At 40.2% G+C, this 129482-nt stretch overlaps 1 protein-coding gene and 1 pseudogene across 9 annotated transcripts; both read right to left on the reverse strand.

Moving 5' to 3' along the window:
• Nucleotides 1–14046: 14046 nt before the first annotated feature.
• Nucleotides 14047–16619, reverse strand: LOC128110582 (non-structural maintenance of chromosomes element 1 homolog; annotated as a pseudogene).
• Nucleotides 16620–24864: 8245 nt separating this feature from the next.
• Nucleotides 24865–111972, reverse strand: Lrrc9 (leucine rich repeat containing 9). 9 transcript variants are annotated; one of them, XM_052739617.1, is made up of 33 exons: nucleotides 111819–111972; nucleotides 105312–105393; nucleotides 104816–105034; nucleotides 103873–104013; nucleotides 103178–103241; nucleotides 102605–102675; nucleotides 100314–100496; nucleotides 98334–98489; nucleotides 94948–95129; nucleotides 93845–93976; nucleotides 87232–87408; nucleotides 86785–86917; nucleotides 80557–80689; nucleotides 78032–78154; nucleotides 76936–77051; nucleotides 73486–73698; nucleotides 68609–68728; nucleotides 65983–66174; nucleotides 64426–64551; nucleotides 61385–61519; nucleotides 59843–60020; nucleotides 58011–58231; nucleotides 54553–54675; nucleotides 50292–50422; nucleotides 49064–49172; nucleotides 48319–48458; nucleotides 45898–46034; nucleotides 44731–44948; nucleotides 41036–41104; nucleotides 35875–36015; nucleotides 33282–33353; nucleotides 31704–31848; nucleotides 24865–29686 (listed from the first exon to the last, which is right to left on the reverse strand). In XM_052739617.1, the coding sequence occupies exons 2-33, from the start codon at nucleotides 105357–105359 to the stop codon at nucleotides 29646–29648; spliced, it is 4389 nt and encodes a 1462-aa protein (XP_052595577.1). In that variant the 5' UTR covers nucleotides 105360–105393; nucleotides 111819–111972; the 3' UTR covers nucleotides 24865–29645. The 9 variants fall into 9 exon arrangements, with proteins under 9 accessions (XP_052595577.1, XP_052595581.1, XP_052595576.1 ...); XM_052739616.1 differs by lacking the exon at nucleotides 24865–29686 and having other exon boundaries at nucleotides 30270–31848; nucleotides 86800–86914; XM_052739613.1 differs by lacking the exon at nucleotides 24865–29686 and having other exon boundaries at nucleotides 30270–31848; nucleotides 86785–86914.
• Between the last annotated feature and the right edge of the window lie 17510 nt (nucleotides 111973–129482).

A 129482-nucleotide genomic window follows, 5' to 3' on the forward strand; every position in this document is an offset into this window, starting at 1 on the left:
ACTCTTAATAGTATATTACTTTGGGGACGTTATAAATTATATCCATATAATATGAATGAACTTATCAGTGGCAATGGCCAGGGACCAGGAACACAGGTTGTACATAGCCACCTTAGCAACCCGAGCTGAATTTGCCACTGGAAAAAAAAATTCCAGGGTGGGCCTGTATGGAGCAGAGTTGAGAGTTTGCTGATGATTTTAACATAAAGTACAGGGGTTAATAGGTGTGCTCAATGACAGGGTAAGACACATGAAAGTGCGGGCACTTTTCTCTCTACATAGTCACATAGACAATTTTGGTGACATCTGAGGTTACATAGAAAGCTATGCTAAGGACTTGGAGTGATATCAGGAGGTTCCTGATGTCCATTGGATCCATTTACAGCTGATAAGGTAAAAGGGGTGTTTTGAAATATATGTTTATAGTCTTGTTTGTGAGAGTCCCAGAACTTTTCAGGTTTATATATATTTGGAAAAGAGTGAGGTCATAAATACTCAGGCCCTAAGCATGACTTGTAGATATTTAAACATTCTTATTTGAAATGCTTCTACATAAAAGGAGTATTGTCTCTCTGTAGGCAACCTTCACAGAAAATTTTAACTGCTGGGACTCTTTACTTGCTGGGCTCTCTCACCTCAACTGTCAAAACAACTCTTTCAAATTCTCAACACATATAAAAGTTTTACCTTATTATATTGTGGGTTATTAAGTGTTATATCTTAAAAGCATTATATCTTAAAAATCAATATGTATATCTTAATTACAAAACATTTCCTCAGGGGGGCTGTCGAGGTGGCTCAGCAGAATTCTTGACTCTCACCTAGTAGAACTTCAGCCAGACTCTGGAGTGAAAGACTTTTTTTTTTTTTTTATCTTATCGTGTCCCCTTATTTTTCCCTTCCTAGTTGTCTCAAATTGATAAACGTGTTTTGACAGTTCTACAGATTTGGTGATTTCATTTTTCTTCCACTTCTCCAGCTTCTCTATTTCTTGAGACAAAACAGTGTTGGATTTGAGCCAGTTGATAACTCTGGAATACTTACTCTCTAGGCGGCCAGCTGAAGGGGAGAGCTGGGGGAACTCTCACTTTAAATCAAAAGCTAGAATGACTAAGCGTGGTGAGTCAGGCCTGGCAAAAAGCCAAGACAGGCTGAAAGCTAGGCCTCCTGTGTGTGGGGGTTGCCCAAAACAGCTTGACCACACAGCTGCCATGACAGACTTAGAAGCTCAGACACAGCTTCTGGCAGGCAACACCTGGACCCAGGAAAAGCCATAAGCTGACCCTACCCAGGGAAGGCCTGCATCTAAGAGGAAATACCTGACATTCCAAATATTCCCTATATCCCTAGACAAATGTCAGCCAATCAGGGTCCTGAACCCTGGAAATCCCCTCACCCCAACCTCTGCTATGATTAAAAACCCCTCCCTGGGTTCTGGGCTCTCTGTTCTTAAGCGCTGTATTACACAGGGAGTCTGAGCTTGAAAACAAAGATTCTTTGCTTTTACATATGGGATTTGGTCTCCATGGCGGCATTTTGTGGGTCCCTATGATCTGGGTATAACATTTGGTGAGTCATCCAGGATCCCCCAAGCCCACTGGGACCACCGCCAGTAGAGCTTGAAGCTGGCCAGTATGTTTTCTGTGTGTCTGTGGTTTGTGTTTTTTTATGTTAACTTTCATTTGGATATCCTTTTGTAAATGGGCTTTTGGGATATCCTTTTGTAAGTGAGCCCAAAATTTGTCAGTCCCTGCAGAAGGTCCTTTGGATGTGTTTGGATCCCTTTGGTTGACTTGTATTTGAATTTGTTTTGTATAGACTGGGATGGCATGAAGCTGATGTCTGCCTTTTGGTTTTGTCTCTAGGTGCCAGGAGAGCTGTTTTGTTGCCTTATGTGCTGTAATTTTGGTGTTTTTTTTTTTTTTCTGACTTATGAAAACTGTAGATTCTTATTTTAGGATTTTTGAGTTGGTCAGCTGACACTGTTTCCCTGGGAAATTGTTTGCCTTTTTGTTGGAATGTCCTGCCTATATGAATGTGTTAATGTGTGAGAAATGTGGCCACGTATGTGTGTTTTCTGCCTGGGCTTATGCGTTGTGACTCCAGATAAGAAACTATACATGGACAGCCTTTGGGGCTGGATGGCCAGCAACAAGGACCGAGGATCCCTTTGGTTGAACTGGGACAGACTAAGAGTATTCCTCCCCCTCATTGCTTCCTTGCTCTCTGACCCAGAGCACACATAGCGGCGGGTGTGTGTGTGTGTGTGTGTGTGTGTGTGTGTGTGTGTGCAGGGGAAGGCGCTGTTGTGGTGCTACACACTGGGTGAGCAGCAGGGACTCTGGTCACAGCCAAGGAGTGGCCTATAGGGAGTGCCCCCCAGAGGGCCTGGCCGGGGCATGGAGTCCCTTCCAGTCTGCTCTCACGCACTTGAGAATCTGGGGTTAACAACAATATTTTGTCTCATGCTGTGTGCTGTCCCCTCCCATGCTGATGGGTGGGGCTCCCAAGACCTGCCCAGGGGACTGCCCACCAAACCTGACCAAAATTTGACTCCAACGATGGAATGGAATGTCACTGCCTATTGTTGCTAAGCTACGGTGGCTATGTTATAATGCCGTAGCCTGGGGTGCTTTGATCATTCAGATCCAATAGATTCTTCATGTTGGTACAGTGTTGACACAAATTTAGAGTTATTCTTGTTATGGTATATGCATGTATTTCTGTTCTTGTTTAAAATAGTGGAGCCATACAATATATTCTAGACTACTGAGGGGAATCACAAGAAAGACAAAATATCTGTGTTTAAAAAATAAGAAGGAAGGCAGGAGCCTGGAATAATAAAGAGAAGGAAAGGAAGAGAGGAACTTGTCTGAAGAAAATGTCTGAGGAATCAAAGGAACGGACTGAAGGTGCATAGAAAATTGTAAAAGGCCAGAGGGGATGTTGACTATGTTTGTTGTGGTTTCTTAAACCTGAAAATACTGATTTTGAAAGCTAATTCTGGTTGGTTTGCATTTTAAAAATAGCTCATGATTCTTCACTGCAAACTGTTTGTGTTAAAAATGGAGATACATATATGTATATGTGTATGTGGACATATATGTGACTTGGATTTAACTCTATGTGTGAATGTAAGCTAACTTTAACTGTTATGTATGTATATGTAACTTGGATCCAACAGTGCATACGTGTGCAAGTAATTATTGTCTAGAAAAACATTTTTTAAACAGCAACCACATGGCTTTCCTCCATCTTGGCAGGTGACCTCATCATGATGTAGGCAGACACGTAGCTGGTAGCCATCTTTTACTAAGGTTATAAAGATCTATTCAGATTAACAAAAGCTAACTTAGAGATTTATACCTAAGTACTTATGTCTTTGTCAAGTGTTCAACAGCAAGCTTCTAGAAAATTTAAATAGATGGCTACATGTGTTTAATAAATAATGTATTTTGATAAATATTAAAGCTGCATCTCAATGCTTTTATACACAAGAATGTACCTTGCTCTGGAAGCTAAACTTTGTAACTTAAGAGTCACGTAGGTGATAGTCATCAGAAATTGAGATGTTCATTTCTTGTGATGCAGCAAGACAATGACCTAGGCAAAGGGCTTGGAACAGCTTCTGACTCCATGAGTCTAAACCCTTTGGGGATTGAAAAACTTTTTACGGGGGTAGCCTAGGACCACCTGTATGCCAGATGTTTGCACTGAGATTCATAACAATGGCAAAACTGCAGTTATAAAATAGCATTGAGAAAGCTGAGAACCAGAGCCTTACTCAAGGTCTATTAAGGCTTAAGAATGTATGTCTAGCCTCTTTGCCTTTGCTAAATTTGTTAAGCTTAAGCTATTTGGGTAAACTAAGTCATATAAATGTTTTATATTGATATTTTGTTTTGGTTTCTTTACTGAACCTATATTTGATACTAGAAGAGCTTCAATTTAAAATCATTGTTTAAGGCTACTTATTGTAGACTGTTAGAGAACATAGGTAAATAGTCATCTTATAATCAAGTTCTTTAATTGTTGTCATGCTAAGTACTGATGTAATTAATAATAAGGATAAGCTTTACTCAGTCCTTTGCATATATTTTCAGTGTTGAGCTTAAAATAAATAACTAGAAACAAAGTTTGTCTATTCAGGTATACCTGTATAGCCCTCATACTTCATAGATCTGCAGAATATGGCATTTAAAATGTTGATCTAAAAGCTTATTATATCAGACAGACTCCCAGATCCTAGCAGTGACCCAAGGTCTCCAAAGAAGATTATGTATGGGACACCACAATGTCTCCACCTGGATTATGGCAATGCTGACCACAGGGCAAGACGCCTTAATGCAATACCTACTGCCAGGACCTGGCCCAGTCAGTGGACAAGCAGCAGGACATTGGAGAGTTGATTGCACCCCTTTTGCCTAGATAAAATAAGATCAGTCTTCCTGTGTCCCTCTTCCACATGGAAAACTCTGCATTATTGGCCTAATGGCCAAAGAAGATTGATGCTGTTCTGATACTTTCACCACCAATGCTATGGAGACCTGGGTATGGACTGGTCCCTGTCATTTATAGAATTGAAAACTGCTTGGTCTGCACTCAGATATAATTTATCGTTCTTAGATCTCTGATAGCACTGATGGCTAGGCTAGCTGTAACTTTGTCAGCTTGGCAGCATCAGACAACCAGATCCTATAGCCAGCTTGTTAGCTCATTTTAAAGAAAATGTTCTAAGATATGAAAGTTTAAATAAGTCATAAAGGTTTAAATATGGGTCTGAAAAAAAATACCTGAAGATATGAAAGTCTATGCAAGTTTTGAAGGTCTAAGAATGTTTTAAGATATATAAAGCCGGGCGGTGGTGGCGCACGCCTTTAATCCCAGCACTCGGGAGGCAGAGCCAGGTGGATCTCTGTGAGTTCAAGGCCAGCCTGGTCTCCAAAGCGAGTTCCAGGAAAGGCGCAAAGCTACACAGAGAAACCCTGTCTCGAAAAACCAAAAAAAAAAAAAAAAAAAAAAAAGATATATAAAGGTCTGAGTGTATGAAATCTTATAAGCTTTGAGGATCTCAGAAAATGATTTAAGATATAAATAAATGATTTAGATTATGAGAAATGTTTTGGATTGCTCCCCCTTCTATGATATAAAAGTTCAGAGCTTAATATTTAATAGAGTTCTGATAAGCTGGTACAGCAATGACTACTTACTGTTCAATCACAAGCTCAACATTTTACATTTATTTTGGTTGTCATCTAAATATAAACTTAAAGTACTTCTCATCAGGCCAAAAAAAAATCTCTGTCCAATTTATACCTGACTCTCTAGACAGAAAGAAAATGCACATGTTTTTAACCCAAATCTATAGTTCTTGCTAGGACTCAAAGGTGTGAGTCCACTTCTGCTGTTTTACAGATATCCATCACCTGCTTTGTCTATGATATGGATTCTAGTACATATTGGTAATACTAATGTATCTAAAACTTTTATATCATTTTGTAAGATAATTCATATAGGCCTCAGAGAATTATAAGAGTAATAAAACTTGGATCCACTTCACAGAGGTTGGAAGGACTCCAGATAAGTATAGCTTACATTTTCCCAACTTTTTTATTCCTAAGTATGGTATTTTTTCTCTCTTCTGGTCTTGGGACTCCTGCTCCAATTACTAAGAATATGGGCCTAAAAATTCCAAATAATTTCATGAGTGTTAACTTCTGTCCCTACTTTAAATTTGTTTCAACAGTTTTCAACTTGGCTGGCAGACACCTCCAAACTTCAGTTGCTGACTACACTGCTCTGGATGACTATGAGCTCTGGACCTGTTAGAGGCTGACGTGGACCAGCCCAGCCAATGTGATTATTCCCTGTCTCTACAACTAGATCAGATAGCCATATGTTTCTGACAAATGTCCCATTGCCCAGCCTTTGACTAGCCTTTCAGTATTTTTGGGGGCCCTGGCAACAATTCCCCAATGCCAGCTCAAAGCAGTTCCAGAAGAGAATACATTGGTCCATGTTCCCTGCCCAGAATACACTGAAATGTTGGGTCAAAAGGAAACTCCCTGGAATAGGGGACAAAGTGGCTAACTATAATGCCCATTGTCATACCAGAAAAATAGGGTTAGAGTTGTCAGTTGACACAAAGATCAGAACTACAGGGCCTTAAGAATGACAATAGATACAGATGTCACTGCCGTAGAAAAATCTGTTAGCTAATGGTTCTTAGATCCCAATACCCTAAACCCCTGGACATGTAGGACTCATGATTGAGTCTTGTCATTGGTACTTGTGAAGGGGGTATGTGAGGGAGCCCAAAACAGCTTGACCACACAGCTGCCATGACAGGCTTAGAAACCCAGACACAGCTTCTGGCAGGCAACACCTGGACCCAGGAAAAGCCATAAGCTGACCCCACCCAGGGAAGGCCTGCATCTAAGAGGAAATACCTGACATTCCAAATATTCCCTATATCCCTAGACAAATGTCAGCCAATCAGGGTCCTGAACCCTGGAAATCCCCTCACCCTATTCTCTGCTATGATAAAAAAAAAAAAAAAACCCACCCTGCGTGGGCTTTGGGCTCTCTGTTCCCAATCACTGCAATGGACAGGGAGTCCAAGCTCCAAGCTTGAAAATAAAGACTCTTTGCTTTTACATACAGGATTCAGTCTCCGTGGTGATCTTTTGGGGGGTCCCTATGATCTGGGCAAAACACCCTGGACCAACCAACTAAGTTGTAAATGAAAAGTTCTTAAAGGAAATTAAAAGTGATGCTATGAGAACACGCAGATGTAAAGAAATAACTGTTTCCCTCTAATATGGAGAAAACCTTAGTGATCTGGATGGAAAACCAAACCAGTTACACTGTGTTCAACTCTATGAAGGCTGAGAGAGGCAATGAAGTTACAGAAGCAAAGTTTGAAGCTAGACTAGGCCAGTTCATGATGTTTAAAGAAAAAAGTGATTCTGTAACATCACATGGCAAGGGAAAGCTGCAAGGACTAATAACTCAGCGATCGGGAGTAACCTGGAAGACCTAGTTAACGTATTGAAGGTGGTCACACTGAACAGCTGATTTTAAGTTTAGAAGTAGGGCCTGGAGATGTGACAGAATTACTTTATCCCATGGTAAACTTCAATGATGAGGAGCTACATCTTAGGAATGAGCAAGAGGAAGTAATTTTTTTTAAGGCAGGACCCACTCCTGGAAAAGACACTAATGTACTGAAATGACTGTGGGAGCCCATTTTCAGGTTCCTTGTAGCTTTACCCAGCAGGTCCACATAGAGAGGATAATTAGGACCACGGGCCTGAGTGCAGGTGTCTGAGATGGTCTGCACTTGGCTGTGCTAAGGGGAGGTCTTTTGCTCCACCCCTTGGTGTTTCTATAAATACCTTAGGGCAGAGACAGTCAGGGCCCATTGGAATAGGTTCCAGACCCTCCTGAGGCTATCCTGTATTTTCTCTCTGTTTATCTCCACAATCTAAGTCCTTCTATCTAATATTTTCTGCTGCTCTCACTCAAGAAAACTCTGAGGGGGTTTGGGGTTGGTGGGTAAATGCCCTGCAAATGACAACAAAGGACTTAGCCTGTGTAAGTGTGCTTGATCAAGTAGTAACAAGGTTTGAAAGAATCAACTCCGATTTTGGAAGAAGTTCTACTATGACTAAAATGTTATCAAATAGAATTACATGAAACCTTTTGTGAAAGCAATAAATCAGTGCTGAAAACATTGTTGTCTGAAGAAATTGTCCCAGCCACTCCAAAACTTTAGTAGCCACCACTCGGAACCAATCAGCACTGAGATAAGATTCTCTACTAGCAGAGATAATTCTGAAGGATCATATAGTCATTAGCAATTCATTACCAATAAAATATTTTACATTTTATTTTAATTTTAATTATGTGCTTATGTGTGTTTCTGAGTATGGATTTTCGCATTTCAGTGTAGTTTCTTGCTGAGGCCAGAGGAGGGTGTTGTGTCCTCTGGCACTGGAGTTACAGGTCTTTGTCAGTTGTCCAGTGTGGGTACTAACTGTGGGGAACTAGTTGTGAGGAACTCAACCCAGATCCTCTAGAAGAGTAGCAAGTACTCATATAACTACTCAGTCATCTCTCTTGCCCCCCCCCATGAAGTATTTTGTAATTAAGGTACATATTTTGTTTTTAGATATAATGCTATTATACATTTAATAATCTATAATATAATCAGATAGAAATTTTATGAGTATTGAGAAACTGAAAAATCTGTGACTCTGTTTTGACATTTGATTTACTGAAGTGGGCCATGTAGGGTAAAAGGGGCAGCCAAAGAAACACACCCTGACACTGACACCAGAGCCAAAGAAACACACCCTGGCCCTGAAACCAGAGCCAAAGAAACACACCCTGGCCCTAAAACCAGAGCCAGCCAAAGAAACACACCCTGACCCTGAAACCAGAGCCAGGGAAGCAAACATACACTGGCCCTGAAATCTGAGCTAAAAGGTTAAAAGGGGCCAGTGAAAAAAAACATGCATTGGTCCTGAAACCAGAGCTAAAGAAACATACTCTGCCCTGACCAGTTGAGCACGAAACTAACCAATCCCTGACCATGAAACCAACCAGTCCCTGAGCACAAAATCCAGCCAATCTCCAAGCTTGTCTAATCTCAGGGACTGAACTCTGACCAACTATCACCCTGAAAATCTTCACCCTGGAAAAACTCCACCCCTAAGAAGCCCTATATAAGCATTGTGCCTGTTCAGTTGGGAGCTGCCCTTTTCCACCCTGGTAGAGGCAGTCACTCTCCTGGATTCCTCACTCTCAATACATTTGTTGAGTGAGTTTTAGGTGGTGACCTTTCCCAGGAGTGGAGCAGAGGCAGAGAAGCAATGGACATCTCTGCTGGGAAACTCCCTTAGTGGAGCAGAGCAGAGAAGTAATAATTTTTGCCAGAGAGGGAACAAACTGCTACATTTCCACAGGGGTTTCCCCCTTAGCAGAGTGAAGCAAAGAAATAACAATGTTTGCCAGAGCAGAGAAGCAATGATATCTCTGCTGGGAAAGTCTCTTAGCAGAGTGGAGCAGAGCCGAACTGTAATGGTTCTTTCGGAAAGGAGCAGGATTGCTACATCCTGTGGGGAAACCATCCCTCACTGCAACACAGCTATAGGTATAGCCTGACTCCCAACAGTCAGGACACCTTTCTTTTCAGAGCTGTAGGTATACAGGATACCTTCCCTTCGTAGCTATAGATATAGCCTAGCTCCCGACAGTCAGGATACCTTTCCCTTCACAGCTGTAGGTATCCAAGACACTACCTTCACAACTATAAGTATAGCCTGGCTCCTGACAGTCAGGATACCTTTCCCTTTGGAGCTGAAACATTTGCAGGCCAGAACTAAACAAGAAGTATATACAAGGTATGCTTTATATGTTGAATCTTCTCTTTATTTATATTTTTTTCTATGAGTACATTTGTAGCTGCATTTTTAGGTATAGAGAATGGCCATAACCAAAACATGTTACTAACATACTTGTTTTGTTAATAAAGGAAAAATTCTTATTTTCCAACTATTTCCTAAAAGCAGTGGATAATTTTTTAGTGCAGCTTTCATTTCAGATCCAGGAATCTTTAAGACCCACTATTCTTGTTAAAATTTTACCTATACCTTCAACATCTACCACCCTGCTTCTTCAACCTTATTTCAAGTTGTGGACATAACCTGGACACATTCCAGTTTGCCAGTTGTGAGTCCTCAAGGCAGCGCCTTGAGTTTTAATGTTCATCTCAACTGACTCATCATGCAAGGGAACTCTGAAGCCAAGTTGTTGTTAGTGTAAGGGCACTTGTCTTTGCTTGTGTGAATGACATTGCACCACTTTTATACATTTGACACTCCCAAGTGGCTTCAGAACTGACATATTTGGAACTTAACCCAAAAATTATGAATGAAAATTAATTTTTTCCTCTAACTTATACAGTAATTGAGCCTTTGGGCTTTCAGAATATAATGGGCTAAAAATTTTGTGTTAATAGTGAAAAATAAACCATGACTTACTTTAAAAAGATGAAACATTTCTCGATGTAAATTGTAGTTCACTGAAAGCACATGGAAGAAACCTGTGAGATAGCACTGATATGCAAATGATGTGCAAATTAAAGACACAGTTTGCAGAGAGACTTATAGTTCAGTGTCATCATAGTTTGAGAGGTTATAAGGAGATACAGTCCTGGTCTACCCACATGACTCCCTCTTTGTTGGGGAAGACAAGCTCCATCACTCCTGGTTGGAGTACCAAGTTAAGTATCTTTGAAATTGCAGTCACTGCTAAGAAGTCCAAGGACAATGTGGTTAAGAGGGGACACGCCAGAGTCAGGAAGCCTATATCAGAACTCTGACATCATCATTCATTGCTCATGTGATTTGGAGGTTGCTTCATTTGTTTGGTCTACAGTCTCCATGTCTTATGAAATAAAGACAATAGGTGATTTAACCCACAGAAGGTTATGTAGATGGAGTTAAATCATTTAGCACAATAACTGGCAAAATTTAAGTACTTATTAAGGGTGAACACCTGGGTTTTAAAATTTTTTTTATTTTATTTTTTAATAAAGAGGCTTTAAAATGCTCTTTATTCTCTGGAGTACTCACTGTGACCCAACTAGAACTAACCTGTCGTTGGTGTTGAAATACCTGCTACTGATACATGTATTTTTTTCTCAATTTCTCTAAATATTGCACTGTCTTACAACAGGCCATGAGGATGTTAAATGACAGGGAGTTAACAAGGGTATGTGAAACATATTGAAACATCTTTCAAAATAGAACTTTTCATGTCCCCCAGACCCACATATGACTGTGGAGTAAACAATGACTAACACAATTATAGCTCTGACTTATTTGGTTTTTAGCATTCTTGTAAGATGTATTTTATTGTTCTGAAAATTTTACAGTAATTCTTGATGGGGAATGCTACAGGGTTAAAAGGATAGCTTTTGGATTTTGTTATCAAGAATTTAAAATCTTTCCCAGGGTTAGTGGTGCACACCTTTGATCCCAGCACTCAGGAGGTTGAGGCAGGCAGATCTCTATGAGTTTGAAACCAGTCTGGTCCATACAGAGACTTCTAGATCAGCCAGGGTTCAAATATTGGTTGTAGTATTAAGGCAATTCCACGTAGTTAAAAGGGAGGTTTATTTTGTGGGGTAACTTACAAGTAAAGGGATAGGTTACAGGGTCCAGGAAAGGTGTAGCGCAGTCCAGCGGTGTTCTCTGGAAAACTCTGCTCGATCTACCTCCAGCGTACAGGATCCAGGAACCAAGAGCGCTGGCACATCCGGATCTTGGGTCTTAAGGGCTCCTGTCTCGGCCCTGCCTTGTAGGCGTGACAGTTACTGAAGCCTCAGTGGGGGTAGTACTTCCAGGTCAAAGCTGGAACAGCTACCCACTACATTCAAAGTGAGAATTTTTTTCAAAAGAATTAAATTTCTTGGATAGTTCTTACATTTCGCTGTCATTTGCCATCAATAACTTTTTTTTGGTGGTTGTTGATATTGTTCTTGTTTCTATGACAGGGTATAGATCAGATGGTCTGAACTCCCAGCAGTCTTCCTGTGTCTGCCTCTCAGGTGCAAGGGCTACAGGTGTGAGCCACACATCCAGCTTCATTTTTAAGGGTAGTTATGGTTTTGGACTATCGTTACTGGAAATTTGAGGGATATAGTTGTTCAGAAAGAGAACACAACTATTTGTATACTGAAAGCAATTACTGGTTTATTTATTTAAGAGTGTCTCATTGTGAAGCTCTAATTGACCTGGAATTTGCTATGTAGACCTCAGATTCACAGAGACCCATCTGCCTCCTGCCTCCTGCATGCTGGAATTTAAAGTTGTGTGTCACCATGCCTGGCCAGTGTTGTTTCACTTTTAAATTATGGTACATTTAATAAAAAATGTGAAGATAAGTTCACTGGACCTTCAAATTTTAATAGTATACTAGTATACTATTAAATATAAATAGTATAATAGATCCTTAAGTATCTCTATATACGTAATTTATGTCTATAAAATTAAGTTACACACATCTGAATTACAAAGATATCCCTTTACTTTGTCATCTACAATGGAGTTGATTATGCAGACTTCAGTCTTTACCCCAACATCAGAGACTGAGATTGGAACACAGCAGCTTCTGTTGACAGGGATATCAAGGATATAATGCCTTATTATTAATACTAATCTCTAAAGTTAGAGATATGGTAACTTGCCGGGCGGTGGTGGCACATGCCTTTAATCCAGCACTTGGGAGGCAGAGGCAGGCGGATCTCTGTGAGTTCAAGGCCAACCTGGGCTACCAAGTGAGTTCCAGGAAAGGCGCAAAGCTACACAGAGAAACCCTGTCTCGAAAAACCAAAAAAAAAAAAAGAAAAACCAAAAAAAAAAAAGAAAAAAAAAAGAGATATGGTAACTTGAAATAGCTATCCTTCCCTTGGTATTTACCTTCTAAATTCTGATTATAAATGTGCTAGCCATTAGAGTCCTGTAAACATTATTTCCTCTTTTTTAAAAGATCTTCATTTGCCTAGAAAAGCCCACATTAGTTTGAATTACTTCTTATAGTTTATATGGTGGTAATGTCTTCAGGATAATATAAACATTAAAAATTAGAGATTGTTCATAGTTATTTAGAGGAAGTAAAACCACACTTAGAAAAGAAATTTTATACATAAAATATAAGTTGTAGGTCAGAAGATCAATTTTTGAAATTTAGCTTGGCTGCAAAAAAAATTTAAAATGCCTTTCCACTTAGAAATTTCATCTCTGGAAATCTTCTTAATAGCTATCTCACTAAGTGCATAATGATTTTACAAAGATATGCTTAAAACATTTGTAAGAAAAAAAAATAAACATTCCTTCAGTAGAGAATGAGTTAAATTAGACGTTTTTCTAAAAGTAGACCTTCAGGTAGTCCCATACAGAGATATCCAGCTTGTATTAAGTTAAAAAAATCAATTTGTGCAGTATCTTTAGATCTAGGTAAAGTGTAGCCTCTGCATGCTTGGTATGTGTTTATTTCTGAAGGATAAAGAAACCAGTAGGCTAACTCAACAGGTTAAGTGGGTCTTGAGAAGAGGAACATGTACTTCATTCCCTTTTGTGCTGTTAATAACAGTTTTAACCAAAAATTAGCAATCTTTAAATCATATAATTGCTAACAAGGATTAGCAAAAATATACTAAAAAAAATCCCCCCAAGCTATTAAATGATTTGTCTCTTGTGCCTTTGATATAATGTCATAGTGGGCAGGGCAGTAATGGCACATGCTTTTAATCCCAGCACTCGGGAAACAGAAACAGGCAGATCTCTGTGAGTTCTAGGCCAGCCTGATCTACAGAGCAAGTTTCAGGACAGTCAGGGATACACAGAGAAATCCTGTCTATGAAAAACCATATGTATATATCTGCAGTGGATTTTTATTTCCATAATGGTACTTTCATACAGAAAGCAATTTGGAAAGTATCTTCCCAGAGTAAAGAAATAATTACAGCATTAATACTTCCATAGGAAGAGGAATTCTATATTTTTGGTGCTATATATTAATGTTTAAAATTACTATAAATCATTGGTATACCAGTAATTTGGGGCCTATGATGATCAAGATTGCTTAAATCCTGGACCAGTGTACAGTGTAGTGTTATATCAGCAGGTCATCCTCTGAACTCCTTAAAAATTAATGTTTTATTGAAAAATGGGAGTAATTCTCACTTATTAGTTTTCAGATGTTGCATATCCCGAGTTTTAGCGCATATGTAAAATATGAATATTATTGTATATACACAGATACAGAAGTAAAACATTTGCACATATGTAAATGTATGGTATCTATAACATAAAAAGTAAAATACTTTGGAGTCTTGTAAAACCAAAAATGACTAAGTATCACTAAGAGAAATTTCCATATGCAGCTTCTCTTTAGCAATGTCATTTTAAATATAACAATTTTAATTAATTTCTGACAAGGTTTTATTTTATTGGAGTTCCTTTTTAGGGTCTTAATTTGAATAAAAATCAAAGTAAAGAAGTGGATATTGGGATAAGTATTTTAACTAACTTTATTACTTATTTGCCAACAGGAACTTTTACTAAAAACATGTCAAGAGCCAGAATCAACAAGGGAGGCAGTTCATGTGCCCTGGAGATGGCCAGGCTCTGCCTAGGCGGGCCGTGAGGGTCAACTCACCAACAGCCGGAGCCATGCAGGACACAGCCAGTGCTGCCTCGTCTACAAGGACTTTCTGCTGGACTTGGAGATGCCAGCCTCCCTCTCGCTCTCAGGGTTGGGGACTTCTGATATGCCGTGGGGCCAGTAGTCTTTACAGTGGGGGCAGTGTGGTTCGGAGGTGACTGACATACTGGGCCATGCAAGGGAAATACATACTAATACCCATGCCTCTCAGCTTTGACCGTGGATGAGGAGGCTGTGGCAGATCTTTGCATATCTTCACTGCATCTAGGCAGGTCTCTCGGGCGAACTGCTCCACCTCCAGGATGGCCGGGCCATGCAGAGTGAACTCCCCTTCCTTCTCAAAAAGCTACTCGCTCTGCACGAACTTCTACAGGGCCGGCTCTGCTTTCTTCTTCCTCATCCTTTTGCCTTTGAGTTGATCAACCAGATTCAAAATGTTTGTAGAAGAAGCAAAGCCAGCTTCTGAGTCGATGATCAGTTCCAAGATCTTTCCAAACAGAACCAGCCCGTTCTCTACAAAATCAGTGGCCATTTTGGAAAATGAAGGTGTAGCAAGATTCACCAGTGTATAAATGGGTCTCCTTTATCCCAACATACAAGGACGCCAAGGCCCTGTTGATACTGTTGATGAAGTCCTTCAGCTTATCCACAGTAGCATTTAGGTCATGGATCTTGTCACAGTAGCTCTGCAGGCGCCTAACCTCCCACTCCTCCAGCACACGTGAGTCAGCGGTGCTGACGGATATGATGGACATCTGTCACGGCACCCAATCTTCTGCGCGGCCCTGCATGTCCCAGGGAGCCCATGACTGGAAGCTGGCCAGTGGCTTAACTAACTCTAACACTAAGTAATCTCAGCACATTTCCTCCAAACTCAGGTTTTTATCTGCCTCATTTATGTGTAGTTTACAAAATTTACAAATCAATTTACTAACAAAAAAAATCTACTTTTAAACTCAAAAAACCTTTATTGATTTCAAGCTAAATACTAGATACTTGTTTTTGCACAGACATTTGCTTCCTAATATTTAGTAGAAATTGCGTATACAATTAAAGAAGAGCATGTACAGAAAAATGCATTTACTTGTATAGATGACTGTGTATTAAGAAATAATGGATAATTTTTGTTTGTGGCTTTTATATAAAACAAGCCCATGGACTTATTTCCCCTATAAACTTTTTCTTATGGCATTATAATAATGAAAAGAAGAGCATTTTAGAAACAAAGCTTCTTTTACGGGCATATATGCCTTGCTTTAACACATAAAATAGAAACACCCATTTCCATACTGCAAATGCCAAATGAAAATTTTAGTCTTAGTATAGAAGCATATACTCTGTATAAGCAAATTCTCAGTATAGAAGCGTATACTCTGTATAAGCATATACTCAGTATAGAAGGATATACTCTGAATTTCACAGCTTACCCCCAAGTCAGCTTGTTACTATGTCATTGAGTTGCCCAATGGTACTCTAGAAGAGAACAGAGGGGCTGTGAAAACATTAGTTATATTTCTTCTTATTAAAACTCTGTTTCATCGCCGGGTGGTGGTGGCGCATGCCTTTAATCCCAGCACTCGGGAGGCAGAGCCAGGCGGATCTCTGTGAGTTCGAGGCCAGCCTGGGCTACCAAGTGAGTCCCAGGAAAGGCGCAAAGCTACACAGAGAAACCCTGTCTCGAAAAACAAAAAAACAAACAAACAAACAAAAAAAAAACCTCTCAATAAATGGTTTAACACATAATATGTTTTTAAATATATATTCTAAACATATATTTTAAATATATGTTTTAAAATACTTAAGTATCAAGTGAGCGCATCCAGAGGGAGTTTTTAATTACCTTTTCTACTGATGCACAGAACACAAAGCATTTGCTCCTTGAGAAGCACCTCAGAACAGGAAGAGCCTGAGGTGATCTCCCTTTTGCTTGACATCTGTACTCTATCCCTGCCTCCTCCTGAGGAAAAGAGCTGTTCCCATTCATGCACAAAGCACCCCTTCCTGAGCATCTGGAACCCCATCCTCTCTGCGTGATCGTCATTTATTAGACCAGTATTTCCTCATTTCTTATCAAGCATGAACTAAGTAACTGATTTTTTGGGGGGTGGGGGGAGATGTTGTTTAATTAATGAGCTTGGGTACTTTATTCAATTTTAAAATGATGAAAATTTTAGAATAACGTTGTTCTTAACTGGAGGAAAATTTTGACTTTCACAGGGCTATGGAACGTATTTGGTAAGCACTGCTGTTTGAGTTCTACTTTACTATCTACTGCACATTTGATCATTTGACCCTGGAAGAGCGGCCAGACTCTCCAGTCTTCAGGGTAACACCCAGTGGTGAGAAGAGATTGGGATACAGGGCTGAGTTTCCAAGTAACTCTGTTTTTCTGCTCTTACTTTTTTTTTTTTTGTTAAATTGATCATATTTATGGGTAGAAATAAAGGCGAATTTATAAAATTTTAGCGAAAGTAATCTTTTTCTTTAATAAATGCATAGCTTTTCTAAATAGCACAGTTAGATTTAAGAATGAGCTTTACCTATTGCTATACAGACCAAAACCAAAACAGGATTTGTTTCTAACTGCTAACTTTTTCTGAGACAGTGACTTCTGTCACTATTGACACTGGGTAACATGCCACCTTAGTCAATTAGAATTCATTAAGAACCAACAGTTTACCCACTGAGAGCTTTCTCTTTAAGGTCAATGAAATAAAAATGTTAAAGCCGGCATTGTGAATATTTACCCCTTGTAATGGTGAAGTTACTTTATTTTTAGCCTCCTTTTGATTAAAACTAGTGGTCAAAGATGACAAAGCCCTCAGAAGTGATTCTGAGGGTAAAGTGCCGGGTCGACCCAGGCTGCAATCACAAACAATTAGGAAGAACGTACCAAACACTTCATTTCTTTTTCCAGGCTGCATGGCAAATTGCATTTAACATTTCAGGCTTGTTGCATTTTAAAATAAGGTCTCAAACTAAGCAATTTACAAGACAACTTCAATCAACAGATACTGCTTAAATTTTTGTTATTGCTATAGAAATGAAAAGAATGATTGTCTGTGTGTGTGATTAGCCTTGAAGATTGCTTTGGGAAGAGTTTGACAGTCCTTATAACGTGTCCATTATCATTTACAATCTGTGTAGAATTGAATATTACATTGACTCTCAAAGACAGATTTATAAGGCTTCCTCTTTATCTGCTAATTTTAATTCCACAATTTTAACATGAAGAGGGAATCAATCCTTGTGGTGTTAATGTGTAGATAATGTACTTTTAATCATGAGTAAAATTGTTTCCCAGTCATTAAAAAAAATAAACATACAGTAGAATAAACTTAACCCAGTGCCTCCTATGTGCAAAAATTTGTGCTAAAGAGTTTGGCAGACAGATATATCCAACTTGAAGATGCTGTGGTTTAATGACTAAAATTTACAAAAAAGAAAAAGAAATGAACAAAATGAGGTAAGAAAAAATTGGCACTTTTGTGTTCTTATGGGTTCTTTGTGCATGTGTGTTTCTTATAATTTTTCTTTTTCTTAAATCCTGAATTTTAAAAACTTGGCTTGTTTTCGAGAGAGAGAGAAAGAAGGCATGGAGCTGGGTGGGTGGGCAGTTGGGGAGCATCTGGAAAGAGATGAGGAAGGGCAAACTGTTCAGAACACATTGTATGAAAATTATTTTCAACAACAAAAAAAAGAAAAGAGAAACAGCACCGACTGCAAGTAAGTTGTGTTGAATATTGCCTGCACTCCCTCATTTGCTATATATAAATTAAATCATATATGGATTAAATTGGCCGTATGCTGCACAACCACAGAGGTTCACTGCATGCCCACTTAGTTTGTGTTTATTAGGTGATAGATAATTGGTTAGAGGAGCAGTGGTTCACAGGAGACTAGCAGGACCTCCTGACATGTGTTCTTCTGTTTAGAATAGTGGGATAACAGAGATGTATAAAACAACTTTGGAAAGAAATTTAATATTAGCAATGGCCAAAAATGCCTATCTTTTAACTGATTAATATTTTCCTATGGGAATTATTGAAAGGGAGTATTTATCCAAAAATATGTTTTTTTTTATATATTTAAAAGCCAGAAAATAATTTTAGCAGCTGGATGGTGGTGGCACACAACTTTAATCCCAGCACTCAGAGGGCAGAGGCAGGCAGATCTCTGTGAGTTTGAGGCCAGCCTGGTCTACAGAGCAAGTTCCAGGACAGCCAGGGCCACACAGAGAAATCCTGTCTCGAAAAACAAAACAAAACAAAAAATTGAGCAACTTGAATGCTGCATCCTTTTATAGTTGAGAAAATTACAGTATTTTTCTTGGTTGAACATAATAGACCCATTAAAATTATAATTACTGCCAGGTGTGGTGATCCCAGAATTTGAAAGGCAGAAGCAGGTTTGTCTCTTTGAGTTTAAGGTCAGTCTAGTCCACACAGCTAGTTCTAGAACACTCAGGGCTACACTAACACTGTCACACACACACAAAAGATGATTATGTTGTCTTTGTAACATCATGAAAATATTTAGATAGATAACATAAAAAGTTGTATTTGGTATTTTAATTCTGTAAAAATATGCAAATGAGAAAACTTGGAAAAAATTTAACTGACAATTTTGTTAACATCATGTGGTGATATATTGTGTCCCCCAATATATTGTGCACCCTAATAAAGCTTATCTGAGGATCAAAGGAAAAAGCCAGCCAGTATATTAAACATAGAAGTCAGGCAATGGTAGCATATGCCTTTAATTCTAGCATTTGGGAGGCAGAGATCCACCTGAATCTCTGTGAGTCCAAGGCCACACTGGGGAACAGAATCAGGCATGATGACACACACATTTAATCCCAGCACTAACCATAGAGGTCTGGAGGTCTGTACAGACAGACAGGAAGTGATGTAGCTGGGTGGAGAGAGGAAGTGAGATGCAGAACAGAAACGTATATAGGTGTGGGTATACAGGGAGTAGGTCTCTTTGGCTGAGGATTTCCAAGTGGTAAGAACATGGCTGGCTTCTTTCTGCTTTTCTGATCTCTCAGTTTTTACCCCAATATCTGGCTCTGGTTTTTTTTTTTATTAATAAGACTGTTTAACATTTTGTCTTACAACATCATGATGATGTCTTGATGTCACTTTGAACAGTCATTTAACATCTTTTTTTCTAAGCATCACATATTATTTTGATATAGTAAACGATTATAATGTGCAACAGTATTTTTGTGCATTGTTGTGGGGATATAAAGTGATACAGCTGCTGTGGAAAGTATGATGGCTCTTCAAAAAAATTAGAACTACCATATGATAGCAATTCTGCTCTGAGTATGTACCTAACAGAACTGAAAACAAGGATTCAAGCAGAAATTTGTGCACATATTCATGGAAAGGTCACTTAAATTGCCCAGAGGTAGATGAATTGCTAAACCAAACGTGGTGTATGCACACCATCTCTAAGGAGGAGGAAAACTGTGACACACACTACAATATGGATACACCTTCAAAGCATGCCTGGTGAAACAGTCCACTCACACATTTGTTATACTGATATTCTATAACTGCACTTATATACGGTATTTATAGCAGTCAGATCCATAAAGACAAATAGTAAAATGGCAGATACCTTGCCTAGAGGAGAGGAATTTATTTAATGGGGACAAGGTTTGGAGCTTTTCAAGATAAAATGATTTTAAAGATGAATTAGGATAATGATGATGGTTGGACGGGAATTGTACACTTAAGATAATTTAAAATGGTAAACTTCATGTGCATTTCAATCTACATTCTACAGGAACAAAATGGCTAAGATGGGGTGAGAGCTGTACTCGCTGGTCGAGTGCTTACCTGCATTCAGGAGGACCCGGGTTCCATAACCCAGACATGGTAGCACACACTTCCTTATAACCTTAGCGCTCAGGAAGTGGAGGGAGTCCAAGTTCAAGGTCATCCCCTACCTAAAGAACTGGAGACCTGCTAGGCTTCTTAAGACCCTATCTTAATACATACATACATACATACATACATACATACATACATACATACACGCATACACACACACATACATACACACACATACATATACACATGCATACATACATAATTATGTAACATGTAAATTATATGTAATATTATCAAAAATGAAAAAATGTTCTGTGTATTTCATTGCAATATTTTCAGAAAGGGATCAAAAGTAGGGTCTTTTTTCTGTTAGAAATAAAAAAGGGGTCTAGTTTACAAAATAAGGGTACAGTACAATTAAAAAATTGAATTTATAGAGCAGCTTGATAAAGAATCTTAAATGCCACCAAATTATATTCTGTATAAACCGAAATTAGTCATTTAAAAATCTGTTCTACTTGAGTATTTTCTAGGCCTTTCTTTTCCTTAGTCCATAGGTGGTAGCAGAAAATGTCAATGTCAGTAGGTAGCAGCAAAAAATGTAGTTGTGAGTCTAAAATGAACTTTCAGTCACAACTTTAGAGGTGAAAGATGCTTACACGAGAGGTAAGAAGCTGGAGGTCCAAAGCAGTAAAGATTATACAAAGACATAATTACATAAACTTCTTATATAGTTGCTTGTTTCTATGGCTCTGTTTTGGGGATGTTGTTTTTTATATTCTCATAAGTTGGTTTTCTCATCCTTTTGATCCTAAGAGAGGTTGTATTCTCTTTACTTTTAGGAGTAATATGTTTTATAAATTTGTTTTACATCCCTACTACCACATTCTTGTCTTAAATAATATTCTTCAAATTACTGTAATTGAGACTCAAAATGAAAGTGATACTGTCATTTGTACCCCAGACTGAAGTTAGGCGTCACACTAAAAACATTTTTGGTTGCAAATGACAGCAATTTAATTGCCCCAAAGGCACGTCCTGGTTATCTAATTGAGAAGTCAAATGGCACGTCTAAGACATTTGGAGACTCAAACACTACTGCCAACAATATTCTTTGTTTTCATTGCCTTGTTCTTCAAACAAGCTCTTCAAGTGGCGGGCAAATGGCTACCAGAGACTCGTGCCACATCCTCACAGTTAGCCATTGTGATGAAGGACATAAACTAAGGAAATCACTCCCTAAGTCCAGATCCCAGCTGCAGGCTGTGTGTGCCCACTCCTGTGACTGGCAACCCCAATGTTCACTCAGAACAGGGATAGACTTTCAAAGAAGAATCTGGAGAGGGACTGGGAAAATTAGGCACAACAAAAGAATAGTTTCATTGTCTAATGAGCCAGTGTTTTCCCACTTTATCATGGAGGCTTCTTTATTTAGACCACTGATCACTCCTGCTCCTGTCCAGTCCACTGTCTCAGCCAATGGACTGTACAGTTGTCCTCCTAACATTTGAATCCCTTTCTTTTATGGAACTTGCTTCCAGTGGGAAGGCTGACCACATGTCCTGTTAGGGAAGGTGGAAAGTTCAAAGGCTGTTCAAAGAAACAGTTCCAGTTCATTTTGATGGCAGCCAGTACTGTTGGGGCCAGGAGCAAGAGAGCAAGGCACTGGCAACCTAATTAATGAACGACTTAATCCTGATGGTGTCACTCAGTTCCTGAGGTCTCATTCCAAAATCCGAGTTTTTCAGCCTTTCTGTTATGAGAGCTATATAATGACATCTATAAAGTATTTTTTTCTTTCAGCCAAAACCACTGCTTGGTATACAACTTATAGTAGTTATTTTGAAGAATAATTATTTTCTTCAAGATGCTAATGATGGGCGAATTAAGATATGATTCATGTTTCTCATGTATTTTACAACTTCAGATTCTAGAATTTATTATTTCATGACACCTCTTTTATGATGATACTAAATTTATTAAAGCAGGAAAGCATATCAATACATTTAAGAAACATTTTTCTAAAATATAAAAAGATACAACTCTTCTTTCAACTAACTAAAGCCAGTCAATATTAATACTTCCATGTTCTATAAGTAATGTGTGACATCTAGTTTGATTCTCTGTTTCAAGTTTGTTAAACTGCACACTTGCACCTTTGCCATTAATATAAATTAGTATCTTTTCCTTTTGAGCGGAAAGGGCTTGGCATAAGTACAATGATTGTTATAAGGCTGTAGAATTTACTATATTTATATGACCTGTGTTTTCCCTTATACATAGAAATGCATATAAATATGCTTATAAAATACCAGGTGTAGGCTATGTTTTTTCAAAATTCTAGTGGTGGCAGTTTAAACACTGTTTTTGTTGTTAATAATGGCTCAATACCTAAAGTGTCCTTCCAAGGTAAATTAACCAGGGAAATGCGCCAATTTTGACTTCATTGTTGAATGCCTGCATTCATCCCTTTTAGACTTAGCTCTCCATTTGCTGTTCCTCAGCACTCTATAGAATTCCAGCTTGCTCCACTTTTCACCTATTTTTTAACAGTTTAACACAGACGGTTGGATCAAGTCCATTGCTCCAATTGTGTGGAGCTTAAAAAGCTCGGCAGTGCCTCCCTCCCTCTTCCCATTGTGTCTGGCTTCCCTGAGTGCTCTGCGCGCTGCATTTCGCTTGGGCATTCTCTTTTCTAAACCTATTTAAGCCCATTCTTTTCCGAAGACACTTGTTCATCTGCGATCTCAAATTGACTTCTCCCTATTCTCTGTGTCCTTAACTAAAAATGCACCATTAACGCTGATTGAGCTCTCGCAAAGCTCTCCATAAAGTGTGAAAGGCTGTGTGAGACTAGGCCACAGTGTTTGCAAATACCTGTCTGAGCCAAATTGAGAGGAAGAAATGAGAAATAATTGGAAACGTAAAAATGCTGTTGACATATATATATATATATATATATATATATATATATATATATATATATGTAACAGATTAGTCTTTTTTGGCTGTTCATAGAAAGAGACAGTTATAAAACATTTTGGAGGGAAGAGAGGGAGCCCCATGTTACACTTAAAGATGGAATAAAGAATAAAGCCAAGTCAGTAAAACGATCACGAGAGTTTATGGAAAAACCCTCATTTTACAGCAAGGGAGGTGTAAAGAGCACACAGGTCATGGATAATATCTATGTCCAACTTGATTTTTTTTTCAAATAAAGTATAGCCGTTGCAGTTATGATTTATACAATAGTAAGATTATTGTCTTTTTTCTTTTACAAACAATTGCTGGTAAGGAATATTTTTACACATTCAGAAACTAATTAGAATCATTCAAAATTCAAAAGTAGAGGAAAATTTAGAATTATGGGTTTACATTTACATTACTGTAAAATCATACATTTTAATACTTGTGAAAAGCACTCACCCTTGTTTACAGTCTTTGTTTGATAAAAATGTAGTTCACTTAAAAGTGTGCCAAGCTGTTTTATTCGGGTGCACTTTTCCCTCCGGACACACGGAAACACTGTCCTGATTATAGATGGACCAGAAAGGAAGTGTTTTAACGGCCAGCTCACTCTTTCCTGTAGCTCCCAGCCACAGTCGCAGTCTGCGATCGCTGGAACCGTGTGTGGAACAGGACAATGTAGAGACCCTGGGTTATGTTGACTCAAATGACCAGAGTTAAGGTGAAGCCCCCAAAAATATAGAAGGTAATTAATACTTTCAAATATATTTCTACATTTACCTGACTAGCTATTCTATTTTAGGTTACAAATTTTTGTATTATTTTTCTATTAAATCATTAATTATAAGAAAATGTCATTACAGAAATAAAATTTTAAGATAAAAGTACATAAGTTGAATCTGAGAGGTGTGGTTGATATATTGTGCACCCCAATAAACTTATCTGGGGGTCAGAGAACAGAACAGCCACTATATTAAACATAGAGGTTAGGGAGTGGTAGCACATTCCTTTAATCCTAGCATTCTGGAGGCAGAGATCCATTTGGATCTCTGTGAGTTCAAAGCCACACTGGAAATAGCCAAGCATGGTGACAGACGCCTTTAATCCCAGGGAGTGACGGCAGAAAGCAGAAAGGTATATAAGGCATGAAAACCAGGAACTAGAGCTTGGTTAAGCTTTTAGGCTTTTAGCAGCAGTTCAGCTGAGATCCATTCGGATGAGGACTCAGAGGCTTCCAGTTTGAGGAAACAAAATCAGCTGAGGAATTGGCGAGGTGAGGTTAGCTGTGGCTTGTTCTGCTTCTCTGATCCTTCAGAATTTACCCCAATATCTGCCTCCAGGTTTGTTTTTATTAATAAGACCTTTTAAGATTCGTGTTACAGAGAGGTACATTTTAAATAGTTTACAAAGTAAGTTAAATTAAAAATTTAAAGATTAATGATGTAATAGTATAATTAATATTTTTTATGAAATAAAAATGTGTAGAAGCAGATTATTTTGAGTAAGATAACTATGTGTACCTAGCTAGTCTAGTTTTAAAAAGCAGCTATGAACTTAAATAGCAATTTAGTATTGATTTTCTTAGAAATATTTTAATGAACGCCGGGCGGTGGTGGCGCATGCCTTTAATCCCAGCACTCGGGAGGCAGAGCCAGGCAGATCTCTGTGAGTTCGAGGCCAGCCTGGGCTACTAAGTGAGTTCCAGGAAAGGCGCAAAGCTACACAGAGAAACCCTGTCTCGAAAAAACCAAAAAAAAAAAAAAAAAAAAGAAATATTTTAATGATGAAAGAAAGTCTAGAAAGATGAACAAGAAAATAGTTAAGTGCTCCAAGGCTGTTTGGAATCTCTAGGGCTTTGGCAGAGGCAACTTTTTCTGATGAAAAATCAGTGTCTAGTCCATAAACAAACTGACTTAATTAGATCCACTTAATAACCAAAGGAATTTGACCATAGTTGCTGTTTCTATTCATAACTAAGAATAATTTATTTCCTTTTATGTCGTAACATTTCTCTGAAGCTGTAATTAAGATCTAATATTTTAAAACATTGACTGCTTCTTATAATGTATGATAGCTTATGGGTAGGAATATAATGCATGTTGCAAGTACAGGATTACTTTAAAGCTATAAACATATATGCACTGTACACCTGTTCAACAGGACATCATGCATATTTTAGACAAAAATATTTACAATCATAGTTAATTCAATAGAAGACTCTAGGGTTGTAAATTAGAGTGAGCGATAAGATCCTTACTGAACAATTATAATTACAGTTAATTGTCATTTGTAGATAGCAGAAGATTGACTTACCATCATCCACTTTCAGTTCAGCATCATAGGCTCCTGCTCTGTAATTAAAACGTGTTAATTTCTCACATTCCCGATTGCTTGTGGGATTGAAAATCAAGTCACAATGCATTTGATCGACTGCATGTAAAAATATGTCTATCAAGGTATTTACTGAGAACAAAGAAATAATACTTGCATTGTAGAAGTTATACTTTTTATTCAAGCCAAATATATCGAAGAATGAAATAGTTTATAGTCTTTATGTACATTAGCTATATAGAAAGCTTACACAAGCTGCTGGCTAAATAGCATGTAATTATTAATTGCTAATTCATGTGTATTTGAAAAAGCAATGGATTTGGAGTTGAAAAAAATCTAAGATTAGACATGTTATATATCATCCTTTTTGTATGCTACACATTCTTTAAAGAGATAGTACATGCCATGCCTATCTAGTAAGAGTATTAGAATAAGTCATTCAAAATGTGTGCCAGGAATAGAAGACATCTACAATCACTCCTATTAAAAACATCAGTTACATTCTCATAAAAACATCAGATATTTTGTTCGTTTCATTAAATAGGAACGGGATGGAGACAAATTATTGCCTATGAATAACATGTAGCTTCACCTACTCGATAGTCCCAGAGGAGCTGTGCATCACATCAGTGACATCTGCTATCATGGCAGAAAAATGTGGTGATATATTGTGTCCCCCAATATATTGTGCACTTAATAAACTTATCTGGAGTCAGATGACAGAAAAGCCACTAGATAGACATAGAGGCCAAAAAATGGTGGCACACATGCCTTTAATCCTAGCACTCCAAAGGCAGAGATCTGGATGGATCTGTGAGCTTAAAGCCACACTGGAAACAGCCAGGTATGGTGACACACGCCTTTAATCCCAGGAAGTGATGGCAGGAGGCAGAAAGATATATAAAGCATGAGGACCAGGAACTAGAGCTTGGTTAAGCTTTTAGGCTTTTGAGCAGCAGTTCAGCTGAGATCCATTTGGATGAGGACTCAGAGGTTTCCAGTCTGAGGAAACAGGATCAGCTGAGGAACTGGCAAGGTGAGATGGCTGTGGCTTGTTCTGCTTCTCTGATCTTTCAGCATTCACCCCAATACCTGGCTTCAGGTTTGATTTTATTAATAAGACCTTTTAAGATTCGCGCTACAGAAAAAAAAATATGATCTGCTGTGCCAAATCATGTTCAGAATCACCCCCTTATTGTTTTCATATAAAAATCACCATAATTTACATGAAAAGCTACTGAAGGCTAGCTATGTGTTCACTGTATTCTGTACAGTGCCTGGCAATGCCTAAACTCATGTTTATTATTATTCTTTGTGTCACTATTAAGTTATGTATTAAAATTTTTTATGTTCAATAAGAAATTCAGATGTAGTTAAAATAATATTTATAAGATATCCCTGAATTAAAAAAATGAACATAAAAATAAAACACAACATTTATGAAAAATCCATAGGAGAAAAAAAATCCCAGAATGTTAAATAGATGTGGTAAAAGTTATTCTTTTCTGCTTTATATTTTTCTGTTCCTAAACACTTTTCCCCAGTGAAAACCTATTACACGTATTTTTCCTAGTATTTTAAAAAGACACATTTTATTTTAAAAGTTTGATATTCATTTCTAATCATAAAAGGAAACAGAGTATGGAGTCCTAATTTTATGATGGGTGCACACACTGTCAGACATTGCAATGTTGGAACTGCAGTGCAACCCAGACACCTTCTGGACATCTTCAGAACTGCACAGTTATTCTCTGAACAAAGGCCTGAATGCAATAACTATTTAAAAACCACAGGTCAAGAAGTGCAAAATCAATCTGTAATTAGGTTTAAAATTTAACGTATTACATGATTAATTTACAAAAACCAGTATTTAAAGGATTAAAAAGTTTTTGCATGCATATTGGAATGATAGTTTCCAAAATACCTTTGGAACTATTTCCAGGTAGATTATAGGGTATGCACAGTCGGATGAAGACGCCTTATGTTTATACAAGTAACATTGCAGTACTATGAAATTATATGCAATGTAGAGTCAATACTTTGAACATAGGGTACTTTCTGAATTGTGCAGCCTATTTATATCAAAATATGACTGGCAACTTATTCACCATTTTTTCTGAGACAGGGTCTCTTGTAGCTCAGGTGGGCATCAACCTCACTATATAACCAAGGATGACCTTGAATGTCTCATCTTTCTGCCTCACTCCCCTGATAATTGTTTGCCACCATGCCTAGTTGATGCTGGGATGCGGATTGAACCCAGGGCTTTGTGCATGCTAGGCTAGGCAAGCACTCCAGCACCTGAGTCACATCCCCAGTTCATTAGTCATCAATTTAAAAAACTTTATTTAACAACCAAAGTCAAACCCTTATTTGATTGTTTTGTGCTATTTTAGACAATATAAAAATTTAGCAAAATTTCAGATGAAATGTAATTATTAAAGGTCAAAACTTAGTTTTGAATGTGTATTCTTTTAGCCTGAAACTGCTTGTAAAATCATATCACTACAGACGCAATCGCTTGAATAGGAATTAAGACTCAACTGTAACTCTGAGTGCCCATAGCTGGCTACATTTAGGAGCTAGCAAAGATGCCCACTTTTTACACTGATCTCTAACCGGGTTTGACGGCTCTCCTGGCTTAAGGGTCTTTCTTTTCTCCCCTTGCAAAGCATAGCACTAAAGAGTGGCAAAACTCACCTTGCTTTAGCAATGGTTATGTTTGCTTTGCTGGCTCCTGGTCTCAGAGTTACAGCAATCTTATTTCCTATACAAACGGTTGTGTTTGTAGTGGTGTGATTGTACAAGCAGTCTCAGGCTGAAAAAGACCTGTTCAAACTGAGTTTTGACCTTTAATAATTAATCAAAATTCCAATAAAATGGAGTTTCATGTAATTCTAATTGAGCAGCGATTCAATAGTGAAAGTCTTCATAGGACAGACCACAATGAGATTTCAGAACTAACTGCTTCTAACGCTGGAAGCAAACATTTGGATTTCTAGAATTTGTTTCCTGTCCTATCACTTTTATCTTCTGAGATGGTTGTGTACTATAATAAGTAGCTCATGACTGTTACAGAAATTGGGGGCAAGTACCTAAAATACCCATGAAGTTTAAGACCAATAGCATTAAATCAGATTAAGCAAGGGCAGCATCTTCATATGGAACTGAAGTACCTCAGCTATACCAGTAACCTAAGTGTTTTTACTGACTGCCGTCTTCCAGCTTTTTCGTGACAGCTAATATAAATGTTTGCTGGTTCATGCTCATTTATATTTAGGTAGTTACACCCAGGAATTCTTTAAGGAACAAGGTAGGTATCAAATCACATAATGGCCGCTTACCAACTTAATGGTTCAGATAACTGGAGGTAACTTTGAGGTCAGTGCATTGTATATACATCCAGTTCCCAAAAGACAATGTGAAGGATAGAACCTCATTTTGACTGTTTAGAAATTATAACAGCCTGGAGATTCACCCAGACAACTGACTGCAGCCTGGGAGTGAGTTCAGCAAGCTGGAGCTGTAGGGGTGGAGCTGTGAAGAGGCTGGAGGACGATGGGCAGTTCTTGGAAATTCAGGCAGGGAGGTGTTGCACAGTGGAGCCCACTCCAAGTGAGCACAAAGGGGGGGGGACGTTCTTATAATAGAGTTGGACTGGGGGGTGGGTCAACACTGGAGACAAGGCGAGAGGGAATTTTAAAGAAAGCTTGGAATATTTACAAAATTCTCTGCCTTCACAATTTCTGAGTGTCAAATTTATTTGCTGTTGAAAATACACGTGAGCGGCATTCCACACTCCTGGAGTGCGGTGAGTCGAGAGAGCACACAACAGTGGCTGCTCTGGAGTTATTTCGATGTGTTCTCACTAGTGACTACTTCCTATGTTTGGAACATTGTTCAATCTTAATTGTCATTTTAAACCTTTGAATTGTTATACAAAACTATGAGGTTTTGACAAAGGTTTCATGTATGTGCGAAGGAGGTCCTATGTTAAGAGTTTTTTTTTTTTTTTTTTTTTTCCCAGCAAGCAAAGTAAGCTATAACATATATGGCAACAGCCACTATTTTTATACATGGTTAGCAAGTTTGGAGAGTTTTCACACAGAGAAGAATGCTAGCAACACACAGATAGCTTTACCCTCCTCCGTCTTGATGGATCTGGTACATTTGTGCAGTTGGAGATGTAATGTTCTGATGTGATAAAAGAGGAGAGAGATTATTCCTCTGAGTTGCCACAAAGCTGTTTCTATATGGAAGCTCCAAAGATTATTTTTCAGAATGCGTCTGTTCTTGTTTTGTTTGTTTTTCTGAAATCAGGAATTCAGATAGTTAGGTTATAAAATAGTAAGGAGCATTAAGCAGTAAGTTAGGTCGCCCTTAAGCTCAATACATGCTATATGGGTTTTATAATATGGATTCCAAATTTCAAATAAAAATATAAAATTGGATTGGGAATGGAGACAAAGCAAGGCAGGAGGATGGAGAGATTACGAGCTAGTTTGTACTGCATAGCAAGAACTGCTTCAAAAACACACACGAGCCAGGAGTGGTGGCTCTCGCCTTTAATCCCAGCACTTGGGAGGCAGAAGCAGGTGGATCTCTATGAGTTTGAGACCAGCCTGGTCTACAGAGTTCCAGGATAATCAGAGGTATGTAAAGAGACATTGTTTCAAAAACCAAACAAACATCCCCCCAAAGAAAAACAAAAAAACCTTCTAAGAATGTCATAATTACTAATACTCAGTGTAGCTTACATTTTTGCAAACTAGTTGATTTGATTTTTTTTTTTTTTTTTGTTTGTTTTTTGTTTTTTGAGACAGGGTTTCTCTGTGTAGCTTTGCGCCTTTCCTGGAACTCACTCTGTAGCCCAGGCTGGCCTCGAACTCACAGAGATCTGCCTGGCTCTGCCTTCCCAGTGCTGGGATTAAAGGCATGTGCCACCATTGCCCGACTCAATTTGATTTTTTAAATTCAAAGAATGTAGATATTCAGAACTGTGTGCTGTAGTAGGAAGTATACACAGAACTCAGCCATGCTTTTCAAACTAAGAATTTGAGCAGTATAATTGGAAAATTGCAGAGTAAGGATTTTTCCAGAAAATCCTAAAGAACTGCTGCATGACAAAGCTTGAAGAACAAAGACGGAGTCAGGACTGAACTCATTCAGAAGATAAATCAGCACCCCTAAAGACGACATTATACGCTCAAAGAGACTGAGAACAATTTGACAGGTCCAACTGTGTGTAAGCAGAATCTTTGAACAAAAACATAATGAGCCTCATTATGACTAAAATGCTACTGTCACAAAGATGTAGAAATATGAAAACTAAGATAAATACCACAATGATAAATTATGCTGAGTCTCTCTATTGCATTTATTTGTGAGTGTGTGTGTGTAGGTAGAGGTGTGGGTGGTGCATTCGACAATGAGCGGGTGGTGTTCAGAGGACAACGTTCAGGAGTGGTTTTCTTGCTCCATCATGTGGGTTCTGGTCCTTGGGGTTGGTTTTACCCATTGAGCCAGCTCACCTGGTTTTCTTAAACAAGCTCTTCTTTAAATGTTACAGCCATGTACGGAAATATCCTGCTCTTAGTAGGCTCCTAGATAATTTTGTCATTATTGCGAACAAAGGGGGAACTTAGAAGGAATGTGAGAGATTCTCTCTCAAGCGGGGACACTATCCCCAGCTGTTCAAAAACAGAGCGAGTGAGGATCTGCAGTTAGGGAACAGGCTTCTTCTAAACCCTAACTAAAACGAATATACTAAAATATTTTCCATGTCCTGTTCTTTTACTATAGTCCATCCCTTAAAGCCCTGGTTCTCAAACTCTTCCCTCTTGCTAGCTTCTTGAGTTCCTGATACTCCCGAGGAAAATGTGCTCTCTTTGGAAGACACTCTGTGTCTCTTTGAAAGACACTCCGTGACTACAAGATTCTGTTATGTTTTAAATTCTCTGATTTCTGCTTTCAGCAGAATTCTCTGCTGGACTGGTGTTGGTGGTTGTTCACTTTGACATGCATAAAATGTAGAATCGTGGGAAGAAGTCAGGGGATTCTTGTCCACACGGTGAGAGTAGATCAGTCTCAACTCTTCAACGTAGAAAGAAAAAATAGCATGGTATTTGAAATCGGCATGACCGACCACAGACAACCTGGCGACATGTGTACTACTAAGAACGCAAATGAAACCATGCAATTTTAAGTTACATCAGAAGCCAAATGAGATTGCCGTTTCAAATGTTTTTTTAAAGTTTTTTTATTGTTGTTGCTGCTGTTGTTGTTTGTTTGTTTTTACATTCTCTCTGAAACTCTTTGTAAAAATACCTTCAACTTCAGGAGTTAAGGTGAAGTCAGGTCCCAAGAAATGGCTAAATCCAGCAGGCAGAATAACGTTGGTTATTTTAATGGGAGAGGCTTTAACGTGGCAGAGGGATCCACCGTCTGTAGGAGAGCTGGTAACGGGCACGAGCTACATAATAAAATAAAACAGTGAAGAGCATCTTCCCGCTGAAGCAGAGATAAATAGGCGTCCTTATCACAAGACCTACTACACAATCAACCTAAAAACTTTTACGTGCTTGCCTCAGCTCGGGATTGGTACCTCTGTAAACAGGGATGGGGTAGAGCCCTGCAGGCACGGGGCTGACATCCCTCAGATGTTATATATGGTCTGCTTTCCTACTTCCAAAGCTCTTAGCAGGTACGAGCAAAGCTGTGAACACGAGAACGTGCTTCCTTTGTAACGGTTCTTTTTCTTTCTTCAAATATGTATTTTTTCCTTTGTGTGTATGAGTGTCTCGCTTGCTTGCATGTACATATGTGTACCACACGCATGCTGGTGCCAGCAGAGGTCAAAAGAAAGTGGTGAACCCTTTGGAACTATAGACAGGTATAAGCCACCATGTGGGTGCTGGGAATGGAACTGCTTTCTGCAGAAATGTATGGCTGCTCTATTTCCTCAGGGCTGTGAGCTTGTTTAAAGAGATGAAGTCTGAACATATGGTTTGATTTATTTAGAGATACAGGCCTTTGCTATTTGTGGGGAGTAACCAACTTGACTTCAGCAAGCACTACCCAGAGTGCAGCTTTGAGTGGGCACCTAGGCCCTTTAACTAATGCCATGCAGTCCTCAGTGGCCCGACAGCTCATTCCTGGGAGTCCCTTTCTGTCACTAACTTGGCATGCTGTCAACTTTTCTATTAAAGCCAAACCCCTAAAATGCTGAGGTGTAAGTGTCTAGACCATACTTCTTCGCCCTTTTGCTGTTAAAAAGAAACAGCCACAACCAAAATAAGGAAATTTGAACTGAGAAACTTGAAATATTTTCTATTCTTGTTTATTCTAAATAGCTAAAAGAAATAATAGTTCAGTTTTGTTCTAGCCATGAAAGTAAGAATCATTATTGAATTTTAAAATACATTTTTGTAAGACAAATATTTTAAATACTTCATTTATTTTGCTGGGTATAGATGGATCAAAAATAATTTTAAATAAGATGTTTGCTTATGTAACAAAAGTAGATAGTTAATTTACTTTTTATGGCACTATTCAAAAGGCAAGAATAATTATGTTGAATAAATCATTATAATGTTAGAGTAATGGAAAATAGAAATTCATGAGAGAAAATACACAAACACTAATGAAATGTAATGCTGAAGGTTGAGTCTATATATTTTTGATAAACTAAGCCAATTTCAAAATTATATATTAAGAAAAGGGCATCTTATTATAAGTGATGATTTGCTTTAAAATTTAGCAATATGACTTTAAAATAGAGCTTACACATTTTGACTAAACAATAGTTCTTCCACGTGTCCCTGTGGAACCTCACATTGCAGTGTGGTAGGGACATCTTCCCCACAGATGTCACTAGCCTCATCTCTAAGTCTAAGAAGACCTTACCTTACATGGCAAAGGAGCTTGCAGGTGTGACTGAGGTAAGGACTTGGAAGTGGGGAGATTACTCTGGATTATCTAAAAAGAGGGAGACAGAGGGTCAGGGTGTGAGAAAGAGCTGTGAGGATGGAAGCAGAGGGGGAGGGAGGCTACTGCTGGCTGAGGACAAGGAGCCATGGTCAGCTAGAAGCTGGGAAGAATGCGGACTGAGTTCCTTTCCACAGCTTCCAGCAGGAACACAGCTCAGCCCATGCTTCCGTCTAAGACCCCATCTCAGATTTCTGACTTTCAGGGCTGTGAGTCAGTCACCACGTGCTACGTGAAGCAGTGAATTTGTGGTGATTTGAGGCAAGAACAATAGAAAACTATTTCACGGGGCATGTGTTTTTTCAATAGGTGGCTTGAAGATCAAGAAAGAGGGCTTAACCACTGAACTAAATTTCACCTGATCTGTTCTCTTTTGAAAGAGTGGAGCCCACAGCAGGAATTATATTATATTAGACAGTACTACTAGCTACACTGGTTGTTAGAATGCAAAGTTAGGACTTCAAGTTTTTTTAACCTATAGATCAATCTCTTTTTTTAAAACTATTTTTTATTAACACTGAACCATTATGAGCCTCAAGGTCCCTATATGTCTAACTCTAACTTGTTCTAGAAATGCCTTTATCAAAATATGTCAAGATTAATTTTTAAAAATTGGAGTTAAAAAGTCAAGGAATCAATAAAAATTGCAAGTAGAAGTAAAATTATTTCTGAGTGGTAGGACACTTGCCTAGCATGACCTGTTTGTCCCTCAGCACCACAAAAAAAGAAAAAAATACCAATATAATTCATATTTATCTCTTAACAAAATTTCAAATGTGCATATTTTTGATGAAGAAACCTCTGCCTCTTTGGAGGCAAGCTCTCAGGTAGCCCATGCCAAGGATGACTTTGAACTTCTGATCTTCCTGTCTCCCAAGGGCTGTGGCCATAAGTGTGCCCCACCATGCCTGGTGAAGGTCATCTTCTAAGTGAGGGTCTATGACTGACATTTTGCCTAGCTGTCCTTTAAGATTTTGCCTATAGTTTCTTCTGCTGGCTTCTTTAAGACAGCACAAATTTAAAGACATGGAGAAAATTTGGAGACAATAAGTTCTCTAGATTTAAAAATTAGTATTCTTACACAGTTTCTCTAAATTTGTATCTTTTCTCCTGCATTTTATAGCTTTTTAAAATCCCATGCCCATTTTGACTGCGTGTGTGTGTGTGTGTGTGTGTGTGTGTGTGTGTGTGTGTGTGTGTATGGGCGTGCAATTATTCTTTATCCAGACTTTCCAAAGTACTGAATTTGGTTTTCATATGAACATAGAAATCATAATTTAAGTTTGAACTTGTGTTTCATCTGTTGACTTAATACAAACCACACAGCAGGTTTTTGAAGAAACAAAGCCATCTCTCTAGGAGTGTGTGACTACTGCTGACGGGAGAAGTAAAGTGAGGAGAGTTGAGTAGGATCAGAAGGGCCTGAGGAGAACCTGTCCATCAGCACATATTCAACCCGGAGCTGAGCGAGAGCCCAGTTGGAGGGCATCTGTCTGGAACAACCTCACCTGTTCCTCCTTCAAGATCCTGCTCTCTCTCTCTCTCTCTCTCTCTCTCTCTCTCTCTCTCTCTCTCTCTCTCTCTCTCTCTCTTTCTCTCTCTCTTTCTCTCTCTCCTCTCTCTCTCTCCCTCTCTCTCCCTCTCCCTCTCTCTCTGGCTCGACAGGATTTCTCTGATACCCTGGCTGTCCTGGAACTCACTCCTTAGACCAGGCTGGCCGTGAACTCAGAAATCCTCTTGCCTCTGCCTCCCAAGTGAAGATCCTGTTCTTAATGAAACCTTGGATCCTTGACTCCAATGTCCTTGGATTTTTGCTTCTAGTTACATTAAAGGTTCAATTATACCCCCTTCCCCGCCTGCTCCAGGTCTTTGTAACATCTCTTTGATCGCCTTACAAGTTTCAACTGGTTCCCCTCCCTCCTCCATTTCTTCTTCAAGCTTTGCAAAGGTTCAACTCTGATAATTCTACGTGTCTGTTAAGAAGCATCATCCTTCTGTGTTAAATTTGGTCTTTAGAGGATGATCATGAGCAAACAGAAGTGGCTATTGATTAAATTCCTAAAGAGCCTGTTTTCATTGTTTCTTCATTCTATAATTTTGTTTCTGTCATTTTAGGGCTCGTGGGTAAAGAGCCCAGCACTCTTACAAATCTGTAAGAATAGCAGCGCACATCTCTAGTAGGTGAACTACACAGTCCAGAAAGTTGAGATCAAAATGCCCCTTCTTCCTCTCTGCCTAAAGTGAAGCAATTTTATGGTTAGTTCTATAAAAATGGCATGTCCCAGTTTCTTACCTTCTAGTATCATCTGAGCACTGAACAAACAAATATTAAATAATCTGTCTTATGTTAATGCATTATTAGGAAAAAGAGCTGTCTTTGATAGTAGTCACTAAGTAAATACTACAGTTTACAAAACCTCATATGCCTAAACATTTAAGTCAAAATGTACATGGTATCATGTTCATTTACAATAATCTACAATAAACAGAAAAGTGTAAATAGCATAGTTACCAAATTTTTCTTTGCTTGTAGTTCAGAGAAATGAAACTCAGCCTTCGCCCTATCATCTGCATTTATAGGGATTCCATCCAACATCTGTAAATTAGGCAGGCGGAATATGACCACATGGCGGTGTACCATTTTTCTACAAATCTAAAGAAAGGTAAAATAATAGTTTATTCCCCAAATCCCTTTCATTAAAAAATTAACCTTCAAAAGAAGGCAGTTCGGGAAAGGACACAAAGACGACGATAACAGCTGCTTTACAATCTTAGGCCGGGTGGCGGCGGCGGCGGCGGCGGCGCGCGCCTTCAATCTCAGCACTTGGGAGGCAGAGGCTGACCCATCTCTGATTCTGAGGCCAGCCTGGTCTACATAGTGAGTTCCAGGACAATCAGGGCTTCACAGAGAAACCCTGTCTTAAAAAAAAAAATCAAAACCAAACCAACCAAACAAACAATATTAGATGCTACAGGTAGAAACTTTTTCCTGGAAGGTTTCTCAATCCTCTGTGACGTCCAGTGAAAATAGAAAATATTTTTAAACTAAGGCTCCTCTTAAGAGGTTTAGTCTCAGCCGGGCGGTGGTGGCGCACGCCTTTAATCCCAGCACTCGGGAGGCAGAGCCAGGCGGATCTCTGTGAGTTCGAGGCCAGCCTGGTCTCCAAAGCGAGTTCCAGGAAAGGCGCAAAGCTACACAGAGAAACCCTGTCTCGAAAAACCAAAAAAAAAAAAAAAAAAAAAAAAAAAGAGGAAGAGGTTTAGTCTCTTTCCTCTGCTTCTTCCTCCTTTTCTTCCCCGTCCCCTTGTCTTTCATCACCCCCTCCATGGATCCTGGGCTGGTTTGAACCAACAGTCCTCTGGCCTCAGCCTCGGGTGCTGGAATCACGGGTGTGTGCCCCCAGAATCACAGGTGTGTGCCCCCACACTCAGACTGCCATCCCTCTTAAGGCTGTAGCATTGCCCATTAGCTAGAGAGAATCTCAGCTTGTGGGTAGAACTCTATGAAAGTTCACTTATAAAGAATTAGCTTATGTGAGGTTTTCCAAAAGGCCCTATTCCAGTTAATTCAACATCTTCTGTTCAGTATGATTGGTCTTTTCAAAGCGTTAACCTGCTTTAAAAATATTGCATATATGCAAAAAAGGTAGGTGGAAAGACTTCAGTAGAGTGGTCTGTTGGTGTTAGAAGGCTCTGCTGGCCAGGATGGCGCTTGCTTGGGGTTTGGGACCCGGACCTGGGAACGTGCTTATTATTCCTTGGATGATAACGGTAGGTGACTATGTCTTGATAATTACTAAAAATAGTAGGATTTATACTCAACCTCTTTCCCATCTGGAATTTGGAATTGCAGTTCTTGATTGAGAAAGGGTGCCCATGTAATCAGTTATTGGAATGCTGAGTCTCTAAGGGGCTCCCTTGAATAAAAACATAACACATAAGAGATGCCATCTTTGTGGCTGAGTGAAGAGTGTGCTCTGTGTCCCCTGCCATGGGACAGAAAGCACAAGGAAGAACACATACAGAAACTTCCAGACTCGACCTTTCTCTTCCGCATAGCCTGTGGTTGCGCATCCTCACTATGCCATTATAACCAATCTTGATTGTGCATCCTTACTATGCCATTACTACTGATCTTAGTCACAAGGAAAACATGATGCTGATTGAGTCTCTCTAGAAAATCTCTGAAATGGTGGTGATCTTGGGAACCCCTAATACAGAAAGGGTACAGCACTGTCTGTAATAGCCAAGAACAACAAACTCTTGGAGACAGATGACTAAGCTCGGCCTGGTGGCTCATGCCTATCATCGAAGCACTCTGGAGGTTAAAGCAGGAAGATTGCCATGAGTTAGAGGCCAGCTTGGTTTCTATAGTAAGTTCCAGAGCAAGCTAAAATAAAATAAAATAAAAAACAGAAATGAAAATGAACAAACTGCTTGAAATGAATGTGGTAGGGGCATGCTCAGTGATGGAGAAAGACCTCCAACACATATAACAGCCAAACTAACCACTGACCACATTCTAGGTTACAAAGCCATTTTCTTAAATACCAAAGAATATAGAGCCTGCTTCCTCTGACTGAAATACTCCAAAACTGGAGGAAAATGATGAAGATACAACTAGGAACTAGAAAAAATAGATTTAAAATGAATAGAAACATATGCACAGCCCTCAATAATTTACACGTGAAAATGAAGTCTTTTGAAGAGTAGAAGATTTTGAGATATGAAGATTAGTAAAAGCAACATATATAAAAACTTTCAGGACATTGTTAGAGCAGCACTGTGTAACCTACAACTTACTGATTAGAAATATATTGAAAATTAATATTAAGTTAAAATGATTAAGAATGAGAAATATGAAAAGTAAAACTTTCTTTGAAAATTTTCAAGGAACAAAAAGAACATGAGAAAGAATAGATGTTGGTGAAACAGAAAGCAAACAACGCCCTTGATAAGGAAAACTACGGTGTTCTAAAGAAGCAAACAAGGCCCCGGCAAGATTTATCAAGAGTAAAACACAAAAGCAAAAACTGACAACCTTACGTATAGAGGGGTGACAAAATCGGTACAGTGGAGAATTAAAAGGACATCACGAGCTTACTGTGACAGCAATACATTAAGAGTCTAAAGAACAATATCTAGAAAAATTTAACTTCCCAATGTGAGCTTCTGAGGAAGTAGAAAATATGATGGGATTTATACTCGTGGAGGAATTTGAGTAAGCAAGTTAAAGTCTGGCTTATAAAACAACTGGAGTCAAGCTGTTTTAAAGATAAGGTCCAGTTACTTTTCAAGGACCATATGGGTCTTTAAACTATCCATAGACTAGGAATAGAAGGAATGTTTCCAAATAAATGTTATAAAGCAAAAGACATTATGCCAGATTTAAAAGTATGGTATAAAAAGACAGAATCATAGCTTTTACTGCATAGATGCAGATATGCAACATCAAATACTATCAGATTGAATCCAGTAAGATATAAAATAAATTATATTCACACCAAGAATTTAAGGGTAGTGTACTCTATTAAGTCTATTAATGCAATTTTTTTGGGGGGGGTTTGAGACAGGGTTTCTCTGTGTAGCTTTGCGCCTTTCCTGGAACTCACTCTGTAGCCCAGGCTGGCCTCGAACTCACAGAGATCCACCTGCCTCTGCCTCCCGAGTGCTGGGATTAAAGGCGTGCGCCACCACTGCCTGGTTGCAATTAACTCTTAATGGTTGGAGTGCCTAAGAAAAATCCTCAGGCCAAAGCTGCTGTAGTTATTATTCAATTTCTGGCATAATACAATGTTTCAAATTTTATATCTTTGTAGAATTTATTTGTATGTCTAATCCTGGCATTCTTTTGCTCCTTGGTCTTAAGACACCACAGTGGCTCTGCATGAGCTAACTTTTCTAACAAAGAAATGTTCTGACACCTCATTCTTTTATCATCTTTCCACACCATTCTTTGTCCATCAGTAAAAGTCCCTGTGTAGGGCAGAGGTAACTTCAGTTAACCTAACTTTGTTGCTGTATAAGCCATGTAATTGCCTTAGCATATAGTAGGAGAGTCTTGTAATCTGATCTGCGGCTAACTCTGCTAGCCCACCAAATCTTGTTGACCTTATAGGTTTACTTTGTTTTGATTATCTTGTTCCTGAGTAAGAACAGGGACAGATGTTTCAAGAATATCTCTTAGCCTTATAAAGAGACCTCTGGCTTCTTTATGTGTGTCACAACATCAAGGCCTAAGGAAGACCTTCAAGTAGATAAGGATATCTCCCTAAAAGCTGGAGGGGCAGTATACTCAGGACTTCCCTGGGGAAAAGCAGAAGCAGTACTCCTGGGAGAAGGCATAAATGATTCTTAAGAGATTTCCCATCCCCCAATATCCCCAATTGCACAAATATTAAAAGTCCCCCAAGTATGCAACACATGGAGATGAAAACCGAAAGCGACATGTCAGCCATCATGTGGCTCAGCTCTGCTGGATCTTTGTCAAGCAGCTGCGCTGGCTTTATGACTTTTACCATTCCCACCAGATAGGGCTGTGCCAAGCCCTCTCCTCCCACACAGAGAGGTTTCCACCAGGGCTTTCCTGGTCCTTTGCAATCAGACTACATACTTCTGTAAATCTATTAGCATGCCTATTCGGTATTTTCAAGACAGGCATCCAGCCTGACCTGATCACTGCCATCTTGTGTCACGACCCCTGCAAGAGTTCCCAAGCAGTCGTGACCCATTTCCCCACAAAGTTTCCCAGCACTATAAATAAAAAAAAAAAAAAGAAAAGAAAAGAAAAAGAAAAAGAAAACCCAAACAAAACATTAGAGCATTGTGCGAAGCTTTCTGACTAGGTCTGGAAGCCACCACCAACAGGAATAAATTTGACCTCTTTGATCCCAGCTTGAAATGAACTATTCTGGCATGGACAGAAGACCCCTTGTCCTAACCATCATATAACCCTCCCTCTCTGACTCACCGTCCTGCTGCCCTTGACGGCCTTCTGTGAAACCCTGGACCTATCTGCCCTGTGGTCTTTTCAGTCTTATGCCTTCAGTTGTCTTCTTTTTTTGTTGGATTTTTGGCACACCACACATCGGGCCATCGCTCTGTTGCCATGTTTCCCAGTTCGCTTAGAAGTTAAATGGGCATGGATGCTATTTATTGGATCCCTTCAAAGACTCCAATGAGAAAAGCAACTAATGTCTCCCAAATTAACTTAAAGCAAGTGCAATTTGAATTAGAACATCAACAAACTTTTCCCTTAACTTAATTTGCTTCCTAAAATTCACAGGAAAGTGAAAGGGTCAAGAATAGTGAAAACAGTGAAGAAATTGAAGGATCTAATTAGAAAGAAGAGATGGAAGAGGAGATAAGAAAAATCACTCTCCAAGAATTTAGACAATACAAAATGTTAGTAACTAACACAGCATAATATTATGGGCACAGCAACAGGCAGGTGAGCCAAAGGATGCTGCAGTGCAGAATGGGACGCACACATGCTTACATTTGACAGTAATGGCTGGCAGTGCAGTCATGTGGAGACAAGACTAAGCCCCACACTGTGCTGCGTTAACTAGCTATGTACGTAGAAATAGAAAAAGCAAATCACTTTCTCATATCTTCTAAAAATTTACATATGATAATCGGGAAATTACTAGGTTTTAAAGGTAAATACTCACTGGATTGCCATAGACAGTAAGCTCTCTGAGAGAAGGGATGACATCAAGTTTTTCCAGTTCTGTGATTTCCTGTGTAAAAGGTAAGGAATTATCATTTGGTTGGCTTACATCTCCTAACGTAAACCTCTCTGAAGTAGTTTTGTGCAAATTTTAGATTTCAAGTAGCTCCAACTGGATCCTCTGAGTGAACCCAAGTGAAGACTGTAGTCTCTCAATACATGACTTGCAAAGACAGCACTGTGACGTGGAAAATGAGCCACACAGCAGTACTTGCAAGAGAACAGCAAACTTTCCAGAAGAGTCATAAGCCACCCTAGGGCTTAGATAACGACCTTAATAATAGAAGAATGTGTGATACTGGCTATACTCTGACACACTAGCTGTGAAAGACAGAACAGATTGCAACTGTTTCTCTGGTTAAATGTTTTGCCCTCCACAATGCATAGGACTATTTATTAGTATCCACTTAACATCACTGTAAATTTCTAATAGTGTAGCTTTGGCAAAATTTTAAAAGTTAGTTATTTTTATTTAATATGTATGTATTTTGCCTTCATTGTATGCTCAGGTAAGTTTAAAAGTAGTGGAGAATCTGGATGTCAGACAGAGGAATCACCTAGCTATGGGGATCGAATGGGACTGTGAAGCTGAAATTTTTGTTTGTGGTGCAATGATTCTTAGACCCAACACAACAGGCCACACTTTTCTCAGTCTACATTATTGGACATATTGGGGATGTAAGTCAAGAGCTCCACACCATAGCCTATAGGTCAATGAGAGACCACATCTACCTCTTATCTGAAGTACTCATGCTTTGTTAATTTTTAAAAGGTTTTTCTCTTGTCCTATCATTCTTGGCTAACCCAGACAGTGTATTCTGACTGCTCACTTGTAGAATTAATTCTTGTATCAGGTTGCCCAAATTGGTATGAATGCAGAGACAAAGTCTCTCCTCAAAAGAAAATCTGAATGGACAGCCAAGGTTTTGAAAGAACATGGTTTCAGAAGAATTCAACTAGGTTTCCAATTCGCTCTTACTCCCAAGCCTTTATTTTCTCCTCCAGTTAACTGTGTATGGTAACACGAAGGTACAATAACACCAACCATCAGCGTAAGCTCAGTGGTAAAACAACCCATCTAAACTCACTAATGAATACCATAAGAGTAAAAATCAAAGGCTAAAATTATCCAACAACCGCTAAAGCTCAGTCATTCCTTCAGTGATGCGTGAATAGTCTCCAGTGATTTGTCACGGGTTACCATATAGTTGTATTACATTTGACAGGAAACCCCACTAAGCATGATTCTGTTCAAGTTGCTGAGGAGGGTGCTACCATACCAAGCTCATCTACCATCTCCTCCATCCCTTGTGGGGAGCAGGGTGTCAACAGGTGAGCAGGGACATCCTGAGGAGAAGCTGGTCACCTGGGCTAAGCTCCTTTAAGCATACTGTTGACTGAGTGTCCCGGCAAACAGAGCAATGGCCTTTTCCAGGAAGCTTCTTACCTGTGGCATTCTCTTAACAGATCTCTCTGGATGAAGATTGCTTATAGTTAACTAACCTGGAATCTACGGAATTACAGGCCATGGCCTCTAATACGATGCTTAAGTATAAATGGAAATATTTCAGGAAACACTCCCCTATTCTGAGACCACTGCACAAAATCTGAGCTAGATAGCCTGTGTGGTGTGGGAAGAAGGAAACCAATCAAATGTCCAAGGTGTCAAGTATTAATGAATTAACTGATAAGCAAAGCTCATGGAGGGTTTGTTTATTTTTGCCAGGCTTTTAAAGCCAAGGCTTTGGGCATGCTGCACACACGCTCTACCACAGAACTGCTCCCCTAGCTCTAAGTCTCTTTGGTAAGCTCACTTACTGTTGCCAGAATATTTCCATAGAATATCAATTTTTCCAACTTTTTTTAAAAATGTTTTTAAGGATTTATTTATTTATTATGTATACAATGTTCTGCCTGCATGTATGCCTGCAGGCCAGAAGAGGGCGCCAGATCTCATTACAGATGGTTGTGAGCCACCATGTGGTTGCTGGGAATTGAACTCAGGACCTCTGGAAGTCTGGAAGAACAGCCAGTGCTTTTAACCGCTGAGCCATCTCTCCAGCCCAATTTTCCAACTTTTATTTCTCCTAAATAAAGTGCTGGAAAGCTCACTGCCACTTTGGACAGGCTTTCCTCAGACTGGTGTTTGAATCTGGATAACTCAGGTACATACATGCTATTTTTCTCAGTATGTGTGTTTCTTACTTGCTAAGTTAAAAGACACATCACATCACTCATGATTTTCTTCTAATCTTGGAAAGAAATTTCGTATTATCCTTGAAAAGTCTTAATGAACTGTAGCAAATAGAGCCGCAGACAAATATTTGTTGTGTCTAGTGTCTACCTTGTACCATGTGCTATACTGACATAAATATGGACAAGATGGACACAGGTCCTGCTCATGCAGGGGGAGTGTACAGTTCAGCCTGTCTTTGAAGCTGCCTTAGAAGTGTGGGTAGCAGAAGCAGCATGGGTGAAAGTAGGTATGTGCTGTGGGATGTTCTGTATGGCAAATGTGTTGCTGATTAGTCAATAAATAAAACACTGATTGGCCATTGGCTAGGCAGGAAGTGTAGGCGGGACAAGGAGGAGAATAAAGCTGGGAAGTGGAAGGCTGAGAGAGACACTGCCAGCCGCTATGATGACAAACAGCATGTGAAGATGCTGGTAAGCCACGAGCCACGTGGCAAGGTATAGATTAATGGAAATGGATTAATTTAAGCTGTAAGAACAGTTAGCAAGAAGCCTGCCATGGCCATACAGTCTGTAACCAATATACGTCTCTGTGTTTACTTGGCTGGGTCTGAGTGGCTGTGGGACTGGCAGGTGAGAGAGATTTGTCCTGACTGTGGGCCAGGCAGGAAAACTCAAGCTACAGGTATGTAGGTCATTATCAAAACGCTGATACAAACACCAGCTCTCGTACCTGTATACAACCTCAGGAGACAGTCTAAGAAGACCCAGCTTTAAAAATTCAGCTTTTAGGCCGGGCGGTGGTGGCGCACGCCTTTAATCCCAGCACTCGGGAGGCAGAGCCAGGCGGATCTCTGTGAGTTCGAGGCCAGCCTGGACTACCAAGTGAGTTCCAGGAAAGGCGCAAAGCTACACAGAGAAACCCTGTCTCGAAAAAACCAAAAAAAAAAAAAAATTCAGCTTTTAAAAGTGGCAGCTGAATTCCGAGTACATAAAACAAGGTACTAGCTAAGGAAGACCTGAGTGGGAAGAGCTGTAGTGTAAAAGCCAGGTCAGTGAGATAGACGTGAATACCAAGTAGACCAAGGACACAAGGCAGAGTGAATGGGCTAGAGGAAGGCTTCAGCTGAGCCTCAGAGACTGCCTAGACCCAGAGCATTGAGGACTAAGCACAAACTGTGAGAGGGGATTGGCAAGAGCAGCTTTAGAACTAAACTAAACTAACATCAGTGAGTGGGTGCGTATCGTCTGGGTCCTAAGTCTAGACGTGGTGAAAACTTCTTCGTATCAGAGTACAGTACATGCCTTGTGATATGCCTGAGATAGACTTGACAAACAGCGGTCACAACACTCTCAATGGTGTGCTTGGGAGCTTTATGCTCACATCACAGGGGATTTCAACTACATAAACCTCGAAACGACAACACCCCCAAAGAATGTTACCTGGATTTTGTTATAGCCTAGGAAGAGTTTCTCCAGTTTGACCAAAGACTGCAGCTTGCCCAGCTCTCTCAGTCTGTTTTCCTCTAGATGAAGGGTCAGCAGGGAACTCGGCTTGGCGAAGGCGCTGTCGTTAAATGCTCGGATGCGGTTATGGTCGACAACCAGCTCCTGAAGGACGACCAAGTTGTCCAGCCCTTCCACCTGGCTGATCTCATTTCCTAAACAGTTGTGACATGCTGCATGAGCCCCGACTTCCAGAATCAAAGTCTATGTACCCATCTTTATTTAACTATTTATCAAACGATTTCTAAAACTAAAAAAGAACGTTTATTTTGATGTCTCAAAATTGTAACACAAACTGGTCTTTCCCTAACCTCTAATGAGCAGCCTTCCCCAAAAAACTATCTAGCCTTAGCAATCCAGTTTATCAATCTGTTAATTCAGTTACAAAATAATCTTGGACCAGTTTTCCTCTCTTCTTGATATATCTAACTAGTCATTTAATCCTAATATTTACTCCTTTACAACTGATTTTTAGACTTACCATTTCTATTGATATCACTGTGGGCCAGGTCATTATTGGTATAGGTTAATGCAACTCTGAATCTAAACTGCATTTGCTTTCGAGTCAGACTGACCTAAATACCATAACACATTGGTGCAAACTTGGGTACACTATTTAACCACATTGAACCTCAATTATTTCTTCTTCCCCACTCCAGGTGTCCAATAGCAGGGAAATAGCTAAGAAAGTATGATAGATAAATATACAGTAGATTTTTTTCAGTCATAAAGAAGAACGATATTATACTCTTTGCAAGAGAATGCATGCAACTGGATATAATCACAATAATCAGATTACAAACTTCATATGTGGAAATGAAACTATCTAAGGAAACAAAGGGGACTGACTAATGAGGGGCAGAATGGGGAGGCAAGGGAGGTAGAGAATACACTCAACCTACAATATATAGTTGTATGAAAATGTCCCTATATAATAGTACCAGGCACAATGAGTATATGCAATCAATTGTTTAAAACAATCTTATTTGATAAATTTTTGTTGTCAGTGACCATTAGAGTAATTGATGATGCTTACACTTGCTTGTTAAAGCAAGGTGATAATCCAGTCAGTTTACAGGGTTTATGAACAGCATGTCTACTCACCCTGTAGAAAGAGGAATTTTAAGTTTCTTAGTCTGTTCAGTTGTAGCTGGACTAAGTTACAAATTCCATTGTATCCCAAATGAAGAACCTCTAAACTTTGCATTATTGGAGGCAAATTTTCATTGTTCATTGCATCTCTGAAACACACAGTTATGTTTGAGGTCATTAACTTGATTTGAAAGCAATTTTATCATAAAAGAAGGTCTGAAGTGTACTTACTACAAAGTGAAAGATAAAAATTTGTATGAACTTTTGATATATGATAGTTGAGTAGTACTTTTATAATAACAATAATAATTTTTATCTTTAAAAATGTTTATAGGGAAAAGAATAAAGCACAGAAAGCCACAGTGAAAAGTGAAATCAATACAGCCAGGTGAGAAAAAGAAAAATGTTGTATTCCATTAGAAAGGAATAAGTACACTTACCTTTATTCTCAAAGGACATAATTCCTGTATGTATTAAACTCTAACAGATCTACCAAAAAACGCTAATTGAGCTAATAAATTACTTCATCAAAGCTACAAGATCAAATAATAAAAATGTTAATAAGTTCCAGTGCCAATAAAAAATTTAAAAATAAAATTAAGAAAACAATTCTTACACATTTTACAATAGTGTAAGAGAAAATAATTTCAGAACACTTTAGAATAAATTCCAAAAAAGAAGCACAAAATTTATATATAGATAAATACACACAAGTGAATGAAACCAATGAAGGTATCAGTAAGTAAAAAAATTATTTCATGTTTGTGGATTAGAAGTCTGAATATTATTAAGATGAATTCTTTCAAATTGATGAGTAGATTAAATACAATCTCTGTCAAAAGCTTTCTAGGAGAAAACGAACTGTCTTAAAATTTAAAAAGAACTCAAAGAACTATGAACATCCAAAACAATATTGAAAAAAAAATAAGCTAGCTGGCTTACCCTCTTATAATCTATATATTGAAACAGTACACAGCAGGGTAGTGAAATTAATCACTGGCCCCTGCAGTGACAACGGACAGGTCTCAAAGGCAAGCTAAGTGAAAGGAACTAGACACAAAATGAAAGTAAAAGGAGGGCTTGGAGGTGGAGGAAGTGAGCAGTGGGACGGAGCAGGATACGATAATAGGGGATTGGAGATAACCAAAGTATGTTTTGTACACATAGGAAATGTCATAATGAAACCCATTATTTTGTACAATTAATAAATGCTAATAAAAATGAAAAAAGTATGCTGTGGGATAATGTTGTACACTGGTTTAATAAAATGCTGATTGGCCGGGCTGGAGAGATGGCTCAGAGGTTAAGAGCACTGACTGCTCTTCCAGAGGTCCTGAGTTCAATTCCCAGCACCCACATGGTGGCTCACAACCACCTGTATCAAGATCTGGTGCCCTCTTCTGGCCTGCGGTCATACATGCTGTATACATAATAAATAAATAAATCTTAAAAAAAAAAAATGCTGATTGGCCAGTAGCCAGGCAGGAAGTATAGGCAGGATAAGCAGACAAGGAGAATTCTGGGAAGCGGAAGGCTGAGTCAGGAGACGCCAGCCCACTGTCCAGGGAGCAGCATGTAATGGCACACAGGTAAAGCCACAGAAAATGTGGCAACATATAGATGAACAGAAATGGGCTGAGTTTAAATGTAAGAGCTAGTCAGTGGTAGGCCTGAGCTAATGGCTGAGTAGTTTTAATTAGTATAAGCCTGTGTGTGTTTACTGGGGTCTGAGTGGCTACAGATTGGGCGGGACACAGGAAAACTTCCAGCTACAGAAGTACTTTCTATGTAATTCCAATATTACACAATTCTAGAAAAAGGCAAAGTTACAGGGAAAGAAAGCAGATCAGTGGCCATTGCCAAAGGCTGGGATGTTGGGGAGGGGGGTTGCAAAGAAAAATGAGGGTGTTTTGAGGGGCAGTTACTTCACACTGTGGTGTCAGCTGTAGTTACAGGGCTGAATACATTTGTCAAAAATCATTAAATGGCACACCGAAGGTGGTAACTTTGTTATATGCAAACTACCTCAATAAAGATGGCAAACACAAGGAATGTTCTTCATTGAGAAAAATGAAAATAAAAATATTTTGACTTGGTGATACACACACACACATTTCACATACACAAGCACACACATCTCTGTCAATCTTTCCATGTATCTGTCTGTCCATCTGTCTATCTGTCTAGCCACCCATCCATCCTGTTATAGATGTATAGGAAAGCAAGAAATATGTCTTGATCTTCACAAGTGATATATTTCCCATTAATGTTAGAATTGGGGAAAAATGACAGACTCCCTTTTTATTTGTGAAGTCTATTTTTGGCATATAGTTTGTTAAAATAATTCTTAAAATCAGCCAAATATGTGTATTAGGTTGTGTTACTTCTTTGGTTGTTTCTAAGTGTGACAAACTAGAGCCTTTCAGAGCGTACCTGTTTAGTTTTGAGGCTCCTTGCTGTCCATAGCCACTAGAAGGCACTTTCTGGTAGAGTAGCTGTCTGTTGCTTAAGTGAGTCTGAGGTTTCAGTCTAGGTATGATTGATTCAATATGATTATAGTTGAGGCATAACACCTACAGAAAGAACATCTTAGTAATCAAATGTCCATGATACATTGAAATGGTATGACTAATACTTGGAATAGAGAACGTAATTCATAATATATTATTGTGAAAAATAAAATAATTTATCCCAAAGTATTTAGATTTAGCTTGGAATGTGTTTTTTAACAATCTTACATGTTGGAGAATCACTACAAATAAAATATCCAAGACACTAGCCAGCCATTCAGCTTTCTCAATCTGCACTCCTGGTTTGTCTAAGCCTGATACAGATGAAATAATTACTAAGGAAGTATTTTTGGTCTGTGTTTAGATGCTGAGAATCACCTCATTCTCAACTTCATTTCATAAGTGCTCACTAGAGACATGGCCTCAAATCCCATCTCCTAGTGAAGAGTGAGATCTGTTTGTAAGTCAATGATGTAAGATAGACTGTTAAAAAATAAAAACTCTGGAAGGGAAGACTAAGACTTTTTCTTGATTAGTGAGAAACAAAATAAAATACAATTGAGGGAATAATTTCGACACCTTAATAAGGAAATACATTTTAGTGTAAAATGAAGATTAAAACTTGTGCTGAAGTCTGTGAGAGGAAAGACAGCTTTGCAGCAACATGCCTTCACATTGGGCAGGTAGATGAGGCCGCTGAAGGAGGTGAGGTTGTTGTTCTGCAGGTTCACGTTGCACACGTTCCTAAAGTGGTCAACTGGAATCAGATCCACAGTCCTGAGTTAGAAAGCAAATACAGTCATTATTTTAACAGGACAGAGTGAGCTCCCCCTAAACGACTCCCAAGTTCTATGCAATGTCAAATATTGGAAATCCATGTCCAGTATATTTTTGTTGCACCGGTATGAAGAAAATGACATAGAATTTGATTACTTAAAAAAATACCATCTCTATAACCATTAAACAATTACTGTAGAAGACACTTCTACAATGAACATTTCCGGTTGTTTCATTCACAAATTAACATACAAGTCCATGAAATCACAGCAGACTTGATAAAGTAAGTCTATCAAGTACGTAAGATAACCAGGTCGTAAGCGTCCATGGACATATGTGAAGTGGGAGGTTTCTGAAGTGGCAAGAAGTGACAGGAGTGGACAGGAAGGAGACAGTAGTAAGGGCGTCGAAACCAGACTTTTTTGAGATCTGTGGAAGACCTGCAAAGTATTGGTTTCAACACTCAATTGAGAATGGTGATTGCAGCCCATGGTCATTGAGAGGCTCTGGAGATCCACATGCCAGACAAGTCGGAGCCTGAACATAACAATTCCACATTCATATTCTGTCATGTGTCTAAGGATCCCGTTAGAACTAACAAGGTACAATTAAAAGTGTTAACAGGTTTTTTTTTTTTTACTTATTTTGATTTTCATGATTTTCTTCAGATGTAATTATGTTTTTGCTATTCCTTAAAAAAAAAAACAACCAATATATAAGTAGTAAACCTAATATGACTAGTGGTAAAAGAAATAGGCGAAACAAAATCAGATGAAAAACAAACCCTCATGGTAACTTTTTTTTTTCTTTTGAGACAGAGTTTCTCTGCATAGCTTTGCACCCTGGAACTCACTCTCTAGCCCAGGCTGGCCTTGAACTCACAGAGATCCACCTGGCTCTGCCTCCTGAGTGCTGGGATTAAAGGCGTGCACCACCAACGCTGGCCATGGTAACTTTTTAATCATAATTTCTGATAATAAAAATTATTGCATCATTTCAAGTGGTGTCTAAGATAGACTAGGATAATTACCAAGTATATTTAGAAAGGAGAGTTCGAAAATGTGGTGATAATTATATTTGTAATTATAATGACAAATAGACACAATAAAGTGATTGTACCTGATGGATGATGAAGTCCAGTTTAGTTCTTGCATTTGGACAAAGTTTGAGTGGCCTTGGCGTTCAGCAATCATGTCAGACGTAAGCCTACCACCAAACAAATCTTTTGCATTCTCGATCTCCGGAGGTTCCTTGAAGGACATTTATAAAATGATGACCTCTCTTACAGATGACCTCTGGTTACAGATATAAATGACCTAGACACATTTACTCTTTTCAGTAGAAACAGCTACTTCCACCTACTTAGCACACTGTATAGGTAAAACACACACAAGATGACCAGGTTCCTAGGGACCTTGGGGCCTGAGGAATGACACCTTGATTTTGTTTTTTGCCTCAAATATGTCCTATTGGATGCTGGGGAGCCAGAAAATTAAAGAAAGCCCATAACCACCCAACTTTCTCTAGTCAGCAGACAAGCAGAGGAGAGCCTGGCATGACAGTAACTGTGAAACTTTTAGATACTAATAGACCTGTTCCATCCAAGCACCAGAAAGTAAACTTGGCCCGACCACCAAGTACAGAACAGGCTGCTCAGTACTGCCAGTCCAGTACTGCCAGCTGACAGCAAGACACTCCTCAGCTTTCCTTGTCAAAGGAGAGACTGAACCTGCATTCCCCCCCAGCACAGTGCAACCCCCAGAAAACAACAACCAACCAAACCAAACCAACTTTCACCACCAAGTGTTTGTTACTGGGGACCACACGGTGGGGGCTGGACTGGGTTGCCACTACTGTCTATCATAACAGGGGTCCCTGTGGAGTATTAACAAGGCATTCCTGTCTCTCACAGCCAGGAATCCCTGGAGGCCCACGGAGGATGTATCAAGGTATCTATCCTAGCCACACAGAATCAATCATCTTCCCACTGGTGCACCGATAGGGGAGGGCTGCTGAGACACGTCATCTCTGCTCTGCTGCAGACCCAGAATTGCCCACTGAATAATAGAAAAGTCTTGTCTCATCATATTAAAAACCAAGAAAGCTCTCAGTGTGAGAAGACAATCAGCAGATCCTCTGGAATGGCGTAGATATGAGTCATTACTGACAATCTGGCCTCACAAAAACGCTTCAGCAGTTATGAACACATTTGCATCAAATGAAAACACCAACTATCAGCAAGGAAATAAAATAGAAGATATGAAAAAGAATGAAACCAACTTTAATACTGAAAAACACCAGAGCCAGGCAGTTATCCCAGGGCAGTAATTTATCAGTCTGTTAGATAAAACTGATAAGACATTCGCTCCACATTTACTTGCCCTCCCTTCTTAGATTCCTAACTCACCAAGACTTCATATTTGAAATGAGAATAAATATTCTTCACTCAAGATGATTTTTTGCAAGCTAGAAATATGTACGGAGATGGAATAAAATGAAATTCCAGCTACCTAGACAGCGCCTTAGTTCTTCATAGACTATGAATATATATCAATAAAGACCTGCCTAACTTGAAACAAGCCGTGTGGTATCTCTGAGCTGCTGTGCGCATCCTGCCTTCATCTGCGCCATTCCTGGTCCACTCACACCTCAAAATCCTCCAGGGATGTGTTGCCCTTCGCACCCCCTGCTCCCTCTTTTCACTGCTTTTTCTTTCTTTTTTCTTTTTGTTTCCTAAGCAAAATATTAAAGCCTTATTCAGACTTCCTTGCATTCTCTATTCTCTTTCTTTAGACAGTTTAACTATCTGCTCTCTTCAAACTACTTTTAAATCTAAAAAAAAAGTGAAAGAAATTTTCATAGCCAAAGTTAGTCCCATGATTTCAACTGCCTGCTTGATATTTCTTCTAGTCAGATAACCTAATGTCTCATCAAACGTGGTATGTCTGAAAGTGGCCATCTCCTCCCCCAAAGCTGCTTTTCTTCTGCTCATATTGCAGCATGAGGTCTTTGGCTATAGTCATCTCGGAGAACATCAGGGCTCTGTTGAGGCTCATTAGGGGAAAGCTATTTCCTCCTGGTCAAAAGCATGGAATCTACCTCTGGCCTGAGTGGAGACATGAGATACCCTCCCCCAAGAGCTAATTCACCTGGGCCTGTCAGTGACCGTTCCAAGAGAATCACCCCTCAGGAAGGTTTATTCACTTAAAGCCATCCTAAAGAGTTGGGAAGAATAATTATCCCCTTAATGAGATAATGTACTTTTCCTTCAGGAAATATCATCCTCAATGTAGTTATTCCCAGACCCACCACCATGTTGATCTTTTAAGGTCTATCCACCAGGAAAGTGTAACTTTCTCTTTTCCTTTTCTATCACTTTCTTTTAGATACTAACCAAAGCCTAAGCATGTTTTCTCTGGCATTTTGGGTTTTCTTAGTCCCGTTCTGAAGCTGCTGTCATGTGACTGGTTGCTGACCTCCATTGCTGAGCTTGTCGATCTAACTCAGAAGGCGTGGCTTTCTCTCTTCCTCCATTTCATAAGCCTCCCAATGGCTGCCGAGATCTATAATTTGCTTGCTATGTTGTTTTCTCTTAAACGTTAGTAATATTGACCTTGAGCTTCCTAGTGAGTCTCTTTTAAAATTCTTTTTGGAAGGCTAAGAACCCAAAGAGGTAACCCCAACTTCCCCCTTAACACTTTCATTGTAGTTGCGAACTTTGTAGACACTTTCCGTGATTGCTGCCCTTGAGTAATAAATTCTGTTAATTTTCTCTAGTAATTCTCTTAAGTTTCAGCTTTCTGTTTCTGTTTGTTTACTTTTTGAGACAGGTCTCTTTACACAACCCTGGCTGCCCTGGAACTCACTATGTCAACCAGGCTGGCCTCTAGCTCACAGCCATCTGCCTGCCTCTGCCTCCCCCAAGCTCCATGTAACAGGATAAGAGCTTGACAAACATGGAAACATGGAAAGAACACAGTTTCCTAGTGTAATGTTACCTAGCTCTCATCAACAAAAAAGTGCATCAGACATTCTAGAAAACTGAGAGACAACTCTTGATGGTTTAGTACTCTGAAACACGCTGAAAAGATTACTAATCCTAGCCCCACATTTTTCAGGGTTCCACTGAATAAAGCATCATCATTCCAATAAATGAAAATTCTTCAGAACGGTGTATGTTGGGCTTATTCAGTCACTAGCTTTCACTAGGGGGGATTCGTTATGTATAGTCTTGTATAACTAATATTGCATTTGCTCTAAACGTGCTGGAGCTCTTATTCCTCTTATTTACATGCCCTCGTTTGAAAGGTGTCATGAGAAAATACTTCTAGAGGTAAATGTAGGGGGAAAAGTCTTGTTCTATTCACTGATGATGGGTATTATGTAAGTATTTCTCTTCTCACTTTTTAGCATCTCAAAAGCTCAGAGCCAATTTTATGATTCAGTAATAGACACATATAGGGTATTGTATTCTCTCTGTCCCTAATTCTAGTTTTTATCTCTTCTAACTTATGCTGTTCTTAGTCTTGATATTCACTACTTATTATTTATTCTTTTATTGTTTTCTTATATATTATGTTTCCTATAAGCTGCTATACGTCTTTTGTAGAATGTGGTATGTCAAAAATCTATGAATTAATAATGGAACATGAAGAATGGGCTGGAGAATTGGACTTCAAATTGAAGGGAATGGGAATGCACTGAATATTTTTCAGAAGAGTGATTATATATGCAGAACCATATATTAAGAACTTTCATCTAATAGCAGTATTTATGGAAGTAGAGGAAATAACTGTTGTTTTTAAGTTACTAAAATATTGCAGGATCAAAATAATGAGAAACTGAGCAGAAGGAGGTGACTCAGAAAGCTGGCTGGATATGGGGATGCACACCTTAATCCTAGCTCAGTGCCTCATGGGGTCTTTTCCTGCTGAACCCACTCTTTACTTTGGAGGCACTGTATGAAAAGGTAAGTACCCTCTTTCTTCTCTGTCTCATGTAAGACGATTAAGAATTGGCCAGGTAGCCAGGTAGTGGTGGTGCACGCCTTTAATCCCAGCACTCGGGAGGCAGAAGCAGGAGGATCTTTGTGAGTTCGAGGCCAGCCTGGTCTACAAAGTGAGTTCCAGGAAAGGCGCAAAACTACAGAGAAACCCTGTCTCGAAAAACCAAAAAAAAAAAAAAAAAAAAAAAGAATTGGCCAGGTGAGAAAACTGTGGAATCCAGATCCCAAAAGAGCTTTGGAGATGTAGATTTTAATGAGCCTGATGAAGTTTAGTATAATACCAGAGATAAAGCAATAGTCAAGATGCTTATGACCTATGAGTATGCAAATACACGCACTGTGGATCAAATGCTATGATTCACAAAAACAACTTACAATTGAGATTCCATCCAAGGCCTTCAGTTCCGGAAGATGAAATATTACAAACAACCGGTAGTTTTCCTGATTCCATATAATAATGTTTCCATACATGTCTAGAATGACCAAGTTGCATAAACCCTAGATAATAAGGATACATTCAATTTATGTATATATATGCAAATCACACTCCAGCAAGTTATTTTTCCAGGGGTTAGACAACCTTAAATTTTAATATTTGAATTATCTATAATCCATAGAATTTGAGTGCTTTTAATTATACTTTAAGTACAAAGGTTTCTCTTTAGACCAGTAAGATGTAATTGTATGCAACATTTCTGTGGTCTATGCTATATATCATGATCCCTTTTAGGATATCTGTATTAGATGTATTATCATTGGCAAAAGTGTAGAGAAAATGTTCATATACTTAAAGCTATATACCTTGGTCATGGAGTAATGGCCTATGAGGTGGTATGTTTATGTATTCACTATGTAAAGGGGATGAAAAACAATGTCACTTGAAAAGAAGACCATCTTGAAGTGCATCATCAGCTCTCTGAAACGTTAGGACAACCAGTCTTATGGGAAAATTTGCCTTTACAGTAAAGGAATGGCCCTGAGTAGGTATGTGAGGAGGAAATGAAGCTTCTCAGTACCATGGTGGGCTTGTTTTCCGCCGACACTGTTGGTACCCAGGTTGCCTCTGTAGCTTTAGAAATATATTGGGGAAGAGGGTGGAGAGAAGGCTGAATTTAGGGAAAGACTGATACAAGTTGTTGGAAGGAAATACTGTCACAGCAAATGAACCAATGTGTCACTAATAGGAAGTGGCCAGGAACTGAAGAGACAATGAAGTCACACATTGCATTTGAAGCTAATCCCTTCAGTAAAGCCTGTTATACAGTAGTCTTGAGTTAGTAGTTTCTTTAGGAAAGTTAAAGAGATCAAATCTGAGTAAAGGGCTGGGGATACAGCTCACGATAGCACGCTTGCCTACATGCTTGAGGCCCCGAGTTTGATCCTCAGCCCAGTACTAGAAAAACAAAAACAAAACAAAGCAAAATCCAATAAACAAATAAATAAAACTGGCCAGAAAAGTTCAGAGAGATAAAACACCATAGGCAGTTATGGAGAACTTGTACTGAGAACAGAACTGTTAAAGAATGCCTGGTTTGGGAACCTTTAGAATTGTTGAAGAAAGCATTTTTGATAGAAGGAAGGTGTCTTAGTTAGGTGACTATTGCTGCAATGAAACACCATGACCCAGAGCACCTTGGGGAGGAAAGGGTGTAGTGGCTTACATATCCCCAGTCACAGTCCATTGAGGGAAACCAAGGCAGGACTCAAGCAGGGCAGGAACCTGGAGGCAGGAGCTGATGCAGAGGCCATGGAAGGGTGCTGCTTACTAGCTTGCTCCTCATGTCTTTCTCAGCCTTATTTCTTATAGCACCCAGGACCACCAATCCAGTGATGGCCCCATCCACAAAGTGTTGGGCACTCCCACATTTATTATTAAGTAAAAATGCCCTACAGGCTTGCCTACAGCCTAATTTTATAGAAGCAATTTCTCAATTGAAGTCCTCTCTTCTTAGATGACTACAGCTTGTGCTAAGTTGACATAAAACTAGCCAGTACAGAAGATATGGATTCTTATATTTGAGCATGAGGATGAGATCGATTTCAAACTACTTCGGAGCCATGACGAAAACAAACAATAGAACAAAAGCTAGTGTGGTTCTCAAATCAAAACAGACGTATAGATTAGTGGACCAGAACAGAAGACCCAAGAACATGCCCGTGCAGATGCAGCACAGCCTTCTGGATCCGACAGATATAAACATTATACGCTGGGTAGAATGACTTCCTTAATATGTAGTGCTGGGAAAACCAGACACCCATGTGTAGAAGAGCAAAATTGATCCCCATTTCTCACTCTGTAAAAGCATCAACTCAAGGGCAAAAGAGAAGACCCAGTGGTTAGGAGCATTGTTGTTCTTGCAGTGGACCCAGGTTCAATTCTCAGCACCCACATGGTGGCTCACAACCACCTGTAGTTCCAGTTCCAGGGGTCTGGTGCCCTCTTCTGGTCTCCACAGGCACCAGACATGCAGGTAGTACACATACATACATGTAGGCAAAACACTCACACATAAAATTAAATCAATCTAAAACCCCCCAAAAAAAACAACATCAACTCAAAATGGATCAACAATCTTAGTGTGGCACCAGAAGTGAAGTTAGAACACTGAGAAAATGCCTGAGGTAAAGATACAGGGAGTATTTAAAAAGTCATCCAAAGCAATGACTTTCTAAGAGGAGTCTAGTATCCAGGAAACCACAGCAAGGTTTGACAATCAGGATTGCATTCGTTAAAAAGACTCCTTCACAGAAAAGAAACATTTACCAGAGTGAAGAGATAGATCACGGAATGAGAGAGAGTGTCTGGTTTAACACCTAAAATACCAAAAATATTAAAAACCAAAAGGGCGAATAATCCAGTCGATACACGGGCACATAAACTGAACAGGCACACACAAATGAAGACATCCAATGGATAGCAAAAGTAGGCACACCGACAAAATAGGAAAATGCAAATCAAAACGACATTGAGATTCTATCTTATCCCTGGCCAAAAAGGCTGCCAAGCAAGAAAGCAAAACAAAGAAAAGAAAAAACAACCACAATAAATATTGCAATGATGTGAGGAGAAAGCAACTCTTTTATGCGATTGATAGTGATGTAAGTTATTCCAGACACTATGGAAATTAGAATAGGGGTCCTTATAAGCTGAGAAGATCTACACACTGCTCCTGAGTGGACGGCCCCCAGTGGAAGTCAGCTGATCATGCCGACAACTGAACATCCATGCTCACTGCAGCACGTGTCACAGCAGTGAAGCTACAGAATTAGCTCCCATGCCCATTAATGGATGAACGGATATAGAAAATATAGTATATATGTATATGTTATGTGGTATTCAACCGTAAGGAAGAACAAATACACGCCATTTGAAGGACTGCAGATCACTATGTTCAGGGGAAAAAAATGATAGCCTCAAGAAGACAAGTATTGTGTGCTTTTGTTCGTATACGGTGTTAGTGGGGAGGGTAGAAGGGGGACTTTTTGGGGTGCGAGAGGAAAGGAGGGACAGGAGTGGGGGAGGGCAGTAAAGGGGGACGACCATGATCAAAGCAAACTGTACGTGCCATACAAATGTCATAATGAAAGAAAGTATCTTGCACAATTAATACATGTTGATAAAAAGTGACCCTATAAATCTATCAGGTTGCCATCATATTGGTATCATTTGTGTACTTGCATTAAGCGAAAGCAAATGTATTGCACTAAACCTTGTTATTTGAGCTTTCTTCTTTATAGTTTTCAACAAACTCTGTTCAGTGAGCGTGGCTTCCATAGTGTACACAAACAGTAAGTGCTTGGAAAAGCAGAAACTTGTTAGCCCAGGCGGTCACCTTTAAGTTGTAGACCTCTTGATTCACAGCTATGTAGTTATTGCTTAGGTACAACTCTATCAGAGTGAACATCTTCTGTAAAGCACTCAGCGATGTGATCCTGTTGTTCTCGAGAGAAAGGGAGTGGAGATGAAGCATGTTATCAAAAGTATGCTTCTCCAAGCCAGTGAGGAGGTTGTTGTTCATGCTGAGGCGACTTAATTTAGTCAGCCGGGCGATGCCTAAAATACCAGCAAAGTCAAGGAGCAGTTCAGACAGTAGGTTAGTTTCAGACAGAATGGGCTAGTCACTGCAGTGATGCTCTTAACTGTAAATTTAAACAATCTGAAGGACTCTGTGACAATAAATCATTCCATCATTTTTTCTTTGTGTTTCAGAAGGACACAGTCATGTGCAAAAGTTCCACTCACGCATCAAATTTTGATTTTGAATTTCTAAGTAGATTCATTTTCTTAGGTGTTAAAGAAAGGCACTTTGTAGGCAACAATTTCTCCTTCAAAAAAATAAAGATAAAATAGCTACCAGCTCTCATAAAATACTGAAGATTAGAAACTAGAGCATAACCCTCTGGAAATTATAGAATCAACTGTATTAATGTCAACCATTTGGCCCAAATTCTCATATAACACGCTTAAAATTATTTTTGGAATGAAGTTTAGAAGCTGGCTACTCCCAGCAGGCTCTAACCCTAGTGTTTGCAATGGAGAAGCATGCAGGCAATGGAGAAGCATGTAGGCAATGGAGAAGCATGCAGGCAGGAGAGAACAGTTGAAAGGAGGAACTTTTTTTTTTTTTTTTTTTTTTTTTTAAAGATAAGGTTTCAACATGTAGCTCAGATTGGCTTCAAATTCACAGTTCCTAGTCCTCCTGACTCAGACACCTGAGTGCTGGGATTACTGGCATGTATCACCACACACCTGGCAGATAAATAAGAACTTTATAGTCATAGTTTGCTACTATATATAAATGATATAAATACTCCTCCATTTCCTCAGCTGTACAAAGGGCATGTCAAACCTACTTCTAAGGGGCTATGGGATTAAATAGAATGATTTTTAGGAAGGGAGAATAAAGACAGTTTTTAACAGGTCACAGAAGATTTCTTTCAATTCTTGCCATTAAAGGCCTCAAGTGAGGGTCAGGAGAGAACCTGAGACAGTCACAAGAATATTTAATTTTGTATATTTTAGAACATGCCATCTAAATGTTGGGCTTTTTAGTTTCAGGTAAGCACAGACTAAAGTGATCTGAAGAATCTAGGATACTTGGTGGGGGAAGGCAACTTCACTTTACTCTCTGGTATAGGATAAATGTTTTTATTTTAAACAAAGTAGTCAGAACATACTCATCTCATTATGAATGAGGCCTTATTAATGCAGAGTAATTGGTTTGTAAGTGAAGTCATAGAAAATGTATACACATTTTCCATTTTTAATTTCCAGTAAGTATAATTTTCATTTTTGTTCTTCTTTACATTTCCAAATATAACCTTAATTCCTTGCAAAAGATAGTGGACTGTTTGATCTTTTTCCAAGTAAGCCTCATCCATACATGTCTTCAACATTACAAATGTTAATGGCCACCTCGTTTCTACTCACTGGGTTTGGTAATAGATGGTAATTCCTCGCATTAGGAAAGGAAAGAGCCACGACAGTCGGCTGCCGCAGCCCATTATGCTTAGAAGTTCATCACCAGTACTGTCAACGATATTCAGGAGACTCAGACCCAGGCCTTATTGAAGCCCCTCTAGACATCCTCCCCTTTGGAAACTCTGTCCTTAGCAGGACTGAGTTACTTGAGACTTGGTGGCTCTTACCAAGGTCCTGTCTCACCTTCTATTTTTGAGATACAGTTGCCATCCAATATGAGCTCCTCCAGGTTGACACAGGACTCCAAGCCTTCCATTTTGGAGAGGTTATTATTGCTGAATGATGCCCATTTCAAATTCTCCAATTTTTCTAGATTTGTGATTTCAAAGAGATGTTGTCCATCTAAATTTAAGGCAGTTATCTATACAATAATTCATATTACATGTTACTTCTGAATCTTGCAAACAAATTCAAAATCATTAGATTTAAAAAACTAACAGAACAGTCCAAATGTGACAAGCAAATGCTAGAATTCCTTTAGGAACTGGAAACTCTTTGTTTACGGGAAAGGTAAAGCTTGAAAAGACTCTAACAGGGATGTTTATTGTGTTATGGACACAATGGTGTGGCAGTTGAGCTCCCGCTGCAGCTACGGGGGGACATCTGCTGGCCAAGAACTCAGTCCCTTTGGGGACAGCCTCAGCTGCAGAGCCACTTTCCCTTGGGGAATAGTCCTTCCAAGGTTGGCTCATTGTTAGTGGTAGATATAAAAACCTGGCCATCTCGGCCTCATTTGGGACACATTTAAAGCATCATTCTGATTCCAGAACTTGGGACCACCAAGGCTTTCACTCAGCCTGCACTGCAGCCCAATATTACCATATATTATACAATAAAAATGTCACCAATATTTCCCATTTTCAAGAGTCCTATTAGCTTCATTGCTGTCCTTCATGTCTAGGAAGGACTCTGAGATGGTCAGATGGCTTTATACAGCCAGAAGCTGTGGGGGTTGTGACTTGTCCCTGGCTGAGGCCTGGATAACTCTCTTATTCTCTTGCCAAAATTCCTGTTCCCTCATCTTTAAAATGTTGGCTTGATCTCTGGCCCTGAGCATTAAGTTGGCTAAAACTTAGTATAAAAATCTACCCTTCAGTTTATAGCCAACCTTTATCCTAAATCTCCAATTCTGTGATAACCACAGTTGAAGACTAGCCCCTGTAACATTTAGAACTTGGCCTTAGCATTTCATGTTTTATACATACATACATACATACATACATACATACATACGGTACATTTATTATCTTAAAAATGATAAATTGCCTCATATGTTTTCTTTATTGAAGCATAATTGACCAATAAAATGATAAATATCTAAGGTATGTCATTGAATTTGATAGCTTTGTGTTATAAATTAAACTGTGATCTCAATTAGATGTGGAATCTAAATAATCAACCTCATGGAGGCAGAGAGAAGATGGGTAGTTTCTGGGGATGAAGATGGGAGCCCGTGGGAATGGAGTTTAAGGGCACAAAGTTTCAACTTCTCAAGAAAAATGAGTTCTGAGGGGTTAAAATATGTTATGACTCCCTTTCAAAACAGTGTATTGTACAGTTGACATTTGCTAAGAAGGAACATCTTAAGTCTTCTTTCCTATTTTACTTTATCTCTTAAATTTTTGGCCCTCATCTGTCTGTGTCCTCTTCATGGTTCACACCAACGCTGGATACAAAGATCCATTTAAATAAGATGGTATAAGGTTTGGTGGAATGAGCTGTTACCTTCGCGTACCAGTTCCCAGTCAGATGAAAATGTGGTCCTAACTTGTAAATCTGTGTCAGAATTTTGGCAGAAGGCCATATACTAAGCATCCGAGGTCTTTCCTCCTTAGAACTAGAGTTCTGTAAGAGAGTTAACTAAGAAAATAGAAAATATGATTAGTAAAAGTAATAGCACACTGATGTTCATTTATACATAGCTAAGAAGTTTTGTTTCCCAGGAAAGATAAATAGCCTAATAAACGATTTTAAATCATTTCCTATCTCTTAAAATATCCTCCAAATCCATGTAAGTTTTAACTTTCAATTTTTCTTGTTTTGCAAACATTGAGGCATTCTAAGATAACACACAACTTCAAGAACGCTTATACTCCACAACACATATAACGACCTCAAGAGACCGACTTATGATCTAGAACAGTACTGCTGTCACGCAAGCTCCTATGGTCCCATCCCAAGGCCCTCTGCACCCGTCCCTATGGCAGCATTTTTGTCTACCATTCACTTGCTTTCTTCTCTCTAGTCTTGTTTGTGTCCATACACAACATGTCATTATACCTTACCTTGTTTGAACTATTTGGAAACCAACAGTAAGTTTTCTGCCACATTGCTCCTTTTCAACATTAGATTTATGCTTCACCATTTAGCTGGAGTTCATTGGTAGTCAGTAGCATGTAAGCTCCCTTTTTGTGACTCTCTCTCTCTCTCTTCCTCAATCTCTTTTCCAGACAAGGTCTCATGTAGCCCAGGCAGTCCTTGAACTTTCTATGTAGTTTAGGATGACCTTGAACTTCTGATTCACCCGCCTCCACCTCCCAAGTGCTGGAGATATTGATGTGCACACCATGCCCGGTTTATGCAGTGTTGAGGATTGAACCCAAGGCTTTTTTGCATGCTAGGCAAGCACTTGAGTACTAACTGAGCTACATGTCTAGCCTTGTATAGTATTCTCTTAATGACTTTGCTGACCGTGAATACTGATGTTTTGTCCCAAGCTTTTGTTATTAAGAACACTACCATGGTGGCTATCCTTGTGTCCTTGTTCATGGCTCCTGTACATACACAAGGTTTTCTTCAAAGAATATAATCCCAAGCAAAATTGCTGGGATATAGAAGTGTGTGTGTGTGTGTGTGTGTGTGTGTGTGTGTGTGTGTGTGTGAGAGAGAGAGAGAGAGACAGACAGACAGAGAGAGAGACAGAGACAGAGAGAGACAGAGAGACATAGACAGAGACAGAAACAGAGTCAGAGAAAGAGAGAGAAAAGAGAGATACAGAGAAAGAGAGACAGAGACAGAGCGACAGAGACAGAGGTAGGAAGTGAAGAGAGGTGTGGGGAGTCAAACAATTTTTCTAAAGTGATTGTAACAATTATAATTACTATTTCATATTCTGGCTGAAACTTACAATTTTCACCAATCTGTAAGATTAAGGATAATTGACTGATTACTGTGGTTTGAACTTCATTTTTCAATTCTAATGTGGTAAAGAATCTTTTTTTCTAAATTAATTGACTTTTCTGATATCCTATCTAGTAAAATGCCTTCCAAACCTCTTCCTCCCCGTCCCCCACTTAGTTGGTCGTCTTTTTCTGTACATATTCTGGATATTGAGAGAGACTACATTTTGACACTTGGGTTGTAAATTTCCTTCCCTGGCATATCACCTATTTTTTCTTTCCTTATAGTCTCCTTTAAGGAAAGGCTGTGCCAGTTTTATTGTAGACAAACTCTATCTTTCATGGTTATGCCTGTTGCTTCCTTCCTTGCAAATAATTTCTTAAACCATGGTCACAAGACTAAATCACAAGTATATTTTCTTCTAAACAATTCTTGGTTTTGCCTTTCGCAGAGGGGTTTTAGTGCACTGGCCCTAGCACTTTCTACTGAGCAGCCAAGATGGTCTGGAAAGGTGAGTCTGTTGTCTGTCAAGCTCTCCCACAGGTTTGGGTCTCTCCTGGGTCTATGATCCAAGCTGTTTGTCTGTCTTTGCATTTGGTGCCAATATCACATCTTAAAAATTTTAGTGGTCTTTGATTTCTATTGGGACAAATCTCTAAGTCTTCCTCAATACGTTAATCATAATCTTATCAATAAAAGTTTTCTTCCCTTCATTTGGAGTAGATCCCAAACAAACTGTCATGTTGTTACGGAACTAACATTTAAGTTTTCCAAAAAAATTAAAGCAAAAGAGCTAGCGTCTTTTTTGAGCATTGGGGATCAAATCCAGGGCCTAACCCGAGCTGAGTAAATGCTTTGTCACTAATCTACAAGCCCAACACCCAGAGCACAGAATTCTTTATCTGTATAGTGTAGGTACTTCTTTCTCCACAGGCTAACAGGCTAGTTTTTTTTTTTTTCAGCCAGTTACACATAATACTGGTACTAAGCAGATACTGCACTAACTACTTTCTCAAAGCCTTCTAAGCTTACTGAATACACAAATACTGCTATTTTTGTACAGGCTCTAGAAAGTTCATGAGACTAGAAAATAGTTGCCATGGAGATATTGGGGGGAGGGGAGTGGCATTTGGGGCTGTTCCAAGGTAACATTTATATGGAGAGGTATGGAGTGGGTCCATTGAAGTAGAAACATCAAGTGGTAAGCACACTATATGTTGATTTTTATTAATATGTTAGGAGAGAATGTCAAACTTAATGAAAGAAAATAAGCACAAAAAGTATTTGTAGGGGTGATTGTCTGTGCTTCACCCCTGAAGTAGTAGGCAGCAGGTAACTGCCCGGGGCAGAGACAGGGACCCCTTAAGACCTGAGATGCCTACATGCTCGCTCTCTTGGCTACCTTGTGATCCTGGATGATGGATGCTGGACTGCAGACCAAGTCAGAGTTCTCCAGAGAACCATGTTGGACTGAGCTTCACCTCTCCTGGATCCTGTAACTGACCCCTTTGCTTGCTGTAAATTTACCCAAAATAAACCTCTTTTGACTATCAGATAAACTATGTGGAATTGCCTCATTAATTTCCACTATAAGCATTATTTGTATGTTCCACCTAACACAAGGAATAGTAACCTACTACTCCAACCTGAGTAATCTTTGCTCCATTAATGAACTTCAGAGCTGCTTTGGTTTCTTCTTCAGAGATGAGGAGTCCATCTAAGTGCGTAAGAGTCTTTAGTCTGCCAATAACACTCAGCCTCAATGTGGTTGGCTTGGGAAAAAAAAATATCAAAAAGTTAATTTACATAAAATATCACATGTATTATGGCATGGGAAAGTAATTCTTTCCTTTCCATATAAGTGAGAACTGTACATCTCTCTTCTTACTACATACTTATAAAACTTAAGACTTAATTTAATTCTTTAAATAATAGTTGGAATTAAATTATGTAAGGATAAACCTGTTTGATTTTTTGGGTGTGAGTCTGCCACTCTGGGAGGGAGATGCCAGGAGCTGTTGCAAAGTGTCTGTGGTGAAAAGGATGATAGGAACCACGGTGGTGATTCCTGCTTATGAATAGGCAGTAAGCCAGGCAGCTCTGTGCTGGACTCAGCATGGATCTCCTGCCTTTGATGCCCAACTTGACTACAGAGAGACAGTGACCATTCAAGAAGTCTGCTTTGGCCAAAGAAAAACATTGTTCATTTTTACTTAGCTTAAAAGAAGAATTTCAATGATATAAATTATTTAATGGAATTGGTCATTTTATTAGTACTTTTAAAATAATAAACATAGCCTTACAAATGTCATTTAGTTATTTATTCTTGAGATGGGGTCTCACTACAGAACATAGGCTATCCTTGAACTCACCATTCTCCTGCTTCTGTTTCTCAAGTGCAGTGTCTGGCTCTATGTATATTTTAGAAGCAATGAAGATATTTAAAATTATAAATTTGGGTTCATTTAAAATACTTGGAGATAGCCGGGCGGTGGTGGCGCACGCCTTTAATCCCAGCACTCGGGAGGCAGAGCCAGGCGGATCTCTGTGAGTTTGAGGCCAGCCTGGGCTACCAAGTGAGTCCCAGGAAAGGCGCAAAGCTACACAGAGAAACCCTGTCTCGAAAAACCAAAAAAAAAAAAAAAAATACTTGGAGATAACCTTAAATGTATACCATGAACAATAATAAAATAATGTTCAAATTTTCTTTCTATAACAGAATATGATTTTATAATTCAGGTTTAATAGGGAACACGATTGCTGCATTTAAAAGAGAATAAATAATGAAAATTGCAAAGTAAACTTATATGTTTATCATCTAGGGTTTAGGGCACATTGTAAAATGCTGTTCCCTTCTTAACAGTATGCTTCCCTCACCGTATTGTATTCTCCTTGGCTCCTGTGTGTCATTACAAAAGCATTCTAGCACATTGACATAGGAATTCTCTAGAAGTTTGCAAATGGCTATGACATCATTCACTCTTAGAGAAATAATGCATTCAAACTGTCACAGGTTACAAGATACCTGGCATGACATCACATTCGATTCATTAGGTCACCACCCTAAACTCACTTATGAAGGACTTTAAAGGAAGCACAAGACACAGGGGTGGCTTGCCTATGTCTGGCTACTATTGGCCAGCAAGGCAGAGGAACGGCTCTGAGCGAGAGCATCTGCTTCTCTAACGGGGTCTGTCACATACCTTCTGCCAGGGGTTGTGCTGAATGTCAAGGGTGAGAAGGCTCGTGGTGTGTTTGCACAACACGTTGATCTCCTCACTAGTCTTCTTCAGCTGGTTCCAGCTCAAGTCCAAATGCTTCAGTTTCATCAGGCCTCTGAATCCCTCCAGAGTTATCACGTGGTTATGGCTGGCATCCAGATACTCAAGGTTATACTGCAGCACATACAGAGAGGAGTCTGTGTTCACCAAGTGCTTTTCTCCACTTCTTTTAACACATCCCATGCTTTCTTCTAAGGCTCACGAAAACCTACACAAGAGTCACTCTGTCATAGCGTAACAATACTCTGGGTCAATTTTTCAGTTAGATTATGGCTTTGACAATGGTGGATTACTGGCAAACACACACACACAATGCCAATCCTTCTCAGAGACTGTAGATGTAACCAACCGTCTTATTAAATAAGAAATACAGAGCCGATTCAGAGAAGAAAGCCAAGAGGTCAGAGCTAAGAGTCTCACCCTTCCTGCTTCAGTGATCCTCTTCAGCCAAGAGAGCTCTCCGAAAGGGACCTACTTCCTGTGTGTATGTCTTTATATAGTCTAGCTGTTCTGCCTTCTCATTGGTTGTAAACCCAAACACATGACTGCCTCGTCACTGCCTGTATGTACCGCCCTCCAGGTCCTCTATGGTATTGAGATTAAAAGCGTGCGCCACCGCTGCCACGCACTTGCTATGGCTCTAATAGCTCCGACCCCTGGGCAACTTTATTTATTAACATACAATTAAAATCACATTTCAGTACAAGTAAAATACCACCACAAGAGACTAAAGCTTAGTTTTCCCATCTCTCTGAACACAGAACTGCGGGGTCTTTCTGCACAAGAGGGCAGGCAAATGGTGACTTTCAGGGCAAGTTGTTACCCACAATTAAATATGTCTTTACACCTAGACTTCTGGTTATAGTTTTGAAACAGCTTCATTCACAGAACACATCCTTGGAAACAGAAATGTAATTTTATTCTATAATTTTCTTTTCTTTTCTTTCTTTCTTTCTTTCTTTTTTTTTTTTTTTGAGGTGCACGGGTCTCTAAAGCTGGGCATGGTATAGGCCCGTGGTGCCTGCTTCTCAAGAGGCAAAGCAAGAGGATAAGAAGTTCGAGGCCTGTCTGCTCTATAGAGAGACTTCAAGGCTGGCGTGAGACACTGGTTGAGAACCTATCTGAAATAAGAAGATGGGGCAGTACTAGCACGTTTACGTAGCATGCACAAGGCCCTAGTTTCAATCCCACCAGCACAGTTAAAAATCACACAGTTTTGAATAATTTTTCAATAATAAATGAACACATTATTGAAAATTTGGAAAAATAAAAGATAAATAAAAGGAAGAAAACTGGAAAGCATTTGTAAGTCTATTGCTAGAAAGAAGTGAAAAATGTTTTTGTTATTTTCACATGTATATTTTCCTATCATTTCGTATGCTTTTGGGATTTTCATTCATTGCATATTGCCCAAAATGATTTTTCTTTTTTTGTTTTTTTCCAGCTCTTTTGATTTTTAAATGCCGAATGCCATTTATTGAAGGCAGGAGGAGATCTTAAATACAGGCTTCCAGCACAATGGGAGAACCCTGGTCTTTTCTGTGTCGAAAACACAGACTGCAAGGCCAGTGCCACTTTGAGATCTTTGGCAGCAGTTAACTCTGCAGCTCACACACAATTGAGCCTGTATGATAATGAGTATTCAGAGACGGGTAATTCCTGGGGGGCGCTCACCAACCTAAGACAGAGCGCCTGTGTGGGCTGGGCAGGTGTCTCCATGACAGGTAAGGTGACCTGCTGACATCCCAAAATGATTTTTCATAGTGGCATATCATAGTAGTTGGTGTCTTACTATTTCTAAGAGTCTTGCCCATTACACTAGGATGTTCCACTCCTATTTGCTAGCAACAACACAACAGACAGGGCCAAGAAGGACACTAACTGCTGTGCTGTGAGCTCTTAGAACCAAAATTTCTCCAGGTAAACAGTGGGGAATGATACAGGATCCGAAGGAAATCTTTAAGACGGACCTGAAAGGCATAATGCGAAGATACAATTTCTACACAGTGGTGATAACCTGTTTTCTGCTATTCTAGACTGTTTGTGCACTGCCTCTGAAATCAATGATTAGAAATCAAATAACTGGTTGCCAACAATAAAATACACTTTTCCTAAGATGACAAAGCCAAACTATCATGGGAGCAATGTGCACTTGGGTGGCAGCACTCCCGGGGCCAAGTGCAGGAGAGGATCTAGCAGAGGGATCTAGGAAGCTGCACAAGGTGGCTTTGGCCCCAGGTAGCAACTCCCCTCTCTTTCTATGAGGGCTGCTTATGAGCAAGCTCTCCTTTAAGAGTACTCCAAGCCACACATCTGCATGGTTTATTTTAATGTATCTTCATTTTATTTGTAGTAAATAATAAAATACATAATAGGGCTACCTAATTAACACAACGACCACCTGTGCTGTACATCAGATCCCAAAAACATGTTTGTCTCATAATTGAAAGTGTCTCCCCTTCAACCTACATTTCATCTCCCCCTAGGACCATCATCCCGCCTCTATGCATTTGATTTTGTGTTTACATTTCAAAAGAGCAGCTCTTACCAAATGGTACACATCATCTAAGCAAGTAAATTCGTTAAAACTAATATTCAGTTTTCGAAGTCCAGTTAACTTGGAAAGATCTCTCAGTTTACTCAAGCTATTCCCGTGTAGATTCAGATTCTGAAGCAAAATAAAATGTAAATTAGAAAACAAAATATGTTACTTTCTGCAACACAAAATCTAGGTGTTAATATCTAACATATTTAGAATAATTATCATCACTTCTTGGCCTTTTGGTTAAGCTCAAGTGTAGAATAATTAAATCATATACAATAATGCAAAATGAGAACACAGTTGTTTTGAATAACATCCAGAGAATGCTAATATGGTAAATAAATATGCTGTGTGATGTTGAAAGTTAAAAATAGTTTATAACAATATCAATGGACCTGGTAGGTGATTAACATGACTTCCTACTTGGTCTAAGTCTGTTAATAATTGGCAAAAATTATTTTTAGTGAATAAACATTTTGATTAAGGTATTTATTAGAAAAGATCTGCTTCTCAGGTTAGCCAGTGAACAATGGAAGCTCTCCTGATTTAAGACATCAGGCAGAAAACCTCACAGGAAAGAGATGACAGGGTGCACCTTGGCTGAGCCACCGGACCAAGGAAGAAATTCCAAGAGTCTTGAAACAGGGGTACAGAATGTCAAAGAAGGACATGACAGACCATCTAAGACCAAGCCTACACCAGAAGGGGGCCCAGATGTTCTCTCTGCACCTCACCCTCAGATACACAAAATGAACGTTACTGCAGTTTTATATTTAGAAGTTCTCATGACGCATACATGCTTCTCTGTCTTCAAAACTCCCTGTTATAAATAATATCAAGTGAAGAGGTATTTTTGGGTAGACTACAAAGTTCAAAAAATGGCACAAGGAAATGTACCGTACAACTAACCAATTACAGTAGGCACACGTGGCATTGTGGGATGAATTCGGGTGTGGACTGTCAGCATGGTCACGCACTGTAATCATTTTGTGCTGTGGATACAACCAATTTCCTCTCGGGAAGAAACAACGCAATTTCTAATAGTATTCAAAAATTGGCTAAATGTATAAGAAAGGCTAAGTTGTGTAGAAGATTCTGAAAATCAATGACAGTTTGTACATCACATTTAATTCATCTCAAACAGAATTCATCTTCTCCACAAGGCTGCCTGGCTTAAGAGTTTCACTATCAATTGATTACCCTTCCCTTTTTTTCCATATACATTTGACTATAGAAATATTTTTCAAGCCAGCTGTCTATTTTTTCACCCATACCAGTGCCTTGTACTGACTGATTCCTCTTTGGACCACGGCTACAGTTCCTACTGGATCTTCACACCACATGCCTGACTGTGCCGTTAAGACCACCCACGAGATACCAAAGTTAGGATCTTTAGAAGTGAGATTCTGTTCCTTGAATTATAAAAACATTTGAATTTGGCTTTCAAAACCTATCCCATAATGTGGCTCCAATCTCGTAAATCTCCTGCCTTGGCTTCACACATCTTCCTTGAATTCCAACACACGCATCCATCTCCCACCATCACAACCCTGTATTTGAGTTAGACTGAAGTTCTCAGTGTTCCTGCAAGATACTAGTATCTTTCAAAACCAAGTTCCTATAAGACAGAGTCTTTTCTCTGTCTGGTAGCTATACACAAGTAGATTTTTCATATCCTTAAAAAAATCCATATAAAACTCGTCTCTATAAAGCTTGCCCAGGATTCCCATCTTCCTACACTGTTTATATATTATTCACTAAATGAAACTGATGTTGTTGAGGTGAGGAGAATAATTTATTCATTTTCAGTACTGTCCAGGTTAGTTTTTGTCAACTTGACACAAGCTAGAGTCATCTGGAAAGAGGGACCTTGGTTGGGAAAATGCCTCCATCAGATGGCCTACAGGCAAGTCTATGAAGCATTTTCCTGATTAATTATTGATGTGGGTGGGCCCATCTCACTTCCAGGACAGGGGAGGCCACTCTGGGTTGGTGATTCTGGGTGGTATAAGAAAGCAAGCTAAGCAAGCCATGAAAGCAAGCCTGTAAGCAACATGCCTCCATGGCTTCTGCATCAGCTCCTGCCTCCAGGTTCCTGAGTGACTTCCTTCACGACGGACAGTAAAGCTTAAGTGGAAATAAATGCCTCCCTCCCCAAGCTGCTTTTGGTCAGGTGCTTGTCAAAACAATAGAAGTCTAATTAGAACAGGAAACTAACAGTTAATTCGCTGCCTTCGACATAGCTAATTCTGAACAAATTACAGGTGAAAAAAAAATGAACGTAAGAGTCAGATTTACACCTGACAACTCTAATTTTAACACTTGATTGTCTATAAGAGAATATAAAATTCAGTGTCATAAGATATAGGGGTATATTTTTATTTTATTTTTGTAAATTTTGTTTCCTGATGTCATAATAATACGAGTGTTTAAAAGGAAAATAAGAAATGCACTGTGAATTTCTTTTATCATACTGACACACACACGACGAGGACAGAAAAGACAAAGTGTCTCGGTATTCCTATGACGATAGTGAGGACTTCCTAGCAGTCCTGGAAATTCCTGGTTTTGTGCAGTATAGTCAAATCTGAAGTGAAAAAGTCTAGCTGTTTAAGTGTCAATCAAAGCAGTCATCTAAGTGTGAAGAAATCCCCAGCAGGTCAAGTGCCATGAAATCTTATTTGCTCCTATTTTTATTTTTATTTACGACACCCACTTTTTGTGGGTGTTTTCCTGGTTTTTATTTAATCCCTTTAAGTTTAGAGGAGCACATGCTGCCGGGTTCAGTCTAATCAAGCACATTCATCTTTAGGTCTCTAAAAGATGTGGCAATTTCATTACTTAACTTTATCATGAAAGTTTCCCGCTCTTACGTGGAAATCTCAGCCTTGTAGTTCAAAGCATTTTTCTCAACATGTTAACCGAGAAGACCACTTCTGTAATTACCATTCTGCACTTTGACAGCTCAAGAGACGATAAGGCCATGAAGCCCCCATCAATAATGACAACCAGTTAAGACAGACTTAACCTCATCTAGACTTAAATATCCAGTGGATGGTGACAATCCAGTTCCATGAACACAGTCTCTTGTAGCACTCTGAAAGCTATGTTTTCTGAAATTAGTAATTTAGGAAATAGAACTGTCAATTTCCCTTATTTTCAACTTTGCACTCAGTTGCTTTAGGATTTTCTTCTTGAACCATGAATCTAGAAATGTAGCACTGGAGTCATGTAATTAAGTTCAGAGATCAAAATCATTTCTGCGTCTTTACCTGTATTTCAGATCCCATGGTACCTACGGTGAGATACTGCAATGTGGGAAGAAAACTTGGTTTCTCAAGGTGCATCCATTTACTACTTCTGCAGGTTCAAACAAGCAACCCAGTGTCTCTGGTATACATTTGTGTGTGTGTGTGTGTGTGTGTGTGTGTGTGTGTGTGTGTGTGTGTGTGTGTAAGCATTTTGAACTAGTAACTAAAGACCACCTAGTGTGTGCCACATACTGTACTGGATATTGCTGGAGTTGATGGCAGTCCATGGAATTCTTATGGGTTATTTAAGAAAAAGCCACCTGCCCTTTCCCCAAGATACCTTTGTGTCTAACTTTTAATTTTTTTTTAAGGTAACACTGGGCTGATAAGAAATTGTGTCAACAGCTTTAACTTGGCCTATAAGCTATTGGCCAAGTTAAAGACTTTGGGACCATTTTAGAGTAATGGCAAAACATTTGAGGATTTTAAGTAGGATTATCTGAGATGGGACGGAACTAAAAAGATCAGATTGGCATTTTGAGAAGATTATACGAGGTTGAGTGAAGCAGGCATTGGGGCAGGACTTTGTTGCACCTCCCAGAACCTCCCTCCTATTGATTTTTGAAATATGATACCCTGTCTATTTTAATCTATCCACCCACTTAGTTATTTATATGTAGATGTGTGTGCCATGGCACACATGTGGCGGTCAGAGGACAACTTGCAGAAGGTTCATTCTTCTACATGTGGTTCTGGAGTTCTGACACAGGTCATCAGGTTTGGTGGCAAGCACCTCACTGGCTGAGCCATCTTTCCTGCCCTGAATTTTATTTAGTTATATATTGATTAGCAGACCACAAGGTGAGTGGTAATTCCTGGAGTTCAGAACTGCCATGATAGAGGTCAGAAGGCCTGGTTAGAGGGCTACGACAGTAGAGTAGGTCAGAGATGGTGGTAGTCTGGAAATCATGGTAGCAGCACATCGGAAACTGGTAAGTCTCAAAGTCAGAAACACAGGTAGGTTGCCATCTCAAGTAGAGTCAACTCAATGTACGTATGTCACTCTAATCAGTAGCTCAAATTCTGCTGACACACATGTAAAGACAAAGCTTTCCTGTACCCACTGATTAATACCAGATGCTGATTAGAAACTTTTTGCTTTGTTGATAATTCAGAATAAAAGCACTTGCTGCCTGAAAAGCCACCTCATGTGGCTATTGAACATCCAACACGTGACTAGACTGAATTAAGACACGGTATTGGTAGTAAATACACTCCAAAATTAAGAATTAATACTAATATGTCTCCTTAATAAATTTTAATAATGATGGCATGTTGAAATATTGTATATATTTGGGTTAAATAAAATGTATCATTAAAACGACTTTTGCCTTAACAAAATTGTGACTAAGTCATTGGAGAACTTAAAAAGACACACGTGGTTCTCACTTGGTTACTACTGGAGAACCCTGGTCTAGTCTGCACACAAAGAGGGGCTGACACTTTTCAATCAAATTATACAATTCCTGGCAACAGGAGATAGTAACCTAGTAACTTTAGACTCCATAAACTAGATTCAAACTTCAAATTCAAGTTTCCTTTTTCCAATTTTATAATACTCATAATACTCACCACAATATGACTGTAAACGTTAGTCTTAGCAAGGGAAATTATCGTCTTATCATCCAAACTAATGAGTTTTGGGCGGGGTTTAATCTTGGGCTCCATCTTCATAACCTCATCATCAAATTTCAAATCCTGTGAGAATACTAATCCTTCAGAATATTTTTTGCCTTCTTCTAGAATAACAGTGTTTAATGTAGAAAATAAAGAGTGAACTTTGACCTAAAAAATATTTCAAATGTTGAAAATTCAGTTGCTTATTTGTTACTTTAAAAACCAAATAGGCTATATAGAAAAGAACTGACTTTTGAAGTTATATAATAACATCATATCTAGGATAATAAAAATCCCTTTAGTAAATATATAAGCATAGACCAAGATTATGAGCTAAGCATGAATGTGTCCATTCTCACCCATAAAGATTTCTTAAAACTGACAGAGGATAAATTTAAAACATTTTATGACAAATAACACAAACAAGGGGTGAGAAATGATCAGACACGAAGCAGAAGGGTTTGATGTGGCAGGAAAGAGCAGAAATGTAACTTCTTAGCAGAAACATGCAGATGATAACATTTAAGAAATGGAATGTTTGGAATAAATAAATAAAAGCAGGAAACTACTCTCTGTAGTTACCGGGTAAGTAGTTACATCAGGAACTGTGAATGAGCAAATGAACCTGACCCTAGAAGAACACAAAATAATTAACCAGAGTATATTTTTTAAACCTAGGAGAATACGGGATCTATAATAAAATAATAAGACACTACACAAAAGAATAGGATAAATACTACAATAAATACATAAGCAACTACTAAAATAAAATACTTAGTAAATATTAAGAAGCCAAATGAATATAACAACAGATTAAATTGTCAGCCTGGAAGCCAGTACTGAGGAAATATTTCAGAGCAAAGAATTAAGAAGTGCAATGTGAGAGAAAAATAGAAAGTCACCTCCACATCTTTTAAATGTGAGTTCAGAGGCCCTCCCCCAGTGTGGATTTCAGAAGACTTAACAGAGAACTGAAAAGAAGAAATAATCAAAGGAACTAAGAGAAGATAACTTCTCAGAAGTAAAGACAAAACTCAGTTATTACAGAGCTCTTCAAGTGGTGACCAGGCAAGCATGATGTCTTGCTGGCATCGTTAACCTGGGTTGCCCTTCCCTTGGCTTCTTCACTATGTGAGTTAATGAAAGACTGCTTATTATTTGTCTGAGGTTCTGTGTGCTTGACTGGTAGAATCCCCTTGTGAGAACAGTAAAAAAAATATAAAATGCCCAGAATTATATTTAATACAATGTATTAAATATAGAGAGAGGAAAATGTGAGAGCATACTCGAATGAAGTAAGCCATCATGTTTCTAGACAAGAAGACAAATGATTCAAAATAATTAATTCAGGGCTAGAGAAGTAGTGCAGTGGGCAAGAACGGTTGCTGTGCCGGCACAAGGACCTGAGTTGTAATCCCCAGCACCCACGTAAAAAGCTGAGCACGGCTATGTGTGCCTGGAACCCCAGCACTGGGAGGCGAGGCTGGGCTATCCCCGGAGCTTGCCAGCTACCCGGTCTAGCCCAAGTGCTGAGTGAGCTTCTGTCAGTGATAGATCCTGTCTCAAAGTAACAAGGTGGACTTAATAGAAGAAAACACCTGATGATGTCCTGTGCTGGCCTCCATACACACACACACTCATGTGCACACACTACATCACAAACCAACACACACAAACACACAAATAACACACACACACACACACAACCAATTCATCCTAAATAAGGTTTCAGACTTAATACAATTTCAATCAAATCTTATAACAGAACTGATAAACTTATTTAGAGTTTGGGAAAAATGGTCAAGAATTTTTTAAAAAGGTGTTTTTAATAGAAACTGCTGAGATGATTCTAATTTTTTTTAGGAAACAAAATATTCAAGAATAGGTAAGAGAAGTTCTTAAAAGATGGGGCAAAAAAAATTTATCCTATCCTATATTAAAACACATTATCAAGGTTATATTTAACCAAAACAAATGTTTTTAGAGTCCCAAGTTAGATAAATCAATCAATGGAACAAAAAAGAGATTGAACATGAATTCCTTAAATTTTAAAATAGTTATAATGAGAGAGAATACTTCAAAACATAGCAAAAAGGACAATGAGTAGATAGTACCCATTAATATTTAATAAAACAAATGGATTAATCCTTCAAATCACACAATGTAAGGTAATTTCTAGGTAGTATTTGAAAAGCTGAAAGTTTTAAAATAAGCTAAATAAGCACTGAGGAAAAACATATTTGTTATAAGATTTTTGAAAAAAGATACAAAATTAAGAATCCACACGGAGGAAGATTAAGAGAACTGAAATTTGAGAAATTCACAAATTACAAATTGAAATGTTAACTTTTTGTTACAAGTGAAATTAAAAGACAACAGAAAATATTGGCACTATAAAGTATTAATATCTACAATATATAACTGTAAAAATCAGTATGAAAACAAGTCTCACAGAAGTGACCCAAGAATTTAACAGATGGCTTGTAATATTGTGAATAATTTTAAGCATATGATGTTTGAAATATTCTGCTTTTTGCTTAAGAAAATGGAAAAAATTTGATAGGGTACCATGCTGGCAAGGATGCAAGAAAACAGGGTCTGCCACACTCTGGGGGACACGTGTAAAACGGTCCAACCTCCGTGGAGGAAATGGGCAATGTCAAAATTTTAAATGTCTATATCTGCTGACTTTCCATTTTTTCAATAGATCTCTCTTGCATAGGAACTTCTATAGTCATATAAAGACATATATAAATAATCTCTACTCAAATATTATTTTAAATAGTTAAAACTACATACAACTTATATTTGTTATCAACACAGGAGAATTTGAATCAGAGTTTTGCTGGATAGTATACAGCCACAGGAAGAAGAAATTATACATCTATGTAACAACATATGTTCACAATGTACTGTGAGAAGCAAGGCATAGAGCTTGATTCTACTAGCTAAGACTGTGTGTTGTTGTATATGTCAACAGAAAAGGATTGCAGACAAACCCACAGAACTGTTAGGTGGATGCGCTGGTAAAGAAGGGGCAGGAGGTTAAGGGGGAAGTAGCTTCCCATGTTTACTCTATAGGCATCCACGGGCTTTGAATCTTTCCCAGTGATATTACATTTGTATAATACTCCTATAATATGCTCACATAACAAAAGCATTCAGGTGCCATAATGATATCCTTTGGAAATGCAGTCCTTTACAGAACAGCCATTGTACATTCTCTCTCTCACACACACATACACATACACACACACACACACACACACACACACACACACACACACACACACACACAAAGCATGAATAGGCACATATAATACAAGCTCAGCATAACACTACTGTTCTGTTGTTCAACTCCCAGTTTAGGAATCCCTGCTTGTAAAAATGGACAACAATGCGTACCACTGTGAGATACTCAAATTCAACGATGTACTCTGGCAAAACAAGGTCATGGTCAAAGACAAACCACTTGTACTGCCGATAGCCACAATCGCAATGTCTTTGTCCCAGGATAGAATCTAGAGTAAAAAAGAAAATCAAGCAAGACAAACATTCAAAATACAGTAAACCTTTTTACCCCAGGACGAATGAAGAAGTAACAGTAAGGCCTTACCAACAATTTCCCACAGTTATAAAAACCCTCCCGTACCCCAACACGGATGTCAGAACCGTTACAGCCCTTTCTCCAGAGTAGGGTTAATGCTTATGCTTACCATTTTACCAATGAATAAATGACCATGGAGTTTTGATAAATATAGCACTCTAAGACCTTTATTAAAGGTTCCTATTTTAATCATTTGAAAACTAATACACACATACACCTGTATGTACACACTTGCCACACTCACACATGAAAACCTCCGTCTCCACGGCTTCTGCAGCCATAGATTCAAAAACTGCCAAGCAGAAATATTTTTTTTTTTAGAAAAATGTCTGTAGTGAACACGTATAGATTTTTTTCTTGTCATATTCCTGGAATAATGAACATAGTCATAATTTGCAGCCTTTCATTTGTACTGTATTAGGTATTAGAGCAATATTGAGATAGTGTAATGTACCCAGGAAGACTGTATAGGTGACATGCATACACTACACTGTTTGATATGGGCTTGAGAATCCATGAAATCTGGTATCTATAGGTGGTGTGTGTGTGTGTGTGTGTGTGTGCGCGCGCGCGCGCGCGTACGCACAAACTCTAGAACTAATTCCTCAGATACTGAGAGTTGAATGTAGGTGTGTAAAAATAATTAAAATTGGTGAAATAAATCACACACACACACATACACACACACACACACACACACACACACACACACACACACACACACCTCATTGATGTAACAGAAAAATCATTAGTATCCAGAAGTAGGTTTTTATAGAAAAGTTTATAGGTCTTGTTAGGTAGAGGTTACATCATTAGCTATGTTATTATGTATTAAGTAGAGATGCTTTGTATTGAGAGTTATGAAACCACACATTTTTCTTTTTGGCACCATACCTAGCAAATGTCTCTGAGGCATGAACACTGAGTTAACTGTGGGGTAGTTGGCTTTACTGATGGGCTCCTGTTCACGAGCCTGAACACTCTGGCCAAGGAAAACCTTCGAAATGAGGATGGTGCCTAAATGTGAAAAAGGAGACATAATTGAGCAAATATGACCTTAACCCATCTCCAGTGTAATCTTTACTAACCTCAAGCATGACGTAATGTCCTGTAAAGGCAGAGGCCATAGCTCTCTTGCTTGCTACTATATAGTACACAGCACAGAACTTGATTCCAAATAGGAGCTAAGACATATCTGTTAAAGAAATGAACTGGTCACGAAAGGAGCTTCGTGACCGCAGTGAACTCAGCTTTAAGTGCCGGGCACGGTGGCTCACACTTATAATCCTGGCACTTAGAAGGCAGAAACAGGACTCTTACAATTTCATTTATTATTCTTATTTATGTGTATATGTATGTGTCTGAGTGTGGGTTGTGTACATGAGTACAGTGTCTGTTCCAGAAGAGAGTGTTGGATTCCCTGCAACTGGAGTTATATAAGGTGGTTCTGAACCACCCAGTGTGGATGCTGGAACTGAGCTCTGGTCCTCTGGAGGAGCAGCCAGTGCTCTTACCCACTAAGCCATCTCTCTAGTCCTGTTTTTTTATTTTCACCATACATAAGATACAAAATGTAAATCAGGAGAACCTGCTTGAGAAAATGCATTTTGGGAGGATTAAGTAAATAGTAAATATGAGATTTTTCTAATAATGGGAATGGAAAAGAATAGTTTAAAAGTGTCAGAGTTTTTCAAGGAAAGAGTTCTTGATTTTGCAATCAGCTGGAGTTTCTGAGGCTATTTAACTACATGAAGGACTGGAAATCAGGCACAGTTTACAGTTGGCCAGGAAGCATCCCTGAGGAACTGTGGGCTGGATCCTGGAAGGCTAGTCTCAAAGACTCAGTAAGTGCATGAGTGCTGCCAGGGCTTAATCCTAAGGCTTGAGGCATGCCAGGCCAGGCAGGCATTCTACTACCATGCCACAGTTCCAACCACAGCAGGTGTCCTGACTGAGCACAAACCACAGTGCTGCCTATCCAATGCTCAGTCAGTTTGGTGATTAAGAGATTTTTAAAAAAAATAGGTCCCCTTAATCCCTAGCCTGATTATCTATTCTCTTTATTGTATGTATCAATACTTCATATTTATACTTATTACAGTAACTTTAACTTTGTATTTGATTACATGGTTATTGATATTTGGAAGCACGACACAGCAACTGTTTTAGACAAACCCAACAGTGCCTAACATACAGTAGCACTCAATTAGTTCATATGGAACCAAGGGTAAACGGTGGAAGGCGGGGCAACAGAAGGCTTGATAAGCTGGCCTTTTCTCCCAACCTGGAAATAAACTCTTCCAGAGGCGGCTTGCAAGTTGGTTCTTGTTCTTACCCTGTGTTGTTGGAATTTAGCAGAGTCGCTGTATCTGGGATAGACATTAGAGTGAACAGTCGTTTTCTAGAAGTACTATGATCTTGAAGGATCAGTGTGGTAACCAGTCAAGAATCTTTGTGGAAAACAGTGACTGCTTTCCGTGATTTCTAGAATTGTTTTACTGAAGGGGCGTTGCAGCCTTTGTATGGCTTTGGTCACAAGACACCCTGCCACACCTGAGGCTTGGATTATTGTGTATTGCAAATGATGCATACATAATAAAGGACTAAAATCATGAGGAAATGTGATGCTTTCCTTTAGTGAGATATCTAGATTAGATTAGGGACCTTGCTATGGGAAATACTTTACCCCAAAAAACAACTTTGTGTAATAATAAATATTATTTATGATAATATGTATGGCTGGTCAGGGTTCAGTCCATTAGAAAGGCTGGACCTTCCTGCCACATAGGCCTTAAGAGTTCATCTTGGAGTGACTTCTTTCTTCAACTGACCCCCACACAGAACACCCCGACAATGCTGACGTCTATTTAAGTGCAAGGACAGTATTTAGTGACTGAATACATTAGCATGCAGCTTGCCTTCTAGAGAACAATGTCTAATCCACACGCCTCCCAGCCTGTCTCCTGCCGACAGCAAGTCAATCAGGTGTTCTTACCACCTTAGAGTGATGACTCAGATCAGCGGAGTTCAACCTTCCTCACTACTTTAGCTGATTATTTCACACACAAGACGGTTCTTTGCTCTTTCTTGTGAAGGTAGTGTGTGTAAAGAAATATACGTACAGACCTCTGGGTTCATTCTTGCGATGCAACATCACAAGAATGAACCCAGACTCTGAAAAGCATGTGTAAGTTGGATGAAATTTCTGAGCAGCAAAGACTCTTCTTCCTAAGGCGGATACACAGTAAACACTGAGTGTTAGCTCTCAGTGCAGATAACACAATAGAAACACGACACTATATTGTGAGGATGATGTAAAACAGTTCGGACAGAATCTCTTGGATAAAACCGAGAATGGAGACAATTCGGAAGAGACTGAGGAAGCCGTCTGGCGACTTCAGAAGCACTGTCTGTATTACCGTGTCTGAAGAGGTCGCAGTCTGCCAGACTTCTCATCTCCTCCTTACACTTCTGCTGGAGGAACTCAATTCGGGGGCACTCACACATACTGAGGCTGTTCACAAGGGTGACGGCTTCGGTCCTGAGAGGGGGCTGTAAGGGGAAAACAAATCTGAGGGCTTTCTTCTTCTGTTTTCACAAAACTGACAACATCCCCACTTCAATGCAGATGGCTTCTCATTTTATGTTTCTGCGTCTGCCAAAGCAATCTGCAGAGAAATAGATAACCTCCAGGTGCAGCTTCATTATGCAAAGCCATTTAAATAATCAAAATTCACATGCAAATAGGTCTATAAAGAAGTGATAAGGAACAAAATTTGCTCCCAGGAAGCCAGCCAGGGTCAAGAGCAGCCACAGGACCATGTGGTGCAGGGCCCAACAGCTTTCAACACGGGCTTGTGGAAAACTCTTGTTAACTCCAGAAAGAAGGCCCCATGGAGGTGAGGTACCACATCAGTGACGGATCCCATTCATCTCCATGTATGCCATACAGTCTACAAGATTTTCCAGAAACAAACCGTTTCTAATTGTGCACAAATATCAGCTTTTGTGTGACAAACTTCACTTCTTCCAAATTGTATCAGGAATAATTACAGACCACTCTAAAGAGCAAACAGATCGCTGTTCTGAGTAAGAAAATTAGAGCAATAAGAGATTATATGAGTATCTAAAGATGGGTGTAGCAATTGGCAAAGTCATGACTTGAACTCAGATTTATTTGTCCTTGTCACAACCTCAGAGTTTTAAATTTATCATTAGGTTTTGAGTAACAGCCAAAATTATATAAAATTATGTCTTTTCTGAAATCTCTCTCTCTCTCTCTCTCTCTCTCTCTCTCTCTCTCTCTCACACACACACACACACACACACACACACACACACACACACATACACACACTGAGGTTTCTTTTTTCTTTTTTTCTAATTGAAACCCAAAGTTACCCAAAGAAGTTCTTTAAAAAACTAAATACTTAAAGCGTCATTCCTGGGACTACAAATTCCACACTTGAGCAAATGATCTTCTCACCCTGCAGTGAACATCACTGCTTAATTACAGTCTCGGTGCATAGCATTGGGAAGCTTCACTCTAACCTTGGCTCTCAGGGGACAGAGAGAAGACAGGAACTATGAACAGGAACTGAGAATATAAGACATCTCAAGATACATCAGACAAGGCACCCTTCTTAAATGAGTAGAAAGCAACAGTGGACCGGTGGCTTGGGCTTTAAGACAGGAGGGAATCCAAAGAGAAATTTAAAGGAAAATTATTTAAGAGCAGAAAATGTACTAAGGTACATACATACATAGGAGTTATGACCATGTCCACTCATTCAGTACACTTTTACTAAGAATTTGGTCTATAAACAGTCCTTGCCCTTGCGCACTAGTAGAGAAAGGTTTACAAATGATGGCATTACAGCACATTGAAAGTTCTGGAATAACAAGTGATTGCTACTCAAGGAATTCAGTGCTTAGAAATTTGGAGGGTTAGCCAGAGTTTTCCATTCCTGCTCTTTAATCTGCAGCACAAGGGCGGTTCAAAGATAAGATGCTCCCTTTAAAAGCAGGGAGGAACGTCATCCTATCCAGCCTGCTGCATGTGGACCAAGAGCCAATCAATTTTATTCTTAAACTTGTCAAGCAGTTGTACTTATTCTAGAAACCATGCACAACATATAAAGCAATGAAATAAAAAGCAGGAAATTTGTTTTTTTGAAAACTAAGTGGAAAATTGAGTGAATTTTGTTGTATGATTTTTGTTTGTGTTCTGACAAATAAAGCTTGCCTGGAGATCAGAGAAGCAGAGTAACAGCCACTAGAGACCTCTCTATGAATTCTCAGACTGAATAGGGGGAAATCCTATCTCCACCTGCCTTATGTTCCTGTCTCCACCTCCTGATTGTGCTGGGATTAAAGGTGTGAGCCTTCCAAGTGCTGAGATCAAAGGCATGAGCCTTCCAAGTGCTGGGATCAAAGGCATGAGCCTCCCAAGTGCTGGGGTCAAAGGTGTGAGCCTCCCAAGTGCTTTATTTGTCACAATACAAACAAAATATCACACAACAGGAATTTGGTCAAGGTTAGTTGTTTAAAATCGCTGCCAAAAATGTTTGGGCAAAGCCAAACCTAAGTTGGTGGGAGCCAAGAAGACTCCTACAAGCTAGGTGACTCTTGGGCTGAAGATGATGTTTAAGAACCTAAGGACCATCCAAAGTAGAATGAGATGTGGTTACGGCCAAGGCCAAGACGTCTAAGAGGGCCGATTTCACTGTCGAAGATTTAAGCCCTACACACAAAGCTGACAAGTGTATGTAAATCTACATTTGAAGTTCAAGGATTTGTTGGGTTGTATATAGTTTGCCATCTCTCCCCCACTTACTTGGGACCGAACCTATTTGCCTCCTGACGCTAGCTAGGTAAATGCTCTACCATGAAACTGTAATCCCAGGATTCCATTTATTTTTTATTTTATTTTGAGACAAGATCTCAGGTAGTTGTCCAGAATGGCCTTGGACTTGTTCTGAAACCTAGGCAGGTCTTGAAATTGCAATCCTCCTGTCTTAGACTTGCAGGCAGCTGGAATGAGAGGCCTGGTTGTTCTTTTTTGTCTAGTTCTTAATTTTAATTGACTTAAAAAATTTAACTTGCAAATTAGGAAAGAGTGCTCCAACTGTTTAAGAATCAGGGAAAGCTACAGAGAGAAGAACACCCTTAGCTGAGTCTTGAAGGATGAGAAGGTTTGGCCCAGGAAATGAGGATTCATTATTTTACCAGAGAGAAAATTGGTGCTGAGTTAGGAGACTCTCAAGTACAGCCCACACTTCATCTGGCCACCTGCTGTATCTGGTAACAGGAACATAGACTGAAGCCAGGTTCTTCTTCTCTGCTCCAGCCCTCTGGTGTATAAAACACAAGCAACCTAAGACATGCTTCTTGTCCAAACTACTTATCAGAGCCCATCTCCTGATGCATAACCCAAGTGCTTATCTCTATTCACTGGGTGCCATTGTGGTATAGACATTTAGCTCATCTGGTCTTCTGGGTGCTTCACAATGACAGTGCTCTCATTCCTCTGATCGTCTCAAGGTGAGTAACTGATGGTATTTGGAGAGAGAAGACTGTAAACTTTAACCTCATAGTATTCCCATGTGTAGAGGCAAGGAACAAAAGGAAAATGATGGCGGAACAACCAAATGTGAGAAGGATAAGTCTGGAGAGATGGCTCAGTGGTTAAGAGCAATTGCCACTCTTCTGGAGAACCTGGGTTCGATTCCTAACACCCACATGGCAGCTCAAAACTGCCTGTAACTTCAACCCCCAAGGGCACCTGAATGCATATGGTGCACATACACACACTTAAGTTAGAAGGACAGAAATAGTGTAGTACGAGTGTCTTAGTTACTATCGCTGTGATGAAACTCCATGACCAAAATCAAGTTGGGGAGGAAAGGGCTTTTTCCACTTCCACTTCCACATCACTGTTCATCACCGAAGGAAGTCAGGACAGGAACTCAAGCACCGACAGGAACCTAGAACAGGAGCTCATGCAGAGGCCACGGAGGGGTGCTGCTTACTGGTTTGTTCCCCATGGCTTTTCTCAGTCTACTTTCTAATAGAACCCAGGACCACCAGCCCAGGGATGGCACTACTCACAATGGGCTGGACCCTCCTCCATCAATCACTAATTAAGAAAACGCCCTACAGGCTTGCCTACAGCCCCATCTTATGGCAGTATTTTCTTAATTGAGGTTCCTACCTTTCAGCTGACTCTAGCTTGTGTCAAGTTGACATAAAACTAGCCAGCACAATCATGGATGCCAAAGGAAAGCTTGAAAAAGGAGCCAGAGGGAGGAACTGATGTGTCTTATGGTCCAGATCATAATGGTAAAATATCAGAAACTATCTATGTTCTAAGCAGTAATCCAAGGACTTTTCATGTAAAGCTTAATAACCCAATTTGCTGATTGAGTATATCCAAAATACTGTCATTTCAACACATAATCAACCCAAGAAATGAGAGCCATTTTTTCACACTAGGAAAGCTGGTGTTTAAACTTTCGGCACATGGGTTTAGACTAGCCTCGCTTCCACTGCTCAGTATTCATAGGAAGATGGAGATTGCCCCAGTTAGCAGAGCAGCACAGACAGCTATTGGGAGAATTAAAGGAGACAGTTTGTCTCTCAGGAGAGGCAGGGGATTAACCACTCAGCACAGTGTCTGGAGGGCAGTGAGCACATGGAGGGTGTGAGCATCCTCACCCCACCTTCTGTGCCCATGATAGCTCAGAGTTCTCTGGAGTGAATGTGAGCATTCACTCTGCCTTCTAAAACCTTAAATTCCTCACTTCCTTCTTATTTCCTTTCAAGAAGTCACCACGAAGACACTCACTAACCTGCCAGAATCACATCCTCCTGTGGCCTGGGCTGTCACAGTAGCTCTCTAAGTCAGTGGCTTGCCATCTGCTCCTACTCCCTCTGATCCATTCCCCAGAGTTCTCTCCAACCCCCGTGTGTGTGTGTGTGTGTGTGTGTGTGTGTGTGTGTGTGTGTTCTGTATGTGGAGGACATAGGCGGACACTAGAGGTGTCCCCCTATCACTCTTGACATTATTTTTTGAGACAGGATCTGTCTTACTTGCCCTTGGCTAGACTGGAGGCCAGCAAGCTCCTAGAACTCCCCTGTCTCCCAGAGCTGGGTTGACAGGCATTTACCACCATGCCCAAGGTTTCCTCAGGTGCAGCAGATGGAATTCAGAACCTTGCAAAGCAAAGACTTTACCAGTTGAACTGTCTTCCCAATTCCAGAATACATTTTTTGGTCATTCTTTTTTATTATGGTAAAATACACACAAATAAAACTGACCATTTTAACTGTTTTTTAAGCACAGAATACAGTGTCATTGGTTATTTACATTACTGTGACGCCATCATCCCCATCCATGGCCAAAACTCATTCCTTAACTTGACCTGAAACTCTGTACACAATAAACAGTAAGTCTTTGTCCCTCACCTACCCCAGGACCTGGTGATGTCTGTTCTTTATTGTATCTTTTTTCTTTTGTGTGGTGTAGTACTTAAATAATATTTTTCCCTTGGCTTATTTCACTTAACATGGTGAAATTTCAAAGTTCTTCTGTGTTGTATGGATTCATATTGCAGACTCTCATCTCTTTATATCTCTCTTTATAATCTACTGTAAATTAATGGCAGTTTTTATCTAATCTCTCACCTATTGATTGATGTGCATTTGGGTTGTTTCTACTCTTTGAATGTTTAATAATGATGCATGAACTTTGGTATATAAATACCCAAGAGCATTTCAACATACTCTTTAAGTCCTATTAACAACTTTGCAAAATACATACCACTATCACTTTCATTTACAGGATAGACAGAAACAGGCACAGGAGATAGGCGTGCAGCTCCGTTGGTAGAGTGGGCCTGGCACACACAAAGCTCTACTTTTGGTCCCCAGCACTGTATAGACTAGGTGTGGTGGTGCATGCCTTTCACTCCAGTGCTTGGGAAGTGGAGATGGGAAGATCAGGAGTTCAAAGTCATCTGTGGCTACACAGTGAAAAAAGAAGTAGGCAGAGGCAGGTGACATGGTACGTCGGGAGAGGAGTGACGTCGGGGTTCAAACCCAGCAGTGTCCTCACTTATGTGGGCCACGGTGTGAGGTGGGTTGGAAGCCGTGCTCTGTAGCAGTGGGCTACAGCTGCCTCATCGGGGCAGTGCAGGGAAGTGGGATGGGTGTGTTGGAGCTCAGGGGCCCAGCGATGAAGTAGTGTCAGCAGTGAGGACAGAAAAGTAGAAAGGAAAGAAGCAGAGGCAGGAAATGGAGAAAAGAAACCTAGGTGACAATTAAAAAGCACAGTCAAAGTCAGCTAACGGGATGTTTTCAACATGGAGAGTTGGCAGTGGTACTGGAGGTTCCCAATAGTTTTAGAGCCAGTTAAATAAGGAGATTTCAAAATCACCGGTCAAAGTTAAGACTCCAAGAAGAATGAAGTCAAGTCAGGCAAACAAGCCATGGTGGACTTCCTGTGCCGTCCTTCTCTGTGCCTGTCTACCATGTCACCAAGCTTCCAGGGAAACAGGAGCAGAAGCGTGTTATCACCAGGGACGCAGGGATGGGGAGACACGCTGGACTGGTGGCAGACCATGGGTTCTAGCAAGAGGATTACTCACAGTGACGGACACTACCTTGCTTGTCTCACTCTCCTGGAATCCCTTTTCAAGGATTTGCAGCAGGTGCTTCTTCTTCACTGTCACTTCAGGATCAAAAACATAAAACAGACACTCCAGCATCTTCCGATAGCTCCTCAGAACAATGGAGACAGGAGGAGGTAAGTTAACTGTGCACCCACGGTGAGGCTCCTGTTTGCAATGGGTAGTCCAGTCATTTAAACCTCCAGCGCCCCTATCCTACTCTCAAAAAGCAGGCCCAGTGTGGACAAATCATGAAGCTGTCTCAGCCGTGGAAGATGCAGGACCAGAACAATTTACTAGCAGGGTGTGTTTTTCATACGGTTAACTTTTAAAACAGGCTATTCATATTCTCCCACCTCCCCCCCCCCAACAAAACAGATCAAAGGCAGGCTCTTTACAGCCACTGGTTACAGAAACGATTCTTACTCCAAATCGTGCATATCTTCATGATCCAAACACTTTTGGAATTTCTCTTCAAATTTCAGTCTCAGCATACGGTTGTTAACTTTAATGACGCGGTTGACTTTCACTCCTGTGATTCCATATGCTCTGAAGTCCCAGGTACAGAAACGTGAGAGAATTAGTTCATAGCAGGAATTAAACCTGTGCGGGGATACAAAACACACACACATACACACAACAGAGGACGCTGAAGGACACGGAGCACGTGCAGTAAGAGCTACAGCTCCTATTTTGTGATTGTTTCACTAAACATACTTCATCAGTTCATAATAACTGTATTTTTGTTCCAATTGGCATATTTAACCAATAAAACATGCTAAAACTTGAAACACAGTAAGATGTTTCTTTTATTATCTATTATCTGGTTCTTCCACTTAAAGGCTATGTTGACTGAATACTCTTTCCTTCCTAAGTCTGTTTGATTGGCTTTGGCATGACCTTATTTTCCTGGCTGCCTTCCTACCTCATATGTCCTTCATTCCCTCCTCCCCCCCCCCCCCCCCCCCCGACTCCCTGAAATGATTCTTTCTTAAAATTTTCATTTTTTTTTACATTTTTAATGGTGCTGAGGATTGAACCTAGGACCTTCTGTAAGTAGGGAAGCCCTTTGCCACTGAGCTACATGACTCCAACAGACTTGGAAAGGTTGCATTTCCCCGGGAACTAGAATGTGGCTCTCTTGTTTCCACTCTCCCTAGGTGATTTTACTGGCATGTAGTCATATGCAAATATTCATTCTACCCAGACTTAGCTGTAATACCCAGATCTGAGTATCCGACAGTTTTCTAAAATACTCGCTAGAGTATATGAAGCCTTTCAAAGCTGACTTACTCAGCATCTGGCCCCAACCTGCATTTAAAACCACAAGTGACTCTCCACTCTTCCTCATCTTATCCTTCAGCACGCCTGCCACCACATCTAAAATGCATGCTGAACCAGATTCCGGGTCATCATCATTGCTGGTGCTGTCCTTGTTGGAATCATTATCTCTGTGTCTATTACAAGAACCTCCTAATTAAGTTAGGACACATGAGTGAGAGAGGGCAGTGTCTCTGGTTTCTCTCCTAAGGCCTATATTTCAAAGCGAGTGGGTATACAATAACTATATAGAACCATAAATACAGCAGATTCTAAACTGATGAAGACTTGGAAGAGAAGCCTTGGGTGAGGAGTGCACAGGGCGCCTTCCTGAAGTCTTAGGAAGATCTTCCAGGAAGAAATGGGATCTGAGAACCAGAGGTGGGCTATCCTGCAGCTTTGTGAACCTCAAGAACAAGGAAGGATGCGCTCAATGACTGGTCGGCTCTCTGCTGCCCTCATCTGGCCGTTCTCACAAAATTACAATTTCATCTTAAAATTGTACAGGACGGAGATTAAGATGAGCTTGAAAAACAGGAAGCAAGTGACCCTGTATGGGATACACTTACCTCATAATCATTTGAATGTGTCTGAGAGCTCAAGCAACAGAGGGATGCTTCCTGATGGGTGGTTTGTGAGCCCAATATCGGAACTCCTAGCTTAGAGAACCCCACTTTCTCACCGCTAGAGGCTTAATCTGCATAGGCAGGGACTGCCGGCCACTGTTCTCCTAAAGTGAAAAACCGAACTTGCCAAGTCTAGCTAATCCTGTGGGAGCGTTGGTGATTCAGTGGCAGAATTCCTGCCTATCAAGTCTAGGTAATCCAGAAGAGTCCAAATCTAGTAGAGCAGACAGATAGGAATAGTGTCACAGTCTAGTACAATGTCTGCCCGGAGTTCAAAGGTCCCACTAAGTATCCACATTAACATCTAGGGTGAGAAACCCACTGGCCCTTCCTATAAAGGGACCGTTTGCTGGATCTATGTTCTTCAAGTCTCCTCTAAATAATATGTCAGGAGTTGCCCGGACTCTCAGTAGTTCACTTCCTACACTCCAAAAGGAGCTAGTTCTCCAGGCATCGCGGAGACACTTCCTATCATTCAGTGGGCTTCTTAGCAGAGGACCAGTGTTCTCAAGAATCGTGGCAGTGATGGACAGACTACCAAACTACTAGATCGGTTTCTCAGAAATGTATGAACCAGAAACAGACAGAAAACCTCATGAAATAGAATCTCTCACAGATCTTATGTGTGTGTGTGCGTGTGTGTGTGTGTGTGCACGTGCGTGTGTGTGTAGTAAAGGTAAAGGAGGGCTGAGGGACCCAAAGGCATTCAGTTTGGGTGAAGGAAGCAAAACAAACCAACCCACAGCCCATGGCCTTGCTCCCAGAACAGTGAGGCACATAGATCAGCCACAAAGAGTGATGGCAATTCAGAGGGAGTTAATGCTCCACCTCAGACCAAAGGTCTAAAAGGAATTTGGAAACTCACAGGTAAGGACTTTCATTTGATTTTGTCTTTAACAAGGTGCTTTCTGAGTAAAAGCCAGCTAGCAAGGGTCATTTTACAGAATGCCCAGGAGCTTTCCTGGTTGGCCAACACCGCATCATTGGGCAGATGCCATGCTGGGTTTTGTGGTCCAGGCAGAACGCTATGGGAACCGGTGTGCAGGTGGATTGAATAGCATGATGACAGCATGTGTTCCTGACTGGATATGGAAACTGAGGGAAAGGATGAAGTCGAGAATGTCTTCAATGTTTGTGCAGCCTGGACTAACAAGAAAACACTGAAACCAAAACCATAACATCAAACGCTAAGTATTTTCATATTACTTTGTCTAATCCTATCTGATTATTTTCTCATTTCTCACATGAGGCTCAAGGGGCTAATGGTATTTCAAGATCACACAAACAGTTTAGATGAAAGGCCTTTCTCTTCTCAAAGTGGATTCCTTCTGTATTTGTTGAGGTTGCCTCATCAATTGAACATCCAGATAGAAATGTCCAACAGACAGGAATGCAGGGTATGAGTGGAGAGAGAGAGAGAGAGAGAGAGGGAGAGAGAGAGGAGAGAGAGAGAGAGAGAGAGAGAGAGAGAGAGAGAGAGAGAGAGAGAGAGAGAGAGAAGCAAGGAATAATTTGTAAAAGTTCAGGAAGACACCATCAAGGAAAAACATGAAAAGAAAATGGAAAATGTTTAAGTACAAAACCCATGGAAGGAAGAGAGAATGGTACCAAGTATTTCAATACCGAGGAAACTGAAGGCTCCTCACTGCCCATGACCCTCACTCATTCAGTGTGGCCTGAGTGTGTAAGCCTTCACACTAATACACACCACAGACTAAGATACTCCATTAAAGCATACACATATGTTTTAGGATGTTAAACACATACCCTTTTAAATGGCCCAAAGAAACTCAATCTCATCTATGAAAATTCACTTCCTGATTCTGGACGAATCTTTAGTGGATGGCAGACGTAAAGCGCTGTCTTGTGAGTGTAGGGCATGACATCCCACTGTCATAGCTCCGTAAGTATTATAGTCAAATATTTTAATATAGACTTGGGGAGTGGGACGGAAAAGTGGGAGGGTAATGTGAGAGGCAGGTATGATCAAAGTGCACTACATACGTGTATGGAAAAGGACCCCCAAATCATTATTTTTCATTAACAGTATACTTTAATAAAAATGAATATAAAGAGATCAGTTACTGAAAATCACCATATGTTAAAAAGTTAGATTGTTAAATGAGCACTTATAAAGTGATAGAGAGATTTCAATTAGTAATTATGTACTGGGCTGTGAACCCAGCCCTGTGGCAGAGGTTTGACTTAAAGGCACATGAAGCCTCTGTCTTCCCCCAGGAGCTCACAGGGTCACTCATCCATTGTTTCATGGAAGCTTTCAGGTTATTTTTCTTCTAACTAGACTACATCTGTAATGATGTTGTAAGCGTGTCAAGGGCAAGGACCATGCCTTTCATGCTTCTGAGTCCCCACTTGCTGAATGTCACATGAAACAAATGAGTTACTAGAGGAATCATTTGCTTCTAAAATGACCGTGCTAGCAGCAGCAACCCGCCCTCTGACTGGCATGTATCTGTAAAATAAGAAGCTTTTGGAAACCGGAAAACATGGTAAATGTATTCTTGAAAGAAATGATGCTGAGAAACAGTGAATGGTATACAACTAGGAATCTGCAGGGATTTTTCCTCTTCTGCTGAAGAAATACAAGTTATTCTAATAGAAAATCTAGCTCTACTCAAGCACTTCCTATTTAAGGAGAGATCCTTGGCCTTAGAGTATTGATGGAAGAGAAGCCAATGTTTAAATAAAACAGCCAGAAATGAGGCACCTGGATATTTAAAGCATTTTAGTTGTGATTTTCTTTTCTTTTTTTTTTTTTTTTATCATACATAAGAGAGCAGACCTTGAATGGCCAAGCATGTGGAATGCTTAAAGCAAGTAACTGGCCTTGAAATTCTGCCAATATACATTTGATTACCTCCTTAAGATGGGTCAAGCTGATCCTTATTAAATCCAAATGAATGCTTTGTAGATACCCATTAAAAGCCATCAAAACTATCCAACTTACTATCAGGGCTGACATAATAACAGAAATGGTATGTTGGTGATTTTATTTTTAAATATTTTTTTACTGTCTTGTTTTGTTAAGAGGTTAAACAGAAGCAGAAATACGTTATTATCTCTAATGGAAGTTCTACTGTCTATTACTCTTAAGTAGGCTGAATGAATATAAATAAAGACTACATCTCACAACCTATAGAACTGTTGAGTTCGTGCATTTGAACCACCAAGACCTGTCTATGTGGAAAGTGGTGTGAACGTCTTTCATGGCCTTGTACATAAAAACCAAGTATTGTGGTTAAATAAACATAACTGCAGGGCAAATTCACTGGTAGAAAAGATCCGCTGGTACAGAAGAATGTATTTTTAAAAGCCCCTTTCTCCCATAGGGGGAGAGCTGCTTACACTTCTCAACCAAGGATCCAAGCTTTGACTCGAGAGGGTAAAGACCTCTCCTGAAAGCAGCTGTTGATCTAAGTGATACCTGGCAATCACATGTTGTTTCTAAACGTTGACGAGACCTTGGCATCGTGTGCCATAACCCTCAGAAGCTGCCTTGCTGCTGCTGTCAGGTAACACTGCACTCTAGGGCCGTGTGTGAGCCTGTCCTGTAGTTCTACACATCTGCCTCTGCACACACATCCAGGTCTCCAGCACGGTTCCAGAGCAACCTCTGGTTGTGTCAAAGGCATTTTGGTTTGAGAAGATGACTTCAGAAATGTGAAACTCATAATTACTAATAGTTTTCATCAAGGCTTTCTTTTTCTTTAAGGGTTATTTCTAGTCATGTCCTCTAGTTGAGACAACACACCTGCTTGCTTATCTCACGGACAGGAAGACCGTGGTCCTGAGGTATGGATGACTGGGGTCTATTTCTGTCTCTGGTGGTCCTCTCCAACTTCGTGTGGGGTTTTTCACTTGGTGTTGGGAGCACAAAGGTCTTGCACCCACAGATCACTGGGGAAACCAGGAATGTTAAACATCCAGGGTTGTCTTTTCAAAGAAAAGATGTATAATCTGTTCTCCCACCCAGAAGGCTGGGAATTGAAGGTGGTCAATAGTCTAGATGATCTGCATTATCTGAAGGGCCAGGCCATATCAAGCTCCCACAACCAGGGCCAGAGGTATTTAATAGTCTAGATGATCCTTACACTATCTGTATAGCCAGCCTCCCCTCCCCCCCACCAAAAAAAAAAAAAAACAAACCAACAACTCTCAAAACCAAGGTTGGAAGTGGCTAATAGCCCAAATGACCTCTGTGCTACTGTATGACCAAGATTGTGGCAGATCGTTCCCTGGACCCTTAAGATAATACATGCAGCCTATCTCCAGAACCCATCTTCTTAAAAGAAATGACACGTACTTTTAATTAAGTTTTGATATAACTATGCCTCCTTGTGCATCGGGGATTGTATTACATCAAGAAGCTGTTTTTCCAAATTGTACTGTGTTTAAATATGTTACAATAAACTGCCTGGTATCAGACTCCAGAAGTTTGATCCAGCCTGGCTGCTACGTCAGGCTGAACTGAGTGTCACCTTACCTCACCTGGTTCCCTGCCGGCTGCGACACTTGCAGGGAACCCCACAGCCTGACATCTGGCTTTGCGGGCCTTCTCCTGACACACAGTGACCATGTGCTCGCTGACTGCTGAGCTCCTGGCAATGGCTCCCACTCTGACTATAGGCCTGCAGGCAGCCAGGAGATGGCCCTCCCTTGGGGCAACCTGCTGTTGCCTATTCTGCTGCAGCTTTCTGCTCTGTTCTGGTTTTCAGCCAGGATTCAGAATCCAGGGCTACAGCCACCCGGCAACGGTATGAACATGCAAGAGGACAACAGTGGAACATAACCCTTTTCTTCAAATTTCTATACACTTCCCATAAGCTTTTTTCTGCTGCCTGGCTAAGAAAAAAAATGCGCAAAGAGTGGCATTGTTGAGGTGTCCAGAGTTTGGCTCACGACAATAAAGCAATTGGACAAATGTACAGATGGGAAATATGTAATAGCAAATTTTCAACAGATGACTATTTTGATAAAAACTATTTTCAAATGAGACACTCTAGAAGTTGATCATCCGGCTCAGGGTCCTAAGTACAATTATCTTTAAAGCTACCCCCAAAGCTCAGATTTACCAGTCATCAGCTCGCGTGCCTTCTTCAAAATGGATGTTCCCCACGGTCTCCAGCTCGGTCAGCAAAAATGGGGTCAATAAGCCGTGGCTCTTCCTCTTCTGTTTTACTTCAATATGATAAATTGCTTCAATTCTACCAGAGACAAAATACACATGCAGATATGTATATGATATGGAAAACTCACGGTATTAAAGCACAGCGGTTTATTCATGTACTGTAACATGTATTCGGTTCATTCATGTGCTGTAACATGTATTAAGTTTGCTCATGTACTGCAACATGTATTCAGTTCATTTATGTACTGCAACATGTATTCAGTTCATTTATGTACTGCAACATGTATTCAGTTCATTTATGTACTGCAACATGTATTCAATTCGTTCATGCATTGCAACATGCATTTTAATATCAGTTACTTTTTGCCTTCCAGTGGATGAGTAAGGTTAATGTTAACAGCTAAACCAGGAACGAGATACTCTGTTTCTGGCAGTGAAAATAACCCCGGATTTTGTTACCCTCACTCAGAGTATGGAAAGCTAAGGAGACTGACTGGATCTAAGAGCATGGCTGCCAAGTCCTAGACAGACTGAGACAGTACCACAGCATCCTCAGTTCCATGTCAATACCAATGGTACTTACGTCTAAACGGCTAGTTTAGGGTCACTTGGCATGGAGCAACCTCCTACCTCCAAACGTTAAAATCCTGTTCATATCATTACGGGGGCCAGTCGACTTCTTTCCTCGATGGCCCAGTGAACGAAAGCGCAGTGTGAACCAAGCAAGGGCCGTGGCCATGCCTGGTTGGGTCTTGTCTGCTGGCTGAGTTTCTGAACTAAGGAAAGCCCAATTGCCTTCTTTTAGTTTGCGGACAGAAACAGACGTGACAGCAAGCTGAGAGGAGGAAGCTCACTGTGCTTTCCTGAAAATGGCCTCAGCCAGAGTCCAGCCTTGAGCAGGTGGGAGCCCTAGGAGCCCAAGTGCCAACACAGGCCATGTTTTGTTGCCTCCCATTTCTCAAGGGAATTGAGCTCAACTCTTGCCCCCCAATATGGTTACTGTTTTATATTTTCAATCTGAATGACCAGACAGTTCACCAAACCTACTCATTTAGTTTCTTGTTCCAGAATGTAACCCTTTCATCCAGGGCAGTCAGTTTGGTGAGGATCTTCTGCTGAAGACCTGAATCTTGTGCAACAGTCTCGCTAGTCTTGGGTTTCTCGGCCTCTGGTGCGTTGTCATTTTGCCCTTTAGCAGGTCCCTTGAGTTCGGCCAATTCCCGTTCTAACTGTTTCCAACAACACACCACAGAGCAGATTAAAAATCAAACATTAAGGCGAAGCCTCAATTCAGATATTCATTTTACAGTGAGATTTATTAGTCAGTTTAGATGATCAAAGTAGAAATCTAGGTAATAGGAAGTTCCGGTTTATAACAGTCAAAGGGCAACTTCAACCTTGGTGCCAGTTCATCCCTATTGAACAAGTGATGGTTTGGAAAGAGGAAGCTCGGTAGTCTCTTAACTGAGAGCGAGAACGTTAATAGACCACGGAATGTTGAGCTTGCTTGTTAAAGCCAAAGTGAAGTTACAATCAGCGCTGGTTTGGGTGTGAATAAAACCTTAAACCTCAAAAAATGAGATTTTAAAACATACTTACTTTTCAGTGTTTTTCAACTACTTCTGGAGAGATATAAACCATAGAAAACACACAAAGGGGAGATAAAGTTTTCCTTTTGTTTTACTATCCGACTAGCAAAAAAAATTACTCATTGTTCCAGCACTCGGGAGGCAGAGGCAGGCGGATCTCTGTGAGTTCGAGGCCAGCCTGGTCTACAGAGTGAGATCCAGGACAGGCACCAAAACTACACAGAGAAACCCTGTCTCGAAAAGCAACAAAACAAAACAAAACAAACACACATTGTATCAGATTTTAATATTTTGGGATCTGTTGTCCATAATAGGGCTTTTGGTATTAATTGGGATATTTAAAATATTGCTTTGAATATTATTTATCTTGATTACTTAGCCTTTGAATCACACCTATAAAGTTTGGGTCCAGGGCAAATCTCTTGTGCGATTTAGAGCTAAACTATAACGCACGAAGTTTATAAAAAGAAATTTACTAGTTGGCTACATTTCTTCACTGATATAGCTATAACTGGCTGCTAAAATCAAACTACATATTTAAATATGTGTGCAGTTTATATGACATATGTTCCTTTTCTTGCTTGCAGATTTTAATTAATATAGTTGAGTACCCTTAGCTGAAATCTGAAGTGCACCCAAATTTGAAACTTTGGACATGTTTCAGATACTTAGATGAGGGATGCTCAGCTGGTGGTGTCCATGGAAATATTCCACCATGTGAGAAACTCCAAACTCTGAAATCCATTTGGTTGTAAAGCATTCTAGATAAGGGATTCTGAACCTACATGCATGAAATGGCACATTACAAAATGATTTTCACATCTTGGGTCTTTCTGTGGTTTTTAATCAAATAATTTAAATTTAATTAACATTCTACTTTAAGAATATCCTTCTAACTATAACAATAAAAACATGCCCATTTGTAGAAAAGACCATTTATATATATATTTCAAACCTCTTTTTAAAAAATAAGTGTCATTTTTTTCTAACTTTTAAATGTATGGATATGTGGGTTTGTGTAATGAGTGAATATGCCTATGAAGGCCAAAGAAGGCGCTGGATCTCCTGAAGCCAGAGTTACAGGTGGTCGTGAGTCACCTGGTACGGGTGCTGGGAACCAACTGGAGTCCTTTGCAAGAGCAGCCCATCCATGCTCCAGCCCTAGTAGTCTACTGTAGCTTGACTTATTCTCTTGTTAAATATTTATGTTGCATCTAGTGTTTTGTTACTATTGGTGAGGCAGTGATAAATATCCATAGAATAAAGTACATAAGTAGACTTGCTGAGCTGAAGGCTAGGAGCTCTCTGAAGCTGTGTGACCACAGCTCACTTATGAGCATGGGAGAGTGTATGGCGCTCATCTGTACCACCTACTGCTGTTGTATGCTGCTCTTTGAGAGTTTCATAGGTAAACATGGTTTTTCACACTGCATTAACATTTGACAATTCACCAGGGAGTGCTACATTCAGGTGTTCGTCAGTCATTGTAATTTATTCATTTGTAAAGTGCTGATTTATATATTTCCTTCAATTTTTCTATTTGTACATCTACTTTTAACCTTATCTTACTTATGGACACATTTGTACTAAGAATAAAATCTCTTTGTGCACACATCATGTTTCTTTAGGATAGTTTAACTTTCTCAGACATATTTTTCCTTAATGTACATGTGAAGGGCATGTGCTTGTGTATATACAAGGGTGTGGAGGCCAGAGGTCAGAGATGGCATCATTCCTCGGGTACTGTCCACATAACAATAGGGTATCTCAGTAGCCTGGAGTCTGCCAAGTAGCCTAGGCTGGCTGGCTAGTGAGCATCAAGGATCACCGCCCTCCACTTCGCTAGCTCTAAGATAACCAGCACATGTTACCGTGCCCACCTTCGTATATGGATTCTTGGGACTGAGCCCAGGTCCTCATGCTGTGTGGCAGCACTCTATCTACTGAATCACCTCCCTAGCCTGTGTTCTTACCTTTTAGGAATAATGCCTTTTAGCACAAAATAATCTTACTTTTTGGTTTTGCAACTGAATCTATGTTTCTTTGCAATTTATAGTATTTCTTTTATTTGGCAAGTTGAGACCCACTAAATCAATTCATCTACATATTTATTCTTGGTATTTTTCTTTGTTTAATTTTTACTCCCACTGATACTTAGTTTGGTAAAGTGTAAAACCAACTCCCTCACTCCTAAATACCTTGACTCCTTTCTAACACTATTTGTTGAACAATCCATTGTTTCTTCATGTTTTTGAGAAGTTACAGAAAATTTTACACACACTAGGTTCTGTTTTCAAGATCTACCTTTAATAAAATGAATCTAATTATTCTGAATAAAAAGCACACATACTGCTAAAACAGAGTTTGATTTGAAGTTCCCCATTGTATACCTCTCTGTGTGTGTGTGTGTGTGTGTGTGTGTGTGTGTGTGTGTGTGTGTGTGTACACACACATCTGTCTGTGTGAGTGCAGGCATATGCATGCCACAGGACATATGTGGAGGACAATCCCAGGTTTTGGTCCTCGCATTCCACCCTGTTGGACTGTTGGAGACAGGGTCTCTTTGTTCTACGTTGCATAAGCCTTGTCTCCACCCCCCAATCTCACCTTAGGAACACTGTGATTACAGACACAGACTACCAAGCCTGGGATCAAAATACTATTAGAGTAAACCTGACTTGATCTTGATCTTCAGTATTAATCACACACACACACACACACACACACACACACACACACACACACACACTCGAGGGTGGGGATGGGGGGAGTTAAGAATTTACTATTTTGTCTGATAATTTTCCTACAATGTAGCCATTGAAATTTTACATGATGAAATCTTACGGTTTTTTTTGCAAAGTTGAATAATTTTATCCGTTCTTCTGGTAGCTTCTGTAACTTGCATTTTTTGTCATTCAGTTTTTCAAGTTCTTCATTCAGATGTCTCTGAACAGTTTTTATTCGCATGTTATAATACATTATTTTCTTCATCGCTGTGGTCTGAACGTAAGAGAGTAAATAACACGGGATTAGATAAAACACAATTACAGATAGCTCTGCTGGCTAGTTTTATGTCAATTTGACACAACCTAGAGTCATTTGGGGAACTTCAATAGAGAAAATGCCCCACCAGATTAGCCTGTGATGCATTTTCTTGATTGATAATTGACATGGGAGGGTCCAGCTCACTGTGTTTGGCCCTGGGTTCCAGAGGAAAGTAGACAGAGCAAGCCAGTAAGCAGCATTCTTCTATCGGCTCCAGCCTCCAGGTTCCCGCCTTGAGTTCCAGCCCTGACTTCTCTGGATGATGGAGAAGTAGGCTGAAATAAACTCTTCCCTCCCCAGGAGCTTTTGGCCACAGCAATAGACATCTGACTAAGACATAGCTATCAGTGATACTGTATGAGCACAACAAGTTCTTTATGAAGTTGGAAGCTGGCTAGCTCCATTAGAAATGCCGATGATGACAGCAGATGTGATGATGCTCTCGGGATTTATTTAATTTAATACGTAAGTCACAAAATCTCAAAGAACATCTTTGTGTTTAATATGTGAGTATGTGGCATAAGCACATCTATTTCCAGAATTTCCAATAAAGAAACTGCAGACATAATTTAATTTATAAAACAGTATATTTAACTAATAGGACACAGGACTGGAGCAAATATTAAACCACTGTTCCTAGTTTATTAATTCAGGGAAAGCAAACAAATTAAAAGGGGTTAAAAGCAAATGTAAAATTGAGTATAATTTTAAAAACCTTGACACACACACACAAAAAGGCTTACCCTGCCCCTCAATCTGCAAAATGGTGCTCTAAGTGAACTATCTGCAGACTGAGTAGGTCATTAAATTATCACTCTGCTGCAATTATCTCAAACCTTATATTTAATACTAGTATACCATTCAGTTACTACTCAGCTAATAATAACAGATTGGTTAAAAAGCCCATTATGAACTAGACAAGCTGAATGATGCCTGAGAATTAGATTAGTCAAAATGAACTGACGAGACAGTCTACCTAGAGGATCAGTTCGAGGTTCAGTGAGAGATTCCCTCTTGAAAAATAAGGTAGAGAGCCAGAGAGCGAAACACCTGACATCCACCTGTGGCCTCCACATGACACACACAGGTGAGCACACCCCCACACACATGTCTACACACAAGTGTACAATTCACTACAAGCACAAGCACACATATTAAGAAAGAAAGGAAGAAAAAAGAAAGGAAAGAAAATTGGGAAATGATGTTTTGTTGTTATTTTGAATATTTGGGGTAAATGGAAAATCCAAAACAAATATACTTGAGTCACTGAGAGCTAAAAGGATTTCAAATAAACTCTTAAACCTAAAATACCATGTGTTGTGGAGTAAAGTGTTTATTTTTCCAGACAAAATTGTGGATGCTAAGCTAAATTTCAAATAAACAACAAAGTATTCACTAAACTTACTTGTATTTATTGAGTTATACCGAGACACTCTTTAGTATTTATATGAAATTCTAATTTAACTCAGATTTTTGCCATGTGGGAAAAAAGATTTTAAAAATACTAAATTTAATTTGTTCTAAAATAATTTTAATAACCATGTATCAAAAATTCTATTCCCAACAGACACGCGTTTCCCATTTTTGGTATGATCACTGAATTCCAGCATTAATGTTATTATCTGTATACTTTTAGGTGAAACACCTGCTCTTGGGGCAAGAGCAGACAGGAGATAAGAGCTGACTGTATAATACCACCAGCCACATGGGGACCCAGGCGGAGAAAGCCATGAACCAGGCAACCTTGCGTCACAGACAGCTGACTGCGGACCCACTTACATCTGCCAGCTCCTTGATCTGCTTTGCTGAGACATCAAACGTGTCGAGTCGTTGAAGAGAAGGCAAGTGATAGAGCACGTGGGTAGAGTAGTTACACAGCTGGCAGACTGGGTTGGTTTTGTACTGAGGATCATTCAGAGACAGATCCTGTAAGCGAGGCAGCCTGGTCAAGTTCGTAAGGTCCTAAAACAGCGATGGCAGTGGTAAGTCAGTTATGAAAGGTCTTTTTGGAAGGAGGTGTTTTAGCACGTAAGGTCACCCACAATCTCATGTAACACATTCTGATCGAACACCTAAGTACGTATGTTAAGTGATCTAGATAGCACTTAGAACTCTAGAAGAAACTCTGGAAGAAACTCTAGAAGAAAAGATCGGCCTTTGCTGTACAGATGGCAGACCACACAGCCATGCATTTTCTGTACCAGCTGCTGCTCCAAACCAGAAGAACACTAACTCTACTTTACGATTCCCTAGGGAGATCTGTGATCGTATTATAATGGCCCCCTTGCTGGAAAGCAGTGACAGCTCTGTGTTGTCTATCAAACACGGCCACCATCGGAGATCTGATTAGCCTTTTAATCGCAGCTCCCCATGTTCTCACGGGTACCCTGTGTTTGAGCCAGATGACAATGCTCACACTACTCAAATGGACCCACGGTTTCTCATTTCCTCGCTCTTACGAATATTCATCTCCCCCTCTTAGGATGTCCACTCCCACGGCCCGGAGGAACCTCCTCCAATGCCTGTTACAAGACTCCAGCCTTTCCTACTGGTTCATTCCTTTGCAATTTGACTAATCAGGTTAACATTTTACTCAGATTTCTTCTTAATTTACTCTTTCACTGCTTTGCAACACCCTTTCATTTTTCTCTGGGTTAAAGACTACCCATTTACACTGGGGGATTGAGAACTGTTCCTTACTCCTCTTTCTCTAATATTTCCACCAGGTGTGCTGGACCCTGTGTCCTTGATCCCACGTTGTCAGAATTACATCGTGAACACGATGGGAAAGCACGGGAAGGTGTTGACAGGAGAGATTTATCATAGCATCCTATTTCAAAGGGCTCCAGCAAGCCCTGCTGTACGGAAAGCAGATTGAGACTAGAGAAAAGAAAAAGGGTTGGGAAGGCAGCTCAGCAGATAAGAGCATCCACTGCATGTCTGACAGCCCGGGCTCGAGCCCTAGGGCCCAACGTTCAAATGAGGGAACCGCATCCTCCTGCAAGTTGTCCTCTATCTCCACATGTGCGCCATGGCAGGCGCGCGCGCACGCACGCACGCACGCACGCGCACACACACACACACACACACACACACACACACATTCTGAAAAATAGGGAGAATTGTGAGAGTTGTGTTTTAATTTTTCCTCTCAGTAATGCAGATTGGTACCCAGAGTAGAGTGTGATCCAGGCAGTAAGACTCTGGGCATATTCCAAATGGGCACTAACGGGATTTGCTCATGGATTGAAGGTGGGGTATGAAGGAATAACAGGAGAAAAACAGAGCTGTAAGGATTTTTGCTTAGTTAAGTGGAAGAGTAGAAGTACCATTTAGAGAATCAGAGACGTCTGCAGGGAAAGAAGCGTTGGGGAGCGGACATCAGTTTGAAGTCGGTTGAGGTCTGTAGTTCAGAGAAGTCATCAGGGTAAGTAGAGGGACCGATTTAGCAGTAATTAGATTAGGTGTATTTGCAGTCATAAGGTATGATGGGATTATTCAGAGAATGAATAGAGACAGAAATGAGGAAGAGACCTCTGGACTGAGAAGGGGCAGTCCACTTTTTTAGAGGTTATTAGAGGATGAACCTCCTGCAAAATAGATGTAGCCAGAAGGCCTAGGAGAAAGTTCAGAGAAAGTAGCACCCTTCCAATTGAGTACTTGTTTGTTGTTTTTTGTTTTTGTTTGTTTGTTTTTAGTTCTAAAAGGATCCAATCCTTATGGCTAATTGAACAGATGCCTCTCAAACTCCCTAGAGCAGTGGTTCTCAACCTTATACAGTTCCTCATGTTTTGATGACCCCCAACCGTAAAATTATTTTCATTGCTATTTCCTAACTGTACTTTTGCTACTGTTATGCATCGTAATGTAAATATCTGATACACAGGATATCTGATATGAGACCCTCAAATGGGTCACAACCCATAGGCTGAGAACCGCTGCCTTGGAGCATCAGGAAGCACAAAGTAGTGAAACTGCTCCTTGAGGGAAGACCGCTGGCTGTATTTTTTGGTCTATAGTGTTTGTAACTCAGGTTGATAAACAGAAACCAATCATTTAGTTGAACATACCTTGAAAGAAGTAATTTGGTTTCCAGAAAGGTTTAGTTTTTCCAGTTGTTCATTGGGGTCAAGACATGGACCTTTAATTTAAAAACAAGATTAAAGAAACATTAGGGATGAGGATATAGCTCAGTGGCAGAGTGCTTGCCCGGCATGCCCAAGGCCCCAAGTTCAAACCTCAACATCACAAAAATAATTAAATTTCTTGTTCTACCTTTATTATATATCCTGCCATCCTTGTGAGTTAAAGACAGCCATTATTTCCTGCATAGCAATAGAATTTATGATACCACTGTATAATCAGCAATAGTTATTACTGACTGATAGTTACATATTTGAATCATAGATTTCAAAATAGGTAGGGAAGTGGGGGTGGATCTGGAAAGAGTTGGATGAGTGTAAATATGATCAAAACCCATCGTGAGAAACTCTCAAAGAAGTACTATCTAAGAACCATGATCTAAGATAAAAATGTATGCAAAAGCAAAATTGCTTTTCAATGACATAAAGTCTAATAGAAACGACTCTAAGCACATACTTTGAGAACGCATTAGCCCAGAGTCCAGAGGAAACAGTACATACCAATGTTGCTTATCAGGTTTCCTGCAAGATTGAGGTCTTTTAAGTTCTTCAGCGTCTGTAAGCCCTGGAAGTGTAGACAACATGTAATCTTAAAAACCATTAATTCTGATCACCCTGGTTATTTCCTTGGGTGTTCTATAGAGGAACATGGGTACAGTGAAGCCACCCCCTCTCACTTTAATGGAACCTGGAGAGAATTTAAAGAAGGAGCAGAAAGGAGTGGAGGAGAAGAAAAGTGGAGTGAGCGGAGAAACAACATATCTCACATCATGTTTATAATTATAGAGACAATGGTTCCTTCTAAAACATAACCTACGCATTAGTTCTTCTTTTTACTTTATTAAAAAAAATTGTGCATGAGTGTTTTGCCTGCATGCATGTCTGTGTACCATGTGTGTGTCTGGTGTCCAGAGAACAGCAGAGGGCTTTAGGTTCCCTGGACCTGGAGCTACAGACAGTTTTGAGCTGCCATGTGGTTGCTGGGCATGGAACCCAGGTCCTCTGGAAGAGCAGTCAGTGCTCTTCACCGCTGAGCCATCTCTCTTTAGCCCCACCTCAGTTCTTTTTGACAACAATAACTATGCTATTCATAAATATTTTGCCCTCAACACTGACTATATGATCTCGGACACCGTGGTTTAAATGCCGTAACAGTATGAACTGGCCTTACATGCAAATTATCAAAATTACCTCACCTCAATATTACTTATCATATTGTGGTTCAGCCAAAGAACTTCCAGTTTTATTAATTTCTCTAAATTTTGTATTTTGGAAATTTTATTGTAATATAAATATAATTTTTCCAAATTTCTACATTCTTGAAGACCTTCAATTTTCTGTGGAAAAGGAGATTGGAGACTGTCATTTATTTTGTCATCAGATTCAATTCATCAGATAGAGTAGATTTCGGAGTCTTTTTTCTTTTAAACACCACTTCATTGCAATATCAACACCCGAAAAGATAAACTAAAAATTTAAAACATACAACTTCTTTGCCAAAATACAGCTATATTTAATTTTGTACACTTTCTTTAAATTTTAATCGACTACATCAGCTTTATATTAATAAAATCACATACATCTGATTTTATAGGTGGTTTTTTTTTGCCCAAGACCATCTAACAAATTTTCATAATTTTTCAAAGTATAATATTTAATGATTACAAAATATTTTGTAAAATTTATAATAGTTTTCTTTAAAATTACCCTATGTGCAGAATTTTCACATTAACTATTGTGAAAATGATGTAACAAATACGCATGTGACTCTTCTCTGCTGTTGAGTTACTTCTCTAGTATAAATTCGTAGGATAAGCATTTCTGAGTTAAAAGGTGTGTACACTTCTATTGCTCATGATGCATTTTGTAGTGTTGCTTCCTATTATACGTGTCTAACCACTTAGTACCTAACTGAATCAATTCTACTAGTAAGCAAATATTGGCTGTGATCTGACTTGATATGTTTAACAAAAAGTTTGTTTTGATTCCTTAGGCCTGTTTTCACGTTGTACACATTTTTTATCTTTGCCCATTTATCAGTTTTGAGTTACACATACTGCACATATTTTAATGAATTATTTTTCCAAAGCCAAGAATTCAGTATTAGAGGCACCTCGTCATTTATCTTTTTAAACTTACCTCTATGCAGCATTCAGCAATCCAAAGTTCTTTAAGTTGTGAACAAGTCTCCAACCCTGAAATTTCCTTTATATCTTGAGCAACAATTGTAAGACTCGATAAGCTAGGAAACAATGATAATCCAACTATACGGGGATACCCTGAGAAAAACATCTCCAGTTTCGAAGTATCTGATCCTTCTTGTCCAAGCATCTCATAAGATAAACCATTGCACAAACACTGTTTTAAGAGAAAGAATTTTGATTATTACCTGTTCTAAATAGTTAAAAAATTGTATTTTGATATCACAAACTATAAACTGCCCATTGAACTACACCATTCTTGTACTCTCACAAAAGAGAAAGTTGGATCACATACATGACTTCTGTGCTTCCAAAAGTCGTACGAGAGAAGGAATATCCCTCCTGTTAGTCCTCACAGCTCCATGAGGAGTGTCAAAATATTCTACTTAATATTCTTGCAAATATTATTGAAAAGAAATTGGGCTTGGACTCACCAGTTCTTTAATGATGTCACTTGAAGTTAAGTTTTCACTTTCAATCATCTTCCTTTAAAAAACAATGGTCATACTAATATATCTATTAAGGAAAATGGAAGATTGAGGTTAGTCCTAGAGTCACGGCAGTCTAAATGGAGAGTCATCTGAAAGCTACCAACTGTGGCATTTCTGGGTCTCCACACAGACCTCCTTCCATCTCTGAAGCTTCCATCTCCAAACGTTTTTAGTATTTTGAACTTAATACTGCCTCTCCATAACTCTTTCTATTTTGTTTAGTCCAAATAAACCAAATACAGTTTTTCCTCTAAACAATAAACCTTCAGAATACTTGCAGAAGCCATCTTTCACCCTCCCCCAAAACTTCGAATTGTTACCGGGTCTTCCTGCTTCTTTCCCATACATAGACTGTAGCTTCGGTTTCTTACCAGGCTGTGGTGCCCCAAGCTGAACCCAGTTCTCTAAGCAGCAAAACAAGGACTTCTGGAATGTTAATATAGTTTCTGATCTATATGCTAGCTAAAAAACTGAAATCAGATACCTAAGAGCTATGTGATTTCTATATATAATAATAGATATTAAAGAAGAATTATTAAGGCTTATATGGCATGGCAATAAATATTCATTAAAATGAGGCCACTGGTATCCCTTTTGACACAGTTGCTCAATTAATATCTAAATGGCTTTAATACAATTTAATTAAATGTTCATAATTTTAAATATTTTCATTATGTAATTCATATACTAAAAAGTGGAGGGAGCTTGTTTTTTAATACAATGCTATAACAAGATGTATAATTTCATTAACCCTAACTCCCTCCTAGAAGTGTGTATCTGTAAATAAATGTGTGCATATGCGTGATTATTGTAAGCATTACAGCCTAGAAGGTGAGGAATGCTGGCAGCAGGAACCAAGGAGTACCACAAAGTCACACCGCACAACAAACCTCACCCGAGAGATTTATTGGGAGGGGAAAATCCAGAGGGTGGCTGCCTCTGCTGGGGCGAGAAACAGCAGCGAACTGAGCAGGACACAGGGCTTATCTAGAGTTTCTCGAGGAGGGGGTGGAACTTTCGAGGGCGGAGCTTTCCAGGTAGAGATTGGTGGGATTTCGTGTCCAGAGATTGGGCTTTTTACTCTGTAGGGTGGGGGCAGGGTCCAGCATTCAGGGCAGTCAGACTGTTCTGTGGGTGGAACCTGGCAGCTGGAGGTCCTCGGGGGAGGGGCCTGGCCACTCCTGTGGCTTGAGGGGCTTCCAATTATGTGAAGAGAAAATGTGGAAATGTACATTTTAAGTCATTAGCGTGGGTTACTCTGAGGGTAGAAAGCCGATGAGAATAGGTTAAGAGTAAAAGGTAAGATGAGGAGAGAGGCGAAAGGGAAAAAAAAAGAAAACAACGTTATTTTTGAAAAATACATTTACTATTATAGAGTCTGAGTGTCTAACTGTATTTTAATTTATTGTACTGTTGATACGCATCTGGACTGTTTTTCACTGAGGGCCAGTAATGTAAGTACGTGTTTTATCATGCGGGACAAAGTTCAACACTTCTGTTGGGTTTACGCACAGGAGTGAAATGACAGACAACTCTTTTTATAAGCAGTGTTGATGACTTTCATAGGCACGCTCTGAAGCAGAAAATGTACACACATGATGATCATGTTTTCTACACCAATTCACATGCAAACTGGAAACAAGCTGTGGTCCCAGGACCCTGAATAACTGCGGTTCAGCCACAGGTGGGTTAGCAGCAGGGAGTAAAAGAGGGGCTTTGGGGACACAGATAAAGGTACCGGAGGAGAATCGGTATGTTATCTGTACATGTGTTTACCTGAATAAAGTTTCACGTAAGTTTTATTAGGGCCCCTCATTCAATTATGTTTATATTCATGCTCAGGAACTTACACAAACTAAAATGTTAACAAAGTGACGATGTGAATCCTGTGTTTACTACCTGTGCTCCTTGGTTACAAGTGCAAGACCCACGGCAAGCTGAGATGTCTACCTGTGCCAGGGAAAAGCTCGAGCACTAGGAAGACTGACGAAGGTACTCACATTAGATTGGGAGAAAAGCCGTTTGTACAAACCATGTCAAAATTCAAGACACCAGAAAGAGAAGTTTTACTAAGCTATTTTAAAAAAACTTTTTAAAAGCTATTTTCAAACTCAGAGCAGCAACTGTTGGTAAAAGGAAGCTATGGAGCATTCACGACACAGCAGTGTTAGAGCAGCGTACAGCTTCTGTCTTTGTACTCAGTCTTTGTGAACTGGGGACACTCCCACCACGATGAAGGTGTGACTTGGACAAGGACCCTCCAAAGTTCAGGTGCCGTCAACAGAGTGTCATTAAGAGAAAAGGTCTTTAAGAGATCAAGAGGGTTCCTTCCCTCAAGAACGGGCCCTAGGGCCCTAATCACAGCCTGATGGAGGGAGTCTGGTCCCCTTTTCCTCTTCCACCTTCTGCCATGTGACGATCTCACCAGATACCGGAAGCTTTTGCTTTTTGCCTGCTTGCCTTCGCTCTCATGGGCAGGCCCATTTTTCCAGCTTCTGAGACACCACTTTGCTGGTATTAGAACCCTACTTCCTCAGAATTCCAACATAGACTGAAGACTAGCTGAGACATCCAGTCTTGGCTCTAGTTAGAGACAGCCTTTCTTGGACTAGTCAGACCACACCCACAGCCTGTAGCCATTCTAATAATTTCCCTTTTCACACACACACACACACACACACACACACACACACACACACACATACACACACACACACACACACAGAGAGAGAGAGAGAGAGAGAGAGAGAGAGAGAGAGAAAGAGAGAGAGAGAGTTCTCTTCTTCTAGAGAACCCTGACTAATACATACTCTTAAGCCTCTGATACCACAGGCCCAGAATAACACTTTCATCTATAACTTATAATGGTTGCCTTGGCCATGGTGTTTGATCATAGCATTAGAAAACGGACTAATACAATTCCCTTCTCATTTTTTTATGTTTCTTGGTTAGTCTTTCTTATTCATTTTTTATGACTAAGACTTAACATTTTGTTGTTGTTGTTTAAGAAACTCTGTCGTGGGGTGGGAGAGATGGTTCAGAGGTTAAGGGCACTTGCTGTTCTTCCAGAAGGACCCACGCTCCATTCCCAGCACCCACATTAGGGGGCTAAGAACTGCCCCTGCTTCATAGATCCCATTCCTCTGGCCTCCCTAAGTACCTGTGCATCTTGATCATACCCCCCCCCCCCACAATTAACATTCAAAATTAAATCTTAAAAAAAGACTTTTAGAAGTCCAGCTGTAATTCTGATTTGATAGTACATCACAAAAATTAATATAGGAGGGTGTTCACCTTCACAGTGTCGAGTCTTCCTAAAAACAAAGCCCCAAAATCTCTGCATTTAGTCAAGGAGATATTTTCTGGGTATACAATGTGGATTATCTCTCAACTTGCATTATTCTGTGTTCATCAATGCCCCAAATAATCCTATTCTAACTCAGCAGTTAACTGACAAGACAAAATTCACTGAAAACTCCAACTATGTTTGAGCCATGAGATGCTATGCCCCAGTTACAGAGGGGACCGTTACTGTGTTTCTCATTAGCTTCCTTTCCTATGGGGAGGATTAAAGACGAAATCCTAGGACACATGACAGTATTCTAACGTTCACCACCCCTTTCAAGCTTTTTCCTTCTCTCCCTTCATTCTTCCCTCCCCCTTCCATCCCCCCCTCATATCTCCTCCCCCATCTCTCGTCAGATGAACTTGTCCTTGTCCTCATCGTCAAAGAAAACAGGGCTGTCTTAGGATGTGCTCCCTTTAAATTTCTTTTCTCCTTAAAGACACGTTCTTTCTTTTCCTTAGGACTTTTGGCTCAGTGGACACACTCATTTTGGGGCTGGGGAGGGTGGATCGGTGAACACACTCATTTTGGGGCTGGAGAGGGTGACTCGGTGGACACACTCATTTTGGGGCTGGGGAGGGTGACTCAGTGGGTAAAGTGCTTGTGTTTGCCGTGCAAGCCTGAGGACCTGGGTTTGGATTCCCAGCACCCATGTGAAAGCTGGACATCCCAGCCTGGGAGTGGAGACAGAAAGGACCCAAGAAGTTGTGGGGTCAGGGGTTGGGAGTGGGGAAGGCTTGCCAGGTCAGACAATTTTGGCTGAATTGGTAAGCTCCAGGTTTACCTAAAAAAATAAGGAGGAGAGCAAAGGAGGAACACTCTTGTATGGGTATGCACACTCCCAATACACGGGCACATGTATCATATACAATAAATAAATAAATAAATAGGCAAATAAATAAATAAATAGGTAAATAAATAAATAAATTCATTTTGTCTGAAATGAATCTCTTTTTCTGTGCACTGATCCACCCTTTTCTACCTCCTTTAGAGCATTGTTCTGTGAGTCTTTCATCTTTTTTTTCCACAAGATCTCCTTACGCCTTTAATCCCAGCACTCGGAGGCAGAACCAGGTGGATCTCTGTGAGTTCGAGGTCAGCCTGGGCTACAGAGTGAGATCCAGAAAAGGCACCAAAGCTACACAGAGAAACCCTGTCTCGGAAAAAAAAAAAAAAAAAAAAAAAAAAAAAAAAGATCTCCTTTCCAAAAGGTCTCCTTTCCTCTGTGTATGAGTACCAGGTCTTCCTATTTAGAAAAGTTCTTTCTATCTTGCTTCTTTTTTTTTTTTTTTAATGAAGAGCTCTTTTTGATACTTTCACAGGGAACTTTCTAGACCATCAGTAGCAACAATTCTCTGCCTCCATTCAGTCCTCAGCCCACTGTCACGTGGAAGAAAACCCTCAAGCCACCACAGCTTCTACTTACTGTTAAACAAGACCAACAACAGCCTTCAAATTGTCAAAGGCAGAGGGCATGTGCTGGCTCTCAACTTGACCTTGGCGTGACATTGAGCAATGCTGACAACGCTGAGCAATGTTGATGACTGCTAACTTTTCTGCCTGGTTGCTTTCTATCCCCTCCCTCGCACCCTCCCTCTCTGTGTATGCACATGCAGGTATGAACGCTGGTGTATGCACGTTAAGTGTGGAGGCCAGAGGACAACGCTGGGGCCATCCATCAGGTTCCATCCACCTTGATTTTCTTTAGAGAGTGTCTCCCTAGCCCCTACTTGTTACTTTGCACTAATAGCGTCCTTCTTTGTAAAAGTCACTCACTTTTATTTTCCTCTTTCCTGTGCAATAAATCCCAAAGCCCATGTGGACAGCTCCATGCGGACCCGTCACAAGCATCACAAATTCACCGTGTCCCAAACCGAGCTCATATTTCCCAACTCATGCAGTTTTCCTTAATGAACGCTTTCTCGTGATAAAGGACGCCACCATCCCCTCTTCACCCAAGTTGGAAACATGAGACTTACCGCCATGGTTTCCCCAGGTTCACTCCTCATCAAATCCTTTTTCTTATGTACCCTAAAGTCTATCAGGGCTTTCATGCTTCCTCTCCATCCTCTGCCATCATGTCCCCTTCTCTGGACGACCTTCCCCTGGGGCAGCCAGCCTCCTGAAGTGGACATTTGCTTATGCCACTCCTCTTGGAAGGTGTTTATGGCTACCACACCAATCTCTCAAACTCCTGTCCAACCAAAATGGCACGACAACATTCCAGGACTGGCCACAACTCCAGTCCTGTGATGGCTGACATAGCTGTACTTCTGAAGATGCCTTTCTCTCCTTGAAATGTCTTATCTCCTTGATTTACTCTATACATCTTTAAGATTACGCTGAGTCTTCTCTGAAGACTTGAGTTTTCTTTGGTCTTACTATAAATGGTCTCTTTCATGTGATTGGGTTAGTCTAGCACATGCCCAGTGGATAGCACTATCACACTGTATTGGGATACTTGCAGGTCTTTTCTCCCAACATGCTCACTCAGGACAGGAGCTACGTCTGACCCCTAGTGGGTATTCAATGTAATTTACAAAATGGTTCCAATTAACTGTCACACCACAGATCCTATTCAATATAATGTTGAACATTGTTCTGCATGACAATTCAGAACACAGTTCTACCTAGCCTGTAAAGAACTGTTTCTGTCTGCCAGAAGAGCTGAGTAAGCATTCATTCTAGGAAACTACACTTTTCTACAGAGCAGAAGCCCTATGTGGTCCAACTGTTTTCTCAACTGAGTATAAAGGGGTCAGGATCCGACAGTTCTCACTGATGGCCCATGTAAACGCCCTTCTCTCTCTAGATGATCGGTATCTGGTTGACCAGTGAGCACTCGAGTCTTCCAGTCCAATACCCACCCGAGACGGTGGCATACCTTTCCTCCTTCATTTCTCTGGGGCCTTCCTCTAAATTATTATTATTCCTTTATTATTACAACTATTATCATAATATTATTATAATCCCCATTGCACCATTACGTAGGTCCCTTGACCTGTGTGCTGCTGTAGATTCCTCCACGTGTTGAGTAAAGCGAACTCCCTGGTCTTTCCAATAGGGCAGAGACGCCTGGAGGCCATCGGCGGACGGATACCCACCTTATTCCAGAGAGAGAATGGATTCCGGGGCTGTCCAAGACAGGTCAGAGTGCACTCCGACCTCCCAATCCCTGTGTGCAGCTGATACCACACGCTTTCCAGCCCCGGGCCTGCTGTGTACTGACCGCCCACTGCGGTTGCCTAGGAAACCCGCACTCCGCCTCCCCTGACCTCTGGGTCACGAAGGGGATGAAGAGGGCGGGGAAATCAGCCGTCCAGCCTTGTCTGCATCACGTGGTGGTAACCTCCAACCAATCAACATAGGCAGGGAAGACACCCGCTCCCGCGCCCCCCCCAGACTCTACCCCCACCCCTCGCTAGCGCTCTGGGGAAGCGGTGGGAGCCGGTCGCTACCTATAGTTCTCTTAGTCTTGGGTGTATCTTACACCTTGTTTGCTTCCGAGGACTGAGTGACAGTTTGTGGGCAAGTCGGTGGGGACCTGGTCCAGGCATTTTCAACGGTGAAAGTTTTCGACGCTTGGAGTCTCGAAGACAGCAGTATTAACCGGTCTTGATCCCCACCGTGACATAGAGCAGTGATGTCACCAGAGGGTCCCCAGATCCGCCCCATTCCTCAGAGGGTGATCTCAGCCCCAGCTGGTGCGCCCCTGCAGCTTTCAGAGCCCTGTAAGTCCCGAAAGCAACTCCAAGAGCCCTGCAGACAGAGGGAAGTCTGGATGCACTTTCTCCAAGAGATAGATCCCCTTGGGTCTTCCAGGAGTTCTCAGGCAGGCTTCTGAGTGTCTTTTAAGTTTGACGGAGTGCTCAGGAGGCAATAATTATTTACAAAATAGAGTGGAAGTTAGGAAGACAGTAAGAGACTGGCTGAGAAAACAATGAACTTAGAAAACAACCCAAATCACCCGCGGCCAGCCCTCACCGTTCTTGAGATTCACGCTGTCCACGGGAGTTAGCCACTAACCACAACCGTGTATGTGCCCTAGAAATGTGGTAGTTCAAACCGGTGTGTGATAAAATACACTTTGCACTTTGAATGCTTACTATGCAAAGAAACAATGGAAACGATTTCATTAATGACTTTTACATTAGCCACATGTTGAAAAATTTGCGGTGCATTGGGTTAAATAAAAACTTATTTTTTAACGTTGAAAATGTGACTACCAGAGCAATCAATAATTGCTTGGGAATTTGCACTGGGTTATTTTGGACAGAGAATGCCATTGTTTGCTGTCTATTGCAAGTGATAAACACCATGACCGACCACAACTTGAGGTTTGTTTGACTTATATGGCCAGGTCACAGTCTTTCGAGTTGGAAGTCAGGGAGGGGACTCAAGCAGGAGCAGAGGCAGGGGACTGAGGAGAAATGCTGCACACCGTCTTATAGCCCATTGCTTGTTCACCTTGCTTTCTTACTCAGCCCAGAACCACCCGCTCAGGGTGGTATTGTCTGCAGGGGGCTGGGCCCTCTCCTGTCAATCACTGATTAAGAAAATGTCCCACAGACATGACCTCAGGACAATTTGACGGGGCAGTTCCTCAGTTTAGATTCCTTCATCCTAAATTTGTAACAAATTGACAAAAAATTGGTAAAAATTTGTTTTTGATGGCACTGCGCTAGTTTTTACTATTCAGTGTGGTTTTGTTAATATTTATGATCTTTGGGTCTTCCTGCAAAATAGTGTCTGTGATGCCCTTCTCCATTACCAGATGGCCATTTTGCTCCGACTAGTTTTAAATTTGCTTTCTCAAGAGAAATTTCAGATTATAAATGCTTCTATTTAACTACTCAAAAGTGCAACTCATTCGCTGGCTTTGCTGTCTGTAATATTGTCTGTAAACAAACTCACAGAAAAGGTAGATTAATTCTCCCTCCGTGTTTTCATTTCACTGACTATTGTTTCCTCTCGTCAGCATCAGGTTAAGAGTAAGCCACGTAAAATATCTGTGGCTTAAGGGTAAAACTAATGCCAGGGTTAAAAAAAAAAAAAAAAACCATCAGAGCAATAGAAAGCCAACTAGAACAAAAAGAATGTAGTGTTTGGGAGTGAAAATACAGAGATGATCAGAATACATTGTTTTGCTTTGAAGTATAGAAATCTGCTGTGATTTCCCTGCAGGAGAAGGTGCTAGCATACGCTGCATATTATATAAAAAAGGATTTGTGTGTGAGTGCACATCTGAGGAGGCAAATCCTGTGTCACTCTTCAGGAACCATTTATCTTGTTTTCTGAGACAGGGTCTCTCACTGGAACCTGATGCTCCTGGAATTATGGTAGGCTGACTGGCCAATGAGTTTCAGAGATCTGCCTGTTTCTGTCTCCCCAGTGCTGGGATTACAGGCACACACTGTTTATCAAAAGTTTTTAACACGCACCTTTCCTGAGTCATCTGCACACACACACACACACACACACACACACACCATGGGAAGAGAATTCCTTTTCTCTAGAGAAAGCTCAAGGACTCTGCCAGCAGGAACTGTGTCAGCATCTTCTACAAGTTCAGAGCAAAAAGCCTTTGGTGATTTGTCAAATTCAAAGCTCTGTCCAAAGTAGCTTTTAAAAGATTGCTTGCTTGTTTCAATACTCCAGATGTCGTTTAAAGCAAAAGATGCTTACAGTTCCAAGCCACAGGGCTGGTTTTCATTGATCTCTTCTCACTCTGAGATTGCTTTATTGTACTTTTTAATGTGTCTGTAAAAAACAAAACAAAACAAAAACACCCTAACAACAATGGAAGTGAGCTCACTAATGGAGCTGAAAGGAGAAGTGGACACGCCCCCCATCCCTAACCCAGAAGCTGTCTGCAATTGATAACCACTTGCAAATGAAAATTTAGTTTTCTCTGGGGGAGTCTCACTAGGAAACAAACTCCTCTTAAGGGCAGACTGCATGCCCAGCAGTAGATGGCCAACAGAAAATGAACTCCATGGCATCTTTGGAGGTTCCTTGTCTCATAATGTTGTCAGGACTCCTCTCCATCTTACTTTTTATTGTTATTTATTTTGTTTTACCCTACAGGTCCTTTTTGTATATATTATGGCTTCCACTTTAGTGTTTTTATGAGATTTCTGAGTATGTGAGAGAGTGGGTCTCTGTGTCTATATCTGTTTCCTGAGTCTTTTCTTGGGCTCTTTTCTTTCTGTTTGTTTTGTCCTGTTCTGATGTGTGTTTTTGTTTTATCTTATTATGTTTTGTTATTATCCTTTAGAAGCCCGTTTTCTAATTAGAGACAGAAAGGGGTTGGATGCAGATGGGAGGGGAGGTGGGGAGGAACTGGGAGGAGTAGGGGGAGGGGAAACCATAATCAGTATATATTATGTGAGGGAAAAAATCTGTTTTCAATAAAAGGAAAAATTCAAAAGGAAAGAAAAGCTTGAATGGTGTAATCGTTCATTAATTAAAATCTTTTGGATTGGCTATTAAATTTATTTATCTAAGAAACCTGTCATTAAAGAGAATGGCAATGATATTTAATTACAGCTCTGCTTCATTATCCCATCCAATGTAAGTCCAAAGAATGGAAAGTCTGGAGACTTCAAGTGCTAATTGGGATTTTATATTCTTGTAGACACTTGATCTTTATACAAATGACTGCTTCCCAGCTAATGATTTCATTAGAGCGTCTGTAAAAAAGTTCACTGTCTCATGCTTGAATTTTACATGTCATAAAACCCCACAAATGAAGATTTACTCAGGCAGTGCAAGGAGTAATTATGTGGTACTTACAAAGTCAGCATCAGAGGCCTTCTTATTAACATCTAGCAATGAATATTCAAATTCTATGAAATGAATGTATTAAGATATAATTAAAAGTTAGACGCTGTTCTAGACAAACTTTTAATTGGGTCAACATAATTCTATTTCTAAGTTTTCTACCCAAAAGAGTTTGCCATTGGCTATGATTTATTGATGCATAATTAATGGACAGAAAAAGGAAATTCCTCTGTCTCAGGTAACTTCTCCTCTTAATTTTTCATTCTGGTTATGCTATTTACCTCTAGGCAGTAGCCCAAAGACAGTGAATTAAAGTCAGAGCAGGTGGCTTAATTCGCTGGAGAGATGACTGGTCCTTTGTGAAGGAGAACCCTGTCTCCACCTTTTCTGTACTAAGAACTTAGGCTGAAAACCTTGATCATATTCTTAGATCTGAGCACATTACCAGTTAGTCATAACAAAGACCTTCTCCATTTTTGTTTCTTCTTCAGCTTTTGTCTGTATCCTACCCTCTCCCCAGCCATTGACACAAATCAATGCATGTTAATTACACAGAACAATGGGTTTCTTTGTGATATTTTCATACACGCATGTTACATATTTTGATCGTATTCATCCTCTGGTACCCTTTCTCCCTCAATAGCCCTCTGCATATTTTCATGTTCTTCCTTTTCCCTTCTCCCTTCTCCAGATTCCATAGATGAGAGGAAACATGCAATGCTTGCTTTTCTGAGTCTGGTTTATTTCACTTACCATAATGACATGAAGTTCCATCCATTTCCTATCAATGGTATGATTTTTGCGCTTAAAGGTGAATAGTATAGTCCAGTGTGTGTGTGTGTGTGTGTGTGTGTGTGTGTGTGTGTGTGTGTGATGTATATTTTTCTTTACCTGTTGACTTACTGATGAATATCTAGACTTATTCTGTAAATTGACTATTGTGAAGAGTGTCTTAACAAACATGGCTAAGCAGATCTCTCTATTGTATGCTGCTTTTGATAACCAGGACTGGTATAGCTGGGTCATATGGTAGATCTTTTCTAGTCTTTTGAGGAATCTTCATATTGATTTCCATGGAAGCTGCACAAATTTACATTCTACTAAAAATAGAAGGAAACCTCTCCAGCTTTTACTTATTTATTTTGTATTCTTGATGATAACACTTCTAACTAGAGCAAGATAAAAGTCTCAATCTAGTTTTGATTTACATTTGTCTATTGGTTAAAAGTGTCTAAGATTTTTTGTCAAACACCTACCAGCTCTCTGTATTTTTTTGAGAAGTGTCTTTAGTTCATTTGTATATGTATTGATTGGATTACTTATTCTTTTGGTGTTAAAATTAAGTTCTTCTTCTTTGTTTTGTTTTCCAAGACAGGGTTTCTTTGTGTAGCCCTGGCTGTCCTGGAACTGTCTCTGTAGACCAGGCTGGCTTCAAACTTGCAGAGACCCACCTGCCTCTGCCTCCTGAACTTGAGGATTAAAGGAACGCACCACCACTGCCTGAAAAAATTTGTTTATTTTTGACATTATGGATACTATTCCTCTGTTGGAAGAATAGCTGGCAAGGGTTTTCTCTCACTTTGTAGGTTGTAATTCTAAAATATGTTTAAAAGACATTTATTTATCATGTGCATGTGTGTACATGGGCACACATGTGAAATAGCATGCATGCAGAGGTCAGAGGACAACATTCAAGGATTAATACTCTTCTTCTATCATCTGAATCCTAGGGATTGAACTCAGGTCACTGGGCTTGGCAGCAGGTATGTTTACCCACTGAGTTAGAAGGTTTTTTTAGCTTGATGCAATACAATCAAATACATTTTATAAACCTCATAAATTTATTTTTAAATGCTTTGTCTGTCTGTATTTTTATGTACATACACGATATTTTGATACAAATTTTATTTTGATTTTTAAATCTTGTGCTATTTTAATATATGTCTATGTTTTAACATGTACATCCAATTAACTGGTTCTGTAGGTTTTCGAGTATAGCTCTCCCATGGCTCTCACTGGTTATACTGCACACTTGTATTTCTTTCGGGATGGAGTTGCATGTGGGTGGCTTTATCAGTCTTCAGTGTGTGGTCTGAGGGATGACTTTCTTTTCACATATCCTTTGGCCATTGCTTTTGTTCAGGCTCTATGCACTTTTAGAGGTGCATACTCTGCAGATGTTGTGAGCTAATCCACTCATTCAGCAAACACCAAATAGTATGTCACATTCAAATGCAGCTTCTGTACATCCTTGACAAGAAAAGGTGGCATTCTTCCAGAGGTTTTGGTGACTGAGGACAGGAAAGGATGGTGGCGAAGAAAGGATATTACAAAGGAATTGTACAGAATACTGTTTGTTTAGAGAGAGTTGACAGACTTTGGCCTGTGGTCTAAGTCCAGTTGGCTCCGTGTTTTTGTAAAGTGAGTTTTCATTGGAACACAGCCACAGCCATTTGTTTGCTCATTACAATAGCATGGTTGACTAGTTATGCAACAGAAACCATATCACCGGCAAAGCCTAATATTTACCATCCAGATATTTGCAGCAGCTTTGGCAACATCTTAGATCAGATCTCAGCAGCACAGAATGTGGAACAATGGTTATTTTATGAGTTTTAACCAAGACTGTGACTAAGGCTTTCCAAGACCTGAATTCAGAGACATTCCCCGAGTTCTTGATCCATCTGTTGAAGAAACACTTGCCATTTACTGCTTTTGCGTGAGAGCAGTGAGCAAACAACATTCCTTTCCCTCTTGGAGCTGCTATTCTATTGAGAGAATATGTGTTCTCTGCAATTGACTCTCAACTACCAGCTTCCAGATTCAGGGTGAACGGGTATACAATCTGATCAGCAGAGATCGGTAAAGAGCCCAAGTTTGCCATGCTGGATGCCTGGTTAATTTTGGTTGACAGCTTGACTGGACCTGGAATGAACTAACACACAACTTGCTGGACACCCTGGGGGGGATTTTCTCAACCTGATTATTCAGAGGAAGGCCATGCTAAATGTGACTTTTGCCTGCTTGTTCTCACATTTTTTTTAAAAAATATATTTTTTAAATTTAATTTCTTTATTGATTCTTTGGGAATTTCACATCATGCCTCCCAGTTATACTCACCCACTCACCTCCCAGTCCCCCCCCATATCCTCCCCTCACCCCTGTAGTAGCCCCCAAAAGATAAATTTTAAAAATCAAATCAAAGCAAAACAAAGCAAGCAAGCAAGCAAACAAACAAACAACAACAACAACAACAAAACCTCTTTGCTTCTTCATCTTTCCCGCCTCTCCAACACCCCTTCCTTCCTCCTGGTGGCATTGGGGGCGGTGTGTCACATGGCATATATACCCTTTTGTCCAATCAGCTTTACTAGCAAATGCTCATTGCAATGAGTCATTGGTCAGGTTGAGGGCCTCTGGTTTCTGGTACACTGTCCTCACTGGATCCTCACTGACACTCCCTGGGGTCTCCCACGGCTGCCGAGAGTCGTGGAGATCCTGCTTGGTTCGTCCACACTCTTGTGGCAAGTTTATCCCCCTTTGCTGTGGCATTCCTCCACCAACATTAGAAGCTATGTGTTTGGGTTTCCAACAAAGACTGAAGACCAGAAGCTCTCCAGGAATTCTCTCGTCTGGTGGTTCTCAACCTGTGGGGTCACAACTCCTTTGGGGGTCACATATCAGATATCCTGCATATCAGCTATTTACATCATGATTAGTAAGAGCAGTAAAATTACAGTTATGAAGCAGCAATGGAATGATTTTGTGGTTGGGGGTCACCACAACATGAGGAACATGTAAAGGGTCACAGTGTTAGGAAGACTGAGAGCCACTGATCTAATCCTTTAGCACAATTGACACTGCTGAGCCAACCAGCCTTGTGGACTGAAGAACTCTTCAGCACAGGACAACCATCATTGGATTACTCAGACCACACTGTGTAAGCAAATCTATTAATTGGGATATTCAGTCAGTTCTGTTCCTGTTCCGAAAATCCTGACTAAAACACTGGCTGAGGAAAGAAAGACCTAGTGGAATGATTCTAGCAGGGAAAAAAAGTGGGGGCGGTGAATGGTTTCCTAAGGGCCATTGTTCTCTGTATTGGGTTCAATAGTGTCTCCCCGCAAATTCAGAATGGAACTTCAGAGTATAACCTTATACGTAAGCCTGGCTGGTCTAAGACTCACTATGTAGACCAATCTGACCTTGGACTTGTGGCAATCCTCCCTTCTCTGCTTCCCAAGTTCCAGGCATGCACCACCACACATGAACTAGTCAGAAACAAGATAATACACATTAGGGTGGGCCCTACCTAGATCCAATGATTGGCATCTAGAAGGCCTTGTGCAGTCAGACATGACTGAAGGAAGAAAGGTCATGAAAAGACAAATCAGGAATTGGAGGGGGCAGTCACATGCCAAGGGTGACCAGATGGCTGTCTACCTCGAAAGGGCAGGAAAAAGTGAATAAAGTCACCGAGAGCCACTAGAGGGAGCATGACACTGTTATCGCTTTGATTTGGGACTTCTGGATTCCAGAAGTGGGAGAAAAGAAATTTCTGCTGTTAGTAATAGTTTGTCACAGCAACCCTAGAGACGTATTGTAGGGGCTCTTAGGAAGGGGACATACCTTGTCCGCAGTTACCTGTAGAGCACCTTTTTGGGAACAGAAAAGGCTGTCCTTCTGGGAAGACATAACTTAGGGCTAGCATCTTTGAACAAAGAAAAAGGAGGCCCTTCCTTCTGGAAAAGATCGTGGTGCATGGAAAGCAGCTCAAGCTGGGATCTCTCTGCCCATGCCCTTGTGTGGTGTTCAGACTGCCTTCCAGGGGCCATGGCCCTGTCCAAAGTAAACAGGAGGAGGTAACTACTGCCAACCTCACTGCCAACTAGGTTTTGAATCACTAAGGAAACGTACTTCTGGAAATGTCAATAAAATGGTGTCCAAAAAGGTTTAACTGAGAAGGGAAAACCCACACTGAGTATGGGAAATACCACTTCTTAGACTGAGGGGTCCCAGACTAAATTAGAAGAAGAAAGCTTTCTGTTTGACTGTTAATGTAATTTGACCAGACTGCTTACCCTAATAAACAGTCCTTTTCTTGTTTCTTTCCTTTTCTTTCCAAGACAGGGTTTCTCTGTGTAACAGCCCTGATTGTCCTGGATCTCACTCTGTAGACCAGACTGGCCTCAAAACCACAGACATCCACCTGCCTCTGCCTCCTAAGTGCTGGGATTAAAGGCATGCACCACCACTGCTTGGCTAAATGGCTTCTTTTCTAGTTGCTTTTGTCAAGTGTGCTGATAAATAACTAATAAAAGACCCATCTGGGTTTTGACCAACCTAAGATCTTGTGTGGGAGAGACTTGGAGTGACAGAGTTGAGGCCAGAGGTAAGTCCAGGAATCACAAGGTTTACCACACTAGACCTTTGGATGGGATTTAAGAGTGAATGAGGCAGTGACGTTCTAGAAGGCTAGCATCCATGGCAACAAAACAGACCACGGTTGGAGTCTGATTGGGGCACCAATCGTGTCTTTCCTAGTTTCTCTTTCCACAAATGCAGTATTTTCATTAAGAATTTGTATATAATCTATGTGCTTTAAAAAGTGTCCTGTTCTTTACTGAAATAGGCAAAGAGAATTAGAACTTTCTTCTGCATTAGTCTAGATTGATTTTTATCTAACTTCCAGTGTCTGCCAATTAAATGGCTCCCACTGTATCACAGTTGTGGCCAGCAAGCAGAAGAGCACCCACAGCCAGAAATCACATCTTTAGGGATGTGTAGAGCTCAGGTGCTATGCTTCTTCTTAGTCAGTAATAGCTTTAGCTAGGGAGAACAGCATGGTCGTAGTCAAAACAGCCCTAGGGACTGAATGGTTCCTTTAGGCCCTTCATTCTCTCTGACATGGCCACGTCTTTCTGGTATGAGGAAAGGATGGTGGTGGCTGTGGACCAGGTATAACCTTCAAAGGCTAATGTCCAGTGACCTACAGCCTCCATCTAGGACCACCTTCCAAAATAACGCCACCAACTAGAGGCCAGTCACCGAACACATGAGCCACGGGGGATACTTCTTATCTAAACCATAACACAGAGCGAAGAAAATCAAGTGATGACATGTTGAGGACTAATTACAGTCTGAAACTTACAGCGTGAGAAGACAGAACTGGGCTCCAGGACATTTGAATATTTAGAGGTCAGAGACGTGAGAGGAAACCAGCAAAAATTCACCCTCAACCAGAAAGGGGAAGAAAGGGTGGAAGGAGGGGGCTCCAGAAACCCAGTATGTTAGTTTTTTACAGCTGTAACCAAAACTACTCCCGAACGTTCCGATAACATTAAAGATAGAGCGTTAAAGATAGAGCGTTAAAGATAGAGCGTATTAGCGATGAATGGAAGGGGAGGAACTAGAAACTGATGCTTATAGACAACTCTTTAAAAGATTTTTGTTATGAAGGAAGGAAGAGAAATGGTGCAGAACGTAAAGAGAAGTAGGCTCAATACAAGTTCTTTTTAAGGTAAGAGAATAACGTGTGCTTCAAGCTAATGGTGTTGGAGAGCAAGGTTCTGAAGAACTGAGAGGAGATGAGGACAGGCCACAGGGTTAGCTTTGGCTTGGGGAGGGGAGAAGGTGGGTAGATAGACACAAAAGGTAGTTACGTAAGTGTGTATAGGTGGTGTGGTGGGAGAGGGTTTAGATGTTCCTTTCTCATGGATTCACTCTTTCAATGAAAGTCAGGAGTTCAATGTCATCCAAGAAGGATGTGGAGGCTGATGGGAGGAGGGAAAGATGACTTAATGGTCCAGAAGAGAGGGCAAGTGGATGGACTCCACTAACAGAGTGTGATTGTCCAGCAGCATTTTCTTCTTGTATAGTTAGTGGTCTGAAATGTAAGGTGACATCAGTTGGCAAGGCCTTGAGTTTTCTACATCAGTGTTTAGCTGTGTGTGTTAACATGGCAGACTGCAGGAGCTGGATGGACCAAGGTTGTGAATTACCATAACCAACACAGGAAAGTGAAAGAGAAGCAGAGGTGTTGAAGACATATCCACAAGGTGTTCAATAACGACTAGCCACGGGGTTTAATCTGGGAAGGCACATAACTTCACAGGAAAGGTACGGGGATAAGTGGTTTGATTGATGGCCTGCACATCCTGTGGGGCACAGAGAACAAACCCCCTATTTTAATGTTTCACAAGACTAAAGCCAACTTATGTCTTTTGTTGTTTTATTCTCTACACCCCACCATGCAGGAAATCCTCAAGTCACACAAAATGTATAATTTCCAGAATATTCTGAGACTTTGTAGACATTGCCCTTTCGTAGCCATTTGTCTGTAGGCCCAATGTTCATTTTCTTCTCTGGCTGTCTACCCCAGAAACTCCTTTTTAAGCCCTTCAATATCCCAGCAGAGTGAATCCGTCTCCATTCTTGGCTTGCTTATCCAAACTGCAGTTGACACTTCCTCAGAGTTCACACGGTCAGATGTCTGGGCTTCCTGAGTCAGGATTATTTGTCCTTCACAGTTGCGCAGCAGAGAACTCAAACTAATCCCCAGCTGAATAAATAAGTGAGCAGATGCCACCAGAGAGAATGACCACCTCAGTCTGGACCAATATTTTATAACTCGATTAAAATCAATTGCAAGTGGCAGATTATCCTTTTAAAATCTAACAACATGTTTTATAGAATGCCATTTAGTAAATTAAAGTGAACTCATAAATTTGTGTCTCTAAAAGGCCCCTCCAGTTTCTTTAATAACCAGTGCTGTTGGAGGCATCCTGATGAAGTACCAAGCTACATTCAGAAGCTGATTCCACTGAGGAAAACGGAAACTCAGACTTTTTATTTCCCTTAGAAATATACAAATATTCTTGATTCAAATGTCCACTTCCCCATTGTCCTTTCCCTCAAAAGCTATTCAATTGGCAGTAATATATTCTAATGGACAATATGGTACTTTTAGGGGAAGATTCCTCTTACAGTACAATTGTAGGCTACGCAGCAAATACCTAATACTTGGGGGGTTTTTTTTGTTTTTGTTTTTTTGTTTTTGTTTTTGTTTTTTTTTTTTTGGTATGTGTGTGAGAGAGTTTATAGATAAGGATCACTTTGATGTTAAATAAATAAATTTTGTTCGAAAGATTTTAAGGAAAAATTAAAGGGATCTATTGATTTCGTAGGTACCAGGTAGATGCCTAGGCATATGGCTGACACTAAGCCAAGCTGTACACATAACATTAATTCAAACAAAGCACAAGCATGCAGAACGTCTACTTGACACTGATCTATTTTCATGGCTTTTGTGTCTAAAGAGGGCCATCTCCAGGGAGTTCAGCCTGGCATTTTGTCAGCTGATGGACCCCAAGAGTGGAAAGGAGTCCTTTCTCTAGTACTTTTAACATAAGTTCTGGAACATAGGCCTGTTGATGCAATGTGGGTCCAGGCTCAAAGAAAAAAGAAACAAGTAAAATTGATTTGAATATTGCATTTTACCCAACACTACAATGCATAATCAAAGCAAAGTGTTCTCTTTCTAAAACATTTATTTATTGCTGCGGGCTGCAGGAATATATCATAAGAACTCAGCTGGTTATGGCAAAGTCACTACCTGGAGGGATCAGGGAATTCCTCCAGAGGAAGCCAAATTCCAAGGAGTTTTTGGTGTTACTTGGCTTGTTATATATCAACTGTATTCTGTTATGAAAATCATGTGTGCTTTCATAGTTTTTCCAATTGACTTTTCCCTAGAAGGGCTAACAGTGTAGACTGATCACTCTCTGGACATACACATTCCAGGTATTTGGAGAACAGCCTCAGGAAAGGCTTTCTCTGGAATCAGACTATCTCCCTTAGCCACTTTCAAGAACTACAGGAAACACCACCCAGGTGGGTGCCCAACTTCCGAGGACTAACAATGATAACAGCCCACCTGCAAGTCTCCTGACTTACAGTAAATTCCACAAGGAGACACCGCCTAAAAGAGGTGGACGTTAAGTAATAGCTTTACACAATTTAGCTCAGACCCTCCCTTTATATACCGGGACTTCCAGGGCACAGGTTGGAGAAGAGAAAAGAGAATGGAAGAACTAGATGGGTAAGAACTTGAGAGGAGCAAACTGAGATGGGGAAGAACTAGACTGAAGGGCTAGAAGGGCTAGAGGAACGAGATGGAAGCTGAGGAAGAGCCAGATGGGGAAGAACAAGATGAGGAAGAGCCAAATGAGAGAGAAGGAGATGGGAGAGGAGCTGATAGGGGAAAGAGCTAGATAGATGAGAACCTAGAAGGGCCAGAACTAGATGAAGGAATTAAGATAGAACCTAGAGGGGACAGTAGATAAATATAGAGAAATCAAGCAAGAAAGGAGCTAGACATGAGAGCAGAATAGAAGCTGTGCAGAGAGAGAACTATCACAGAATAATAAAGTGTATGAACTAAGGAGTTTCGTGTACATAGATTCATTTCTTTTCATCAAAGATTAATTATCAGCTGGTTGTAGATTCTTCCCGGACCCTGGGAGGGGACTATCAAGGGGCTGGACCCTCATAGTCCCTGATAATTTATGATTTATTTATTTTTTGATTTTGTGTATGTATTTTGCCTGCATGTATGTTTGTACATCACTTTCATGCCTGGTGCCTCTGGAAGTGGAGTTATGGATAGCTGTGAGCCATTATGTGGGTGTTGGCCATCAAACCTCTGGAAGAGTGCTTTTAACCACTGAGCCATCTCTCCAGCCCCAAATAAAGGGCTCTCAATAAGCTAGTTTACTTGTTTTTTTTTTTGAGACAAGGGCTCTTTGTAGTCCCCAGTGGTCTTTAACTCATAATTTTCTTACAGCAGCAGGCGGGTGAGGTTGCAGTCCCCCATATCTTGGTAAACTAGGAATTGTTTTTCAAAGGAATTATTTTGTTGTTTTAGTTTTGTAAGTGAATGGATTTGTGACTGGGTTCTTTCAGTTGTTCAAGAAAGGGAAGGAGATATAAAATTGATATAATATACCCCAGGATGCTCTTCCATGGAAGTGGTGTCCCTGCTGGTGGTCCCATTGAGAGATGGGTGTGCTAAGCTCAGCAACTCACTGATGAACCACAGCTGAATGGACTATTAGGAAGTGGGACTCAAGTGGGACAGGTCACTGGGAGTTCACTTTTGAAGGGTGCGTCTCGGGGAGCCTCTTGCTTTCTGCTTCTGGTTTCCAGGAGGTAAACAGCTTCCTTTGCCATATGCCACCATCACTATGATTCTGCCTCTGCTCAAGCCGACCAAGGACTGAAGCTTCTGGAATCATAAGCCAAACTAAGTCTTTCTTCCTGTAAGCTGATTTTCTCATTCTTTCCCCCCACATCAATGGAAAGCTGACATAGAATCAGTGAGGGGAGCTAATATAATGTGTAATCAAGTCATTGGGGAAGAGTCATCATGTCTACTCGGAGCTCAAGCCATCGTCTCCTCTGGTGGGCAGAAGAACTCCTGGTGACAGCCCCTCTCTCAGTCCGCTCTTGGGTCTCAAGGACCTTCACACTCATGAAGCGGCAAGTGTGGGTATGGTGAAGCGACAGAGTACTTAAGGGTCTTCTTCACGAAGACAGACCCAGGAAATAACCTGGAAGTACTCACTGCGTCTGTCTACAAACAAAAGTTAGTTAAATTAAGATGATGCCTGAATAGAAATTATTTTAAAGAAATTACTGTAATCCTTCTTTTAAAGGGTTTAATCATAATTGTGGCTCTAATTTGCCCCACCACTGCAGTCCCTTGATTGGGTACAGAGTGGAAAGGAAAGAGAAAAAAAAAACAGAGAAATGAGATGATTGTACATCCCATTCTTCAGTTTTAGAGGTTCCTTCCTTGGATACTTTCCCTAGTTCTTATGACTTTTGCTTTTTCTTAAATCAGCTGCACTGGTTATCTAATTCGTCTGCAGTCTTAGTTCTGAATGCTTCTGTGCTCGAGATTGACATTAAGAACCTTCCAACTGGTGGTACATTTAATGAAATAAAAGCTCAGCCTCACAGGCCTTTAAAAGAGTGGTGTTTGATTTTATGGGGATTTTCTTTCCACTCTCTTTCACTTGTAGTTTAATAAATTGCTACACGGCAGCAGTGCTATTCGAGTCTGAAGCATAGAGACTCAAGTGTCAGCTACAAAAGGGTGCTTCAAAGTATGAGTTTTTAAAAAATAACAACAATATATTTTTGCTTCTTCTATGTAGAATATTTGCCCAGTTGTGTAGACTATCAAACAACATTTACCAGTTTTTAATTTAGACTTTAATCAAGTTGTGTCTGAGTGCTTGCCTAGCATGCTGAAGGGCCCAGGTCCTATCCCAGTACCACGGAAAAAGAACTTTTTTTTTCTTTTGAGACAGGGTCTCACTGTGCAGCTCTGGCTGTCCCAGAACTCAAGCACTATGCAGACCAGGCTGGTCACGATCTCACGGAGATCTGCCTGCCTCTGCCTTCTGAGTGCTGGGATTAAAGGTGTACATCACCATGCCCAGCAAGAACTTCTGATTATAACAATTATTTTCAAGCTTTTGGATCTCCTCCTAACTCTTAAAAATTATTAAGGCTCCCTAAATAAGTTTTGTTTAAAATTCAGAAATTTAAGATGTATATAGTGATATAGCCTAAATCAATCTACTCTGGAGGCAGAAGCAAGATCTCTCTAATAAATACCTTGCATGTCAACATAAATAATGTATTTTTATAGAAGTAATGGTATTTGCTGAAAGGAAACTTTAGTGAGAAACATATTGCTTTATAGTTTTAAAATAATTCTCTAATAGTTGGCTTAAAAGAAACCATCATTTACCATAATGCATTTGTAGTTTATCTGTCTTAACAGAAACATGAAACAGCCTCGACACAGGAGCCCTGACATTACCAGCCACAGCTGAGAACCGCTGGTTTAGAACAACAGTTTTCTCATGAAGAAAAGAAGCTGCAACAGTCATGACTAACAGTGAATGTGTCTAGAACAGAAGGCTTAGAAGCTATTCCATTAGTTATTACTATGTATTTTACAATATCTTTTCCCTGGGGCTGAGAGATGGCTCAGTGGTTAAGAGGACTTGTCGCTCTTTTGGAGGTCCTGGGTTCAATTCCTAGACTCAACGTGACAACTCAAAACCACCCTAATTACAGCCCCAGAGGATTGTGACCTCAAGGGGAGCCAGGCACACACATAGTGCATATTCATGTATGCAGGCAAAATTCAATAAATATGAAAATGCCTTTACAACATTTTCTTTTGTTTAAGTAGAGATTCATTTTTAAAATTCTGGAAAGAACATTTGTATGTGTTTGATTTTACCAAGTGCTAGTAACAAAGATGTGTGGAGAGGGAGAGGGAGAGGGGGAGGGGGAGGGGGAGGGGGAGAGAGAGAGAGAGAGAGAGAGAGAGAGAGAGAGAGAGAGAGAGAAAGTATAGTCTTTAGAACTTGCCAGTTGGAAGTTTACTGCGACCCCAAAATAGTTGATAAAATTAGCATGTTTACTGGGAAAAGCTCTACGTTCTGAGTTCTACCCAATTTTTGGAACTGACTGGTTTTGTAAATTTGGGGAAATCACTTCACTCCTCTGAGCTCCTCCTCCGTGTGTGTGTGTGTGTGTGTGTGTGTGTGTGTGTGTGTGTGTGTGTGTGTGTGTGTGTGTGTACTAATCGCTTCACTCCTCTGAGCTCCTCCTCCTCCGTGTGTGTGTGTGTGTGTGTGTGTGTGTGTACTAATCGCTATACTAGGTGTTGATTGAGTCCTCTCTCAGTCAGCTCCGATATTGATGGCTAGCAAATTCCACCTGGGAACAGGTGGGGGCAGTGGTGAGCTGCACGAGCCGGGAAGCTGGACCAAGTGTCTGCTGCAGGGGGCTGCACTGAAGACCTGAGTGAGGAAACCGCAGACCAGATCCAAGCGTGAGGGAGCAGTGACGTCAGAGGCCCGGACGCCTGGAGTAAACAAAAGACTGAGAGACAAAAACCGCTGAACTCAAGGCGAACAGGGGAATGAAACAGTGAGGGGGCAGATCACAGAGAGGAGTCAGGCTCAGGCCGGGATAGTGTGTAGAAGGTCCTGCAGGGAAACCCAGGCTCTCTGGTTGAAAGCCATGAGGATGAAACACTCAAAAGCGATGGCGTGGGTTCGTGACATAGGCTTAGCCTTAAAACACAATCTGCGCAGTGGGATGGGGACTTCATTAATATTGTGTGCATCCAGCCAGGGTAAGAGGTTCCTCCTCCTTCGGCCCCAGCTTACCGCTTCATCTTATAACAGAAATGTTCTGTTTTATTTTGTGTTTCCGTTGGTAATCTCACCTGAGGTGACCAACCTCCTTGTCCGGTCTGGAACTGCGGGGGGTGGGGGGGTGTCCCCTGGCACTTGACACTGTGCTTCACAACTGGACGAATTCCAGGTGGACTAGAATAAGCCGGTCACTCTGCCTGATGTGAAGATGCTCCTAAGCTGGACTAAGTCTGTGGGATGGATGTTGTGAACAGTCAATGACCATCGCCTTATGGCAGGGAAAATATCTGTCTGAAGACAAAATGAATCCCAAACCCCACTGAACACTTCCATCCAGCTGTGCCCCAAGCAAGCACTACAGGACTTGCTGTGGCATGAGTTAGAAATCCCATTTTCTTCATAAGTTGGGGTTTGGTCTCTGTCATGTAGTGGTCCCAACTGGAAAGGAGTAGAAGAAAGAAAATAATAATCTTGGTTGATGTTGCGGTCCCTGGAGATGGATGAGCATGAACAGCGAGGATCCTACTCTAATATGAGACTAGTTTCGAAGTTACGTGAATCTGTCATCCCACAAAACTGTGTGGTGATATATTGTGTCCCCCAATATATTGGGCATCCTAATAAACTTATCTGGGGTCAGAGAACAGAACAGCCACTTGATATAGAGGCCAGAAAATGGTGGCACTCATGCCTTTAATCCTAGCATTCTGGAGGCAGAGATCCATCTCGATCTCTGTG

The sequence above is a fragment of the Peromyscus californicus genome, unplaced genomic scaffold (assembly GCF_007827085.1).
Source record: "Peromyscus californicus insignis strain IS unplaced genomic scaffold, ASM782708v3 Scaffold_15__1_contigs__length_86483966, whole genome shotgun sequence".
NCBI lineage: Eukaryota > Metazoa > Chordata > Mammalia > Rodentia > Cricetidae > Peromyscus > Peromyscus californicus.

Coding starts and splice junctions, on each gene's coding strand:
- Lrrc9 (XM_052739612.1), bottom strand. CDS start 105,359: ATGATTGAAAGTGAAAACTTAACTTCAAGTGACATCATTAAAGAACTG. Junction 68,729..73,485: donor ACGTTTACAGTCATATTGTG/GTGAGTATTATG, acceptor ATTTTGCTTCAG/AATCTGAATCTACACGGGAA. Junction 31,849..33,281: donor AAGCTCCTTTGCCATGTAAG/GTAAGGTCTTCT, acceptor TTTATTATGTAG/CTCGTGCCCGTTACCAGCTC.